This window comes from Andrographis paniculata, unplaced genomic scaffold (genome assembly GCF_009805555.1).
Source record: "Andrographis paniculata isolate CXL003 unplaced genomic scaffold, ASM980555v1 Contig5END, whole genome shotgun sequence".
NCBI classification, from domain to species: domain Eukaryota; kingdom Viridiplantae; phylum Streptophyta; class Magnoliopsida; order Lamiales; family Acanthaceae; genus Andrographis; species Andrographis paniculata.
This window is the reverse complement of record NW_026137595.1, coordinates 446682-568113: the sequence shown is the minus strand read 5'-3', so window position 1 is coordinate 568113 and position 121432 is coordinate 446682. Positions and strand designations below refer to the sequence as shown.

The 121432-nt window shown below is 34.9% G+C and overlaps 24 protein-coding genes and 2 non-coding genes across 37 annotated transcripts; 12 read left to right on the top strand and 14 right to left on the bottom strand.

The window, feature by feature from the left end:
• Positions 1-2259: 2259 nt before the first annotated feature.
• Positions 2260-2918, bottom strand: LOC127258976 (monothiol glutaredoxin-S11-like). The gene has a single exon (XM_051286081.1). The coding sequence runs from the start codon at positions 2746-2748 to the stop codon at positions 2437-2439; it is 312 nt and encodes a 103-aa protein (XP_051142038.1). The 5' UTR covers positions 2749-2918; the 3' UTR covers positions 2260-2436.
• Positions 2919-9571: 6653 nt separating this feature from the next.
• On the bottom strand, positions 9572-10610 carry LOC127258994 (glutaredoxin-C11-like). Its single transcript, XM_051286105.1, has one exon. The coding sequence runs from the start codon at positions 10292-10294 to the stop codon at positions 9992-9994; it is 303 nt and encodes a 100-aa protein (XP_051142062.1). The 5' UTR covers positions 10295-10610; the 3' UTR covers positions 9572-9991.
• Positions 10611-13586: 2976 nt separating this feature from the next.
• LOC127258933 (monothiol glutaredoxin-S6-like) lies at positions 13587-14349 on the top strand. Its single transcript, XM_051286014.1, has one exon. The coding sequence runs from the start codon at positions 13812-13814 to the stop codon at positions 14112-14114; it is 303 nt and encodes a 100-aa protein (XP_051141971.1). The 5' UTR covers positions 13587-13811; the 3' UTR covers positions 14115-14349.
• Positions 14350-14861: 512 nt separating this feature from the next.
• LOC127258932 (NAD(P)H-quinone oxidoreductase subunit T, chloroplastic) lies at positions 14862-15970 on the top strand. The gene is made up of 2 exons (XM_051286013.1): positions 14862-15280; positions 15376-15970. The coding sequence occupies exons 1-2, from the start codon at positions 14955-14957 to the stop codon at positions 15794-15796; spliced, it is 747 nt and encodes a 248-aa protein (XP_051141970.1). The 5' UTR covers positions 14862-14954; the 3' UTR covers positions 15797-15970.
• A 1322-nt stretch (positions 15971-17292) lies between these two features.
• LOC127258931 (zinc finger CCCH domain-containing protein 32-like) lies at positions 17293-20309 on the bottom strand. Of its 2 annotated transcripts, none has more exons than XM_051286010.1 (8): positions 19864-20309; positions 19587-19732; positions 19125-19172; positions 18873-18992; positions 18500-18787; positions 18093-18413; positions 17709-17832; positions 17293-17621 (listed from the first exon to the last, which is right to left on the bottom strand). In XM_051286010.1, the coding sequence occupies exons 1-8, from the start codon at positions 19919-19921 to the stop codon at positions 17515-17517; spliced, it is 1212 nt and encodes a 403-aa protein (XP_051141967.1). In that variant the 5' UTR covers positions 19922-20309; the 3' UTR covers positions 17293-17514. The 2 variants fall into 2 exon arrangements, with proteins under 2 accessions (XP_051141967.1, XP_051141968.1); XM_051286011.1 differs by having other exon boundaries at positions 17294-17637.
• A 2281-nt stretch (positions 20310-22590) lies between these two features.
• Positions 22591-28117, top strand: LOC127259035 (uncharacterized). Of its 3 annotated transcripts, XM_051286171.1 has the most exons (16): positions 22591-22753; positions 22907-23522; positions 23730-23802; positions 23951-23972; positions 24098-24176; positions 24260-24292; positions 24411-24559; positions 24745-24901; positions 25227-25464; positions 25541-25779; positions 25951-26214; positions 26317-26427; positions 26821-27045; positions 27115-27315; positions 27399-27575; positions 27683-28117. In XM_051286171.1, exons 2-16 carry the CDS (start codon positions 23244-23246, stop codon positions 27866-27868), a joined length of 2433 nt encoding a protein of 810 aa, XP_051142128.1. In that variant the 5' UTR covers positions 22591-22753; positions 22907-23243; the 3' UTR covers positions 27869-28117. The 3 variants fall into 3 exon arrangements, with proteins under 3 accessions (XP_051142128.1, XP_051142129.1, XP_051142130.1); XM_051286172.1 differs by lacking the exons at positions 22591-22753; positions 22907-23522 and having other exon boundaries at positions 23961-23972; XM_051286173.1 differs by lacking the exons at positions 22591-22753; positions 22907-23522; positions 23951-23972 and having other exon boundaries at positions 23741-23802.
• Positions 28118-28196: 79 nt separating this feature from the next.
• Positions 28197-38300, top strand: LOC127259034 (cysteine-tryptophan domain-containing zinc finger protein 3-like). Of its 4 annotated transcripts, XM_051286170.1 has the most exons (14): positions 30108-30329; positions 30438-30800; positions 31288-31360; positions 31449-31579; positions 31684-32043; positions 32162-33246; positions 33457-33854; positions 34078-35633; positions 35727-35884; positions 36100-36260; positions 36660-36820; positions 36991-37087; positions 37172-37584; positions 37684-38300. In XM_051286170.1, the coding sequence occupies exons 2-13, from the start codon at positions 30630-30632 to the stop codon at positions 37183-37185; spliced, it is 4365 nt and encodes a 1454-aa protein (XP_051142127.1). In that variant the 5' UTR covers positions 30108-30329; positions 30438-30629; the 3' UTR covers positions 37186-37584; positions 37684-38300. The 4 variants fall into 4 exon arrangements, with proteins under 4 accessions (XP_051142124.1, XP_051142126.1, XP_051142127.1 ...); XM_051286167.1 differs by lacking the exon at positions 30108-30329 and adding an exon at positions 28197-28306 and having other exon boundaries at positions 36991-37584; XM_051286169.1 differs by lacking the exon at positions 30108-30329 and adding an exon at positions 30014-30101 and having other exon boundaries at positions 36991-37584.
• Positions 38301-38961: 661 nt separating this feature from the next.
• On the top strand, positions 38962-46982 carry LOC127259030 (homeobox protein LUMINIDEPENDENS). The gene is made up of 14 exons (XM_051286163.1): positions 38962-39410; positions 39496-39523; positions 39946-40076; positions 40258-40604; positions 40683-40776; positions 40860-40953; positions 41339-41465; positions 41560-41611; positions 41692-41735; positions 41821-41903; positions 43667-44080; positions 44776-45308; positions 45867-46334; positions 46404-46982. Exons 1-14 carry the CDS (start codon positions 39264-39266, stop codon positions 46767-46769), a joined length of 2928 nt encoding a protein of 975 aa, XP_051142120.1. The 5' UTR covers positions 38962-39263; the 3' UTR covers positions 46770-46982.
• Positions 46983-47115: 133 nt separating this feature from the next.
• LOC127259032 (metal tolerance protein 2) lies at positions 47116-51736 on the top strand. Its single transcript, XM_051286164.1, has 12 exons — positions 47116-47702; positions 47816-47885; positions 48221-48318; positions 48403-48557; positions 48745-48860; positions 49523-49619; positions 49900-49984; positions 50320-50382; positions 50514-50619; positions 50836-50975; positions 51061-51152; positions 51233-51736. Exons 1-12 carry the CDS (start codon positions 47328-47330, stop codon positions 51366-51368), a joined length of 1533 nt encoding a protein of 510 aa, XP_051142121.1. The 5' UTR covers positions 47116-47327; the 3' UTR covers positions 51369-51736.
• Positions 51737-51810: 74 nt separating this feature from the next.
• On the bottom strand, positions 51811-53768 carry LOC127259033 (60S ribosomal protein L18-2). The gene is made up of 5 exons (XM_051286165.1): positions 53643-53768; positions 53476-53565; positions 53259-53387; positions 52562-52744; positions 51811-52118 (listed from the first exon to the last, which is right to left on the bottom strand). Exons 1-5 carry the CDS (start codon positions 53643-53645, stop codon positions 51960-51962), a joined length of 564 nt encoding a protein of 187 aa, XP_051142122.1. The 5' UTR covers positions 53646-53768; the 3' UTR covers positions 51811-51959.
• A 1101-nt stretch (positions 53769-54869) lies between these two features.
• On the top strand, positions 54870-58023 carry LOC127259029 (exocyst complex component SEC15B). The gene is made up of 2 exons (XM_051286162.1): positions 54870-57367; positions 57765-58023. Exon 1 carries the CDS (start codon positions 54945-54947, stop codon positions 57345-57347), a length of 2403 nt encoding a protein of 800 aa, XP_051142119.1. The 5' UTR covers positions 54870-54944; the 3' UTR covers positions 57348-57367; positions 57765-58023.
• LOC127259072 (uncharacterized protein At5g01610-like) lies at positions 57755-58240 on the top strand. The gene has a single exon (XM_051286219.1). It carries the CDS (start codon positions 57755-57757, stop codon positions 58238-58240), a length of 486 nt encoding a protein of 161 aa, XP_051142176.1.
• Positions 58241-58378: 138 nt separating this feature from the next.
• LOC127259071 (uncharacterized) lies at positions 58379-59393 on the top strand. The gene has a single exon (XM_051286218.1). The coding sequence runs from the start codon at positions 58839-58841 to the stop codon at positions 59391-59393; it is 555 nt and encodes a 184-aa protein (XP_051142175.1). The 5' UTR covers positions 58379-58838.
• A 2245-nt stretch (positions 59394-61638) lies between these two features.
• On the bottom strand, positions 61639-62562 carry LOC127259002 (protein SENESCENCE-ASSOCIATED GENE 21, mitochondrial-like). The gene is made up of 3 exons (XM_051286112.1): positions 62535-62562; positions 62276-62424; positions 61639-62105 (listed from the first exon to the last, which is right to left on the bottom strand). Exons 2-3 carry the CDS (start codon positions 62338-62340, stop codon positions 61877-61879), a joined length of 294 nt encoding a protein of 97 aa, XP_051142069.1. The 5' UTR covers positions 62341-62424; positions 62535-62562; the 3' UTR covers positions 61639-61876.
• A 789-nt stretch (positions 62563-63351) lies between these two features.
• On the bottom strand, positions 63352-63439 carry LOC127259212 (small nucleolar RNA snoR114). The gene has a single exon (XR_007840457.1). It is a non-coding gene; the product is annotated as a small nucleolar RNA snoR114 (small nucleolar RNA).
• Position 63440: 1 nt separating this feature from the next.
• Positions 63441-63511, bottom strand: TRNAG-GCC (transfer RNA glycine (anticodon GCC)). The gene has a single exon. It is a non-coding gene; the product is annotated as a tRNA-Gly (tRNA).
• A 2065-nt stretch (positions 63512-65576) lies between these two features.
• Positions 65577-75259, top strand: LOC127259187 (blue-light photoreceptor PHR2-like). Of its 3 annotated transcripts, none has more exons than XR_007840450.1 (10): positions 65577-66601; positions 67421-67647; positions 67728-67829; positions 67919-67991; positions 70382-70532; positions 70656-70706; positions 70938-70971; positions 71875-71923; positions 74762-74933; positions 75042-75259. XR_007840450.1 is itself a non-coding variant. In XM_051286356.1 (4 exons), exons 1-4 carry the CDS (start codon positions 65657-65659, stop codon positions 67989-67991), a joined length of 1347 nt encoding a protein of 448 aa, XP_051142313.1. In that variant the 5' UTR covers positions 65577-65656; the 3' UTR covers positions 67992-68102. The 3 variants fall into 3 exon arrangements, 1 of the variants encoding a protein (XP_051142313.1); XR_007840451.1 differs by having other exon boundaries at positions 74748-74933; XM_051286356.1 differs by lacking the exons at positions 70382-70532; positions 70656-70706; positions 70938-70971; ... (1 more) ...; positions 74762-74933; positions 75042-75259 and having other exon boundaries at positions 67919-68102.
• Positions 68380-70045, bottom strand: LOC127259188 (60S ribosomal protein L22-2). The gene is made up of 3 exons (XM_051286357.1): positions 69934-70045; positions 69589-69837; positions 68380-68722 (listed from the first exon to the last, which is right to left on the bottom strand). Exons 2-3 carry the CDS (start codon positions 69822-69824, stop codon positions 68578-68580), a joined length of 381 nt encoding a protein of 126 aa, XP_051142314.1. The 5' UTR covers positions 69825-69837; positions 69934-70045; the 3' UTR covers positions 68380-68577.
• On the bottom strand, positions 72050-75867 carry LOC127259186 (UDP-glucuronic acid decarboxylase 2-like). The gene is made up of 7 exons (XM_051286354.1): positions 75042-75867; positions 74791-74933; positions 74101-74180; positions 73688-73771; positions 73517-73591; positions 72594-72686; positions 72050-72520 (listed from the first exon to the last, which is right to left on the bottom strand). Exons 1-7 carry the CDS (start codon positions 75659-75661, stop codon positions 72269-72271), a joined length of 1347 nt encoding a protein of 448 aa, XP_051142311.1. The 5' UTR covers positions 75662-75867; the 3' UTR covers positions 72050-72268.
• Positions 75868-76613: 746 nt separating this feature from the next.
• Positions 76614-79191, top strand: LOC127259070 (peter Pan-like protein). The gene is made up of 6 exons (XM_051286217.1): positions 76614-76641; positions 77296-77438; positions 77620-77865; positions 78020-78112; positions 78186-78373; positions 78814-79191. Exons 1-6 carry the CDS (start codon positions 76614-76616, stop codon positions 78944-78946), a joined length of 831 nt encoding a protein of 276 aa, XP_051142174.1. The 3' UTR covers positions 78947-79191.
• Positions 79192-81128: 1937 nt separating this feature from the next.
• Positions 81129-83301, bottom strand: LOC127259171 (uncharacterized). Its single transcript, XM_051286319.1, has 2 exons — positions 82545-83301; positions 81129-81746 (listed from the first exon to the last, which is right to left on the bottom strand). The coding sequence occupies exons 1-2, from the start codon at positions 83218-83220 to the stop codon at positions 81643-81645; spliced, it is 780 nt and encodes a 259-aa protein (XP_051142276.1). The 5' UTR covers positions 83221-83301; the 3' UTR covers positions 81129-81642.
• A 292-nt stretch (positions 83302-83593) lies between these two features.
• LOC127258671 (DExH-box ATP-dependent RNA helicase DExH8) lies at positions 83594-94347 on the bottom strand. The gene is made up of 14 exons (XM_051285600.1): positions 94095-94347; positions 93350-93527; positions 90241-90414; positions 89965-90112; positions 88361-88675; positions 88076-88222; positions 87829-88009; positions 86649-86929; positions 86451-86567; positions 86205-86349; positions 85912-86132; positions 85634-85828; positions 84198-84716; positions 83594-84017 (listed from the first exon to the last, which is right to left on the bottom strand). Exons 1-14 carry the CDS (start codon positions 94240-94242, stop codon positions 83805-83807), a joined length of 2982 nt encoding a protein of 993 aa, XP_051141557.1. The 5' UTR covers positions 94243-94347; the 3' UTR covers positions 83594-83804.
• Positions 94348-95934: 1587 nt separating this feature from the next.
• LOC127259069 (universal stress protein A-like protein) lies at positions 95935-97416 on the bottom strand. The gene is made up of 4 exons (XM_051286216.1): positions 97233-97416; positions 96872-96963; positions 96209-96330; positions 95935-96061 (listed from the first exon to the last, which is right to left on the bottom strand). Exons 1-4 carry the CDS (start codon positions 97414-97416, stop codon positions 95935-95937), a joined length of 525 nt encoding a protein of 174 aa, XP_051142173.1.
• Positions 97417-104206: 6790 nt separating this feature from the next.
• On the top strand, positions 104207-107189 carry LOC127258927 (E3 ubiquitin-protein ligase BAH1). 3 transcript variants are annotated; one of them, XM_051286006.1, is made up of 8 exons: positions 104207-104609; positions 104710-104808; positions 104900-105222; positions 105777-106021; positions 106127-106381; positions 106496-106633; positions 106727-106785; positions 106866-107189. In XM_051286006.1, exons 3-8 carry the CDS (start codon positions 105024-105026, stop codon positions 106969-106971), a joined length of 1002 nt encoding a protein of 333 aa, XP_051141963.1. In that variant the 5' UTR covers positions 104207-104609; positions 104710-104808; positions 104900-105023; the 3' UTR covers positions 106972-107189. The 3 variants fall into 3 exon arrangements, with proteins under 3 accessions (XP_051141963.1, XP_051141962.1, XP_051141961.1); XM_051286005.1 differs by having other exon boundaries at positions 104208-104567; positions 104894-105222; XM_051286004.1 differs by having other exon boundaries at positions 104208-104609; positions 104894-105222.
• A 64-nt stretch (positions 107190-107253) lies between these two features.
• LOC127258928 (nucleolar protein 16) lies at positions 107254-108887 on the bottom strand. Its single transcript, XM_051286007.1, has 3 exons — positions 108485-108887; positions 107614-107735; positions 107254-107537 (listed from the first exon to the last, which is right to left on the bottom strand). The coding sequence occupies exons 1-3, from the start codon at positions 108810-108812 to the stop codon at positions 107421-107423; spliced, it is 567 nt and encodes a 188-aa protein (XP_051141964.1). The 5' UTR covers positions 108813-108887; the 3' UTR covers positions 107254-107420.
• A 474-nt stretch (positions 108888-109361) lies between these two features.
• Positions 109362-115637, bottom strand: LOC127258926 (ABC transporter C family member 4-like). Of its 2 annotated transcripts, XM_051286003.1 has the most exons (12): positions 115458-115637; positions 115245-115293; positions 112845-115041; positions 112443-112763; positions 112267-112353; positions 111575-112192; positions 111333-111497; positions 110950-111244; positions 110330-110850; positions 110172-110235; positions 109823-110062; positions 109362-109752 (listed from the first exon to the last, which is right to left on the bottom strand). In XM_051286003.1, exons 3-12 carry the CDS (start codon positions 114939-114941, stop codon positions 109652-109654), a joined length of 4509 nt encoding a protein of 1502 aa, XP_051141960.1. In that variant the 5' UTR covers positions 114942-115041; positions 115245-115293; positions 115458-115637; the 3' UTR covers positions 109362-109651. The 2 variants fall into 2 exon arrangements, with proteins under 2 accessions (XP_051141960.1, XP_051141959.1); XM_051286002.1 differs by lacking the exon at positions 115245-115293.
• Between the last annotated feature and the right edge of the window lie 5795 nt (positions 115638-121432).

Sequence of the window (121432 nt, the reverse complement as noted above, 5' to 3'; positions counted from 1 at the left end):
ATAAATTATATTCAATATCTATTTATGATTTTAAAATGACAAGAGATTACGTGTAAATTTTTTAAAAATAAAATAAAATCAATTTCCCCATTAAAATCAATATATATTACTATGTTTTTGAAGGTTTTCGGAGTTAAGTTTATTTGATGTAAATAAACATAATATTTTGAATGAACAATTATTTTTATGAATATAAAAATAATTAATTAATTAATATGACTTTGTTAAAAATAAAATTTTTAATCCAACCCAAATCCACTGCCAAACACACCCTTAAGATTTGCCATGTCATAATACTCTCTAGAACTTGCTATTTTGATGGGTTGGGAGTTTTATTAATTATAACCGACAAAAAATAAATGATGTCACAATAAATTGACTTTAAATGAGTGTATACATATAGGTACTTGGCCACCAAGAAAGCTAATATACATCGATAGTAGTAGTACAAGTTAGCTAAAAATTGATGAATCAAAATTAAATCGATAAAGATGCAAAATACACAAATCCTCCAAAGGACAATTGTGATAATCTTTTCAAAAGAATAAAGATACAAAAAATATATATCATATTAAATTATTGTTTTAATTTAAAATTTTGCTATTTAAAAAAATAAACACACTTAAACTAAAATAGTGATCATTTTTACTATATATATATATATATTTTTTTTCATTACTGGGGATGAGTTCACATCATCCTTGAACTCATACCTAATAGTAAAATACATTTCAATTTCAAATTTTGGAGAAAATAAATAAACTTGGCAAAAGGTACTAAAAGTATATTTTTCCAACCATTTTGTCACAATAATCTATTAGCTCCCCCAATTCATTATCATTGTTGAACAACTTTTCTTGGTCATTATTATTTTCACTCAAATTGATATTATTACATTGCACTTAAAATTCTATCATTTAACTGTCCTGAAGATTGATCTTCTGTAAGTGATGGATCACATGCTGAATAATTATGTTGTCTTCTATATTGGTGCCCTCACTGTTACTTTCCATATTTGTGGACAAACTTTTTGAATCATTAACATTCAAATTGGAAATTCTTTTTTCACCATCAATCGTTAAACTAATACCACCAACTTCATCACAATTTTTTATAAGCTTCGATGTCTAGTCAATAGAGTCACATACTCTACAAATAGCAAATCATCATCCAAACTTTCACTCTCTATTTCATATTCACTATTATTTACTCTTAGACAATTAGTTTTCACTATTATCTACCGTGTTTATCAAGGGAGAAAGTAATGTTATCATCTATTTTCATATTCACTGTCTCTTTTACATATTGTGCAATACTCAAGTCATCGTACTATCTGTGAAGATGAAAAATAAAATTTTCTATCCATTTTCAAATCCACGAGTAATAGCTAACGACTGAAGCATTTTTAAGTTAATAGAATCAGCATTAACTCCCTCAAAAGTTGTCGTATATTCACCCACATATTTTGTGAATGAGTTTTTTTGATGATTTTACCTCCAAAATACATATTAATGACAACTAATTGCGGTTGAGGGTCGATCAACCTTTCCCAGTACTCTTATACCTTAGACAGATGAGAAAACACCACGAATGAGATAAATAAAATAGCGACGAAAAACCCTAAACTGAGCTAAAATGACAAGGGAATCAGGTAGGGGACCAAAAACTTAATATATACTCTAAATAAAAATAAAAATACTCAGTTAATTAGTTGGTCTCAAATAATATATCAAAACAAAACCATGGAGCATAAAGAAAGAAAGAAAGAAACAGAAAATTGTAACAATGCAAAATATATTTGGAGTGTGATGTGATGGAGACTGAGTTGCAATCAATCAACAAATGAATTGGTAGAGACGGATGGAGTTACTTATTATTTATGCTTGAGATATTTTAAATATTTATTTTTAAATTTAATAGATTTATATTTTAATTTTAAATTATTTAAATTTGAATTTATTTTTTGTACTGCCTATATAGACTCTTATTTGCACACGACTAATAAAATAATCTCTCGATAAAAATTGAAAGACATTAACATTAATCGGACAGGCACTTTTGACTTTGACTTTAAATTAAGTAAACAAGGACAAAAAGGTAATTCCACATAATTTTCCAATAACAACAGACCAACAAGCAGAAAGGTAGGCAGTAGGCACTAGCTAGGCAGGAAAAGGGAATTAATAACGAACCAATAATCACCTGCAGCACCTTAACTTAATTCAAACCTCATTTAGCCCCTAGGCTAGGCTGTCTGGCTACCTTAATTAATTTAGCTTGCGATGACATTGACACAGACACTTAACTACAGTACAGTCCGCCTACAATGACGAACCCTGCAGTAGCTGCAGTTACTTATAGTACAATTATTAATTAAATCAGTACCATCATCGATCAAATATAATCATAAATTAATAATGAGTCGAGATCACGTGATCAGGAGATGGTGTGATTCTGGTAAGGGGCGAGGCGGGGGATGAGGGAGCCGCTGAGGTGGAGGGACATGACCTCGTTGGTGGAGCCGACGAGGCTGCCGCCGATGAAGACCGCCGGAAGGGGGCCGCTGCAGCCCATCCGCATGAGGGCTTTCTCGATGTCGGCGCCGGCGGGGTCGCCGTCGATCTCGTGGATCAAGGGCCGGACCCCGAGGTCCTGGAACAGTATCTGCACCGCGTAGCAGAGGCAGCACGTGCTCTTCGTGAAGATCACCACCCCGTTTTCAGAGCTCATCTTGGCAATCTTCTCCATTTGTATTTATTGATTATTTAATTAATAGTAATTGATTGAAGAAGAGTTGAATTGGGCAGAGTTTGTGAGGGTAGGGAGGGCCTATTTATAATAAATAACAGTATATGGCAGTGAGGTGAAGGGATGATCGATTCAATGGTTGGTTTTGTTGGAGACAACAATGCAGTGCAGCAAACAACAGGGAAGAAGGAATAGATGAATAAATAAATAAATAAATAGTATTGGTAATATAAAGTGTGGATCTGGAATCCCATGAAAAGCCTGGAATTGATGTAAAGGTGCTTTGCTTTTGGAGAAGGAAAAAGAAAAAAGATCCTGAAATACTTTGGGTAGCTATTAGTTCATACAAGTTGAACATACATACATACATACATACATATATGTATACGGAGAGGAGAGTGGATTCGTATCTCCGTCGATCGCTCAATGCCACTTTTGAATCAATTCGGCACAGATTTATCAATGTTGTTGACTCCACTGTCGTCCCTGCAGATGCCCATGAATATAATTAATAATAAAAAATAATACTACTTGTCATGTGCTTTGAGATATTTTTTCATCTTTTTTGCTAATTTAATATACAAGTAAATTAAGAATGAGTTAATTATATATTGATTAGAATTAATTAGGAGGCGTAATTAAATTTGGGGAATCAAGATGAGAGGGATGGATGGGATGGCACGTTTTGATTGATGATGCGTATATATATATAGTCAAATCGAGGTCGGGTCGGGACTGGGGTGGGGGGCTCTTTCGGTGGATGAATCTGAATCTTTCTTCTTCTTATTAGTATTATTATGTACATTCTATTTTATTTTTTATTTTTAATCTTCTTATTCGATGCTCATGTTTATAAAAGATGACATTATATTCAATATATAATTTATATTCAAATATAGTATTATAGTATTAAATTTCTTTTATTTTTTAAAAATTAAAACTTCAAAATCAAAGCATATACATATATATATATATATCTATAAACAGGGCCATATAGACGGGAATTAATGGGAATGGGAGTTTGTGAGGGCAGCAAGTTGATTGACTGTGGATGCATCCAATCCATGCAAATATACTCATAAATTAAATAATAATAATAATAAAATAATAATAATAACAACAATATTGCATGTGTGTGTGTGTGTGTGTGTGTGTGACAGCTGGTGGTTGGAAAAGTGTATTCGATGGAATCAAATAAGTTCCAGAGTTCTTGGACGTGAGACTGGAATCTTATACATAATGGGCCTATACCTATACCTATACCTATGGGCTTGGTCCTAACTCCTAACCGATGACCACGACCGTGACTTGCACCATCCCTTGCAAGCGAAGAATCTTCTTAATATATTTATTATTTATATTTATTTTTGGCCACCCAAAATTTTAAAAATAATACTCCATCTGTTATCCAATTGTGTGCTCATTTGATCGGACACAAGTTTTTAAAAAATTATGTAAAAATATAAATTTTTATTTTTTTTTGATAAAGAAAAGTGATTTTTTTTACTAAAAACGAAACGAGAATAAATTTGGATAACAACCAAAAAAAGAAAATAAGAATACATTTGAATGACGGAGGAAGTACTATTATAGTCTCGTTATTTTTTTCATTTATTTTTTTGTATATTTATATTTGATTATCAATTATTATATCAAAATATAGTAAATTAAGAGATAGACAAAAAAATATTTTTATTAATATCTTATAATATAAATATAAAAATATTTTTAATATTAAAAAATAATAACTCAAAATGTAAAAGAGAAGATTGACGGTGGACGGAGATAGTAATATTTTAATTGTAATTAGAGCTGTTAAACGAATCGAGTAGGTCGCGAGTCAAGTTCTATTCGGCTCGTTTATAGAGATAAACAAGACGAGTTCGAGCTCGAGCTCGAAAATTATTTTTTTTACAAATGAGCCGAGCTCGAGATCGAAAATTATTTTGTTTTACAAACGAACCGAGCTCAAGCTCAGCTTGCTAGTAGCTCAATTGAGCTCATTAGTAATTATATATTTTAATATAATATATATAATTTTTTATATCAAAATTTATATTTATTATTAAAATTTGAATATTTTATTATAAAAAAATATGAATAAAATTAAATATATTTAATTTATATATTAAAAAATATATAGAATATGTGTAAAATTCAAACCAAACTCGAGCTTGAATTTGAGCCTAACGAGCCGAGCTCAAGACACTATTTTGACTCGAACTCTTAACGATTCGAGCCGAGCCATTACCGTTAACAAGTTCGAGTCAAGCTCGAACAACCAATACTCAAGTTTGCTCGGTTCGTTTAACAGCTCTAATTGTAGTAGATAATTACAAGTAATATAAATATAATTTTATCTTTTTTTTTTTTTATGTAAAATGAATGATGTTACGATAATAGAGATATTTGTAAATATATATATATATAAGGTATTTTTGAAATTGTCTTTATAATTAGACAATTCAAAATAAAATTATACATATTTTGTAAGTGAACAGTGATAATATATATTACCTCATCAATTAGTTATGCCACAATGTATATATTTCATAAAAATTTCTTTCTCTATATATTTTTTTAATAATTTTATATTATAATATATTTATATTTATATTTATATTTATTTATATCAATACTACCAAATCAAAATTCGATAAAAAAAGGAGCTAATTTTTTAAAATCTATAAATAATGCAATTTATTTATACATATAAAAAAAGACATTTATTTATTTTTGAAAGTGGTATCCTTTAACTTGCTAAATATTAAAAGCCTCACTTTTTAACACATTGTATAATATGCATAACACATAATACTCTATACATCTCAACTCAATATATATATATTTTTTTATTATTTATTAAAAAAAAGTTTTTATTTTTATTTTTATTTTTTATTTTGCGAAGTAGCTTCAAGAAATATTCTTTTTATGTGAGGTATAAAAAATTATATATGCAATATAAAAATAAAAATAAAAATGAATGTAGTGATACATTAATTTTTTGACAAAATGTATATATTTTTTTTTACAAAATAAACAAATCCAAATATGTTTTTCATTGGTCAGATAAGTATTATTCAAAACCTTTAACACTCATTTTTAAAATATTGATTAAGAATAAATTATAATGAAAGCAACTACATGTTGTAGATATTTATTTTTATATTATTTGAAATCAATAAATAGTACTATTATTTAGAAGAAAATTTTACTTTAAGGGTGTGTTTGTACGTGAGATTGGATTTTAAATACACTGTTCATTTCATTTTTTTTCCCTAAAACATCAAATCAAACATTTATTTTTCATTTTTTATATTATACTAAAAATCAATTTTATATTCAAAACCTATTTATATTACATCATACAACTATTCAAATTCAAAATTTTTATTATTGGTCTTTAATATTGCCTTACTTTCCATAATTGTTTGTTTGGTTTTAGTTTTAGTTTAATTTTAATATTTGTATTTAAATAATAATATTTTAAAATATAGTACTCCCTCCGTCCCATAACAAAGTATCTATTTTTTCATTTTAGTCCGTTCCATAACAAAATATCTATTTTATTTTTCAGTAATTGTACTATCTACCTAATATTACAAATACCCATACAACTTACAATATATTACACAAATGTCATTACATTTGTATCACACATACTAATAAGGTTATTTTAGTCATTTTTACTTTATTCCTACTACATCTAAATATAATACTAATATTTCTAAAATTACGTGTAAAAAATAAATGGATATTTAGTTATGGGACGGACGAAGTAATACATTTTATTAAAAATTATACAAACGGAGTGAAAAATAATTTTGATTTGAAAGCAAAATCAAATGAATTTAATTTTTTAGTATTTATTTATTTATTATAATTACTTTTTATACTATATATTCATTTAAAAAAGTAAATAGTAATAAAATATAGTGGTGGAGATAAGGGATGCACTCGTTGTCCAATACCATTAAAAATTAACTTAAAATACAAATAGAAAAAAAAATAAAAAATACACGAAGTATCATTAACTATTATTTAAACATTGTTATTTATCAATTTTTATGTAAATATATATATATATATATATTGGCCCTGGACAAAAGAAAATATATGTTATAATCGATCTTATTACAAAATTATATGTTAATAAAATATAAATGTTAGTAATACTTAGTAGTTTATATATCACATATCATTGATACTCTCAGCTCATTATGTCAATATGTGATATATTTTTGTTGGTGTTCTTTATTTTTTGAATTGTTATATTTGCGGTTATTTATTGTACTTTAATTTTGCCATGAAAATTCTATCAAAAAGACTATAAAAATATTCGAGGAAATTGGATTTTAAGTGAACCTTATATCTCCTCCAATTATTTGGAAAATTTTTTTGATATCATTTTGGTACAATATTTCGCCGTTTGTATGGATCTAACCCGTTTTTCGCAACACGTACATAGTATACAAATTATATTTTTATATAGCATATCGTATAGAAGCATATGTTGTGCTTATTATATATTGTATTATGTTGTATAAATATACTTACGGTACTAAAATCAATATTATATTGTGTTATATGAATCTATATTATATCCTCTTAAAATATACCCCTCCGTCTCAGAACTATAGTTTGGATTGTGTTTGACACGAGATTTAAGGAATATTGATATTATATCGGTAGTGGGTAAAAAGTATAGGTAAAAGACTTTTTTGCCGTTATGAGTGTATTAATGTAAAAAGTAATGGCAATTGTGTAATAATAATGAAAAAGTAAAGGTAGTTCTACAGTGATATGATTATTTATGGAAATGAGACTATTGTTTTTGGACGGATAAAAATGATAAACATGACTATTATACTGAGACGAAGGGAGTATATTGTTACAATTAAAATATGCATTGTATATTATATTGTCACGTGTTCTCAAATATATTTATTTAAATTTATTATTTTTAAAATTTTGTGAAATTTAATAAATAAATAAATAAAAAAATCTTTTTCTAAGCTGAGTCAAATTGATGATAATAATGGTATTGGATCTATCACCTTTTCACCACTAAATTTTTTGGAATCAATGCTTCTGGTCTATCACCGTACGCGAATCATCAGACGATACCAAAACTTAACGTCTATAATTTAAAATTAAAGTAGCCACGGTTTACATAGATATTTTTATTTTATATAAAACAAATAATAATAACTTTAATCAATAAAAACTTCTTTAAAAAATATAATATCAAATATATATTTAAATATTGCATTCAATAATTAATTTTTAGAATTTGAAAATTTCTATCTAAATAAAATCTTAGTTAAGAATGTTTTTTTTTTTTTTTGTATATATATTTTTTTTCATAATTTTAAAGTAAAAATAATTGTTTGACATAAATATTTTTAGATATTGAATATAATACTTTTTAAAGAAAAAATAAATAAATAATAAGAAACTGAGAAGAAAACAGAGAATCACTAGCTTGTGCTTAAATTACACATTCGCGATACAATTTTGTTGTTAAATGACTACTTCCACTAAAATTTATACTTATAATTAATTTGATATTATATACTTCCCCCGTCCCAGTACAATAGTCTGGTTTACCATTTTTGTCCGTCCCAAAACAACAATTTTATTCCATAAATAACAATATTACCGTAAAACTACCCCTACTTTTTTTTTTATTACACAATTGTCATTACTTTTTACACTAATACACTCATAAGAGTAAAAATGTCTTTTATCCATATTTTTTACCAACTACTAATATAATATCAATATTTTTTAAATTTCGTGCTCAACTTAATTAAGACTATATTTATGGGACGGAGGAAGTAATTGATTAATATTTTTTTCTAAAGTAACATATAGTCCTACTAACCACAAATTTCATTTGCCTTTAAGCATAAAGTGCATCAAATTCTTTAAAGGATGATCTCATTTGATTTGAGCGACGTGATTTGAACTAAAGTGATTTTAAATGATTCTTTAAATTCATTTGACAATATAATTAATTTCAAAATGACTAAATCCACAGTTAATATTGTTAGAAATTTTGGAGGAAAATAATGAGATTGTGTTATTGATCATCAAAAGAAAAAGCCTATATATAGCAATACAAAAATAGACTCAATAAACTCAAATTTAAGTAATCTAATCTATAAATAAAATTAAATCTAGATATAAATCAACTAAATCTAAAATTGAATATCTAAAATATCTCGACGAATATAAAATTATAAATTTAAAATTCAATCTCAATTCAAATCCAACAAATCAAATGAACCCCACAAAAATCTAGCTATTCAAGTAGCTAGGTATATTGAAATTATACAAAGATGAGAATATATTACATGCATATATATATATATATATGCATGTAATAAAAATAAAATATTTTTTTATATACAAAATAGCATATCAAAAGATTATTTAAATAAAATTCAACTATAAACCAAACAAATCCAAAACTTGCATGACTTGATTTGTAAAATTTTCAATATTAGACGTCATGATAAGTATATATATATATATATATTTAAGCTCAGTTAAAATAGCGAGTTTAGGAGTTCTGAAGTTTTGAAAATAGTATAAATATAATATTTTGCAAGAAAAAAAATAAATTAATTTGATAATTTTTAAAAAGTTAGTATAATTAAAAAAAATTACAAAGTTCCGAAAGGCCCTGTGTAAACAAAGTTGTATGTCTGGAAAGATTAAAATAAATAAACAAAAACTCATTGAAACACAGTATATATTATATTAAATAATTAATCGGTGAATCCAAGTATAATTTTGTTCATATTAATCATTAAAGTTAGTCCAACAAGGCCTTATACTACTAATTAAAGCCCATTTTATGTGGGCCTTTGGGCTTAATTGGCAGACAGCTGTATGAAGATCCGGCCCAATTACAAAGCCCATATATGGATCAAAATAGGCCCAACATCTTTCAATTTTTGTAGGCCCATAGCAGATTAAAAGAAAAAAAAGTATGACAAAACAGTGAAATTTTGTCCATTAACACAACATAAGAGAAGAGCACTGATCATTAATCAGCACAAGTCAGTCACCAAAAGCAGACTTGAGCTGACATGATAATAATTAGTTACAACAAACTTTTCCAAAATCAAATCAAGAAGAAGGAGGAGGAAGCCCTTTTAGTTAATTAATTACAGTTGATGACAAGCTTCCCCCAAACCCTAATATATATATATATATATATGTATAGAATCAATTAGAACCAGATGGCCTTGGCATGAATGAGGCTCTGCTTCAAAGATCCATCAAGATGGAGGGATATGATGTCCTTGGCTGATCCCACAAATTGGCCACCGATGAACACTGCAGGGACTGTTGGGGTGCAGCCAAGGCCTGATCTTAAGGCCAACTCCATTTCTGGATCGTCGTCGATGTCGTGGACCGCAGGGCTCGCCCCGAGCTCGTAGAACAATGCCTTGATGCTGTGGCACATGCAGCACGTGCTTTTCGTGAAGATCACCGCCGCCTTCTTCGATGCTAAATCCCTTATTCTGTCCATTTATATATGATGATGATCAATAAAAGAGGAGTTGTTAGTTGTGTTGATGATGTATTGTGTAATATAATTGTTTTGAGGGTTTGATCGATATGATATGCATGATAAGAGGGTTTGTTATTTATAGAGATATCGAGAGTGGAGCTAGATAATATTCATCTAGATTTTTTTCTTTTTGAAAAAAAAATAGAAAAAGAAAAAGAAAAATCGATCCATGGGAATATATATATCGATCAAGAGGCATGCATGTTAGTTCCTATCAAGATGTATTTTGATAATTGGATCTAATCCAAAAATGTCATGTTTTTTTCTTTTTTTGCATGTTGAAAACAACAATATGTTCTCTGATTCGAGTTGACAACATTCGCCACTTTATTAATTTATAACTCTGTGTTTGTTTGTTTGGAGGATTTTGGGGAAAATCTACTATTCATACAAAATTTTTCTCCAAAAATATCAAATCAATCACCTATTTTTTATTTTTTATATTATACTAAAAGTCAATTTTACATTCAAAATATCGTCGTATCAGTACTTATTCATATCGCAGCTATTGCGATTCAAATTTTTTACTATTCAAATCTCAATCTAAAATCAAAACAAACAGACCAGATTGTTAGGAATATCTAATTGAGAGAGAGAGAGATGAGATTTGGAAGTGAGTATAGTAAAGAACACTAGTACTCAAATTGATGATGATAATAATAATAATGATAATGTGAAAGGAATATTAGGATAGATTATTGATAGTGTAATAATATTAAATTAAATGGCATAGATGTGATGTGATATTGTGCAGGGAATAAAAGAAAAGAAAAGAAAAGGAATTTGATCATTTTGAGTATAGCATGCTGCCTGCCCGTATGTATGTAAATTAAATGTCAACCCAAACCCTAACCCTAACCCTAACCCTAACCCTAACCCTAACCCTAACCCTAACCCTAGGGAGTGAGGAAAGGAAGATTTGGGTTGTGAGATCCTCAGCTGAAGTGTAAAGTGAAATATACAACCACAATACTGGATAACTATTACTTATATCCAACAACACTAGCATAGGGAATATCTATGCAATAAAGCCATGGAATCCATCACCCCATCCCACTTTACATTTGGAATCAACAACTTTCATTTTCATTTTCATTTTAAGATGATCACATGAAGATAAAGATGAAGATGAACACAAACTGAATAATCAATCAATCTAACTTGAAATTCAAATTTTTGATACATTCATATTCATATCTTGTTTGTCAAATTTAATTGATAAGTCATTAGATTCAGCAAAAAAATTTATTCAGAGTTCACTCAAAAAATATTGAGTTTGATTTCTTCATATCTTTTTTGTCGTATATGATTTCACTTAATATAACTTATTTTGTCGAATTTAATTTATAAATCGTTAAATTCAGCAAAAAATTGTTCAATAGAAAAATATTGACTGCTGATCTAATATGCTATGCCCTACCCTTCCCTTAGGTATTGTCCGGATTCATCCACACATTACGTACATATAATAGTTTTGGAAGGGAGGGGGGCCTACGGGTGGGTGGGTTCTTCACTTATTCATTGTTATGTTTTTGCAGACTAATTAATTGTTGTACTTACTGCTTGGTTTTTGTCTAGATAGTCCATTTGGGCCTGCTCTTTGGGCTTTATATGTGGGCCCAATGCTCTTACACTTGACGCAATTATTTTTCTTTATCATCATCTACTACTCTCTCTCGCCATTAGACTAGAGTAGTTAGATAATAAATAAATACAGCTTTTTAAAATAAATAAATCCATTTCATTATTGGATTTGTATCCTCACTAGTCAACCATTTCAAATAAATAATAATAGTAATTAAAAAAAAAAAAAGTCATAGCGACCGACACATCAGCACTTTTGCCAAAACGCCTTTAGTTCTTTTCCCTCGCATTGTTAATTACGATTTTATCAATTTAATTAAATATCATTTTCATACTTTACCACTAACTCATTAAACTACAAAATATTTTAAAATTTTCATCTTATAAATATACATTATATAATAAATTTTATATAATATCCTATCAATGCTACAGAGAAATATTGGTTGGCAGATAAGTAAGGAATCTCAATTAATTAATGTCAACTAACAAGTTTTATGAAAATATGGAGTATATGCCAAAACCGAAACCAAGATTTGATGTTTTTTGAGCATGCAACCGACCACTGCATCATTATATCTAAATCTGTGAATAAATACTTTCTACTTTTTCAATCACACTGTTAAATATAACCACACGTTTGATGCTCAAATAGTATTAATCCATAGATTCATTTCATACTTTATTTTTTTTTGTTCTCAAGGATCAAATCATGTTTATATAAATATATATATATATATATATACACACATCAATGGCTTTCATAGCCACTCTAATAAGCAATAACCAGAGAAAGGAAAAGGGAATCTACAATGGGAATAAAATAAAATAAAAGGTTTTAAATAGCCAACAAGTATACGTGCACATTGATTCAACCACTCATAATTAAAAAAACCCACAAAAATAATGATAATTACAAATAATAATAATCATCAATACTTTGATTAAACCATTCCATTATTTGTTTCTCATGTTTATAGATCAAAAACATTATTATTATTATTATTATTATTATTATTATTTGTAATTATTATACTAAGAGTTATTTATCGAGTTCACTTTGTATTCTAAAGTATCACGATTTTCAAAAAAATATTAATTATAAAACATAATACTCTGTTATTCAACTATGTACTTATGTGATTGGATACGAATTTTAAAAAAAGTAAGTAAAAATAAACGACAAAAAAAATAGAATAGATTTGAACAAGAAGGCAGTACTATATAATATACAATATATATCCTTTTTTTAAAAAAAAAAACATAAAATAAAATTGAAGAATAGTCACAATATATGTGGCACATAACCAAAAAAATCAATAAAAACACAAAATTAGCATAAAATACAATCATTTTCAATAAGATTAAAAACACATAAAATTATAAATATTAAATAAACACCCTCACTGTATCACTGTATCTTATTAGTAAGCCTGATCTATTTTCACTCAAATTTCACTTACTTTCTTTTTCAAGATTGGAGTTTTTGCAGCACCATTTGTAAATAAAGATCAATAAAGTTAGAATGGATAAACTCCAATGCAATCTTTCGGTGCTGATAATCACCAACACATATACATATACATACATATATATCCTCAAGCAAGCAAGAATCTACCAAAATATCTTACTGCAGCTGTACTACTGTTTTTGTTTCTTGGAAGTATTTGCCCTTTGACAAATGGAAAAGCCTATTTGAAAACAAAATCAGAAAACAAAAGTTCGTCCATTCATTCCATCTCTATATATAATTTCCACAAGTGACACAACTTCCTCAGACATAAACAGATTTCTACACAAGCATATAAACTTTACATATCTGCATTGCCATTCATTCGTCGTTAACCTATAAGCGCGCTTTTAATCGAGTCATTGCAGGGATATATATAATATGGATGCAGTGAAGAGAATGATGGAAGACAAACCAGTGGTGATATTCAGCAAGAGTGGTTGTTGCATGAGCCATTCCATCCAAACACTTATATCGAGCTATGGCGCAAATCCTACTGTTTATGAACTTGACGAGCTGCCTAATGGCCAGCAGCTGGAGGCAGCGCTGGCAACCAAGTCAGGGAGCTTCCCAGCTGTGTTTATCGGCCAACAGTTTGTCGGCGGAGCCAATGAGATCATGAGCCTGCAGGTTAAAGGGAAGCTTGTCCCTATGCTCAAGAAGGCAAAAGCAATCTGGATATAGCACCATCAATTCATCAATGATAAATGCATTATATCTATATCTATATCACTAACAAAATGGATCTTATAAAATCTCACTTAAACAACAACCATCAGATTAATCAAGATTAAAGCAGAGGAGAGGAAAAGTATAGACAAGCTATGTGTAAGAAGGCTTAGTTAGTGACAGCTTTTTTTTCATGTAAATCTTCTTGTGTATCTATCTTGTCCACTTATATAGAACCGACCTATCAATATATATACGTGTGTGTATGTATTAGGCGAAAGTCTTGTCTTTGGCTACAGATTATATTTTTCTCTTTCATCAAGAAAAGGCATTACAAAATTAAGAAATCAATACAGGTCATCATCAAGTTCAGCAATTCATTTTCATGGATGCTCAGGGAGACTAATTTATGTCACTGGCCATGCCCAGAAAGTAGAAAAGAAACTAACCTCACCATTTTTGTTTTCAGCAACAGAACAAACAAGAGAAGAATCTAATCTGTAATACACAGAACTGTAATGTGCAGTTTTTCTGGGCCTTATTCAAATAGCACTCAGATTGGATAAGGTGTCCTTGGTCCAAAACATTATGATAGATAATTGCAATATATGTACATATATAAGAATACTTATAATACTGTCAGCATCAGCATCAGATGGCTACTTTGTTATTAGCAATCTAGCCACATGTACATTTCAGCTCCAAAATTCTCTCATCTTTGTCCATTTCCAGGATCAAAATTGACACACAAACAATCGTAAGCCACACAGAAATATGAAGTGGTAAAACAACTGCCTTCTATTCTAAATATTCAATCCAGACCAGAAATACCTATTTCCCTCCTCTCGTCATATCATGATGGCTGCTGCAACAACAGCAACTCTGTTTGTACCTTCCCTGAGAACCCAAACCAGCAAACTAAGCATTCATCTTCTAAACCAGAGCATAAGAGAACATACCTGTGGCAGCAGCTGTTTCCAAATCCTGGCTGTGCAAGGATCGGGGGGCAGGCAGAGAGCACCTCCTGGAGTGGATACAAGAATTCATTGGGAGAATGAGGATGAAGGATGGATAGGAGGAGACACCTCCAGAGCTACACAGGAGCAAAGCAAAGAGGAAGAAGATTTGCTTGGGAATAAATTCGCAGAATTGATCAACAGTTCATCAGATTCATACTACCAGTAAGCACCAAACTAGCTTCTTTAACTCTCTACATCAATTTGTTGAATGTAGTCTAAAACAAGAGTTCAAATTCATTCTTGTGATGCCAAATCAGGTTTCTAGGAGTACCTGCAAATGCTGATATTGAAGAAATTAAAGCCGCCTACCGAAGGCTGTCCAAGGAGTATCATCCTGACACAACTACACTTCCTATTAAAACAGCATCTGATAAATTCATGAAATTAAGAGAGATTTATGATGTCCTAAGTGACGATGAGAAGCGGAATTTCTATGATTGGACATTGGCACAGGAGGCAGCAAGCCGAGAAGCAGAGAAAATGAGGATGAAGTTGGAAGATCCATATAAGCAAGAAGTAGAGAACTGGGAATCCGTTCCAGACATGGTGGATCGACTTGGAGGAAGAAACATGGAACTCAATGATCAGGCTAAGCAGGCACTCACTTTTGATTTCTTGGTCATAATATTCAGTATATGCTGTATAATATATGCAATCTTCTTCAAGGAACCTTACTAGTTACCATCCTTTACACAAACAGCATATTGATTTTGTATACATGAACAGATTCTAGGACAGCTTTGTACATGCAATGGTTGCATAAATATTCTGGATTTCTAAGAACGCAGAAAAGAGGGATTTAAGACAGATGCATAAAAGAATTTCAATCATTCCCAAGCATGGAAGAAATTACACACTAGTCGACAAAAGTAAATAAGATATTAGTAGCAGCAAGTTCTCACATTATTTTTAATTCATCTTGGATGGAGGAAATATTTGTTTATCTATGAAATCTTTGAGTGTGGGTGTATTCTGCTCGACATACACGCTGTGTTCAACCAATCCATTACTGCTGTTTCCACAGTTGAATTGGTAACTTTGATCTCCTAGGGTGTAAACTTTTGCTCTATTATTTCCGATGGCCCTGGTTGCAGTACCATGACAACAGTTTCCATATCCTGTTCCAGCTGTCTGTGAAAAATCGAAACAGACTTGTTGGTTTCTTATGATTCAGCAGGCAAAATACAGCACAATTTCATTTGTGTTTGTTTGGGGGATTGGATTAGATTTCCATTATTCATTCCATTTCCCCCCAAAAATATCAAATCAAGCACCTACTTTTCATTTTTTATATTATACTAAAAATCAATTTTACATTCAAAACATCACGTTAACACCTATTTACACATCATACAACTATTCAAATTCAAAATTTTTACTATTTAAATCCTAACTCAAAATCCAAACCCCCAAACAAGCACTCTATGGAAGAGGAAGGAAATTGTGACAACCATCAACAGGTGATGTAGATAGACTTTATCCTTATCATGCACAAATTTCGGAAATAAGTATGATGTCACTTCAGTATTCTTATTCATTATACAGAAAAACTTCAAAAAGAGACTTATTCTTATCATCCTCAAAACTATAGGCCATTAACCAACACAAAACTTGGATTATATTGGTCCAATAGTAAACAATTGCTTCTGGATATATTATTAGTTCATTCCTACCTTTTAATCCATTTCTATCTTCAACCGAACACAGTATTATCAAATGGACTGAAGCCTGGGTAAGAAAAACAAAACAAAACCAAACTAAATTTCCTTCTTGAAATGACCATCTCAGCAAATGGACTCGTATGCACAGACAAGAAAAGACTACTAAATCAAGAACCTGAAGGCGTTTTCGAATTCTCTGAGAGACAAGAATGTTACTGAAGATGCCAAAGTTTGAAAACTGAAGGTGGCACTGCTTCAAAACCTGGCGCTCCCTTTACAGCACTTTACTCAATAAGATCAGCAAATTTATGTTAATGTTTGTAGAGAGATGTCACCCAAATGAAGGTAGCATTTATGTCCATAACTTTCCTTTCTGTGCTCTATACAACCATAGCATTTTATATGATTTGATATTGCATAATTTAAGACTTGTTATCCACATATAATCTTTTTCGTAATAAAGGATACCAAATAACCACAAATTGAGACCTTAAAAGAGAACAGTGGTAGCATCACTGAAGAGTAAGAAACTTTTGATAATAAAAATAACACAAAAAAAGAAGAACTTCCAAATTTGAATTACACACCATAGATAGAGTTTGATCTGACGTTCTTACAAACAGAAATGAAGCAATAAATAAGAGGGTACATGTATATACATCACAGGAGGTGGTAATCTTCACCACCCTTTATTCTGCTCTTATTTATAGTTGAAGGGATGGATAGCTTTGGCTTTCAAGAACTGGATGTTGTTGAGTGAAAGATAAACTGTCTCTCTGGAAACAATAGGTCCACAGAGCCACTGGGAGCATTTTCAGTGGCACTAACCTCTACTTTTGATCCTGCAACACGGTCACCCTGCAGCCGTTCAAGTGAATAAGTTGGAAGCAAAGTAGGAGCATGAGAATGTCTGAGTGTGCAAGGAGTACCTGGCATTTCAGTGTACGATGATGCTTGACTGTATCTTGCAGCTGGCATAGGATGATCAAATTTGCATGTGCGTCCGAATTTACAGTATCCATTCTGCAGATAGAATGCACACGCTTGCACCCCCTGTTAAATAGATACAGGTCAACATCCAGTATTAGGACTATAAATTACCAGGCTTCGTGTGACATAATAAATCATCAAATGCACATAAGATTGCTGACAACGGAAAATATCAAGCAGTAGAATTGACAATCCCTTGCCCCAAAATTCCTTAATCAGGTCAAAATGGTGAAAATAATAAAATAAAATAAAACAGAAAGTAATATCCAAAGGGAGAAATTCTTGTTAGGTGTTTTAATGTTGAAAGGTTGGACTGAACATACCGGGCGAAGTGGCAGTCCCAAGGGACTGAGAACACAATTAGACATTGATATGGCCCAGTCCGGAGGATGATTAAACCTACAAGATGATCCATATTTACAATCTCCAGTTCTCATGTAGTACTTACAGTCAGGCTGGCCGGGTCTTTCTGGAAATTGTTGCTCCTTTGTTAGGCTGCCTGAAGGGCCGGTAGATGAGGGCAATGGGTAAGGTGTTCCAGCTAAACCAGGCATGGAGGAGCCTGGCTGGGATGACCCATACATCGTCGTTGGTTCAACTGAGGGTTGAGCACCGGGAGATGGTGCAGGGCTAACTGGTCCTCCCTGCATCATGTAAACCAAAATCACACAGGCAAATCAAAGATATTTACAATTGTTGCAATAGGTTAATGAAAATAAAAAGTGCCTACAGAGTATGGATTCCAGTTAGGATAAGGAACAACTCCAGGGAGAAGCATGGGACCGTAAGCACCAGCCACGTATGAACCAGGTAACAAAGGAGGCCTTGCAAGCCTGTAGTTGCTCGTTGTGCTCTCATACTGTTCAGGTGAAGGAGAAGAAAGAGACTGCACGGTTGGATAAAATGGGCGTGCAGATGCTGGCACAGAGACACCAGTCGGTTGAGGATGATGGAATTTACATGTTATACCAAATTTGCATTGCCCCGTTTTCAAATAATAGGAGCACTCTTTCTCACCCTGTTGTAAAGAATGCCAGCATGAGTTTCGAAATAATACTACAAGCATATGCGCTTGGAAACTGTTAGTCTTAAATGATAAGTACCAATCGTAATGGATATCCATAAATATTTAGAGGTGCATTGGTCAACAAGCCACCAGCATTTTTCGGGTGGTTGAACTTGCAGGTTGCACCAAACTTACAGGTACCTGTTCTTAAATAATACTGCACATTTAGGTAAAGTTGTTCAGTAGCAATAAAAATAGAATCACCAAATTAGATTCGTTCACATAAACCATAAAAGCCAAATGAGAAACGACCATAGAATCAGTCTGCAGAAAACACAAAGCCGAATACCTGACATCCCGGCTCTCCTGCTCGTTCTGGATAATCTCCCCCAGCCAACTGCACAGTCCAACACAATCACGGATCAAACCAACTTCAGCAAAAGCAACTAATTCAGATGTTAAATTCATGGCATCAGAAGAATAGTTCAAACAAATCAGCAACTAAAACCAATTCAGATGTTAAGCTCCCCATCAATTACAAGAAATTACTAAAACAGGAATCTTAATAGAAAGATAAAATTCTCATTCCCACTCCCACTCCCACTTCAGTTTAATAAATAGTTTCCTACCACAAGTCACCACCACCGACTGCATAAAGTATAAACTAACACAAATCAGTAAAGTAAACAAGTAAAATGGCGCAATATAATATGGTTTCTTCGCCCTAACATTCAGGGAAACCGATACAACACTAACATCCCAGAAGCAGATTAAAAAAATACAGTACAACATTTCGAGGTAAGAACCTTACCGAGCTGCTACGATCGCGGGGATGATTGTAGCGGCACTTGGACCCGTACCCGCAAGACCCGGTTCGCATGTAGTACGCGCAGTCGGGCAAACCCGGCCTCTCCGGATACACCTCTCGATCCCACAAATTCAACCTCCGCATAGACTCTGCGTCACAAAAGCGTCATCAAGACTCAAATAGTCTCTCCCTGTTGCAAAACCCTAAAAAATCGACAATGCCGATAATAGAGTAAAATTGGGGTGAAAAAACAAACCCGAAATTCAATTCGGGAGCTCACCTTCCAAACCGGGCTCCTGACCCCATTCCACCGGCTGCTGATCCCCGTAAAGCTCCATTCCAGTTCCCAATTCACTGACACGTCACGAGAACAAGCAATCATCCAAAGAATCGACTCCCACACCCACTCGCCCCAAAGCTTCCCCTTTCTATTCTATTCTATCAATCGGAGACAGTAATGATCGACGACAAGTGTTATCCCGGGGGGCTTTCCGGTTTGCAGGTGTGAAAGAGGGAGTTGTTCTCCAACAGTGAGATTTGAGAGTGGCCTCTCTTTTCTGCCCTTTATTGCACAGTGTCTGGGTTCTTGAATGAGCTTTCGTTCGTAAATCCTGGTATTTAAGCCGCTGTCTCTCTCAGTCTCTCTCTGGTTTTTTGTCAAGGCGAGTCTGCACACTTTTTTCTCACTCATCACTTTCTCTCTCTATAGATATCTGTACCCGCCAAAGTGTGTGAACCAAAAGCGCGTTTAGCATTAAATGAAAAGAGTTTTTATTATTTTTCGAGCTTTTGCCTAAAAACGGGGTTTGTGGAATCGATGCAGTAACCGACACATGGTTTGGTTAGCTTTGTCGCCGGAATTACCTTACTGCCCCCAGTTTAATTTTTCGTGTAATACGTCGAAGAATTTTTGAAGGCTCCTTGTCGCGTTCACTTTTGGAACCTTTTGACTCATTAATATGAGTTTTTAAAAAATTAAAATTATAAAATTTGCAAAATATTTATCTAATCAAAAACCCAAATTTTTTATAAAGGAAATATGTGTTTATTTCTTTGCATTTTATTTCAATTTTTTATCATTACATTTTTATAAATATGTTAATTTTTTTTTATAAAATATTAAATTAAAATATTATTTAAACTAAAATTTAGTTCAAAATATTACCTTTATCCCATGTAAAAAAATTTTTTTATTATTTTTGTTTGTTCAATTAAAAAATATTTATTTTTTATAATAAAAATAATTATATATTAATACCAAAATAGATTTAATTTTAAATAAATTATAATAATAAAAGTGTTAAACATTATATTACACACTTTTACTAAATAATAAAATATTATTATTTTTTAATTTATTATAAAAACTCAAATATATATTTTCGCCGGGACAAGGTATAAAAAGGACACATGTTAATAATCATTTGTTATGAATTTGTTTGATTTTATTTAAATTAATTTTTATTATACAATATGTACAATTTTTAATAAATTATTTTTGTGCAATATTATATCAAAATCATATTTTAGTCGAAATTCAAATGTACGCAAAGGGGACAAAGCCTCTATATAACCCTTATAAAATATTATTATGATATAAGGTAACTTATAGTATATGAATGTCTATAAAAATATTTGTACAACAAATATTGTTGACAAAATATTTACTTTGTACTCAAATGAAATTGCATAATATGTCACAAATTTGATTGTTTTTTTTTTTTGTTAGTTTGTTGTCTTTGCGACTATGTGAATATCAATGTGTATTTAATTTTAGTATACCTCAAGGTTAAATTTTGTGGTGTGTTATCAAGTATTCTTAGTTATAGTGTTTGACTTTTTTTAGTGTTTCATGGTATGTTGAACTAGATGTTTAATGTTTTGTGTTTTTTCATAATTGCTTAGAGCAATTGCAATGGCCAGAGCAAAAAAAAACTTCTAAATGTGATGTGTCCAAACTGACATTTTAAATAGAAGTAGGATGACATAAAAAAATACACAGTGACTCTCACATCACTTAGTAAAACATCAAAAGTTTTGATCTGATCGGCCGTTTGAGTTCACCGGAGCTGCCGAAACCACCACCGGTGGAGCTGACGCCTTCCATTGTGCTGGCAGTGTCAAACTTTTCGAAAACCCAGTAAGAGAACTATTTTGAGAAGAATCCAACACATAAATACGAAATTTAACAAATGAAGTACAAAAATCAAGCTTAAAATGAGAGAGGAATTGTTTGTCTTTCTTGTGTGGTTGAAGAACTCGATGTGATAGAAAGAGAAAGAGAGAGAAATCACTTGAACATGGTTAATCGACTTTTCGGCTTGAAATTTCAGGTCATTGTGTTTTTAAAATTTTAAAAATCTGACTAAAAAGCTTATGTGTCAGAGAAAAGGGCCTCTCAAATGCGGCCATTACGGTTGCTCTTAGTTCTTCTTGAATAGGATACTTTGAGTCATTGTGTCTTCGAATCTTAGTAGCAGTAGTCACTCGTCCAAATGCGTAGAACTTTGTGTTTAGTCCTTAAAGTGTGTGCTAAAATAGGAGAGTTTAATACCTAATATATTCAAAGTGTCTAAAGTTGAATGATTGACGTTAAATAACGTAGAACTCATATTATGTGATTCTAAATTTTGTATTCGACATGTTACTTTCTTTGCGAATAAGTATGTGTTGGTGGATTGTCACTTCATATTTATTTCATCTGTAGCTGGATGAGAGTATATTTGAGTTTTATAATAAATTAAATAATAATATTTTATTAATAAATAAGAATATGTAAAAAAAATATTAATATTTTTATTTTTTTAAATTTATATACAAAGTAATTGTATATTTATAATTTTTTATTTTTGTAAATAAATTAAGATATTTTACTTCTAATATAAAAATGTACTTTTAAATGTAAGAAAATGTATAAAAAGTATTTGAGTTGTAAGCAAGGGAATATTTTTTATTTTATTTTTACTAAAGTCGCGCTTCTAAGTTCCACGATTACAATCTACAATCGAACCACAAGAATAAGCGCAAATATCAACTCGACACAGAGTGATTTCTCCCATTCGGCGGCGTTCGTTCGATCGCCGCCCCGCCCGATTCTCCCCCGGCAATGCCGAGGGGGTTCAACTTCATGCGCGCCACCGTATGGCAAATGAAAAGAGGAGATTCACATGGTAATTTCAGTTATACTTTCTGTATCAAGTTACATTTAAATTGATTACAATCATATATATGCTGGTGTTTGAGAGTTGAGACTATGGTGCTTCGTATCCAAATAGCCGATCGAACGAACATTACCGTCGTCGCTCACTTTCTTTCTGTAACAGTAATTCGGTGGAGAAAGTTGTTTGGATTTCGAAGGTATTAATGATTGCATTTTGGTGTTTGGGCTGAAACCCGTGAAATTACGAGGCTCTTATCGAAAGAAGAACCGTGGACTCACCTCAGCCAAAAAAAAAAAAAAAAAAAAAAAAATGATGCAGAGAGGAATGGCTTACTTGAATCTGATCCGATCCGATCCATCTTACAGTGGGCTGTCCAATTTCTTGCACGTGGCTTAGCACACTTGTCATCGCGACCAATTGTGTAATCGCTATTCTCGGGACTTTCCAAGTTTTATAGTTCTACCTCTTTTCATATCTGCTTTTTCAGTAATTGATTAATATGCTCAAAAGACTGCTATTTCCTTCGTCATCCATACGCCACTCGTGGTCTCGGTACAGCTCCCCTTGCAGATCAGCCAAGAAAAGCTCTAATACATCCGCTGTATCATTTTCGTGGCCTTTGTCTATTGTTGTTTGCCGAAAGATTCATTCGACTGTCTCATCCATGGCTAACGACCACGCCCCAAAAGCATCGTCGTCTTCAGCGGTGGCCAACAAGAACACTAACCGTCTCGCGGCGGAACACAGTCCTTACCTTCTTCAACACGCCCATAATCCCGTAAGTATTGTTCCAAATTATATGAAGAGTGTTTATTGAACTATGTGATTATGTGTATGGGATGTAGAGTTTTGGATTTGTGAACACCCAAGTGCTGTGTGTGTATGCTTAGAGATTATATAGCAAACTTCCTGCTTTGTAATTTATTGCGATCCACAGAGACTAGAAGATATCGTCTCAAATTAATCTCCTTGTTGCTGTACATAGGTTGATTGGTATCCCTGGGGCGAGGAGGCCTTTTCTGAAGCTCGTAGGAGAGATGTTCCTATCTTTTTATCAAGTATGGCATTTTATATTAGCTTGAATTCTTCAATCATAGTTGATGTTGCATTGTTAATTTTAATTATCAATATCTAAATAATTTAATTAACATTCTATCTTCTTTTTTATGATTCTTCTGCGGTATTGCTGTGGTCTTGCATTTGAAGTTGGTTACAGCACATGCCATTGGTATGAGCAGATCATCTGCTTGTTGCATCAGTATTGAATTATACCTTTGAGCTGCATCTGCAGCACTTCTGTATTTTCAAGTCTGTTCTCTATATTTTCTACTCATTTATTTGAGTTTATTTAAGGTGTCATGTAATGGAAGTGGAATCTTTTGAGAATGAAGAAGTTGCAAAACTGCTCAATGATTGGTTTATCAGTATTAAGGTGTGTTTTTTCAAAGCTTCCTTCAAACACATTTTTCATCATTCCAGAGTCATTGTCAGTACCTAAATATGATCTTTTTGCAGGTGGATAGAGAAGAAAGACCTGATGTCGATAAGGTGTTAATCTGCAGAAGATGCAACCACTAACCGTTTTCCTCCATTCAGATAAATTTCAGTTGAAGATCATTTTCCTTACACCAGTTTATATGTGAGATATTTTCTTTTTATTCTCCAGGTATACATGACATATGTACAAGCATTATATGGTGGTGGTGGTTGGCCATTAAGTGTCTTCCTTTCACCTGATCTGAAGCCTTTGATGGGTGGTACATACTTTCCTCCTGATGATAAATATGGGAGACCTGGCTTTAAAACTGTACTCAGGCAAGATGATTTCCCTATTAATTAGTATGGCTTTTGAGGTTGATATGTTTTTCTCTTGAAATTCACAAGGTTGCTTTTCTTTCCAGTCTCGGATGAAAAATCTTATTCATTTACTTGTTGGGTTGAAATTTTTTTTTTTTTTTTCCAGAATCTCTGTGGTTTGATGATTTCTTTTTCTAAAACAGAAAGGTAAAAGAAGCATGGGATGCTAATAAGGATGCCTTGGTGAAAAGTGGGGCGTTTGCAATAGAACAACTTTCAGAGGCATTATCTGCTATTGCAAGGTCAGAAAATCTTCCACAAGGGCTTCCAGAGAAGGCATTGCAAAAGTGTGCCGAACAGGTGCTACGAATTGTTAGAAATGGCTCTACGTGGCCAGTGGCCTATTATAGACATTTGTTTTTCAGTTTTATATCACATATAACAGTATCAGTGAAGATAGCTCACTTATGTCAGCACTGGTTATGTAGGATTTACTTTATTTTATTTTATTTTTTCGTACTTTACAGATGATAATGCCACGGTAATGAAATTTAATTATACATAGGAATAAAGTAGAATTGTTATGTTTGTTTGCAAGTTCAATCTTTTGCTTATGAACTTGCTCGAATCTACTACTATCATGATAGATTTCCCCATGCTAATGTTTGTTTTAATTCTCTGATAGCTTGCTGACAGCTTTGATTCCAAGTATGGCGGTTTTGGCACAGCCCCGAAATTTCCTAGACCAGTTGAAATCCAATTGATGCTTTATCATTTGAAGAAGTTAAGGGAGAAAGGAATGGCAGGTGAAAAGGAAGACCGCAAGATGGTGGTTCTGACCTTGCAGTGCATGGCTAGAGGTGGCATTCATGATCATGTTGGAGGTGGTTTTCACAGATATAGTGTGGATGAATGTTGGCATGGTTAGCACACAACTATATGGTTTTTTAACAGTACAGATCTTTAGTTCTCGGATCATAATTGTGTCTCTCCTTGCAGTACCACACTTTGAGAAGATGTTGTATGATCAAGGGCAGCTTTCTAATGCCTACCTGGATGTGTATTCGATCACAAAAGACACAGTGTTTTCAAGCATGTCTCGTGACATTCTTGATTATATAAGGAGGGATATGATTGGTCCCAGTGGTGAAATATTCTCCGCTGAGGATGCTGATAGTGCAGAGTTTGAAAGTGCCCCAAAGAAGGAGGGTGCATTCTACATTTGGGCAAGCCAAGAGGTACATAGAAGTCACTAACTGATTCATAACAAAAGAAGCATCCTGTATTTGTCAGCTAGTGTCTCCAATACATTTATGGTTATTTCGTATCTATGCATTAAAAAGTGCGCAATGATTCTTAGAATACTCTATACTTTTTATTTTACGTCTCCCATTTTCTCATGTCAACAGATTGATGAGATACTTGGAGAGCATGCCACCTTGTTTAAGGAGCACTACTACATCAAATCATCTGGCAATTGTGATCTCTCAAGGATGAGTGATCCCCACAATGAATTCGAGGGTAAGAATGTGCTTATTGAGAGAAATGCTGCTTCTGAGATGGCATCAAAGTTGAGCATCTCCTTGGAGGAGTATCTGAACATCTTGGGGATTTGTCGGGAGAAACTCTTTAAAGTGAGGTCAAAGCGCCCTCGACCACATTTGGATGATAAGGTAATATCTGATATAGAATCAAAATTCTTTCATTTTGATTATTCCCCCCTTTTCTACCCTGGTTGATGGGACAACTTAGTTTTGATTTTGCTGCACTTACAGGTTATTGTTTCCTGGAATGGACTTGCGATATCCTCATTTGCAAGAGCATCTAAAATTCTGAAGAATGAACCACAAGGCACCAAATTCTTCTTCCCTGTTGTTGGAAATGATGTAAGATTAGCATCTATCCCTCACTCATTAACAACTTTGAATTTAATTTTCTGCTGGCAACTAATTTTGATTTTAGAAGGCTGCCCGACTTAATGCTAGTAAAAGAGTCCTTGGTGGTTCAGTTAGGAGTGGGGTAAGCCTTATGACTTATTAACAAATCTGGGGGGTGGGGGGCATGGGCATCATAACTAGTGGCTTGTGTACTGATTCTATTTGTTATAGATCCTTGTCGTTACACAGTTATCAATTTTTTTTGGCCACTACATTGTCTTGTGCTCCCTACCTTTCTTAAACCTTGTAGATCTCTCGGTTATAACATTGTTATAGATTAATGTTATTACTTGGCTTTGCTTAGTAGTTAAATATCTTTAACTTGTTTGTGCTGGATAATAGCCGAAAGAGTACATGGAAGTTGCGGAAAAGGCCGCAACCTTCATCAAGAAACATCTCTATAATAAGCAGACACGAGAACTGCAGCACAGCTTCCGGAATGGCCCCTCCAAAGCACCTGGATTTTTAGATGATTACGCCTTCCTGATATCCGGTCTTCTGGATATGTACGAATTTGGCAGTTCTGTGTCTTGGCTTACTTGGGCTATTGAACTGCAACAAATGCAGGTAAGTTGGAAACAAGTCATAGGCCGAATATTTATCTACTACCCCATTTAGTAACACACTACTCTTCAGGACAAACTATTTCTGGACAAAACAGGGGGAGGTTATTACAACACCCAAGGTGAGGATCAGTCAGTTCTCCTCCGTGTAAAGGAAGACCATGACGGAGCAGAGCCTTCCGGGAACTCAATTTCAGCAATCAACTTGTTAAGACTTGCCTCCTTGGTTGCTCCAGGATCAGATCACTACAGGCATAATGCAGAACATCTACTGGTACACACCTTTTCGTTCCCAAGCAATGCTGCACAATATACTCGAATTCTTCAGAGATCATACTTGTTCGACTTTTCTCACAGGCTGTGTTTGAGAAGAAGCTAAAAGAAACAGCAATGGCAGTACCCCTTATGTGCTGTGCTGCAGACATGCTCACTGTCCGTTGGCGAAAGCAAGTTGTCCTCGTTGGACACAAGTCTTCCTCAGACTTTGACAGCATGTTAGCTGCTGCTCATGCTTCTTACGACCCTAACAGAACAGTAAGCTGCCCTCACCCACCCCTCACACCATCTAGTCACACATTCCATTTTAACTCATTTCTGTGTGCATCCGAAACAACACTTTACCTCTGTCCGTCTGTTGTCAGGTGATTCATATAGATCCAAGTGACGAAGAAGAAATCGGGTTCTGGGCAAAGAACAACGAGAAGATTGTACAGATGGCCAAAAACAATTTTTCAGCTGAAAAAGTTGTAGGTTTGGTATGCCAGGATTCGACTTGCAGCCCTCCTGTCTACGATTCAAATTCTCTAGTATCTCTGCTCTCAAAATGACGGAGGCAGCAATCTGAGGCTTTGAAGCGTAAAAATTTGCAGTTTTTATAGCTTATTATATACAAATTGCATCTTCAAAATTATCCATAGAATAAGTTGTGTGGCACAGTTACATTGTTTCCCGTATTGAACTAGCTGCTTGACTTACTTGTTATTTGTGCTGTGCAACCTCTAAACTTCCCATGTTTCTAATTCTAAGTATACAGTGATAGATAGATAGAAATAGATGTATATTTGTGTTGCTTTTTACATACATACATAAATATATATATATATATATATGTGTGTGTGTGTGTTCTGCAGATTTTTCTGGCAAGTTTGAGCAACAATGCTTAAGGAATTGGTGTGTGATATAGATACACAATCATGGGAATAAATGATCAATAGTGCATCCAATGTTGAGCTCGATGCTGATGCTGATGCTGATGCTTAAAGTAGGTATGTATATTGATTTTGAAGCTAAATTAGCTTTTGTTTATATGTAGTTTCGAAATTTTGGATATTATTCATCAATCATCCTAATCCTAATTCTTTTTTGAAATAACAAATTTCCCAAAACCTTTTATCTAAGAGTTGAATTGATCCCAAAAGTAAAATGTATTCTATTCGAGTATAGTTTCATTGTGTTTCTTTAGCAAAGGTTTTCAGATTTTATTGTTTGGATTATACATTTTTTTTTTTAAGAAAATACTATATTTTTTTATTATAAAATATTTTATCAAATATTATTTTAATACTAAATTTAAATTATTTATTTATTTTTTTCGAAACTCACCCCGAAAGAATAATTAATAATGGAATGAATTAATCCGACCTGATCCATAGTAGTAGGCCCAAGTGGCCTCATTTTAATGTCCCGACCAGATTACAGCGGGTTGGGTCAATCCAATTACTGTTATTATAAGATTTGTGTGTGTTTGTTTTGGGATTTTGGATTTGAACCGGTAGTATTAAAATTTTAAATAGAAATAACTATTTATTGTGCTATAAATATACGTTTATGTAAAATTAAATTTTAGTAAAATATTATTTGTATATTCTCAATGTATATATTTACTTTTAACATATTAGCATTTTATATGTAATGATATAATAAAAAAGATAAAAGACATTTTATATTCAAAATCATTTGCTTTTGATGATATTTTTTTATAATATTATACAGAGTATAGAGATTCTTTAATTCTAAACAGTACCGAAAAATAAAAGTAAACAAATTAAAATAATAAAATAAATAATTAAAAATGGACAAATAGATAAATGAAAACATTTGATATTATATTTTAAAGAAAAAAAACAAGCATAATAAAATTCAACTTTGAACCCCACAAACAAACAAACACACATCCATGAGAAATAATTAAATGAAATACTGTATAATTGTTGTCGTAATGTTACTTTAAATAATATAAAAATAAAATATATGAAAACACACAAGCCACTTCTTTTTCTTTTTTTTTTTTTTTTACTATTTTGATATGTTATTCTTGTCTACTTTTTGACTTCTCTAAATACGAGGTTTATACTATTATCTTTAAAAAGATATAATTTTTATTATAATTCAAAACCCTAAAAAGTTTACAAAATAGAAATCTATTCATATACTTTTAGATTTGTTTATTTAGATTTTTATTTTATTTTTTTTTAAAAAAAAAATTCTTTACCAATTCAAAAAAATACTTCCTAGTCAAACTGCACTAAAACGAGGTTTCCTTTGGCTACCCAAATTTTGACCAAAATACTATAATTCTCTTGCTCAAAAAAAAAAAAAAAAAAGAAGTAGTACTATAACATAATTCTTTTATCATTATCCATTCAATAAAATAATTAAAATATAATTTGGAATGCATCCCTATCCTATATCCTATCCACTCCAATCCAAGTAAAACTATGACAGACATGATAATGTAAATGTAATGCCTGTAGAGTTGAAAATAAATGATTGAGTATATGTCATATGAAATAAGCCGCCAATAAACCATTGACACCTTTTAATAAACTATTTAAAAAAATAGAAATAAAAACTACTAGGCGCGTGAGAAGGCGCGCGTGGGGAAGGAGACGAAAGCCGTTGGAGTTGGAACAGAAGTTCACTCTTGTTAAAAGTAAAAATTAAAATTCAAAAAGAAAAACAAGAGTTTGTTGTTCTAAACCAGACAGAATATTCGTGTGATTTTATTTCCCCAAATCGTCGTCTTCGTTGAATGAATGAATTAATAACTGCTGCTCTCTGGTAAATACTTCGGATCTGTTGATTAGAGAGGAAGGAGGATTGCTGGAACGGACAGTGTCCCTTCCCTTTTTTTCTTTCTCCTCTTTCTTTCTCTCTCTCTCTCTCTCTGGGTAAATTTTGTTTGACTCTATTCTGGTTTTGGCTTTTGGTGGCTTTGTTGAGCTTCAGAGATCGCAACGCGATCCAATTACCCTAATCGAATCGACCTTGAAACGTTTTCTGAAATTTGTATGTTTTAATTTTCTCTATTTTATTGGTGTATTTGTCTGCGCGCAACGGTACCAATATAGTTATTAATGAAGCTTTTGTTTTTTTGATTTCCTTTAAATTCGGTAGGTGAAGGAATCGAGGTGTGAATCTGTCAAGACAGACCATTTATGGGTTTTTCTGTTTATGGGACTTTTTTAATTTCCGCGTGAAGCGGTTCTTTGATAGTTTTGGGAGAAAAGTAAACGGTGGGAGGGGGAAAAAGGCCGTCTTTCGGGGTGGTTCTTATTCCTTTTACAGTTCCCTTTTTGAATTGGTTTGATGATATCTGTGGGTAGTATAGATGGGAGGAAGAAGTTAGAATTAGGGTCAGGGATGGAGGAGACTGAGCTGGAAGAAGGAGAGGCTCGTAGCTGTCATAGCCATGGAGAGGGAGAGGGAGATGGAGATGGAGATTCCAGCGTTGACCCTGATTTTACTCTCTCTTACATTGTAAGAACTTTCAATTTAATCCTCTTTAAGTCTCAGTTTTATTGTTTGAAGCAGTTGTCAAGTCTAAAATATTTATGCTTTGTTTATCCACTGCTGTAGGATCATGACTTTTGACCTTATTTTTAGTTTTAAGGCTCAGTAATGATCACTGTTTGATTGATAAGGGCGAATTTTTATCCTTCTTAAGTTGTGGGAGGTCATTGATGCTCTTGGTCATGAAAAACGCTGTTATAGAATTGACATTTCACTGTTGTGCGTAGTTTAGAAGGAATTTTTCAGTCAATGGATTCATTGGCAGCTAAATTTTGTAGTTGAAAAGCAAATGTGGAGCAGAGTGTTCATTTAAGATCTATGCCATGTTCTGTAATCTTTCCCTTCTTGGTATATAACAGATGAAATTATTGCGGAACTTGCTGCAGGATCCTTTAGGGTCATTTTGTAGAATTTGCGAATTATGTTTCTTAATATTTTGCATTAATTTTTGAAGGGCGAAAAACTCCAAAAATGTTTGGGCCACTTGCAGAAAGATTTTGAAGGTGGTGTTTCGGCAGAGAATTTGGGTAAGTCCTATTCAGAAAATGAGTGTAATATTGTTATTGCTGTCGAATTTGGATGTGGAGTATAATCATAGATTTAAATGAATAACAGGGGCAAAATATGGTGGCTATGGTTCGTTTCTACCTACTTATCAGCGGTCTCCGTTGCTTTACCAAACAATTAGTCCAGCTGAAGTCCACAATAATGGTGTGGCAAGATCCCCCAGGAAGTTAAAATTTGAGGTTGATGCCCATACATCATGTTCCAGTTTCTTTTCATTTCTTGTTTTATCTGAAAGAACTAAATCTGTCTAAAAGGAGTCTAACCTTGAGCAATTTTGCTGTAGGATCAAAGACAAAAGCCCTTTGCTTCCGTAAGATCCGGTGATGCTTCTGGAAAAGCTGTATCGGGTGAACATTCCTTGAAAAGCAAGGGCAATGTACAATCTTATCATGTTGAGGGAGCTATCTTTAAAGGTGAATCTACCAAGAAGAAGTCTGTTGATTCTTCCAATCAGAGAACCCTGAAGGTTCGAATCAAAGTTGGTTCTGAAAACTTGCTGACGCAAAGGAATGCTGAACTGTACAATGGGCTTGGTCTTGTTGTCTCCCCATCTTCTTCACTGGATGTCAGCCCGGAAACTAGTGATGATTCATGTGATAAGCACTTTAATGTGCCAGGTGAATCGCCCACCAGCATTCTTGAGGTGAATTATGATCCTTTTAATAGATATTGATTATTGACATGTTTCGCTGTTAAGATAGCCGCAAGTTCCTTTTTGTATAAATCTTTTAAGCTTTTCATTACTGCTTGTGCTGGGGCAGATTATGACTTCCTATCCTGGGGAAAGACATTTGTCTCCTTTGCCTGAAGACTTGATTCATCTGACAGAGGAAATGAAGCTTGCTGTAAATTGTGAAACTAACCACATGGACAAGATGGGGATGAAAAATTTTGCAGTATTAGAAAATGGATTTCATTCTAGTAAGAGCAATTATAAAGTTCTAGATTTGAAAAAATCGAAGTCTTATGGAGAGGATGATTGTTCCCCCATGGAATTAGTTAGTCAGAAAAGCAATGGTGATAGAGATAGTAGTTATTCTCTCATCAAGGAGAATGATATTGATATCAATACTTCTGGGTGTGAAGAACTTGTCACTAATGCTTTGAAACTTCCATTCTTATTGAGCTCCCAACAAGGCATTTCTGATCCTGCAAAAAATGTGCCTTCAGAAACAATGCTTCCTCCAACTGTTCTTAAAGAGGGTGTGAAGTCTGATATTGCCAGTGACATTGTGGCTTTCTCCCAGGAGGAAGCACCCAAGGCAGAGAAGTCTCATGATTTGGAGTACCCGCAGTCAAATGCGTCTGAGGGAAGAAAAGCTCCTAATGCTTTGGGACCCTCCAGACCCACAAAACAGCTTCTGAAAGGTGAACCTGCTGATGAAGAAGAATCAAAATCACCTCTTGAGAAATCTTCAACTGGGGGCAAGAGGAGACAAAATGATGAAGCAATAGTTAAGTGTTCTTTGCCTCAGAGAGGTGGCAGAAGCAATCATACTAACTTTATTGGATCGAATAATGATTCACATCATCTCCAAGATGACCATCAGAAAGCAGGTGGCAGGTATAAGGACAGTTTTGGAGATGCAGCATTCGAAGATAATGATAATGATAATGGTAAAAGATCTGAGAAACCTCCCAAAAAAGAAATTCATCCTAGAGTTAATTCTTTGCCAGTCTCCTGCCTTGAGAATAAGCTAAATACTGAAGCTCCAAGGGGATCAATTCCCCTAGATGGTGAATTTTGGGTTTGTTGTGACAAATGTAGAAAATGGAGACTTCTTCCTCCTGGCAAAGTTCCGAAGAGTACTTCCAATGAATGGTTTTGTAGGATGCTTAACTGGCTGTAAGTTCTATCACTTTTTATATGATTTTGTAACATCTCAAACTTGTTCGACTAAGTTCATGTTTTACCATTTTGTAAATTATAGATCTAATATATTGTCAAATTCAAACCTATTAGCATCTCAAACTTGTTGCTCGCAAGTGCTTGATCTTTGCATACCAGTCTGTGATAGCTCCTCAATGTCACAACTTTTTGTTTGAAATTTCATAGGCCCGGAATGAATCGATGTAGTATCCCACAGGATGAGACAACTTCAGCTGTGAGGGCTCTTTACCAGTCTGCTGCTTCAGTTCCTGACACCATTGTGACTTCAGCAGGAGCAGTGCAAATTGATGGTAAGTCACCTTGTTATGAGCCTCTGAGTGCTGCTGTTCAGACTGCTGCAATTGGTGGGAAGAAAGAAAACTCAGCTGATTTTGATGGTCCCGCTCGATCTCCAAACCCATCAAAGAAGGTACTTGCAACATCCGACAAAAGAAGTAGTTGGAATAGTCAAAATAGCTCACCTGCTCTAGAGAGGAGTGGAGATCAGCAGAAAGCTCAGTTGAGTGCAGTTCCCAAGTACAATGATACTAAAGAAGAGAAGATATCAGTTACTAATGGCTCTGGTAAGATCTATGTCTCTATGTAAGAGTTTTTCTTTGATGCATGTCTACTAACTCCATTACAGCTTTGGCATTTCTTACTTTACCCTTAAATTCTCCGAGTTATTATGTCTTTATGCAAGAATTTTTCTTTGATGTATGTCTACTTACCAAATCCATTATATCTTTGGTTTTTCTCACTTTTAACTTGCCTTCTCTAAGTTTTTTCTTTGAATGATGTGCACAGATGGAAACTTAAAGATAAAGAACAAGCGAGAGACTGATATTGAGGGTTCCAGAGCTCATAAAAGAATTAAGACTGAGGAATTACATGCTGATGATGAAAAATTGAATTCTGACAATGGCAGGTTTACCTCAAAAGGAGGTTGCGGCTCCAATAGTATGTCTAATAATGGCACATCAAGAAGCAATAGGCACAGGTATAGTGATCATAAGGATACGAATGATGGAGCAAAGAAGACTTCTAATGCGGAAAAACATGTTCCGGCTAATTCAGAAGATCTGTTACATTCTGAAAAGAATGGTGAGGAATCTTTTAGTAAGAGGAAAGCTAGGGAACCTTATGGTTCTCTAATTCATAGTGAGCCTATTTCCAGCTCAGGACGACATCACCCAGTCTCTGGTGATCTTGTGGATGAACTTCAGCATCAGAAAGAAAAGAAAGTTCGAGTTTCCAAGTCTGAGGGAAGAGATCCCATTGGAAACAAAACTAGTGTTGGATCTGACAGAAAAAACAAGGAGACGAAGGATCAGCATAATGGGAAGTATCTGAGCAACCATCAGGCTGCCGGTTGTTTGAAAAGCGATATGGGTGCTGGACAACCTTTACTTGCTACCAATTCAGGCTCTTCGAAGGGAAGTGGCTCACATAAAAACATGATTAATGGTCAGGAGTTAAAAGGTTCTCCAGTAGAATCAGTTTCATCATCGCCATTGAAACCTTCTAATGCTGTTAAGGTCGCATCTAATGGGAAGAGCCCTAATGGAAAAGAAGACGATGAGGATGAAGAAAGAAATGAGAAGATGAGAATGGTGAAAGAAGAAACAATTGTCTCTCTCAGTGATCATGCCATTGATGGTGACAATGATAAACTATGTCAAAGAAACAAGAATGATAATAGGAAACAAACTTTTGATCAATGCAAAGTCGAAGAAAATTCTCATGATGATCATAATCGTAATGGTGGATGTCATGTGAAGAAAACTGGGAAGGAATTGTTTTCACACTGTAAGGACAAAGTGAATATCAAAGTTTCTGATTTGCATGAGGAGAAATTGAATGGTAGAAGAAGCAAGAGTGATGAGAAATGTGACAACCCTAGTAAGAGTGAAAAGGTTGTTTCTCAAAACGATAATCCTGGAACTTCAAGAGAGAGCAGTAGAGATCAAGGTCAAAAGAAATGTGATCCAGATAGACAAGAACCTGAAACTAGCCGGGATAAGAAGCATAATATTCAACGGGAAAACAATGAAAAATTACCCTCAAAACGCAATCAGACAGAAGTTTGTGTGAGTGGAAAGCCAAACTCACTTCCACCTTTAGCAAGAGTTCAAAGTGCGGCAGTTGATGGCTGTGATGATGGCAATGCGTTAAAGGCACAAAGCCAAAGAAAGAGAGCTGAGAACAAGGGAGGCCAACCAAGGAGACATCCTACTCCAAATTCACACAAGGTTCGGGATGGTGAGGCTCCAAGTCCTCATCGAAGGGAGTCTTTCAGTCACGCAGTTAATAATGTTCTAAAAGATGCGAAAGATCTCAAACATGCTGCCGATCGTCTTAAGGTCTGCACAAATTGGACTATTCAGGCATATATAATACTATGTTTGGGTGTGTAGATATATTTATTTTTATTTATAACAAGGCTCATTTTGCAGAATTCTGGATCTACTGAAAGCAATGGGGTTTACTTCCAGGCTGCCCTTAAATTTCTCCGTGGAGCCTCTTTGTTAGAATCTGGGAGCAGCGAAGCAGCTACACATAGTGAATTGATGCACTCAATGAGTATATACAGTAGCACTGCAAAGCTCTGCGAGTATGTTCTTTGTAACCATCTCCAATATATCTGTTTTTGTGTCTAAATAAGGTTTCCACTGTGAACTTTAAATCTGGATTAACACTTTGGAAACATTTTATAGCAGTCGTAACCTCTAATGTCGTGCTGGATTTCTCATTCTCTTGATATGATTAATCTTTACTTGAACTGAAAATGGTAGCCTTACCGTGCATTAATGGTTATCTTTTTGGTAGGTTTTGTGCTCGTGAATTCGAAAGGTCAAAAGACATGGCTGCTGCTGCTTTGGCTTATAAATGCATGGAAGTGGCATACATGCGAGTGGTTTATTCTTCACATGCCGTAGCTAGCAAGGATAGGCATCACTTGAATAGGGCTCTACAAAGTGTTCCCTCTGGTATGTTCTAGAAACCGTATTCAGTCTAGTCCACATATGTGCAGTTGCTAAGGTTCTCTCTCTGTACTATTGAAATTTTGATATAGATGTAGTTTGTGTAACAAACAGTTTATAATGATATGATGGTATTTCGTTGATAATTAAGCTATCATCGAATGTTTAGATACTCATTCTCAGGAAATTAGTAGTGTTACTCCCTTCCATCCATGGAGAAGAGGAAACCTGAAATATGTTACTTGTGATTTGTATTCAAGCTGATCTGTTACCGAGTGAATTAATCAATTGTAACTTCCTTCTGCTTCAAAATTTCTCTACTTGGATAATATAGTTTTATCTTCCTGTCATTAGTCAATATTAAGTCATAATTTAAGGTCTTCTCCGATTATTTATACTCTTTAGGTGAATCGCCATCCTCATCTGCCTCGGATGTTGATAACTTGAATCACCGAGCAACAACAGACAAGGCTGCCTCAGCCAAACCTGTTGGATCTCCTCAAGTTTCCGGAAACCATGTCATTACTTCTCAGAATCGCACTTATTTATCACGTATTCTTAACTTTGTAAGTGTTAGCCGATTTCTTAATTCTCTTAGTTTAATTATATGTAGCAGCTCTGGCTCGCTTTCGCATCAATCTACATTTATTATAAGCTTGTTGATTTTTTGGGTGCTATGAGGGCCATCTGCCATTACTTGTAGTGTGTGAAAAACAATAACTATTTCTGTTTGCAGGCGCAAGATGTTAACTTGGCAATGGAAGCTTCTCGGAAATCAAGAATTGCATTCACAGATGCTACTTCAAGACTCGGAGAAACCTCAAATAATGACGGTATACTTTCACTGAAAAAGGCCCTTGATTTCAACTACCAAGATGTTGAGAGCTTATTACGCCTTGTTCAATTTGCAATGGAAGAAATCAGTCGTTGAAACTGCAGCATGTGTGGGTTCCTCCCTTTTTTCAAAAGATCTCTTCATGGAATGATATGCAGTTGATTGATTCTTCGAGTCTCAAACAAGCCCATTTGTTCTTCAATGCAACCCCATTTGAATTAGCTAGATGACCTCAACTTTTCCTTCCAAGATGGGCCGGTGGTGCTACTAAAGAATCAGCCCAAGACTTTATTCAGCTGTTCGCTGGCTATTGGACAATTTTGTGGTGATCTGCTTCTGTGTGTATATATATATATATATATATATCCTCCTTTGCTACATAAGAGTGGTTTTGTCGACAATAGGAGGCCACAGTCAGAGTTGCTTGTGATTTATCCTGACCCTGATTTACCGTTGGCACTTGTAGCTCTCTGGGATCCTGATCAATTCAACCAAGTAATGTGGATTGCTTCCATGAATTGATTTTGTATCATCGTCTCTATACTCATTAATATGTCCTTCTGATCTCACCCTATGTACTCTGATGTTTTGCAGGTCTTGTAGCTTGTCCCCAACTCAATTCTTCTTCACCATTCAGCTGGTGTCATAATACGTTTATCTTGGAAGGAAACTACATTGCTACCTTCTCCAATGGCGTTCGTTCTGCATATTCGAACTTTGTGACTTCTATTCCGTTACCAGGTACTTTGCCGATGACTTTTCTTCCTATGGCGCTGAATTCTTGCTTGGGGTATTGGCTGTCACTTCGTCATTCTTAGAATTCCCATTCCATCGAACTTACCACAAAGAAAATGGCTTGTCTCTTTGCATTCCTCTCTGATCGGCAACCTTCACCACTTTCCCCTTTTCGAAGAAGACTTCCATTCGCCTTTTTCGCAGAATGGGTTCTTGTTGTTGTTGTTGTTGTTCTTGGTGGCAATGAGAGTGAAAATATGGTCCCTTGGTGAAGATGTGGATGCATTTCAAGCTTCAGAACATCAACATAACTGCTTTATGTCTCCATCATGTCTTTGTTTTGGGTACATTTTTGTAGCAAGTTTCTTGTATCCAACTTTTGTATGTAAATCTTTTATGTTTTCATATGTTTTGTCCATATGTAACGAAGTGCTAAATGGCTAAAGAAAGTATTGCCAATGTATTGTTTTATCATATTTATATAGTGAGTATTCAAGTGCATGTAAATGGAAAGAATTCATTTTTGGTCCCTAAGAAATGGTTCAGAGGTGTGAGGTAAATTTGTAAATTGAGATCATGGGTTCAAATCGGTGATTCTCATCCAATGAATCTGTGAATCACCGTGTGTTTTTTTTGTCCTTTCAAACCAGCATGTAGGAGAAGGGTCATTGTGTGTTCTAAACAAATTGCTTTTTGTCATTATTTAGTTTTTTTAAAATATCATAGTACTAAATATATTTTTTCAATTAAACTTAGCTTGTTTTTGTTTGTAAGTAAAATGATATTAATATTCTATTTTTAAAAATATTCAAATATATTTTTTTGAATTTAAAAGTTTTTGTTATTAATTATTTGGAATTGTGATGTATTAGTATAAAATAAGAATATATAATATCATTTAATTAAATATAATATAATTATTAATATCAATTATAAAATTTAAAAATGTATAGCTACAAAAGTAATTTATTCTATAGATAATAAAAAATAATAAAAAAAAAAATTAGCAAAAACAATATTTTAGTACTCTTTCAATAAAATTTTAAAAAATAAAAGGTGAATTGTAGGACAATTTTTTCTTCTACGTGCAAGAATAGCAAAAACCCTTTGTGGATGGTCGGAGATTGGAGATGGTGTGTGGTGTACGCTCCGCTTTAAAATGTGTACAGCGCATTTTGTCTCTGTTGCTCTCTATATATGGATCGATTTCGCCCAATTTTTGTAAATTCACAACCCTAATTAAGATATATATCTAATAACTTTGGATATCCGTCCTCTCTCTTCAACCTGTCGATGTCTTCCCTCACTTCTGAAAACCCTATGACACAGTAGGAAGGATGAATTCTCATTTTTTGTTTGTTTTGCCCGAAGAAATGTGCGTGCTTCCGTGGCCAAGAATTTCTGCTTAGAGGCGGGTGTTTTCGCGAGGGACTCAATCGATGGAGCTGGCGGCGTCGGCGGCGATGTCGTATCAGGACTTGTTGGATGCGCAGAGGGATCTGTTCAAGAATCAGATCGAAAAGCTCCAGCAAGTAGTCGCCACCCAGTGCAAGCTAACCGGCGTCAATCCCCTCTCTCAAGAGATGGTTTTATATTGTTTTCCTTCAAAGCTTATTCTTCATCGATTCGGTTAATAATATGTCTTCTGATCCATTTAAAATTTTAATGCAGGCTGCTGGGGCGTTATCTATTAAAATCGGTGAGCTTTTGGTTTCATTTTTATGTTTCTTGTATATTGGTATTGATATGTGTGTATATACATATATATATATATATATTCGTATGATTAATATTATCTACTTGATGTGTTTGTTGTCCCAGCTTGTGTTAATTATATACAGTGATTATGCGAATGCATGATGGTTGTGATTAATAGTTGTCACATTTTTGAAAGCATTATAGTTATTGTTATCTACATGTGTTCTACAAAACAAAACTTTGGGTCAAACCAATGATGCTAAAATTAGCATAGTTTCTTTATAAATATGTTTGCTAGAGTGATCCTGGTTGGGTTTCAGGTGACAGTAATCTCTTTCCCATTTAATTTGTAGCCTATTCTGTGAGATATATTTCGTCTTGTTTTAGATGTTCATTTTTAGTTTTAATTTCATGTTTTTGCAGGAAAAAGACCTAGAGATTTGCTTAATCCCAAGGCTGTAAAGTACATGCAATCTGTATTCTCCATCAAAGATGCAATTAGCAAGCGCGAAACGAGGGAGATCAGTGCTCAATTTGGAGTGACACTTACACAGGTATCTTTGTCCATCATTTCATGTTCCCCTTTTTCTGCACTTTCTAAAAATTTGTTATGTTGGGCTTGGGTTTATTGATTGTTTGAACTAAAATGGCACCTTTCTTTTTGTGAAGGTCTTGTTTATCTAGATTTCATTTGTTTTAGCACAGGCCATAACATTAATTTTTTATTCTTTGTAGGTTAGAGATTTTTTTGTGGGTCAGCGAGCAAGGGTGAGGAAATTTGTCAGAGTATCCAAAGAGAAGGATGATAGATCTTTTGTTCGTGATGCAATGAATGGCGAAGCCTCCACATCAGATCCCAGTTTGCCTGTGGAACCAGTCCCGTTGAACACAGTTGCTCCATCGAATATTCATGAAGGACCTTCATGTGTAAAGTCCCATGAACTTTTATCTGGCATGGAGGAGTCAGACCCACATTTTGTTGAAAATATATTTAGTTTAATGAGAAAAGAAGAATCATACTCGGGACAGGTTAAGTTGCTGCAATGGATTCTTCGCATAGAAAATCCCTCAGTGTTACACTGGTAATTCCTGTTTATATTTGTGTTAAAGATTTGCACATGAGGTTTATTTTACTTATTAATGTCATATTTTTTTACCAGGTTTTTAAATGAAGGTGGACTGATGATACTAGCATCATGGTTAGGTGAAGCAGCTAATGAGGAACAAACAAGTTTTCTTCATGTTATTCTTAAGGTGCTCATTTTGTATTGTGATTATAACATGCTATAAATATCAGTGGTCCCATGGTTTTAGATCCTTCTGATTGTCATTCTCAGCTGCTTGATTACTTACCACTGCGGAAAGCACTCCCTGGGCATATGTCTGCAATATTGCAAAGTGTAAATAGACTGCGGTTTTACAGAACATCAGGTGTGCTTCTTTTCCTGTTAGTAGGCCTTTCGAGGATTCTATTTCATTGTTGTTAAACCAATGATATTGTATTTCTCTAAGGCATAAGCATGACTATTGATGGAATTTCTTGGGCTTTATGGTGTGTCCTTATTTGGTTTCTTTGGGGAAAGTAATGTCAACTAAATATATCCTAGAATTGAGATTGTAAAACTAATACAGTTGATGCATAATCCTGACACTTAACTCCACCACCTTAGGGGTTTCCAATTTTGTGATTTATTCCTTCCACTTAGTTAATGAGAATAAAAGTTGTTAAGAGTATCTATAAGGAAGTTGCTCATAGTGTTTATTATTACCTGAAATACCTTTGCTAGCTTTCTCATTTTTCTGATTTGAAGATCAGATATCTCACACAGGGCAAGAACTCTATTATCTAAATGGAGCAATATGTTTGGCAAAAACCTATCGAAAAAAAGCAATGGACAGAAATCTGCCAGTGATTTACAGGATGAGATGCTGTTAAAACAGAGGCAAGACATTATTTTTTCATGGATATATACCTTTTTTCTTCCTTCTTTCTTTCTTTCTTTTTTTCCTTATAGTTTAGTCTTTGTATTTATGCAGCATTAATGAGGTCATGGGAAGTGATTCTTGGGATTTGAAATCTGAAAACTCTGTAAGTGTTTTTGGATTTTCTTTAACATTTGTTCAAAACACGTTAGTATATGGTGCTTACTTTACACCTGAAAACTTCAGGAAGAAGTCCTGAGACTACTGTCTGACAATCCGGACAACCTTAGGTATGCAGCTTGTCATTAGGCTTGTTATGTATGTTTTGAAAATTTATTTTGTTTCGATTCATTTTAAGCAAGATGTCTTTCGCAGGAAGTTGGATGCTGCTCAGCCTCTGAAAATGCTTACAGCACCTGGAGATGACACCAATAAAAGAAGAGGTGTTCTGCAATCCCGTATCCTTCTACTGACTTTTAATTTACTGTAGAGCTGAGTTTAAAATTTCTATAGATGGAAGCTACTGATTGAGCAATTAGTTCTTACTATCATAATCCTTTTCTCAAAGTTTGGCATTCTAAATGAGAATCGTACCACAATCACATAACACTCCCATGTCTTAATCGGACGGATACATTTCCAATTTTTTTCCATAAGCCATCCTATATTTCTCAATATAAATCCAACCATTATCTAGTCAATGATCCATGGATTGGCGAACAATCGATGCTGAAGTATCTGATGCTATTATGTTAACAGAATGATGTACAGTACTGAAATGACCACGGATAATATAAGATCCTTAGAAGTGAATGCAAACAAAAATCTATGTCACATATTTTACAAGATCATTAGATCTGCAAATGCAAGCTGAGAATGATTTTAACCACTAAATAAGGCTAATTAATGAATGAACTACCAAGAAGGCTCTTCTTCAGGTCGCCAAACATTCACAGAAGCTAACCCCCCCCCCCCCCCCCCCACATAAAGGAGTCTTTAGAGATCATTTTCAGAACACTGGTGGTTCTATATTACATTTCAAATTCAGAGTATCTAAGAGCAGAACAAAATTAGATTGATGGTGGACAAGTTTAGGTGATTGGGAGCATTTTGGGATCGGCATAGCTTTTGGGTTTCAACTCTTCGCCTATAAAAAATCCTTGCAGATTTAATAGCTGGATGAATTTCTTTATAGATTCTTGGTTGATTGTGTTTAGTGCAAATTCAAACTGTTGATTCTTGATTCTAGTGTAGCTTTCTTCTTTTGTTGCATCCTTGGTAGGCTTGTTTTGAAGTTGTATTTTAAGTCTGATTATAGAATGTGTATGAGTACAAATGTCTATTATGGGAGGACACGACAGTTTTATGGATGGATTACTTCGTGAATCATGGTTCTAGAGGAAGGTTGAAGTTTGCTAGGCTGTATTCTAGATGTGCTATTAGAAGTTCTTGATATCTTTTACTACATAGCAGGTAACATGTGAGTTGCACCTGGGAAATGTTGGAAGTCGGGTTAAAGATCATAGCTATTATCCAAAATCCTATTTAAAGAATGTTCTTTTCTCTATCTTTGCTACATTGAAAATGGAGCATATGGAAATATGGATTTTATTGTGATTTTTTTTTTTCCTCACAGTAAGTGTGTAAAGTATTGTCCATTTATACTAAATTAACCTTGCTAAATACTTATGTTACAACTTGAATTAAGTACATGTGTATGTTTGAATTGGAAGCCTACCAATACTAGAGTTCGAATTGTAGAACTTTTAACACTTTAAATTTCCTGTAATTTTCCCGGAAAATTCAATTTGATGAATGCAGAAGTTTGAGATGGTTAACAAAGCGTTAAATTTTATGGTATAGATACTAATGAGGAATCAAAGATTTGACTATTTTGTTGTCCTTGATTTGCTGGAATTGGTAACTTATTGATGTATCATATCTCCTTTTATCTCCTTTTCTTTCATATTTTTTGGTAAAATGCAGAATTGATATTTTGCTTAGTTTCCAAACTGATTCAAAACTTACATGTTACTGGGAACCATTTGTGGTATGTACAGCTGACATTCTTCAGTTACTAATATGGTATAATGGTTGCCCTGGATGGATCGACATTGTTACTGCTAGTTATGTTGTGTTGTTTATTACTGAGGCATGAAAAATATTTTCTCCTCCATTCTTTTTTGCTCTGGAAATGTTGCTCCTTAACCTCAAGTTGTAGATACTCGAGAAAGAAGGAAAGTTCAGCTGGTAGAACAGCCTGGTCAAAGATTGCCTTCGCGGGGTCCCCAGGTTGCAAAATCATCATCAACAATTCAAAGCCGCCCACTTTCTGCGGATGATATACAGAAAGCAAAGATGCGAGCTCAATTTATGCAGAGTAAACATGGGAAGATGCCTGCTGATCCTGATGAAAAAATAAAGCCTGAAAATCCAAATCTATGTGCGGCTTCAAATGCCACTCCCCCAACATCAGTTTCTAAAAATCGTGACCGGGCAGAACTGGAGGAGCGGAGGATAGTTGAGAATGATGGCATCAAACGTTCTGATCCACCAGCAACTTCGACGCTAAATTTGGAGGAGCCTCCATGGAAGAGATGCAAGAGAATACAAATCCCATGGATGATTCCTCCAGGTTCATTTGCGTGTACCTCTTATTTTTAATTTTATCTTTATTTCCTTCTGTGTTGGCTTGATCCCAGGGATCTTAAATGTGTTTATCCACCAAATGTTTAAATGTGAGTTGTGAAATCTATATTAGGGTGATCATTTTCAGGAGCTAATTTCAATATGACATAGCAATTAGTGGAAGTGAATCTTAATATCCTGCTTTCTGGCTCTGCATTTTTAATTAAGAAAGCAATATAATAAAAGTACTCAAATTAAACAGAACTATACCATTCAAATTTACAGGGACCAGGTGTTTGTTTTGAGTAGAGAAAGAATGAAGTGGTAGCATCAAATCATATATTTTAAACCATTTATTATTCCTTTTTAGATATATAAACTGATCTATGTATATTTTCTTGAATACCTTCTTGCCTTAATGAGAAATTGGAATCTTTGTGTTTAGTTCATTCAACATTCCCTAGAGGATTTGATTGAATCCTTTATCTTGGCCTTCTAACTACGAGTTACATGTATTGGTACGTCATAGTCAGAGTATTGTTTGTTTTTTTGGAGTAACTCTAAAATAATGCCATCTGCTGGCGCCTCCATATATTTTTTGCATAAGATAATTGAAGTGTCTTTCACAAAGATATGTAAAGTCACCTGGCAGAATAGTTTCTTCTTTCATCTTTACCTGATGCTTACAATTGTTTCATGCAGAAATCAAAATCAGGGAGACATGGAGTGTTCGTAATGGGGAAGAAAGCAAAGAATTTGAAGTCCAGAAAAACAGACAGAGACGTGAGAGAGAGATAATTTACAGAGCAGTGCATGAAATTCCATCTGACCCAAGGGAACCTTGGGACCGTGAAATGGACTATGATGATACGTTAACCCCTGTAATCCCTATTGAGCAGTTGCCAGATGATGAGCTTGCAGAGACAACTGATTCCCCAATGCAGAGCAAGGAAACTGCAGCGCCAGTTGGATCTACATCTTCAGACAGTGTGACCGAACCAGATCTTGAACTTCTGGCTGAACTGTTAAAAAACCCAGAGTTAGTTTTTGCATTGACTTCAGGGCAAGCAGGAAATTTATCGAGTGACGCAACTGTCAAGCTTCTTGATATGATCAAAGCCAAAGGAGTGAATTCCCTCCCTAATTCTGGAAATACAAACAGTTTAGGCGGAAATTCAAACAGTAAAGTTGAGGTTTCACTACCATCTCCAACGCCCACGACTGGCTCTGTTCTGGTGCGTAATTTTACTCCATTGTATATGATTTGTGAAGTTTTATACAAGTCATCATATATAACATGTTTGATTCTTTTCACCACTTGCTTTCATTGGGCGTTCATATGTGCAGCTTGTTAGCTGTGCTTTCTTCTGGTCATTAAATGAACATAGGAAACTGAAATTTTTACCTTAACACACGTTTGAACAAGGAAAGCCGAAAAAAATTGCAGAGGGTGCATAGAGCTATCCCCTCCTTCCCTTATTTCCCCAAATCAGTTCAGACTGCATTAAACTTAAATGAAACAGTATCGACAAAATGGAACAAATTGAGTCATTAAACAGGAATACATTAATTAGGAAAAAATGGATAGAAAACATGCATAATTGTTTTTTAGTTTCTAGAATGAGATATTTGCAGATAACACTTTGGAATAGTTACGTAGTTCAAGTTTGTGCCAATCATTTGATCCATATTTTCTACATTTTTTTCTGATTGTTTGGTAGCGAGTAACTTCATTTTCTGATCTTTTTGTTTACTGTATTGGGCAATTTTTGTTTTGTTGTCTTTTTATGCAGAATGGGCCAAAGCCTGACTTTACTAGAAATCCATTCTCCCGGCAGCTCACAGTGGCCAATGGAAATACTTATCAGGGCCCTGCAGTTGTTTATCCCCAAGGAATGGTTCCATCAAGCACTGTACTTCAATCTCAGATTCCAGCCTCCACAATTATGGCATCTCAACCTTCATCATCAGTTCAGCAGTTAGGACATGGCGGGGCGCCGCCGCCTCTGGGAGCATCTCTGCAAACTTCGATTCAGTTGGCTGAAAATTGGAAGGCGCCGGTCCCTACAAATCCACAATTGTACCACCAAACTACACTATCTAATTCTTTCAATACACAATATATGACTACAGAAAAGATCCTAAATGCAAATTTGGTAGCCAACTCTAACCGGGCTTTGTCTACTGCTCTCCCTTCATCATCACTGCCTACAGTGTGGCCTGAATCCTTAGGCAATGTTCAGGCGCCACCGGCATCCATGGTAAAGCCACCGTCTCAATCTTTTGCACCTCCACATCCTTCGAAGCCAACTGATTTATCCTATTTACAGGAATCCATACCGCATAGCACATTGAGCGCAGGGCAAGTTTTCGAATCAAAATATGGGTATCCCAACAACAGAACTGTGAATAATTACAATGCATATCCAGGAAGACCTGTGGAGAATTCTATGCTGCCAGGTACCCGGGGAGGTAGAGAAATCTTTACAGACAGGCCTGGTTTCGAGTCATGGAGCCCGGATAACAGCCCGTCTAGACGACATGAGCACTCGTCAGGCCAATCACATCGTGAGCTGGATGTGAACTCGAGGCACAGATACGCAACAATGCCGCAGAATCCGGTGCACCCTTCTCGTTACCAAGATCACAATGTCGGGCCACCCGGGCACAAACATTGGCGGGACTATACAAGATAATCGTGGCTATTTTTTACTAGTTTGGGAATCATATCTGAAGTTTGGGGTGTTTTGTTGTTTGTGAGGGGTGGAGAAAGAAAAAAATGTTGGTGTTAGTACAATTAGGGAATTATTTGAGATGAAATGTTATGGCAACTTTGGCTCTGCTTTCTGTATTGGACTATTATTATATGGATTATGGAGTAAGAGGACATTCTTGATAATTGGATGAAATGAAGATGGCTCCTTACCTTGCCTTAATAATATGACTTTCTTCCAACTGCTGAATGATAGATGTATTTTCATGTTTTGTTCAGTATCTGTGGAAATAATTGAGCAGCAGTCTTCAATGGAATTGGAAGGATATGTTGATGTTGAGGAAGAATGGTATAAAAAATACTTCATTTTTTATTTTTAAATAAATAGAAAGAGAATTGATGCTGACGGTTGAAGTTTTTGGCTTAAATTGAACGCCTTCTATTATACCGTTTGGACTTTCATCTTCTTCTCCTTCTCCCTTAGCTAAATTCGTTAAACCCCTCTTGATTACTAGTTCTACTTCTGCACTGCACAAAAGAAATGGGATTTAGGTTCTTGATTAAGCTCAACTTCATTCATGAATCTTTTGTTTCGAGAACTGCATTGTCGCCTTCTCCTTATTCCAAGATTCTCAAGAGATCTTGCGCCGCCCTCAGTTTTAACTCGTATGATCATTCGAATTTTTATTCTGGAAACCCCAATTTCTGGATTCAGAGGCGATGGCATATGGGGCACTCCCACCACCACCACCACCACCATGAGAATCCAGATTCTCCTTCGGGGAAGGAGGGCGATAGAATTTTCCGTCTTGGACTGGCGGCGGACATAGGGCTGGCTGCCGGAAAAGGTTTTATTGGATACATCTCCGGCAGCACTGCCATCATTGCGGATGCTGCTCATTCAGTTTCAGATGTGGTATGATTGAAGTTTTCCTTTAGTTTTGCCCCTATATATATATATATATATGTAGTTAGGACATTCCATTGTTTCTCTTAGACTTAATTATGACTGTTTTTAATGGTATATAGGTGTTGAGCGGGGTAGCATTGTTGTCTTATAAAGCTGCAAGGATTCCAAAGGATAAAGAACATCCATATGGTTGCCTACCCGCCTTTTATCTGTATCTATACCTTACTTGGTTCATTTTATATGTTTTTAGATTAGCATTACTCTCCATTTTAAGAAGTTTGATGGTATATTCTGCAAGTAATATCAGTTTAGTGTTGGTGTTTTGTACTGGTTGTTTCTAATGGTGAAATTGGATTGAAATTCTGTGATTGCTTGCTGCTCTAAGGTTCAATTTTATTTGATCAAATCGTACATTTTGACCTATCGGCCATTGCATCCCTTTTGTCTTTTCAAACAGACCGCCTTATTTTCAGTGGAATGTAAAGTGACCTTGTTTGTCAATCTATGGCTAACTTATGATGCAGGGCATGGCAAATTTGAGACCCTTGGCGCGCTCGGAATTTCGGGGGTGCTCTTGGCGACTGCTGGAGGCATCGCGTGGCATTCTTTAGATGTCCTTATGGTGGGTTCAATACTATATTATATTTCAGAATGAAAACAATTCAAAACTGAGTTCCTTTTTGCGTATCTTTATTGTATAATGTAGGAAATCACATCCGCTGCACCTGAGATTGTAAATCAGTCCTTGACTCATAACCATCCACACAATCACCAGGATCATGGACATCACCATGGAATAGATATGGAGCACCCGATTCTAGCATTGAACATGACTATAGCATCTATAGCCATTAAAGAAGGGTATAGTAGTCAATAATGTTTTGCTAATTACTTGCAAAGTGTTTCATTTGCATTTCCATATTGATTTAGTTATATACCTGTTTATTTGTCACCATTTTAATTCAATCTGTAGATATCAAAAATGTAATATCAACTAGCTGTCACAAACTCACTGTTTTATGCGGTGTTATATTTTTAAATCAACTAGGTTGTATTGGATAACAAAGAGGGCTGGTGAGAAGACAGGCAGTGGACTCATGAAAGCAAATGCATGGCATCATCGAGCAGATGCAGTTTCATCTGTGGTTGCTCTCGTTGGGGTTGGTAAATAATTTAGTTTCTCTTTCTCCTCATTGACATTGAATATCAGTTTTTACTTTTTACTGAAGTATTGTACATAACTTGGAGCTTTAATGATCATTAGTAATTGTTCATATCTTCTAGGGCAATGTTTTGATGAATTGAAAGGAAGCTACCCATCTGTTTTCACTTATATTGAGGGGCTTCAGATGTGGGTACACAATATCAAAATTATACTGGGATAAATATACTTAACTAGATTATCTATGTTACAGAACAATATCGAAATTAATAGACCTCCTCAAATTTAGAATTATATAATTTTACTCTCTATGCTTATGCTAGCTATACTTAGATTTATTGAGAGTCCAAACCCACCCCTCTTGGTGTGTGTAGGTAATAATGCCTAACGATAAGATTTCACTTTCACTACATGTTTTTAGGGCATTTTGAATTCGGCAGCTTCAAGTATTAACTAAGTTCAAGATTTAGTATGATCTTAGGAGGTAAGGTGGCCAACAAATAAGGGTGATCAATCTAAGAACTCTTGAGTTCATTCTTTCTTGTTCATCGATGCATAATCTTGTTGAAAATTGATATTTTATTATATGCTTTAAATTCTGCTTCCATCCTTATTTAGGATTTATTTCTCAAATGTTACTAATGGGCGTTTGTTGTTAAATTAGGTGGAGCGATTCTTGGGGTTAAATTTCTTGATCCTCTTGCTGGACTTCTTGTTTCTGGAATGATTTTCAAAGCTGGAATTGAGAGTGGTCATCAGAGGTAAATAATCATTCTATGTTCCCCTTTTTATTTGAAGGGATTACCGCTTCTCATGCTCCCTCATTGTACACATCTGTATCCATAATGGATAAAAAGAACAGTCCAGTTAGATAGTTTTCTGCAATGAGTTTTTTTATGTCTCTCTCTCTCTCCCTCTGTACTTGTTATCAGGTTCAACGGTTTTTTAACACTTGCTCCTCAATAGAATACTGGCTTTATTATGATTTATCAACGTTTGCCATAACATTGTTTTATTTCATATTCATGTGTTTGAATTTAGCATCTTGGAATTGGTGGATGCTGCTCTTCCACCGGAAAACCTGGAACCTTATAAACACACAATATCGGGGGTTGAGGGAGTCAAGGCAAGTCAATTTCAAATTTCTGCAGAATTAGTTTTTAAAATGATACTCCTCACATTGTCCATCGTAGATATTGATGTTTCTTACTGTCATATGCCTTCCACTGTTTGTTTCTCCCATTATTGATCTTGCCAGTAATCTTGTTCCAATGGCACAGCAATGTACACTATTTTATTGACTTAATTTTGAGAAATTCCCTTTTTCATGTGTTGGGTGGGGGCTGATTCTCTTATATTTACTTCTTTACATGATTACATCTAACCTTACAGTGAACATGTATAAATTCTGATGTCTGAAGAATCTCCTTGGGATCTAAATAGTTTTGTCGATCCATGTAGGGATACAATCACCTCAGAGGAAGGAGAGCGGGGTCATCTTTGTATCTTGATGTAAACATTGAGGTCCGTTGGGTTGCCTTGTCTTGTTTTGTAGATTACTAGTACTTAAAAATGCTCGTAGTTCTAATGGTGTAACGCCGGCTTATAATTTACGTAACGTTTCATTTCAAAGAAGGCCTCATTTATAAATTCAGGTAGATCCCTTTTCAAGTGTGAGTGCTGCACACGATGTTGGAGAAAATGTTCGACATCAACTTCAACAGTTGCATCCAGAAGTAGCTGAAGTCTTCATACACGTAGGTAATCAGTTTCTCCCATGTGCTAAGGGCTTCACTGTGGAATGAAAAAATAGTAGAAAAACAGGTTCCTCGGTTACAGTTTGGCACTTGGCTATACTCTATTTTAGTGCCCCCATGATCCTGTTTAGAGTTTCATTTTCTTGCTACAATTTTCACATGTTGAATTATGATTGATCTTTGTTCATAAAGTGAAAAAATCCCTTTCTGATTCTTGTAGTCCCATCCACATCACATATTTCGGGGAATGTCATGAACCACCAAAGGAGTTCGTCAAAAAATCATATTGATAATGTAGCATTGGAGCATGCGGATATTGAAGAAACTGTTTCCAGCATTTTGTCAACTAATTTCTCCGACGTATGAGCTAATTTTGCCAATATTATTATGTTTTTCATTCTCTTCATCCCCTTTTCATTATATTTTTATTTTCTTGCGCATTTAGAGAATGGAAGTGCAGAGAATAACCCGCCACTCATTGGAAGGTCACATTCTTCTTGAAGTCGAGGTCTCCATGCCCCTCGACACATTAGTTAGGTACAATTAATTTGAATCTTTCTCCTATAGAGAGCTACTCTGTAGTTGTAATCTTGATGACTATGTTGCACAAAAACCAGAAATGCGGTCAAGGTTGCTGAAGAAGCCGAAAAGAATATTTTGGAGGCATTGCCTAACATCATACATGTATCAATTCAGCTCCGACTTGGGCGCCCAGTGCCCAACTTAAAAGTCGAACAACAGGATAGCTGCTGATATTCTCCTATGTCAAAGAGATGACCGAAATTCGGAGGTTAGTCTACACTACTCTACTGTAGTATGAGAGCATGCAGACGTTTTTAAACCGGGAGTGAGTTACAATAAATAACAATACCAAATCTCACAGCAGCTCATGTAACTCTAGCTTCGATAGCATATACTAAAGTTGTTGCACGGAAAATGTTCATAGTTAGATTTTAGGTTAGCCGGGCCGATTTGCCTGTCTGCTAAGTACATTACAATGAGAAGAGAATGTGAGTTCTTGATATGAATCATCAAGCAATGCACTGCTTGCTCTGTACCTAATTTGTGTTTATCTATGATGTGGAATGTGCTTATAATATAACATTTAATAGCCAAGTTGAACCTGAAACTTAACAATTACAAATGCAGCAGGAAAACACATATAGAAACAAGGTCCATAAAGGTGTAAAATTCATTTAGCCAATAAAAAGCAAGCATATATATTAAATACCTTCAGAAACAAATATATAATTCAAGAAATAAATCCCGGGAGACAGATCCCATTACTTGGCAAAATCCAACAGACAATTCTGAATGCAAACTCGAAAACTATTAATGAATAGCTCACACTCTAAAACCCTTGCTGTTTCTACGGCCCCTAGCACGCTCAAACTTCCTTCCTTTGGATCGGACGTAGGGTTTGGTGTGGCTATGTGGGACACCAGGTGCAGGACCGAAGTGTTTGACAGCTTCTCGGGCATTCCTTGAACCTCTCAGGAGTACCTGTTTGATAAAGGATCAGAATGGATAAGTTAGCAATATTGGCTTGGAGGAGGGATTCAAGGCCAAAGGCTACACATCTGTAAAAAATTGAAAGTAAACTAGTTAACAATTCATGAAAAGGTTGCAGTCTGATACATTGTCTTCTAAGATTAAGAAGCAATCTATGGCAGTATCAATGGTGACAAGAGTACAATGAAAACTACTCTATCTTTTATACAAGGTACAAGATTTCACTTCAGCCAATAATACCATATCTGACCACAAAACTTAATTTCCATAGCTTTGAAATTTCCATAACAAGATTGAATAGCACCAAAAGGCCAAGTCATGCACAAAAATCAAGAATATGCATTTTCAAGATTTCACTAAACACAATAGTGTAACAAGATCAAAATGTTTAGATGAAGATTTAAACCAAAAGGTTGAGATATGCATTTCATTACCGTATTCTGCCCAAGAGGAGCCCTAAGAGCAAGCTGGTCAAAAGTCAAGCACTCCCCACCAGCCTTCTCAATCCTTGCCCTTGCAGTCTCAGTGAATCTTAGAGCAGTGACCTTAAGAGCAGGAACTTCATGAACCCGGACATCATCAGTGATGGAACCAACTATCACTGCAATTTTGTCCTCCTGCCAGATGATGTCCACGTTATGTACAAAAATTAATATGCATATTTAAGATTTCAGTAAACACAATAGTGTAACAATATCAGAATGTGCAGCAGAAGATTCAAACCAAAAGGTTGAGCTAACTAAAGGACATCAAAAGGTTGTCTTATTCAAAATCCCAATTAGGACATCCTTATCCCTATGTTGTTAACTCAAGGATACTTAAGCTTTTGCAGAAAAATGCCACAAAGATAAATCCATGTCGCTTCATCCAATTTTCAGGCGATGTTTTAAAGGCTGAAACTTTATTGTAAGAAGTTTGAACCAATAGTTCATACTTACGCAGCCATATTCAAAAAATTAGTAACTCAATGCACCTCTCTCATATCTTTATAAATTGATAATCTACTGCCTCCCAACATCCAGGTGAAAATTAAATGGAACACAAATAACAGCCAAGACGACAAGAGTACAAAATTTTCCTATAAAGAATAAACAAGGGCGATCTACAAGATGGAGTTTATCAAATCAATACCTTCCCCTTCGTGAGAGCAATCAGACGTGAGAGGGAGATTGGTGGCCTGTTCACCCTGCTCATGAACAACCTCTTAAGTACCACGGCATTGAACCTGCTTCCAGTTCTCCTCACCAGAAATCGGTACAACTGCAACGTAAGCAGACGCGATATAAGATCGTCTAGGTTACATATCACAATAAAGATTCGAAAACATAATTTTAAAACATAATCAAACCTTGACGAGAAGTTTCAGGTAAATATCATTGGATTTAGGGGCAGTGCGCTTGGTCTTCTTGCTCTTACCTCCGGCAACTAAATCAATACCCTGGAAGCCAAAGCAAAGTAATTCAAACCTATGAAGGAGAAATAGAAATACATTGTCTTTGGGAAAAAGAGACGTACCATGGCTCCACCTGCTGCTGCCGCTCCTCCACCGCCGCCTGTCGAATGAGAGAATGAAACTAGGGTTTGAGGCAGCCGAGTTGTGACTGGCAGAGCGGCTAATAAACGATGTCCCGTAGGTTTCGATGGGCCAACCCTGATTTACAATGGGCCCGATGATGTGTTGGGCCTATTTACTATCAGCCCTTAAAAGTTTTTGTTGCACTCAAATAGTTAGATTAAATCGAGATGCTAGAAGAAAGATAGGGTGTGTTTGTTTGAAGGATTTTGGAGGATTTTTACTATTCATTCAATTTTTTGCTCCCAAAAATATCAAATCAAACATCTATTTTTCATTTTTTATATTATACTAAAAATCAATTTTACATTCAAAACATCACATCAAACCCTATTTATATCACATCATACAACTATTCAAATTCAAAATTTTTACTATTCAAATCCCAATCCAAAATCCAAACCCAAAAAAAAAAAAAAACCATAATTCATCCTATTTTATTTTGTGAAATAGTTTATTAAAATTCATACATTTTTATTTGACAATCTCCATTGATTCATATTTTCATATATAATTGGCATTGAATATTTTAAGACAAATCACACTAAACGTATGATTGATTTTGTAATTTTAAAACGTGTCGTCTAAAGTATGATGCCACCTAAACATATTATTCTTTAAAGTTTGTAATTTCAATTTTTTTATTATATACATCTCCCACAGTCCTATATAAATTTTATTTTTTTATATTTAATTACTATTTAAATTAAAATTTTAAAAAATTGAATTACAAAGGGAAGACAAGGAAAAAAACCCCTAAAATTCGGATATTATTTTAATATTTATAGCATTTAAAAGCAAATACCTATTGGTACATTATTTTCGTTGAAACTATTTTTTCTTTTTAATTATTATTAATTTATAGTTGACAAAATAAAAAAGGAAATCGGAAAGGGCATCTGGAAAAAGCGAATAATCATTGAAGGAAAATTCATAAATAATTTTATACGCATAACGTCAGATACGATCCTGACCGTTAATTAATAACAACTCCACTCGACAGCCCTTGGATCGCAAGGGACTTCTGGACCCTAACACCAGCGAAAATTGATAATTCATGTCATTTTTTTGTGGACCCCACACGAGAGATGTCGCGGGGTGTGCCTGGTTCCTAGGTCCCGGACCTGGTAAGGTTCTTCTTATCTGATCCCAGAACCTTTTCATAACCCCTTGGATTTGAGTTGTAGCAGAAGCGCACCATTGTCTGCGACAGCTCAGCGTTGACGCCTGTGCCGCGTGAGAAGATGAACGGCGCAATGATTCGCCGGAAAATTGTATCAGCGGCGGAGAACGGCGACTCAACCGACAAGCAGGACCAGCTTCTCCTCTCCTTGGCAATATGTAACGGCGAAGACATCGGACCCTTCGTGCGGAAGGTGTTCGCCGCCGGCAAGCCTGAGACGCTGCTCCTGCAACTCAAGCATTTCTCTAAATCGAAGGAGTCGGAGATCGAAGATGTGTGCCGCGCTCACTACCAGGATTTTATTACGGCCGTTGATGACCTCCGATCGCTCCTCTCCGACGTCGATTCGCTCAAATCCGCACTTTCGAATTCCAACTCTAAGGTGCAGGACGTCGCCCTTCCCCTCCTCACCTCCCTCGACTCCTTCATCGAGGCCAGAAACGTGTGTTCCAACATAACGCTCGCGATTAATTCGCTCACAGAGTGCGTTCGGCTCATGGAGCTTTGCTCACGCGCCAATTCTCACCTCACCAGCAACAATTTCTACATGACTTTGAGGTGTTTGGATTCGATTGAAGCGGATTTTCACGACACAACGCCTTCGTCCACGTTAAGAAGAATGCTGGAGAAGCAGATCCCGGCCATTAGGGCTCACATAGAGAGACAAGTGAATAAAGAGTTCGGCGATTGGTTGGTTGAGATCCGTACTGAGAGCCGAAATTTAGGTCAACTCGCCATTGGACAAGCTTCCGCTGCACGCCAGAGGGAAGAAGACCTGAGGATTAAACAGCGCCAAGCCGAGGAGCAGAGCAGGCTTAGCTTGAGGGACACTGTTTATGCTCTAGAAGAAGAAGGCGACGACGAGATTGACGGAATTGTTGATGCTAGTACTGGAGGTAATGGCATTATAGGGGTTGATTTGACGCCATTATATAGGTCTTATCATATAAATCAAACTATGGGGCTTGGGGATAGGTTTAAAAAGTATTATTTCGAGAATAGGAAGTTGCAGCTAACTTCTGATTTTCAGGTGTCGTCCATGACACCTTTCCTCGAGTCGCATCAGACATTTTTTGCACAAATTGCTGGGTTTTTCATAGTTGAGGATCGGATATTGAGGACTGCCGGAGGGTTGATATCAAAGATGGAAGTTGAGAATTTGTGGGATACTGCCGTGAACAAGATGTGTTCAGTGTTGGAAGATCAATTCTCCAGGATGCAAACAGCAAGTCATTTGTTGTTGATTAAGGATTACGTTAGTTTGCTGGTTGTTACGCTGCGTAGATTTGGGTATCCAATTGATGCTCTGCTTGATGTGCTGAGCAAGCACAGGGACAAATATCAGGAGTTATTACTGTCAGATTGCCGTAAGCAGATTGCTGAGGCTCTGGCTGCAGATAAGTTAGATCAAATGTATATGAAGAAGGAGTACGAATACTCCATGAACGTCCTCTCTTTTCAATTACAAACTTCGAACATCATGCCGGCATTCCCATATATAGCACCATTTTCAGCTACTGTGCCTGATTGCTGCAGAATTGTGAGGTCGTTTATTGCTGATACTGTGAGTTTCTTGTCGTATGGTGGACAGCTTGAATTTTATGATGTGGTTAAGAAGTACTTGGACAGGCTCCTTGTTGAGGTGTTGGATGAGGCTCTGTTGAAAGTTATTAACAGTTCGATCGGTGGAGTTACTCAGGCTATGCAGATGGCTGCAAATATGGCAGTATTCGAGCGTGCGTGTGATTTCTTCTTTCGCCATGCTGCACAGCTCTCGGGTATTCCCTTACGGATAGCAGAGAGGGGTAGGCGACAATTTCCTCTTACAAAAGCCCGTGATGCAGCTGAAGAGAAGCTCTCGGGGCTGTTGAAGCAGAAGGTTGATGGTTTTATGACGTTGATTGAGAATGTGAATTGGACGGCTGATGAAGCTCCTCAGGGTGGGAATGAATACGTGAACGAGGTTATTATATTCTTGGAAACTCTGGTTTCTACTGCTCAGCAAATCTTACCGGCTCAAGTGCTGAAGCGTGTCCTCCAAGATGTTCTTGCCCACATTTCGCAGAAGATCATTGGGGCGATGCATTTAGAGTCGGTTAAGAGGTTCACCATCAATGCCATTGTGGGCTTAGATGTTGATATTCGGATGCTCGAATCATTTGCAGAGAATCAAGCTCCTCTTTTCTCCGAAGCAGAAGCAGTTCAGTTGAAATCAGCGCTCATCGAGTCGAGGCAAATGGTTAATTTGCTCCTCAGCAATCATCCCGAAAACTATTTGAATCCGGTTATCCGAGAGCGGAGTTACAGCGCGCTCGACTACAGGAAAGTTGTTGCTATTTCTGAGAAGCTAAGGGATCAATCCGACAGCTTATTTGGTTCCTTTGGAACGAGAGGCTCCAGGCAGAATAATCCTAAGAAGAAATCTTTGGACACATTGATAAGAAAACTCAAGGACGTGAATTGAAACTCAGCTGAAACTGCATTGTAAGTATGTATGTTCTTTACAAGGGCTTTTCGATTGTTGATTCCTATCAGATTTATTGCTTTCTCCATTATAGAAATTTGTTTCTGTTCTTGTATTATTTGCTAGTTTGGCACATGCTTGTTGTAATCGATTCTTGTGAAACTTGTTGATAATACTTCTTTGGTATTTTTCTGCTTTAGAAATATTTGATTCTTTATTGTTCTACGTGCAACATTTTCTTACCACGGGTTTGAAGTTTTTGGAGGTACTAGAGAATTTATTGCCTGATTGGTCAATGCTGTTAAGTACAATGCTTTTATAACATGATACGGCGTCGTTTTGAGAGTTACTGCATCTATTAAATACGGGCAGATCGCCGCTTAATTGAAATCTTCACTTTACTTGTCATGTCTCTAGTCACCGCCTTCTTCCTCCTCATAGTTCCTCTCGCCGCCTCCGTGCCGGAGGTTGTTGCGACCGACGCACCGACGGTGTACCAAATTCTCCAAAGCTACAGTTTCCCCGTAGGTCTCTTACCCCAGGGCGTGACGTCCTACCAACTGGACGCCGACACAGGGAAGTTCGTCGTTAATTTGAACGGAACCTGCTCCTTCAGCGTCGCCGGATATGACCTCAAGTACAAGACCAAAATCACTGGAACGATTTCGAGTGGAAAGATCAGGAATCTGACGGGGATTCAGGTCAAAGTTCTGTTTTTCTGGGTGAATATCATCGAGGTGACTTCTGATGGCAACAATCTGGAATTATCCGTCGGTATCGCGTCGGCTGAATTCGCGGTGGACAATTTCAACGAGAGTCCGCAGTGTGGCTGTGGATTTGACTGTGTAAGTGCAACTCCGGTGACGGTGAGTGGAGGAGCATTCAGTTTCTAAAGGCTTATTTCTCCTCTGATTGAAATATAATTACAGGTAATCCTTCCACTCTACTGATATTAACATGTTTTGCAGTAGTTGCAGTTTTAACATGCTTTTCTGAATCTGAATCATAATTTCCATTATACTATGCGATGTTGTGGACGAGTGTTTTCTTCCTGCACCAGTGAATCCACAATTTTTTATGTTTAATTGTTTTAGAATTTGTTTGACGATGCTTCCTACTTAAATTTATTTTGTTCATTATACAAAGCCCACCCAATCAGTTTATCTAGCCCATTGTTAATTTACCACTCTATTTTGGATCTGATCCGATTGTGGATTCTTAGAGAGATTGTCGCCCAAGTTTTGAACCTTGGCTTTGGGTCCAAATCTTGTTTTAAGGGATAGTTACGTTTGTGCTTTCAAAATAAACTTAGCATAGGAAGAAAAGTTCCACCAGTTTGCATTTATCTCACATCAAACCAGGTCATATTAGGTTAATTCGATTTGCAATTTCTCCTCCAAATTCATCCTAAATCCAATCCCAGGTCATTGCCCTAGTCTTTTAATTCTTCAATCCTATTTCTTCTCCATCTTAACAAATCCCCGACTCGCCATGCTTTCCAAGCGATCTACACCCATCGCCCTCCTCCTCGGCCTTGTTCTCTCCGCCGTCGCTGTCGCCGTCGGCGGAGGAACTGCCGACTCCGCCTCCGCGTACGAAGTACTCCAGTCCTACAATTTTCCTGTAGGTATCCTTCCAAAAGGTGTAACCGGTTATGATCTGGACGCATCTTCCGGCAGTTTCAATGCCTATATGAACGGTTCGTGTAGTTTCTCGTTGGAAGGTTCGTACAGGCTGAGTTACGGCTCGAAGATCAGCGGGACGATTTACCGGAATAGGTTGAGTAATTTGTCTGGGGTCAGCGTTAAGGTATTTTTTGTGTGGTTGAAAATTGTGGAGGTTAGGAGAAATGGTGACGATCTTGATTTCTCTGTGGGGATTGCATCTGCCCAGTTCTCGATAGATAATTTCTTTGTTTCCCCCCAGTGTGGGTGTGGGCTGAATTGTAATAATTCTTTGGATGGGGAAGGGGAAGGGGAAGGGGTAGGGGTAGGGGTAGGGGTAGGGGATAGGATAGAGGGGGAGGATCTTATAAGCGATTCTTGAATTCCACCATTTAGGTGGTGTAAATAGTTTTATTGCTTTTCTGCAAATATGCTGGAATTATGGATTTGTTCATTTCTTCTTCTACTTTTAAAGGATTAGTCTTTTATGTTATTTGGTTTCCTGTACATGACTACTGCTTTTGGTGAGGTTTATCACATGTTGATTAGAATACCATGGAAGTAATTGGTGGATGACACTATGTATTTATATTTTTGGAGAATGGTTAGTGTGCTGAGTAATAAGCACCATGCTGCCTTAGTTCATATAATGTAGTTTTGATTTACATTTCATGTGTCATACATCCATCTATATTTGAGGCACTGAATAAGAATGCCAATTGGATCAGATGAGATCAGATAGCCTCTGTTATGTTATGGTATTTTAGAATTGTAAGTTGCCTTTGTGTCTTTCATCATGTGTGATCTTTGAACACCACCACATCACACCATTGATGCTACCAAGTTGGGTAGGTTATTAGAGTTGGGAGTATGATCTTATTAGCCATTGTTTAATTCTCATCCTTAGTAGCAACAAGATATAGTGAGAGACCACATTACAAAGTACAGTTCATTTTCAAAGTACTAGGTTAGAGACAAAACCTTTAATTCAGGAATTGTAAGGTTGTAGTCAATGGAAAAAAAAATGAAGTTGGGATGCAAGTTGGTATTCAATGTCCCTGTTTCAAAATATATACACGAGCCAGTTCATTCAAAATATATATATATATATATATATGCTTTAGGGTGTGCCAATTTCTTGCATTCTTTGCTTGATTTTTGGAACATTAGCACTGATCTCTGAATAAGATTGTTCGTATAATGCAGCAGCACACTAGTGTTTTGGTTGGACACCTTACATGCTACTTTTTTTCAAATAAATTCTCTGTGTTCTGATTTCGAGCCTAATACTACACAGCAGTTAAGCTCGACTTGTACGTATCATGGAAAAATTAGGGCATGTAAATTAAACGCACAGTATTCATTCTTATAGTTTTTGTAATTTTTGTCTTAGTGATGCACACATATTGCAGTAGGGTTCGAAATAAATCTAAGATTGATAGTAGCAATTTGGTATTTTTGTGGATAATATAATTGTGTTATGTGATGGTCTGGATATATTTTTCAATGAAGATAAAAAATTTATGAAATTAAATTTAAAGGAGAAAAATACTATTAATAATATAAGTCTAGGATAAGATTAATAATGTAATACGATTAATATTTTATGCAAGTGTACTAATCCGGTCTTTGTTCACCATGGCTATCTGTTCGCCACTAAAAGTTACAAAATGAAATGTGGTTGAATTTTGGGGTTCAAATGTAATATGTTGGTCGACACATCTCATTAAAGTGATCGTACTATGCTATCATGCCAAAACATTCATTTTTGTTTCATTTTAATTTTAATTGTAATAATATCTTGATGTTATTCTTGTGGGCTTTATAGTTATGCTTTTTTATTTGAAGTAACAAATAAACACACTCAATCTCGGATCCAGTTGTTTATCTTTGAGTGTTTCTTTTTCTTTTTTTGAATTACAGAAACTCACAAAATTGGATTAACCGAGATAATTATAGATTTAGGTCTCTTTTGGATTGACTAACACTTTGTAACAATTTGTAGAATTATACATTTTAATTTATAATTTTTTTATTTTAATTAGATTAATTGATCATCTTAATCTTAATATAAAATTATTTTTATTATACGCATAATTATTTTTATTAATATATTCTTAATTATTTATTAATTATACTCTTCCCAAATTCTAGTATTTAACATTGAATACTAATTTTGTATTTAATTTGTATAGTATTTTTAAATTAAAATTTTCAAATATAAATTACCAAATTAAAATATAGTATATTTTTTATACTATATAATTTAAAATTTAAAATATAGCTAATAAAATTTAAAATAAACCATAAAAATGTTCCGCTAAAAATACAATTATATTAACAATATATTATTTTGGATCACTTTTATAATTTAAAAATACTTTCAATTTTATTGCATCCAATCAATTTTTTTCGAAAAACAGTTATTGTAAAAATTTATCAAATATAAAATTAAATTGTGCTTTTAACTTCATCTACTTACAGTAAATATTTTTTAGTTAATTGTTCTAACATGTAAATCATTATATGAGTGTGTTTGACATGGTTTTATAGTATTCTTTGCTTCTTAAGAATATTAAATTATTTTTAAATTTTAAATACTATACATTTAATATTTGTTTATAAATACATTATTATAATAAATTTAAAAACCCCATAATAATTCAATCAACATCCAATTATATTATTTAGTGTAGCTTCCATCAACTGACAGATAATTAACAACTGCTTGTTAGTCAATCTCTCTCTTATAGAATTCTAGAGAATGGACTATCCTGAGTAAGCAGAACGAATTATATGACCGGGATCAACATAAAATCAGATAAATAAATTAGATGAGATGAGATGAGATCGAACGGCTGATAATTAATTGGCCGTTTCTCGTCCCGGTTCGTTGGCGGTCTTTTGTTTCAGAACAATCGACCGCAAGTCGACCGGGTCGACGGTGTCGCCGGCGTTCTCAGGGCGGTAGTATCCGGTGACCGGGTCCGGCACCCATGCCGTCCTCCTCGGCAGCTCTGCTGAGCCTATATTCAACGCCGCCGCCTGAGCAGCAGCGGCGGTGTGCGCCGCCGAAGTCGAGGCGTTTACCCTCCTGTCAAAAATAAAACCGCCAGAATTAAATATCCTTTTCCGGCTATTCCCCTACTATTATTATTATTAAAAAGCGTTTAACACCATAGAAGATTGATCAAAGTAACGAAATCCTCCATCATTTTCTCAATTTGCACCGTCGTAAAATCACACACTAATGTACGGACGTACCTGACGGAATTGGCTGAGATTTCCTTGGCGACGAAGGAAGAGACGCCGCGTAGAGACACAGCCATTTGTTGTTAACGAGAGAATTCACGAAGAAGCTCCAAAGCGCAATGTTAATCCGATCTGCGGAGATGTCGACGGCGACGAAGAAACTGCGAGAAAGTCTCTGAAATTAGGGTTTTTTAGACGCTGAAACAGCAGCGGTATTTATAGAGAAAAATGAAGTAGTAAACACGTGCGAAAGAGAATTATAGAAACTAACTGAAAGGGTGCCCCCCAAATTGGCCGCGTCAATTCTCATTTGCTGATTATAGAGCTGGATTATGTGATAATAAATATCCGGGATTGGTTCACTTATCCCATACATGCCGCGTATTTCATAAAAAACAGAAACTTAATTCTTATAACTTTGAAAGAAACACTGTATACATTATTATTATTATTATAATATTATTGATATATAAATATTAATATTATTATAAGTTTTTTTATAAAAAACTAATTTCCAATAAAATATACTCCCTCCGTTTCAAACACCTGCAACATTTTATTTTTGGTATGTCCCAAATACCATGCAACATTTCCAAAATAGGAAATAAATAATTATATTTAATCTCCACCGCACACTTTCTTCTCTCACATCGTCCAAATAAAAAAATAAAATATATATTTCTCTCTCCATCACATCACCTAATTTCTAAATTATCCAAATATATATTTCTCTCTCCATCACATCACCTAATTTCTAAATTATCCTGCTTAATACTACTCACTTAAAAACTCGTGTCAAAAGCAAATATTGCACCTTGTTTACGGAGGGAGTACTAGTTAATAATAGTATCAATTTTTTGATTGTATTTTTATATATTAAATATAATAATTTTCTTTCATAAGAATGATAAAAAAATGGTTTATATTTATTTATTAATTTAAAAAAAAAACAGTTAATTTTTTTTGATCGAGAAGGTAAAAATATAAGCTAAAAACAAAACAGTTGACTTTTTTTGATCGAGAAGGTAAAAATATAAGCTAAATACAAAAAAACAGTTAATTTTTTTTGATCAAGAAGGTAAAAATATAAGCTCAGAAGCGCCGATATTATCCTCTTAAATATATCAGAAGATGTGACAGACCCGCTGACACTACGGCACATGTTCATCACAGCCAGTGCACCAGCCGGGAATCGAACCCGGGTCTGTACCGTGGCAGGGTACTATTCTACCACTAGACCACTGGTGCTTCTTGTGTTGGATTTAGTTTCATTGCTTGTTCTTCAATATCATTTATAAGATTTTAGTAGTAAAAAATTGTCATTCTAAAATTACAAATGACTATTAATTTAATATTTGTAATGCATTATTAAGAAATGAATTTTAATTCTCATTTAACAATCTTTAAAATTGTAAATCCGTTCTCATTTCAAATATATGCGTGCTTTACATAAATTTATAAAAATTTTGGCTTTGTTCATCAAATTCTATCTTTCAGTTAAGATTTTTTAAAAATACTCCCTCCGTCCCACATAATTTGTCCCTATTTTATATTTTCGTCCATGCTACATAATTTGTCATTCATTTTTTGGAAATATAAATATACACTTTAATCTCATTTTAAATTTTAAATTTTATAATTTTTTTATCTTAATTAAACTATTTATTTATCTTAATCTTAATCCACAATTATTTTTATTATACGATAATTATTTTTACTAACACACTTCTTAATTAATTACTAATCACACTTTACCTAAATTCTTGTATCTACAGTAATAGGCCTATAATACATGGGACGGAAGGAGTAATAAATAATACAAAATATTTTTTATAAAAAATAAAAAAAATCAAATATTTATTAAAAAAGTTTAAAAAATCAAAATATTTAATTTAAAATAATATATTTTATATTTTAGACACAATTTAATAAATTAATAAAATTTAATACAACCCCATTAATCCTATGAAATTCATAATAATTCAATAACAGCTATGAAAGTCCATCTAAATAAACAAATAAAATCAATCAAATTCACAATTTATAGTATTTATGTTGTTAGAACTTTAAAAATAAAATAATAAATCCAATAAAATGCTAAACCAATATACCCCCTAATTAATACTCCCTACTTCCCACGTCCACGTTGTCGTTTTTATCCGTCCCATATTTCATGTCACTTTTTTTTTAAAAAAAAAAAATGATTACACACTTTAATCTATTTTAAACTTTTTAATTATTTTTTTAATTTTAATTAAACTAATTAGTTATCTTAATTTTAATTTATAATTATTTATATTATAAAATAATTATTTTCACTAATATATTCTTAATTATATACTAATTATACTCCTCCTAAAATATGATACCTATAGTGTAACAGACACTGTATATGGGGACGAAGAGAGGATATGCCATGCGTTCGTTTTGTTTTGGTATTTTTCTCCTCGTAACACGCTTTGCAGTTATGTTCAAAATAAATCTATTATTGATGTCTATATAAATGCTCTTTTTGCAATCATGCAACCTTATGGGTGTGTTCGTCTGGTAGTCGGATTTTCAATTCACTATTCATTTCATTTTTTATTAAAAAAATATTAAATCAAACATCTATTTTTTATTTTTTATATTATGCTAAAAATCAATTTTACATTCAAAATATCACATCAACACCTATTTATATCAACGTCATACAACTATTCAAATTCAAAATTTTTACTATTCAAATCCCAACTCAAAATTCAAATCCCCAAACACACCCATATGTTTATTTGAATTTTAATAAAAATAAATAATAATAATTAATTTTTTACAGTAAAGAAATGTAAAAGTATACTGATTTTATATTTTAAAAAATTAAAAATATTTTTTGTTTTATAACAAACTAAAAAAATAAGTATAAATTTGAATAAAGAAAACAGTGTAAGATTTTTAAGTATAATATTATAGAGTATATCTTTACTCATTTTCAAATCCTCAGAGTCAACATGTCCAGTTCCAACCCCACAAATAGAAAAAAATGAATAATTCTTCTTCAAAAAAAAAACCCAATCATTATTAATCAAATTATTGATTAAATGCCATATTAGAATTCGTTACATCCAGTAATTACCATTAGTATGTTTTGTAAAAAATGAGATAAAAAATATTAAAATTAATAATTATTTTACAATAATATAAAAAATATTTATTTTAATCTTGACACACTAATTTTAATTTTTTTCATATAATTACTTAAATTTAAAATTTTATTTTTATTAACACCAAAATGTACAATTAACCTAGAATATTCTCTTGACGTCACCAGAGGCACTGCACAAGGAAGAAAGAAACCACTCGCTTGTTATCAATTATCGTCTCCCCTTTTCTCCTCCATTCCATTTCCATTCCGCCATGGATTCCACAGACAACATCCCCATGGAAACCACCCTTGAAGAATCCCAGCAGGAACAAATTCCACTTTCCCTAATACCCACTGCTTCAATTTCACTTTCTTTATCTACTCTCATTCCTTCCCATTTCATCCCTCCCAAACCAATCACCAATCTACCCACCAAAGCCAAAATCCCCAATCGAATTTCGTCTCTTTCCCAATTATCCCTCGCCTCTACGCTCGCCCCTTCGAAACTCTTCTCGAAGACCACCGTTTCAGCTAACCCTTTGCAAAGCGCCCTCACTCTAACCCCTCTCCGCCCTTCAAATCCCCCCGGCGCCGCCGCGGTCCGCAGAGTCGCAGTCGTGTGGTTCCGGAACGACCTCCGCATCCACGACAACGAATGTCTAACCACCGCTAACAACGAGTGCCTGTCCGTGCTTCCGGTTTACTGCTTCGACCCCCGAGACTACGGAAAATCGTCTTCAGGGTTCGACAAAACGGGGCCTTACCGAGCCACATTTTTGATAGAGTCCGTTTCCGACCTGCGGAAGAATCTGCAGGCTCGTGGGTCGGATCTGGTGGTGAGGGTCGGGATGCCGGAAAACGTGTTGTTGGAAATGGCGAAAGCCGTGCGGGCAGATGTTGTGTATATGCATAGAGAGGTTTCGCGCGGGGAAGTTAAGGAGGAGGAGAAGATTGGAGAGATTATGAAGGATGAGGGAGTGGAGGTGAAGTACTTCTGGGGAAGCACGTTGTACCACTTGGAGGATTTGCCTTTTGAGCTGGAGCATATGCCCAGGAATTATGGCAAGTTCAAGGAGAAAGTGAAAGGGTTGGATGTGAGGCAGACGATTGAAGCCCTGGATAGGATGAAGGGTTTGCCTAGAAGAGGGGATGTGGAGCCCGGGGAAATTCCTTCTTTGGTGGATTTGGGTCTAAACCCTAATGCTGCAATGGGCCAGGTATGATGACAAGGCAGTTTCATTTGCTTTGGTAATGAATTTGTGAGTTTCTGATGCTGATGGCTGATTGTTGTTTTCTTGAATTGCAATCTGTTGTCTTTGCTTTGGCAAATGTTTGTTGCATGGGAGGTTTTGGAGTTTGGTTTAGATAGTTGATCATACATATTTCACTGTAAATGGTAGGGTAATTAGGATTTATAGCTTGTTGCTATATCTGATTAAATGTTGTATATGCTGTGGTATTTATTTGCCAAATTATACTATGCTATCATTTGTTAATTTTTAACTTTGTCTAGATGGTAATTGCTTTCTTCATTGAATTATTCAGGGTGTGTTTAGATATTTTTGGAAATGTTTTGGAATTTCGAGTTAGTTTGCTAATGATAAAAAGTTTGAATGGGAAATAGGGGTTTGAGATGATATTTTGAATAAAGAATCTGTTTTGATAGTATATATTAAATGAAAATTAAGTTTCGGATTAATGTTCTTAGAAAGAGAAATTTGGATTAATAATGCGGAACAATTCTCTTTGATGGTCACTAAAAGCAGTGACGATGCTGCTGAGCCTCAAGATTATATAGTTCAATGTTTGTTGAGAATTTGTACAAAAAAAATAAAATTGAGTTATGGTTCAATTGAGTAATGTAAGATAATAGAGGCAAAGTAAGTAGGCATCTTGTTTTGTTCTTTTCTTCGATAGGAAGTGTCTTTCCTAATTCATTCCTCAGAAGTATTAAGATGGTTTCATTCTAATTTCCATGAAGGGATGTGTGTGTTTTGTGATTCTGAATTGACGATCATTTTTCTCATTCTTGGTAGAATGGAAGAACTGCAGCTAATGTGTCTCTTGTGGGTGGGGAGACTGAAGCATTGCAGAGACTGAAAACTTTTTCCACTGAATGCAAGGCAAAGCCGACTGGAAATAAGAACGGGACCAATGACAGCATATATGGCGCTAATTTTTCGTGCAAAATATCACCCTGGTTAGCGGTTGGGTGCCTTTCTCCTCGAACCATGTTTGATGAGCTGAAAATGTCTGCTTCCAGGTATGTATGTTAAAACTCTTACCTTTAGTTTTGCCTGCCACATTGGTTCGTGAAATAACTGTTGTGTTTTACGTTTACAGCATGATATCTGCTGCCTCCAACAAGAAACATGGAGGAAGCGGAGCAAGTGATACCGGAACAAACTGGTTGATGTACGAACTATTGTGGAGGGATTTTTTCAGGTTAGCGAATTCAACTCAACTTCAACTTTTTAGGGTTCTTTTCAGTTTCCTACTCAAGAATAGAGAATGTATTTATTCCTTGTGGCCAGATTGATAACTAGGAAATACAGCACGGCGAAGCAACCGATTCATGCCCCAGCCCCAGCCCCAGCCTGCACCTGAGTAAGTCAGAACTAAATTTAATTTTTCACCATCTATTTTTGTATCTGTGACTGTTCTTGAGATATCTTTAATAATTTATATATATATGCTCTTTTCATTGCTTCGTATCAATTTCTGTTTCAATTCAGCACATTATTCTTCTAAGTTTGAAAGGGCAAAGCTGACAACTGGATGATAATACAACAAAACTAGCCATAGTGGGTATCAGTGATTGCTACTAATGACTGCCACTGTTAGATTGAAATTCAATGTAGTTTTATGTGAGATAGATTATAGGGGAGAATCTTATTTAATTATTATTTTTATCTTATTCACTTTAGTCTTTAAAATCAGGCAGACATTAATTTAGCATAATATAAGCACAGAGATTGTACAGGGCACAGAATGCTGAATGCAATAACGGGTTTATACGATTTAATTATAACATGATAATTCTAACTAGCACAAGATATCATCACTATAAAACAAAACAGTAGTCTGAAAGTTTAGCAATAATAAGCAGAACCAACAACACAGATTGATCAAAAAGTGGTCCAGGAAGAACATGGTCTAGCACAGGCTAAAAAATTGAACTAAAGATCCAAGCTTAGTCTTCATCCTCTCCCTCTTGCTCAGCAATGTTGAAATAGCGTAATTCATAGACATTGCGATCCTTGTTTGAAGAAATAACCCGAAGCCAATCCCTTACGTTGTGCTTTTTCAAGTATTTCTTTGTCAAATACTTGAGATACCTGTAATATAAAAACAGGGTGTTAAAACTATCTATGAAAGAGGTTTAATGGGCAAGAAAAAAAATGTAATTGGTGCCTCAAAAGGTAGAAAACTGTAATCTTTCCTGGTATATTTCCCTTATTTATAAGCACAGGTAGCAAAATATCTTGAAGTCTACAATAAATGTATAAAAACATGAACTACAATACATAATTAGATGGGACCCTGCAAGAATTGCTAATAAAAAATCAGTAGTTTCAAGTTTTGGCTTTGAGCATTCACTCTAAACAAGCCCATCATTATGAAGACAACATTGATCATGCTATTCAAAAGCAAACTACAATATCTAGTGGACAAGGCATAAGCTGCAATGTGGAATAGATTATAGACAACACCATGCACTTTAACCAATTTGTTTGTTGACAACAATGATCACTTGGAACTTAACCAGAAGATTCATCATCAACAATCTAGGCAATCCTACAATCTAGGTAATAGACAAGGCATAAGTAGCAATGTAGATAGATGGAGTATGGACAATACTATGCACTTTTAATCAATTTGTTTGTTAACAACAATGATCACTGGGAACTTCACCGGAAAGTTCATTGCACATAAAGGTCCAGTGACAACTGCTGAGGTCTACTAGTAATTGCACAATAACATTCCTGCATTAATTGAATTATGCCATACATTCATCTCGAATAAGGAATGCAGAACCACCAAGGACTTGTGAAGAACAAGTTCAGATCTAACAGAAGCACCAAACATGTATAAATCTATCATCATAAACAACCTTATAACCACAATCCAGAGTAATATCCCAAAACTGAAAACTTGACATGAACCTAAGAAGTTAACGCAGTAAAACATGGGATTAACTCACCTTTTGGAAAATGCAGAATCGGCGGTGACTGTTATCTTGTTCTTGTCACGAGTTACCGTAACAGAATCCCCAAGAGCACCGGCCTTTCCGCCGACCTTAATCCTCTCCTGCAGGAACTTTTCAAGCGAAGCAATCTCCATAATCTTATCCTCCACCGGCTTCGTACAATCGAGCACAAAGCTAACTCCTTTCTTCTTCCCGCCTTTCGCTCCCGCAGTAGCCACGCTTTTACTCATCTTCCCTCTGTTCCTGCAATCCACCAACAAATCCAATAAAAAAAAGCTACCAAAATCGCTTCCAATCAGTCTCATACACATGAAGTGAAAATAAGTTAGTAGCGCTTACGGCTACGGAATCAAACGTCGACCGTGTGATGCGCGCGCAGGCTGCAGAGAGATGACGTGAACCAAGAACAACAATAAATTGAAGACGAGGCAGGCGATGGTCTAGGGTTTTGGTTATCGGGTTTTTTTCCGGTTTGCTTGATTGAACCGGGTTCTTCAATATTTTTGGGGACTAATCTGCTACAGGCGGACACAGGAAGTATATAAAATTTCCACCGTTGGATCACCTTGTTCAACAATCCAACGGTTGCATCAACTCCAGAGCAGTGATTCCAAAATAAATTTATAAATTGGGTCTAGCAATAATAACTTAGGCCCATCTTATTGGGCTTATAAAAAGCCCATATATATCGGCCAAAAAATTTGGCCCATTTTGTTGAAAGCTCAATCTTCAAAGGCCATCTAACGGTTTATTCCTTGTGAACGCCGGTGATGGCCGCAAAGCGCAGGGTAGGTTGCAATAGACCTGTCGGCGATTCCAATTCAGCCGCCCGTTGTCGAGAAAATTAGGAAGATATTCAGAGTGATTATGGTTGAAGCTGAGAAATATTTGCCGCGTGTCCTAGTCGTGCTGTTTACACAGCCATGAGAGCGAGTTCGGTAATTAACCACATTTCATCGTCTTCACTTTCCACGCCATGTGGTAGACAAGAAAAAGCTTTGCATCTCAATTTTTCGCAGCTATAGTTTATTATAAGAGATAATGAAGTTAAATTATTGCAGGCTGGAGTGGCATGGGCTATTGTTTCGGACCGTTTCAGGCAGCAAAGTTAGGTGAGATAGTACCTTTCAGAAGGCTTGAATATAAAATTCTGTTGTTAAAATTCATTTGATTTTTGGTTTGTGCAGCATTTATGTTTTTTTTGTCCTACAGCTTATTAGCTTGCTTACAGCTTGTTTATCTATTTTGAACCCTTAAGGCCTCTCTGGCAGAGCTCGTACATTGTTCATCGTTTAAGAATCTTCCACAAATTTAATAATAATGTTCATTTGTTTCTGTTGCAGCTGAAGTCAGTTGGGGAGTGTGGGTTGTCGTGTGGTAAGTTGGTAACTAATAATGTTGTTTGTTGGTTTATTTCTACCAATTTCTAGTTTCTACCACTGTTTATTTAAGATGTAGACATTTATGCACATAAAAAATTCCTATACTCTCATCATATGCATTTTTTGTACATTGAGTTGGCGTTTCTAAGAGATACTATTATAAAACATTTTGTACTCAAAGAAAAGCATAAGAAATGAATTCTTGATTATTTCTTGATACTGAAAGAAACAGCTGTTTGGCTTTATGATGAAACCATTCACGTCTTGTTTTTTTCATGCTATTTCGATAATGTCACTATTACAAGAGCACCTTTAACTGCCACGGCATTCTTGAAATTCTGCTCATTACCTATTTTTTCTAGGACTATTTGGGGTATGCTCATTGTTGTTCATGATGGAATTAGGGTGTCTCTGGGGAATTGTTGAAAATGAATTCGAAAAGCTGTTTTATTATGAGTAAGTTAGAACATTAAAAGTAGGTTGAAACGCCGTTCAAGACACCTTTCTGAAGGAAGAGGAAATGCTTTATCTGTTCCCTTCTCGATGCCTATGATCGTTATGACTAAAAAAAACACTATTTGCATTGCATAAAGAACAAAGATCGCTTCTTCATACTTTACCTTTTCCGGAAGAATAGCAATCAAATAATATGAAATGTAATGAATTGATTGCCACTTGGCCTAAACTTCTACATAGTATTTTCACTTAGAACATGGACATTTATACTAAACTTCTACATAGTATTTTCACTTAGAACATGGACATTTATATGTGAGGTTATTGCGTTTCTACTGATCTCTGTCATAGATGGTTTGAATTCAAGGATATGAGATGGTTCCTGACTGGTTGAATTATTTATAATTGTTATTATCAACTTCTAATTTCTTCATTTGAACAGGTGGGCATAAATGGGGGAGTCAATGTGAACATGTGCAGCTGCTAAACAGGTAAGAACCTTTTACTGTTTAATCCTCTTTTATATACTTCATGCATTTGTACCTGAGTGAACCTCTTACTTTGGCTGTTTCTCGTATGATTATTTATATATATCTGAAGAATGTTAAAAGCCAAAATTGAATGAAAAATGTCTCTGTCCCTAGGCCAGTGAAGATAGGCAAATGGTAAGTAAGCACAACAAAACAAGTATGACGATACAAAATAACCTATAGGAGGAACTAGTTTAACAAAGCATGAAAGGAGTGCTCATGCTTCATTGCTTGCCTATGCTTTATATCATATTAGGAAACATATTCCTACCGGAAACAAAGAATAAACATATGAGCCAACTTTAGTTATGCAGAGGAATCCGAATCTTGTTTCTTATCACTGCCGGAATTGGAGGAGACCAGTTGTTTTTGGTCTCCGAAGATGCGCTCTCTGAAGTCAGAGACCATCTTGGGGAGACCCTTGCGCAACGGCACTTTTGGTTCCCAACCGAGCAGATCCTTCGCCTTTGTGATGTCAGGCTTCCTCTTGTGTGGGTCGTCCTCTGTGTTGGGCATGAATTCTATCTTGGCATTTGGATCAATAGTATCTTGAACCACCTGCCAAACATATTAGAATCAATTACTTCAAATTTTTATCCCTATGATATTCACAAGGAAAATCAAGGCACACCTTGGCAAGTTCAAGCATGGTAAATTCGCCAGGGTTGCCAAGATTGAAAGGTCCAACGTGCTCTCCTTCCATCAGCCTCATCAATCCCTCAACCTGGACAACCATGAATCAATCCAAATAAATAATATAAACCAATCTCAATCGTTCTTATTTGTGCAGTATTTTCTTACACAGTGGCCTCTAATGTAGAGCGGTAAAACGAGTTGAGTATCGATTGTTCGAACTTGACTCGAATTTGTTAATGGTACAGGCTCGGCTCGTTAAGAATTTGAACCAAGATAATGGTTCAAACTTGGCTCGTTAGGCTCAAATTCGAGCTCGGCTTGAATTTTATACATATTCTATATATTTTTTAATATATAAAATAAAGATATTTAATTTTATTTATAATAAAATATTCAATTTATAATAATGAATATAAATTTTGATATAAAAAATCATATATAAATTATATTAATATATAAGTAATATAAATATATTATCACTAACTAATTCAATTAAGCTACTCTATGAGCTAGACTCCTTTATCTCTATAAAGGAGTCGAATCGAATTGTTAACGAGTTGAATTGAGCTTGTGTTGCGAGCTACTCGATTCGTTTAACAACTCTAGGCTCTGTAAACTCCACCAAGAAAAGATATGAAAGGTACACGATATAGTTCTTCTTAATTCAAGAAAGGACAAGATTGTTTCTATACCCCAAAAAGTGGCCGGCAGCTGCAACCGCTACCCATAAAAAAATAAAAATAACTAATAAATAAATATTCCCCGGCACAACAAACAAATGCCAAAACCAACCACTAGCCTTCTATTTGCATTTCAAAAGCGAAATCATATTGCAGGTGGTTGAATAACCTACTGATAGATCACATAGAGAATATGCAATAATGAGAGGTAACACAAACATATCATCAAAGTTCTTACCAGATCAGACACATACTGAAAACTTCTGGTCTGCTTCCCATCACCATAAACAGTCAATGGCTCCTTCCTCAACGCCTGCAACACAATACAACACCCAAATGGACATTATTAGAATAATTGTCAATATACCTAAACAATAGCACATCTCTGACCATTTCCAAAGCAATTTACCTGAGCAACAAAATTGCTAACAACACGGCCATCATCAATGCACATACGGGGACCATATGTGTTGAAGATCCTCGCAATCCTAACCTGCAATATTTTAATTTATTGGGATTCACATATACTCAACATCATCCACGTTATGAGTCGTCAAGACGTGTGAAAAAGTTAATAGAAGGAGACCCCTGGTTGTTAGATTTAATGTGAGTACCAAGAAAACGAGAAAAGTAGAGCCAGCATCAAATCAATTATAGTACTTTCCCGCAATTAAAGGTGGGTGGGCGGCAGGGGACAAGGGCCAGAGCAGGAGCAGAAGCATGTGTATAAACATACACCATGTTTCTATTAACTGTGGTCCTAATTTGTCAGTTCATTTAATTTTAAACTGTTTCCAGTAAGAAATCCAGCAGAAAATTTACCTCAACGCCAGCACCCCTGTGATAGTCCATGGTCAAGGTTTCAGCGGTCCTTTTTCCCTCATCGTAACAGCTTCGGACACCTGTCCCAAACGCACAAATTTCTTCTCAGAAACTTAGAAGAAGACAACCATATAGTGTTATCTTCGCGACACGTCTAACTCACAGTTCCTAGTATCCTCAAATGGCCCATTTAACAATTATAAATAATGATGCTCTACAATCATGATCAATCCAAACACCCAACAAATATCCTATAATTATTCCCACCACACACCTTACATCGCGACCTGGACTACTCGAAAAAGACTGCAAAGGAACCAACTTTGTTTGCAAAGGAAAAAAATGAAAATTAAGCCCACTAGGCGACATGAAATTACCGTAACATAATTTAGAGTTAACAGAGAGTACATTGAATAAGAAATTATTAGGTGTCAGAAAGAATTAATGGAAACCCAATAACGAGCACACACGTGGCGAGCTTATGCAAAGTCCTGTACCAGATAATTAAAGCGTGGTGAAGCCTTCAACTCCTAGAATGTCTATGACAGAGCACTATTAATTATACCAATGGCTCACGTTAAATACCGTCTATCTAACCGGGCTAACATGCGCTCCCCCTACTGCTCGATCTACTTGAAAAGTAACAGAAATGAAACTACAGAGGAAATCGGGAATAGAAATGGTACCCACCAATTGGGTTGACGTTGCCCCAGTAGGTCTCCACCTGCGGGTGCTGCAAAGGATCGCCATAAACCTCACTGGTGCTTGTTAGTAGAAACCGTGCACCGACTCTCTTGGCCAATCCCAGCATGTTCAATGTTCCCACCACATTCGTCTTGTGCACTCACCGAGAATTAAGGATTCAAACAGGCAAAGGTAAATCGTTGACTGATCTAAGATTTTAAGAAGAACTAAGGAAAGCAGTAAGTGAATTAGAAAAGGATATGATAGTTTTGACGGGGTTGTGCTTGTAGTGAACAGGCGAAGCAGGGCAAGCGAGATGGTAGATCTGGTCGACTTCTAAGAGGATCGGCTCGACGACGTCGTGTCGGATCAGCTCGAAGTTTGGGTTCCCGAAATGGTGCACCACGTTCTCCTTTCTCCCCGTGAAGAAATTGTCGGCCACAATCACGCTATCTCCCCTGTTAATTAAACGATCCACTAAATGGCTGCCAACGAAACCTGCTCCACCTGTGACCAAAATTCGCAAACCCTTCCGCTTCAATCCCAGCGGAATTTTGCCGATCGAGTTGATTCCGAAGCCGGTGGTCAAGTGGCCGTTCTGGTACATGGATCGATACGGCTGAGGCTGAGACTGAGACTGATACAACTCGGACGAAATGTACGCGTCTGAGATCGGCGCGCGGGGATTGGAGGAAGGGGTGATGGTGAAGAACAGAGTGGCGATTGCAATGCCGATGAGCACGAAAACGAGTCGCTGCTCGCGGAGCACGTACCGAATCGCACGTATCACGCCGAACCACGGCTTCTCCGGCTTTGGTGAGTACGATTCGCTCACTGGCTGAACCTCATGCCCTCTGAATATCAACTCGGAAGCCATGCTTTATAAATGATTCAGATCAAAATCGAACCACCAATTGGTTGCCGAAATTCTACCTTCTCGAAGGTACGAGATCTGAACTGAATCAACAGAAAAGACCACCGGAGTTGATGCAACCAGCGAGATCAAGACAGCGACGGAGAGCGAAGACTGTTCAGAGACTTCAACTCTCCGACGGGTGCGTTCTTCTGAGATTCAACCTGTGATGGCGGAGCTGTTTAAAAAGGCCCATTCTTGACCGCAAATGACATAATTGCCCTCCCTTTGTTTGCTGACTCGCCACGCCAACCCTCTGTTTACAGTTAGTTAAACATCAGATTATTCACGATTTTTTGGGCCGTAATGGTCTTTTTGGCCCAGATTACATCAGCCCAATTATTTTCAATTTCAGTAAGTCGCATTTACATATTAGCTTATTACTTATCCATATTCAGTAAACGCTATACTCCATTACTAACGTTTTTTACTCTTTCTTGCAATCGATTCTATATATATATATCTACTATCTATATGTTAACTAAGTATAGATATTTCAAGTAGATTTTTTAGTACTTTAGTAGGTTTGGCCAATAATAAGTAGCATTTGTTAAAATTGACTATTAACCAAGTACACCCTCTAATTCACAACCTTACCAAAAAGGGGTTCATTAATAAACTACTTAATTACTATAGTTTACTTTTAAATCCTGTTTTGTTGAAATTTCGTAGAGGAAATAAAATTTCCTTTAATCCTTATCAAGTATTATTATTTTTTAAATATAACCTACAACACAACAGATTTTGAATAATATAGATGAACAATTCTGATCATTCAAATCAATTATTTTTTTTAGTATGTTCTAAGTTAACTAGGGGAGGATTTATTATAAATTATTATTAAAAATTAATAGAATATTATTTTCAAGTTGAAGCAATAATGGTCAATAATGTAAAAGAATCTATCGTACGGTGAATGTGGACATTTTCCAATGTACTAAAAGGTAGACATGGTTGACTACATTTGGACATGTAATTTGCACGTCGTGTTGTAAATATGTATATATACATTATTTAATTTATAGAACAATTAATTTAGATTAAGCTTTACGCATTGGGAATGCGATTATTAAATATTTAATAGCACCAACCATATTTTCACCATAAATGATTATTAGTTACAATAAAGCACTTTTACAAAATTCAATTTAAAGCTCTAATGTTATTTTTATTGGATTGGATCAATTTGGCCCAATTTATTTGGTATTGGGCCTGTTTGGAGCCCAAATTATGGTTTAAGAAGCGTAAATCTAAGAGGAGAATGGCCGGGGAATTATTTTAAACTTATTGTTTGAATAACAGAAACCCTAGGCTCTGCTCTGTCGTCGTTTCTTACTGCGAGGGTGTCTGCTGTTGGTTTCTCAGAAGCTTCGATTAGATTGAGATTTCAAGCTACGGAATTGTAGTTCTTCTATAGGAAGATGCCTCGCTTTCGGAATGTAAGTGTGAAGTTGTTAACGAGAGCGTATGTTTTCACATTGTTTTGTATTTTGTCTGTCGCAAGTTGAGGAATGGGATTCGTTTTTTCGGTTTGCTGTTTTCTGAATTGTTTGTTGATGCAGAAGAAGAGGAAACCGTTTGGTAAACCGACTATAAAGAAATAACCGACCGTAGACCATGTAACCGGGGACAAGATACCGAAGAGTTTTGTGTTTTCTCGGGGAAAGTTACCCGACGTTCTTCGAAAATTGCAGATGGATTTAAGAAAATTGATGCTTCCATTGGGGCTCTCAACCTCAAGGTGAGTATTTGTCGCGTGCTTGCTTTCTCCTTCTTCTTCTGCTTCTTTTAATTGTTTGTTTCTCTGTATTGCTCTCCACATGATTCAATTGATATTAAGAACTTACTATAAATTTGGTTTGTTTACCAGTCATCAGTTGAAGCATCTGCTTAGATTTAGATTGTGCATTAACCTTTCCCAGTGCCTGAATTTGCTTTTATTTGTAGGAAAAAATAAGGAACAATCTCAAAGAATTTTTGAACGTGACAGGCCCAATGGGTGTTACATTTTATCGAAAACTGATTCTGCGCCGTACTTGAGGGTTGGTAGAACACCACAGGGCCCAACTCTAACCTTCAAAATTCTTGAGTATTCGTTGGTTGCTTATGTTGTCAAGTCTCAATTGCGTCCGGGAAGTCATAAAGATCTTTTTGATAACCCGCCTTTGGTAATCGCTGGTTTATGCCTTCTTCAAATTCTGAGTGTTTTACCTATGTTTGGATTGGCTTTAGCTGCTCTAACTATTCTGTTTAATGCGTTGTTTTAGCCACTTCAATTATTACACTAAATATGAATGCTGAAGTTTGTGAGTTAATTTGTAGATTGTCCTTTCTGGTTTCGGGACTGGGGAGCAGCATCTTAGGCTTACAACTATAATGTTTCAGAACATGTTTCCTGCCATTGATATAAACACTGTAAATCTTGAAACCTAACGTCAGGAGCTTTGCATGCCTAGTGGACCACATCATATTGTTGGACTTGTTTCAGGTCAAGCTTTCTTCATGCCAAAGAATTGTGCTGCTAAATTACAACAAAGACACCAAACATATAGATTTCCGGCACTATTCAATCAGATTACAACCGGCTGGGGTGTCACGACGAATAAGAAAATTTGTACAGAGCCATCAGGCCCCTGATTTGAGAACTCTTCAGGATGTCAGTGATTATTTAACGAAGTACTCTCTCTAAGCCCTGAGCTCTTTACATTCACACTTGCATGCACCTGAATATTTTGCATAAGAATCACTGGGTCATGGGAGCTATAATTTTTCATTTTGTTCTGATATCTTTTATCCATGAGACATTAGTATTGGAAGCCTGTATTACAACCGGTGTATTTCTTGATTAAACTCCATCCTCTCCTGTTTCCAATAAACTAAAATGTAAAATTGTTTATGGAGTTATGATATGCAATCAAGTAGATGTTGAGGTTATTAGTCACGAGCTTGTATTGCTAGCATGTAATTCTCTTCTTAGGCTATAATAAGTATGGAAGATGTAGTTGGAAGTCTTTCGGGCCTTAGTATCTTATGAGTCTAATGCTTCTTATCATTCCTATTGGTATGTTCCATTATGTTCCTAATGTTTTGGTGGCTTCTATAATTTCATATTTTAGGGCTGGTTATGGATCAGAAAGTGAAGTGGACGATGAATCAGCAACTGTAAGTCTACCAATGGATCTTGGAAGAGTTAAAATAAGGCATCAAGTAAGAGTGCTGTCAAACTTCAAGAAGTTGGACCTAGAATGACACTTCAGTTAGTAAAAGTTGAGGAAGGACTGTGCTGTGGAGGAATTATATTCGATGCATTTGGTAAGTACATTTTGTTCTTCGGCTTAGTTAAAATTCAATTTTTGAAAGACTAGTTCCCATTTTCTATGGATGCATGTTTGGATGACAAGTCGAGTGTAATCTGCTACTAGCAATTATTATTATACTTTGGTGTGTTTGCTAAATAATCTCACCCGACCCAATTCCATTTAGCAAACAATTAAACACGCCCCTGGTGTTTATTCGTGCCCTCATTATAAATGAAAATGTACTAGAAGTCTAGATGGTTCCCTTGGTGTTATAGCTTACCAAGTTTCCCACCCATATCCATGTTCATTTTCAGTTTAATTGTTTGCATCACACATTATGTCTAGCTTGCGCTGCCATGCATTGTAAACCGATCACTCTATCTTTCCTGATTCCTACTTTTAAATTTAAAATGGCATAATTGGGCTTATGACAGTCTCTGAGAAACGTAGGGCTGCCCATCGTAGGTTATTAATTAATCATATAATTCAATTATTCATATATAGAAGCTGAAAAACTTGGGCTGGGAAGTGGTATTTTTACAGTATGGGTGCTATACGGGTAGGATATAATATGGGACTTTTATGTGATAAGGCAACAGTACATGATAACCCGCAGTGTAGATATGGGTGTCTCTGTGTCTGGAACAATGGGCCGACTGCGTGTTTATCTTTTCTCTGTCGGCAAAATGGGCATTCTCAACTAAGCCTGGAGCAGGTTCCGTAGATAATGCCCCTGAATATTATGAAGTGGCAGCTCTGGTTTAGATACAATGGCCCGATCGGTAACGGGCCAACAATGATGAAGAAACATCTGTACCTGTCGGAAAATGGCCGACAGCGCCTGCACATGCTTTGTGATATGGTTGCTGATTAGGCGACAAAAAATGTTATTATTTTGAGCCTGTCGGGCATATGTCCGACAACACCTGCACTTGCTTGTGATATAGTCGCTGATTAGGCGACAAAAAATGTGCTTAAGTTGGGCTTTTCGGGCATATGTTCGACAGCAAGTGTGGCTCTTCAATATATTCTAAATGGGCCTAGTTTCGCTGTTTGGGCCTGATACTACTCTATTAGCCCGTCAGTTTTGGGCCGTATGTACCTGTCGGTAATGGGCCAACAATAATGAGAAGCACATGTCAATGTCGGAAAATGGCCGACAGGAAATGAAGCCTTTTTCGGCCTGTCGGAAATTGGCACACAGACATGAATGGGCCCGGTTTGGGCCCGTCGGAATTTGTTCAACGGGTAGGCGTAACAGTCAGACGCTAAATGGGCCTGGTGCTACTGTAAAAGGGCCTGAGGTTTTTCAAGTGGCCCAAGTCGGTTTTGGGCCGACAGTATGTGAGCCTGTCAGGCATGGGCCGACAACTATGTGGAAGTATCTGTCGCTGTCCGAAAATGGCAGACAAGGAGTGGAGCCGTTTGGGCCTGTCGGAAATTCTCCAACAGCAGATGTAACGGTTATATAAAGTAAAATGGGCCTAGATATTGCATTCTATGGGCTTGATAATTTTCAAATAGCCTAAGTCCGTTTTGGGCCGAGACTATGCAATCTATCATTAATGGGCCGACAATAATTGAGAAGGAAGATTCCCTGTCGGCCGACCGGAGGCAGACATCCGGTGTATCTGTCCAATATGTACACCAATGGGCCTGATTGTTGGGTTACATTAGTCTAATGTTATGTATAGCCCAAGTCCGTTTTGGGCCCAATAGTGTATGACCTGTTGGTTTTGGGCCGACATTGATGAGGAGGCACACGCGCCTGTCGGAAAATGATCGACAGCACATGGGGAAGCACGTGATTCTATCAGTAATGAGCAGATACGAAACGGGCCGGCAAGTGCCCACATTAGTTGTAGTTGCCTTGCATATCAATGGGCAGACTATTGCGATTAATGGGCCTATAGGTCTTATCATTAGGCCCAAGTTAGTTTTGGGCCAACAGTATAAGGGCCCATCGGTAATGGGCGGACGGTAAATAAATAAGCACATATGACTTGTTGCAAACAAATTAATCTTGGACCTGTTGCCGGTGTTATATATGCTTTTAAGTGATAATTTTTGTGGACCATATAAACACCCTTCACTGGGCTGTTTCCACATTTAACTTTCCTGGCCCAATCCAATTCTAAAGTCAGCCTATAGAAGCATTGCACTAACACAACATTCGACACATTATACAAACATTCACAGCTAATCTCTGGACTCCCTCTGTGAATCAAATCCCAACCTTCGGCACAAACACAACATATATATCTAACATCAAGCTATCCAAAATTAAAAACAAGAACCCTAGCCAAGATTTCACCAAAAAACATATTGGATGTAACATTTGAACAACAGAGTTCTCAAAAACACATATATGCATATTTTCACAGGGGCTTTCCATGTAAAAGAACCCCTCAAAAAGTCACCAAACACCATACAGGCGAACAAACTTTTAATGCTTATAGCCAGAATCAACATTATTATTTCAGGGAATATGCATCGTACCTCGAAACACTTTAATAGCTGGTTGGAGACACCTTGCACAACGAGACGAGACCACCGATCTTGATGGTAAAAACTCTGATGAAGCATACAAATGGATGCTCTTGCACATGAAAAACTCCATTCACATAGAGGTGATGTTCTTACCAACTACCTTACGCTGTCAACCATTCGCAGGTCATGTTTCTTGCGGCGACGATAATGTGTTTTCTGCAGAGAGTTTTCACCCACTCTTTCCAACTTGGAACCAGAATCTGGTGCAAGAATGCCAAAGAAATGGAAGAGCAATTCCATCAAGTTAACAAAACTTTCCATTCACAATTTGGAGAGAAAGAAATGTAATCTCTCTCTTTGCAGTAGGCAGTTGTGAACAATTTTAATAGAAAACACAGAGGGACAGAACATCAAAGGCTGATTCACAATCCACCAGAGAATGTTCGAAGCTCCCTAGAAATATAACAAAGATATAACAAAAGCTGGACACTAAACCCTAACAAAAGAACACAAGGAATTACATTCTGCTTCGAAATGGTTAATAACAGTCACCTACTACATCTTTAGCTTCTATGCTGCTATTTATGCCAGAAAACACCACACCGAAAGGTTTATCTTCTAACTTAATGCCACTATATTAAGGTCATCAACAAATCCCACTACAGGCTTCAGGAAAATCATGGGAATGGATATTGCCAACCAACAAAATCCCAATAAATAACTAGGCTCCCAGGGGCACTTCTACAACTTCTTTCCTAATGCATCAACAAGTATTTGCAAGAAACCATCATACCCTGTGAATGCAAAACTACAAGGATTCATCTCACTACATGCATGCCTTCAGGATCAGATCATGATCAGACAAGATACGTTTTCCATCAAGAAAACAGATTTTCATATTTCTGAAACCAAAATGTACTACTATAAAATTTTTATCAGAAAAAACTCATGGCGATAAATATGAAATCCTCTTGTTCATCAATGACTATGAATCGGATGAATGATATTTGGTTGAATATATATATATATATATATGAAAGACAGAAGGCAGGGAATACCTCCAAATTCATCCCCCCAAAACAAAACCCTAGGATCATCCTCCTCTTCGTCATCGTAGCCAAGCTCAGCATCACCTCGATACCCTGGTTCACTCCCATACCCTGACTCGTTCCCTTGACTATCACAATTCCCGAACTGCCCACACGCGCCACTCACGTGCTCCTTCTCCCCGCCGCCACTCCCTTCCCTCTCCCTCTCCCTCCTAGAATTCCGATCGCTCACATCCGACGCCCAATTCAGGTCCCCAAAAAGTTCCCCGCTCGAATCCGTACCCCCGGCAACCATATGGAAATCGGAACAGGTTCCATTAGCCGCAGACGCGCCGACGGAGCATCCCCTCCGATCGGAGCTCCGACCGGACACGGATCTCGACCCACCCCGTCGGCGGCGCTTGCGCGCGAACCATCGCTTCCTGGCGGCCGAGAACGAGAGGGGTTTATCATCATCAAAGAGGCTGAGCTTGGACATATCAAGGATGGCGTCTATGGAAAAGGAGGAAGTCGCGCGATCGGCGCGGCATTGTCGCTTGCTCTGCGGACCGTGATTGGCGGCGGCGGCGGCGGGGTGGCTCTTAGGGGAGTCTGCGTCGAGAGCTTTTCCGAAAGGCCTCCAGCTAAGAAGCTGGTAGGCGCAGGATTCTATGGCGTGAAGCGAATCTAGGGTTCCGCGCGCCATTGCATTTTTGTGGCGAAGAACTTTCAAGAAAGCGATTGCTTCTTCTGTCCACACTGGAATCTTCTAGTTCCAAATGTCGCGTGTGTATAAAAAGAAAAACGGAAGAAGATATTTGACAAGTGGGCTGAACTTCGCTCTAGAACTATTTAATGTGAGTATTATTTTTTAATTTCGATGCCTACACAAAATTATATAATTTTCCAAACAACAATAAATTCAACATCACTATTTATATAGTAAAATATATTATTCATTTACAATTTTATTATTTTTATACTTTTACAAATAATAATAATTGTTGCTATTTTTTGCTTACTCACAATATATATATATTTTTTTTATAATACTCTTACTTAACATGTTACACCCTACCCAAAACCACATAAATTTCCCAAAGTGAGTAATAATTCAACGTCACTATTAATATTATAATTAACAGTTTCCTTTAAATGACTCATACAACTAACAATTTTTTGATGCGACTGTAGTTCAGGACCTATATATTATATATTAATATATATCAGCAAAACATTCATAATATTCTGCATAAACTGACTGCATGTAGCCTTCACTCACGCTCACAGCTACAGAGGATGAAGATACTGCCTGAATGATTTCTTGGCTTCTGCTACCTCAGGAAACTTTGGAGGAAGCAGCTGGAAAACATAGCAAATGGGCTTTGATACCAGCATCGGATTTCTCACACTCACCTCGTCCAACAATGGTCCAAAGCTTAATTCATCGAATGGGAATGATGATGCAAGAGAGAAAAAACTTTGGCTGGCAATTTTTTCCACCTGAGACAGACATTCAAAATAAATTCAAAAGCTTTTAAGAAACGAAAATGGAAGGAAGGAGTCTTGAGCATGGAGAAATCAGCAACAAAACACGACGGAAATCACATATATTGATTGACAGCATCTGCATATAGAATTTAAGGAACCACAACTTTAAACTTGCAACCCTTTTTCCATTACCTGGAGTTGGGAAAATCGAGTGTTGGTCATAGTCAGGATAAGTCGCGAAGTCTGGGTCACATCAACCATCATCCGAATGGCTAGATAACTGAAGGTGGTCTTCAACAGACAGTGTTGTTCTTCATATTCAGAACCAAATCTAGGAAACCATAAAATGCATCTGACGTCGTTCCACGGAACTGCATTTTCTTCCCTAGACATAATTGTCTGATCGGGATGGCTAAGTCCTGACAGTACTTTTACGTTTGTCAGTGCAGGATCAATGGCAACATCTGCTGCAGAAACAGTAGAAACTATACAGGTTCGATCACATTTTTGATGCAGATATTTGGAGAAATGAAGGTCATGGTCATCCAGGATCAGCACACATCCTTGTGAAGCATCGGATGGAAATAATCGGAGGAGAGATTGCGCATTAGGTACTTGATCTTCTGGGAGAGACAAACTTGATCCATTGTCTGATAGAGGTAATGAATCAGAATCATGAGAAAACACACAGGAAGCTCCATTGCGACATCCCTGCAAACAACTTACAATAATCATATTTCATAAAGATGACTGGTGTTTGAATAGTTAGTCCAAACATAGCACCAGTGTTTCAGATATGAAGTGTGAATCGAACACATTGTTCAAGTAGACCCACAGAAATTCTAATAAATACCACCCTAGAAAATAAAACAAAAGGTATCCCTTGGCAGTAGCTGCATCTTTTATGTGTTTTGACTGGAAGAGAGCGAAAAAATACACATATTATATATAAACACATGAATATTATTACATATGTACATATGTAGCTTAGAAATGCATGAAAGAAAGTTCATATGTAGAAAATTACATATGAACAAAAAAGAGAGCAGAAAAATACACAAAATATATAAACACATGAATAGTATTAAATATCGACATATGTAACTTAGCAATGCATGAAAGAAAGTTCCCCATAACACTACTTCAGAGCCTGTGGACTCAAAATAAACTACCTAAAATTGCATTGAGACTCCACAATGGAAGCTTGGCATTTTCTTTCATATGTTACTTGATAACCCTCTTTGTTCTGGGTTAGCAAGAGATTAAGTTGAACAGCCTAAAAGGGAACGAGGTTGTGTTATTTTGTATTATCTCTAGACAATGATGAAGTTTTCTGCACACTGCAGGACACCACTTTACTACATTTTTTTTTAATTTAATAAAGGAGGCATAGACACATTAAAAGTACCGAAAGTAATTTCTCAAAATAGTATGTATGTTTAGCATACTGAGACTTGCATAAACTCAATAATGTCTTCCATATACCACAAGGAAATTGCTTCTTCCTTGGTGGTTTCAATAATAATGATATCAGCCAGTAGTTTGAAGGCTGGCTGTAATTGCAGGTAAGATATTCTGGAAACAAATTAGCCACAAGAAATATAAACTGAGATAAATGGAGCAGATACCTGTAACGAGAAAAAGAATTTACAGACAGGTCTCTTTGCCTCAGTTGAATGAGAAAAGAAGCATTCACTACCTCTCTTGCAGAAACCACTGACAAAATATCTACACATTTCTACACTCTCTGCTGCTTGATTTCTATAATCAATAAGGGATATGTTCTCTTGTCTTGGCATAGCCTCTGTAATCTGACTTCTCATCTATTTAACAGGAAAATTATTAAAAAGAAAAAAAGTCACATTTACTTCAAAGAAATTGCACTTACGAAATTGAAATACAGTACCTGTTTAACTATGGATGCCAAGTTTTTCGCTACCTCATTAGTGCGAAAGTCATTGAGATGAACATAGGGTAGAGCACCGCATGTAACAGCTTCCTCACCCTTTACACATGTAAGGAAGCATATATGCAAAAAGCTTGATGGAGCATATCGAATCGGAGCAGCGTTGGACATAACCAATGATTTGGGTCGAAAACGATGCATGACACTCAGGATCTCATCATCTGCAAACAATTTACACACAGGATGAAGTAAATAATATCCATAGAGGTATTAAAGCTTCAAAGGTATCATACATGTCTCAATAACTTGCTGAAGTGCTGGCAGTACAAGGTGATGAGAACAACACCATTCCTCCTCAATCTCTGGAAGCAAGAATGTGTTATCTTGAATTCCATCATACTTGATGATGTTTTCGAGCTGTTGGAGTCTGCCCTTGTCCTGCCAAAAAGTGTAATAAGCTAGTTACTGAAACAGCTACCAAACTTTAATATAACCAACACAAAAAGAATCTTTATCATGCAAAACAGGTCCCAGGTTACCTTGAAAGCACGTTGCCAAAACTGAAATGAAGAGAAGTTACTCATGTATAAAACCTCCTTTCTCCCTAGCCCAAGATTATTATCCCAGCTACAATAAGCATTAGTGTACTCCAAGTACTACAGAAATCGTGTGCCAACATAAGTCAATGAATTTAAAAAGGTTAGGCAGGATAGAATTTGATTCAAAACAAAACATACCAAGTTGTCTTGACCAAAAGGACGCAATATAGGCAATGGCTGTAGATCGAAGAGTATACCCAGTATGATGCCTTCGCGCAGCATTCCTAGGTCACCAAACTTAAGGAGAAGTACGGAAGCATCAAATGAGAGAGAGAAGCTGGAGAGCAAGCGCCCATAAAATGTAGGCTCATGGCGGCCTCGAATAGATGTCTGCTCCAGTGCATTCATACTGACCAACAAATTTATGGCATCCTTAACCACATTGCGATCTGGAGGGTCCATGGTCTTCCGCAATAATGCTAAAATAAAATTAAGATGTCAATATCCTACATTTTTCTTTACAAAAAGAGATCAGTAGATATAATCGAAGAAAATCAGAAAATTATTCAGTTGATCAAAGTAGCAAAGAAAAAATATTTTGCAGGGATACAAGATACATGTGAAATTTTACAGCAATTTTCACAGAAACGTAAAGATAGTATCTGTACTGCTAGGTAGCTTACAAACATTTACCGAGTATTTTGTACAGCACTATTGACAAGAGGAATAAAGGAATTCCAAGTACTTCATAAGCAAAGCAACCATTGTGCTGAATCCCAGGCTTTGATGAATTCGGGACAAGGGAGTAGTTTTCAACTTTCAAGTTTGTACAGTTGGAACCCTTAAAATTTGAAAACTCTAGTAAATTTTTAGTATATAAAATCAGGTAGGTCTTTTAAAAAGGTTAGAAGGAGTAACTACAGTTATTAATTTATTATAGTAACAGAAACATAACAAAGAGACCTAGGTAACGAAGTCTGAGATCTTAACAAGAGCAGTATTCAGAATACAAATGTCTAAATGCTAACATGTGCTATTACGTGGCAAAAGTGATTGCTATGTATTATTCTAATAAAGACTCGGGGATGAAAATCTGAGGTCTTAATAACAGCAGTGTAATCAATTGTCTAAATGCTAACTCATATTATCACATGGCAAAGGAGATTATGGAGAAGTATTCATCTTACATGCAACCACCAAGCAATTTCATTCTTAGACTGTAAGCATGCCATTGACAGTCAATCAAAGGGTTCAATAAGGTATCAACTATTATAATTATGTTTGAAATATAGCTCCTGCACCCAGACAAAATCCTACTAGAATTTGCATCAATCTCCAAGATAAAGTATTCAATTAGTAGGTATGAATGACAGATAACCTTTTGGGTCATTGATAGCTTTCGATTCAGCACAGCATAAAAGAAGTACTTGCTTCCTTAATGATAACTTTAATATTGCAGGTGACTCATAATCTTCCAAATGACCATAAAATGAGCGAGTCACCAGCCTATACACAAAGCCATCACAAGTTCGCCCAGTCCTGCCTCTCCGCTGCTCAGCCTGACAAAAACCATAAAGATCAAAAAACTGGACCAGTAAAGAATAGACTAAAGTCACAACACAGACCTGAGATTTAGAAACCCAAACGAGCTCCGCGGAGTCAGTTTTCCGGTTGGCATCCCAGAAAATTTGCAAGGAGCGGCAGGAATCTATAACATACCCTACTTGGGGTATTGTAACAGAAGATTCGGCTATATTTGTGGCCAGTATAACCTGCGGCGACAATATTATCATATATCAGATCAACAGACAGCAAGGTGTATAGTTATGGGACTTTATTTGCTTGATTTCACCCTACCATTATTTCACATCATGCAAGAACAAAACTATGGTTGTGAAAGACTGTAATACCTTGCGATGGGACTTTGAGATTTTCATAGCTTTAAGGGCTTGTTCAGTGTCAATGCTTCGATGCAGAATGTGGACTTCGAAAGACTCACTGAAAGGCTTCAGAAGAACCCATTGCTGCTCCAATGTATAGTAGGTTGGGAGGAAGACCAATATGCTCTTCTCAATATCAGGTTCATTATTATGAATGTGTAACACTAATTCATGAATGACTTTATGCACTTCTGGCTTGAAAACAGCTTCGGCTGCTTCTGGGTTTGGTCCAGAGCAGTATTCCAAAGAAGGGTTATCACAGTTCAATCCAAGAAGGTCAATTACCTACAAAAAAAAAACAGCCACCTTATTATGCAATAGCTACCATGTCAACATAAAGTACCAACTGCAAAGATTCATCAAACAATTCTAGAGTGTTCACAAAAGTGAAACCTATCCAGTCAAACTCACAAATAGATATTCGGAGTTCACAGGAAATTATTATTTTTCTTTTAAGAACCAAGACATATTGCCGAATCTCATCATGTGCTAGGAACATGTCAAATGTAAGGGACTAAAGTATCCATCCCTCACCAATCAAAAATGAAATGTATTAATGCATTTAAAAGTACAATAAATTTCACCCGCACATATAAAGTGGGAACTTGCAGCATTCAGAAAACAAAAAATAGTAAGGATGATAAAAGATTCTACAAGCCCCTAATATACATATACATATCAAGTTATTATACAAGAGACCCAATACAAAACTGAATCTGGTCAGGCAAATAGAATTTCCTTACTAAATATTTGTTCTAACTTCTCTTGTTTTCATATCTGGTTTGATTGTCTCTGAGAGATTCATTTATGCTTTCAAGAATACAACTTGGCTATTGCATATTAAGTTATAAAGTTATTAATATATTGTGTTTGATATAAAAATCATATATAATGATGTACACTTACCTACTGAACTTGCAAAAGAAATTAACCTGCTGCACCATATAAAAGTCATCAAACCGTTGTAAAGATGAGGTCATCAAATGGTGAGAAACAATTACATCTGCTGCAGGCATACGAAAAAACAACTAACCTTAAAGTCTTGATCACTATTTTTTAGCGTTATGTATCTTCATCTTTCAACTTTTTGCCTTTTGGAAATCACCAAGGGTGTGTTTACTTGTGAGATTGTAGTTTTGGTTTTACTGTTATAAATTTTTTTCCCTCAAAAATATCAAATCAAACACCTATTATACTATACTAAAATTTAATTTTACATTCAAAACATTATAGCAATACATATTTATATCACATCAAACAACTATTTCAATTCAAAATTTTAATATTCAAAACCAAAACACTGCAAATAAACACACCCCAAATGTTCTATAACATTAGTACGTGGGGCTGAAATTGGACTAGGTGCCATGGTTTTCACTGAATATTTTAAACCCTTACAGAAGCCAGTGCCCATACATAAGAGTAAACAAAACAGATCATATAATGGTAGTGAAAGCAATAAGAATTTGAAACATAGTTAAACTTTGAGGAGGGCAGCGGGCAGGGAATACCATTAATAATAACATTCTCATTATTCTTTTTACAAAATAAACAATGATACTTGAATTGAGTACCTGTTCAAGGTACAGCACATTTTTTTGAAACAATGTTTCCTTCCCAGTGATAGGGATTGCCAATACTTCGACCCGTTCACCCCTGCCGAGATCGTTGAAGTATTCACGATATCTTAGAATATCTGCAGTAGCAGACATCAAGACCACCCTAGAACATTGACAATTGATTTAGTATATCTAGTGCACCAATCATGTCATGACACATTAGCATGCCACATTATACTCTAACAATAAAGATAAGAAGAATAGCAAAAGCAATGTTAAAATTCGTTCAACCTTAAGTCCCTCTTCTGAAGTAAAAACTGCTTTATGCAAACAAGAACAAGATCAGACTCCACAGATCTTTCATGCACTTCATCAAGAATAATAACTTTGTACTTGAGTGCATTCATCCCTTTTTCTCTCATTTCATCCAACAAAACTCCAGCTGTTTTGAAAACAATCTTGGACCTGGCAGACAACTTTTAATGTTATCAACTAGTAATTAATCCAGTAGCCACATGCATCAAACAGACCAAAAAAAAATAATGATACACTAGCATATCACCTATTGTTCAACTATCTGTCCAAGCAGAAAAAAATGTAGCAAGTAGCAAGCAGAGGAGATCTTAAAAGACCATCCCCTAGAAACATGGTTAAAAGAACCTGAGATAGGCATGCTCTCCGCATCACCACCACACCCACTCCATTCACTTAGAGAAAATGTGAATGGGTGGAAATGCTTATGATAACCTCAAATTAGTTATCACTTAACTGTTTACATCACCAAGTAAATGTCCGTTGTTCATATTTTAGCATCCTATTCTGTACGAACTCAAGCATTGTAAGCTTTAATGATTTTGAAGTCTCACTTAGTGGACATAGCAGGATTTTAGTAAGTGAATCGTGCAGCAACAGATAACTCCAGAGCATAAACCATTACAATACAAAGGATATGGAGCCAATTGTACAAGCATGTGGGAGCTGACAAATAATCAAACCAAGGGACAATAATCTCAGTTTTTCCAAGGAGCTGAGACCACCAGTCGCAGAATTCAACCAACAAGGATGCAGCTCCCAATTGATTACTCCACACCATTTGGTATTGACTAAGGCTGATGGTGAAAGAAAACTGACACAAGTAAATGTCAATCTATGCAATTTCACCATAAAATGCTTCCATTCATTCCTTCTGTGCAAAAGACAATTTTAAGTTACATGCATATATGTTTTAGGATTTGAGACCCCTTTAATTCTAGCACAGGCTTCAATTAGCTTATAATAGTAAACTTGGTTCAATTTAAAATTCTCCAGCACTATTATACTCTAGTTAAGAATTATTCCTAGTTGCAGAACCTACTTTATCCAAGCATTTGAGAGTTGATACCAAGTAGGACAACACATGTAAATAGTTTTAGGGGGTTTCAGATTCTTCTTCTTCTCTTCTACTTTATAAATTTTATCTTGCAATTCTATATTCAGTATAATGCAGCATTTGACATGTTCAACTAATAGCTTAGTAAAGGACTTATCGGAAGGCAATATGTCATGCTATAATCAACTTAACGCAACTAAACACCCTCAGGGCTTAATGACAAGACTTATGAAGTAAAAGATAAGTTGACTAATTCAATGAAAGTTGGTTATAAAACTAGATCAAAAGGTTGCAGTATTAAAAGCAAATACTCAAGTTTGCTCAACAAAATATTCAAACAAACCCTAGTCAATAGTACAAGAAAGAGTATTATATTTCATTTATGGCAATAAAGATAGATACAAGCAAATAATGGAAATATGAGCGTACTCGAAGCCCACAGAACCAAATGCAACTTCTAGATTACAACAGAAAATATAGGCTCTAGGGAAGGTGTACAATCACTAAGGCCAAGGGCGATTTGAAACTTTTTTGAAGTTTTAGGATATTCCATATTTTTATTATCGGAAAACTTTGATTCTATATTTAGTTTACTTTCTAAATTTTGTGGAGGCAATTAACTTTACTATTTGGATATCCATCTTCACAATTCAGTTATTATTCAATCATATTTCATTCAACTATCTCTCACTTCCAAACTAATTTGCTTTTGGTCAATCCCGCAATCTTTTAATTCATAATTACTGTGAGTTTCATAAATTTTAGTCTCTTAGCCTCAGGAAAAGTGAATCCTCTTTTAATTCTCAATCTACTCTAGCTAAAGATTAGCTAATAGAAGGTGAATACATGAACTACCATGAAGAGAATGCGTGTACATTCAAACAAAGTAGACCCGATTTTCTAAGAAAAGGTTTTATTTTTTAAACAAAAGGATCTTGCCAGTGACCTACCTGCACTAATGCTTAAATATTTCGATGGAAATTTAGAAGAAGTTAAACAAAAAAAAAAAAAAAAAAGAAGCCAATCTTACACTTAAGAATGGCCAAATATCAGTGAAAGCCCAGTTTTGCAAGGAAGAATCTAAAACATAAGTTATAAAGGCCAGCAATCAACAATGATTGCTCATAATTGATGCTTACTTCCCACAAGCTGATCTTCACCGGTGGTGGTACTACTCTACCTACTGCATTCATGGAGTTATAGACTTCAACCACTATTGCAAATGCCGCACCACAGAGCGGCAATTGTATGATTAGATGCATCATTACACCTTTGAGTTGGCACAGAAACAAATGCACGAGTGTCTTTTTTTCTTTAATGAATTTAGGGTATTTTAAAATTTAGGCCCTAAAATCTCCCACTTCCCTCCTCTTTACTTTCTCCTGCTTCTACTCATCCAATCTCATTGCTGCCGCTCAACCCCTACACTCCTCCCCTTGCTCCCAGCCACTCAATTTGCTGCCACGTGATACCATCAATCAACTGTCTCAACACACCTCACAAGGTCTTGTTATGTTTTATTTGGAGAAGCATGATGTAAATAAGACAACGATACATTTAAAGATAAAATTAATGATCACGTAGACTTTAATAATTAGGATTTCCATGCTTTATTATTTTTACTTTTAAGATAGTTGAATGATCATTTATGTCTATCATGTGCATATATTTGTATATTAATACTTGTAATGCACAGCACACCACGTGCCGTCGCATGGAAAAAAACATGTGCATGCCACGTTGTGCGCCATTTAACTATGACTGGGGAATGCATTGCACCTGACTTCCAGGAGCAAAACAAGTCAGACATCCCAATATTATCTGGAGCAAGTGGTGCCCAGATCAACAACGGTGATCAGAACTTACAATCAAGTGGACCCATTTCATGGACAACCCATTAAAGCTAGGAAATATAGAAAGTCCTCAAGATTTTCATTGAGGTTTCAATTTGCATCATATTAATCAATGTTCAAATAAAAATTTTAAATGGTATGGAAGCTACAGCGCAGACCTCTGAGATCAGAAGGGTACCTTGCAGAGAAGACCCTTGAATGACCAATGTGGTAGCCAACCTCATCCCCAACTTCACAGTTGCGAGCTGCTGCCACCATTCTAGCAACTGCTACAACAGCAAATCGCCTAGGTTGAGTGCAAAGTATGGGCTTCAAGTTTTCTTCCAGCAGGAACTGTGGGATTTGAGAGCTCTTTCCTAAAAGGCAAGGTTCAGTAAGCATAATGCATGGTATCGAGCAAGCAAAAAACAGTATCATATAGGTGATAGCGTATCATGTTCATGTAAGGACTGCCAAACATCCAGCAACACCACTTGGGAGTTGGGAAGCTTTTCAAATGAATCAACCCCACGCCAACAAACCATGCGTGACTTTGACTTGAATTTGAATTCAAACTTATGTCGCTCGTAAACATTCAACTGTAAACTTGTAAGGAGAAGCTTGTTGAATGTGGACAATTGAAATGTGGTTCAATAAATCGTGTATTATCAAATATATTTATCTACCTGTGCAGATTATCAGCCAAACCAAACGTACTCCACCGAAACATGGCAAGGCACATAGATATATAATCATTCTTTGGAAGAACGGAGCTATGAGACAAAAAGTAAAAGAAAACACAGGCACAACTCGACTAGTAGTTCAAAAATATTGGAGCGGAGTTAGTTGCAGCGCGGAAGAAGTTTCAGATTTTAGCATTGACTAGTTTCAGTAGAATTGCTTTGGAACATAAAAGAAGAGGTTGCAAGCAGAAATGTAATTACCGCAACCGGTTTCACCGATGACCAACGTGACGCGATTCTCCAAAATCTTTTCAATAATCTTATTCCTCATCGCCGTTACCGGCAATACTGAAAAAGTCGGTGCTGGTGCTGGTACTGACGACGAGGACGAGGACCGCCGAGACGCCATTGCTCACTAAAAATCCTCTGAACTTCGAGAGAACGATGTAACCCTCGCAACTCTTCTAATGACGCTGTGGAAGAGTGGACTGGCAACGTAAATGTCTCCTGCTGTCTTTCGGTTTTATCCCGCTTTTTCTGCAAATGATAGTCCCTTTCTATCGTGGACGTGGTTTAGAATGGACGCGCTCGTGAGCGCGTGGCGCTCAATTGACTGCTGTGAATGCGTCATACTTGTGTGGGACGGAACGTGACTCGTGAGGGGTGTGCTGTGCAATTGATTTAGTGGGTCGTTTCACACTCTCCGTTTGATATATATTTTTATTTTTTAATATAATTACAAAGTAATTATTCTAAAAATACTTTTTCCTTTACAAATATTCTTATTTTGTTACTATATTGTTAATTTTACATTAAAATAAATATTTTTATATTATTTTTAATTTTTTTATTACAAATAAAATACTATATTTTTAAAATTGCACATTAAAAATAAATATATACGTTTAAATTTGATATAAGGAATAATATTTTTACCATCACTAATATATATGTTCATTTGAATTGCATATAAATTTTAATAAATATAGATTTTGTTTGTGATATAATTTTCCATAGATATTAACAAAAAAATATATATATATATAATATATATATTGTATTCACTTACAAAATTAATATTCATTTTTTATAATTGTATCATTTTTATAAATAAATACAGTATGATATTTTCTTACTATGTCCATACTGTATTATGTATTTATTGAAAATCTCACGGATATGCTGTACATTAAAGAATTGGAAAAAAGTATTAATGATCATTTTTCCTTTTCATAAGAAGATATGTTTTACAGTAAAAAAAAATAAAAAAAAAAAAAATCTTTCTTGCATTTGAATATCCAGGATCTAGTGCTATAAAAATATTGATACTCCGTATTTATGGCTTAGTTATTATGATAAATTAATTAGTATTGTGCTGATGATATATATACATATTGTCCTTAGATGTTGTATTAATTTTTAGAATGGGTTGTCAATTTATATATTTTATGTATTGCATTTAATAATAATTGCACGTATTATATGTTATCTATCTATACTTTGTGTAATTATATATTAATGTACTGTTTGTGTTATATTAATTTAAAAAATTATAAGCACATCAATAACAATCATAATTAGTGGCGGAACCAAAATTTCAACTAAGGGTAGACTCGTATTTTTAAAACAAAATAAATATTATATTAAAAATAAGAAATTCTAAAACCAGCCTGCTTGAGATAAATAAAGTTAGAGGGATGACAACAAACTTAATTTTAGAAAATAGGATGGACAATCTAAAAAAAAAAGAAAAAACACAACTCAATAAGCCCAATTTGAGGGTAAGGGACTAAGGGTGGACCTAGACTCATGATATTCAATAAAATAAGTATATACCAATTATTTCCAACTATTTAAAATCTATTTAATCTTATACTAATATTTTTCAAATTCATAATTGATCTTTTATTTGTTTATGTCATGGACACAAATGAAACTTATTTTCACGGTTTCAACCATCACGGTTCGGCAGTAAATCATGACAATGGTTTACAGTTACTCAAAGCAGCATAAAGAAACAGTAATGGAAATCAAGGTATTGTCTAAACAGAGGTATGAGGTAAAGCATCAATTGGCGTGCCATAAGATTGACAACACGTTATTATTCACTTGCCTTCGGAGTAGAAGATGTAGATCCAGAGCGCTTGATTTTTTCGGACTGCTTAACAATGATGACAGTGCATTTCACATGGTGGACGAGGTAATCGCTCACACTGCCTAAGAAAATCCTGCAGGCATGGTAATAATATTCAACACAGAACATATAAGAAATAGAGGAACTGGAGAAAACATGAAAGAAGATGAACGTATTCATTACCAATGAAAGAGTATAATAAGAAGGATGATAAATTTCATGAATAAAGAAAAATCAGGACCTCTTTAGAGCACCATGGCCATGGCTCCCTACAACCAACATAGATGCATTGTGCTTCTCCACAGCCTCACAGAGAACGCGTCGGGGATCACCTTCCTTAACTTCTATCTCTTCAGTATGTATCTGTATCGAAGGAGAGTGCTCTAATTAATAAAGAGAAGATATTAGAGCCTTGTAGAAGCAGTGCATTCTCTATATGTGCTTAATTCTATTTCTGGTAATCAAGTTTGGGCGGAATTCATTCCAAAGTACAAATGCATAAGCAATAGGCGCTAGAAATTGCGAGAGTTTGTGTCATGAATTCAAAATATCACATCCTCTATGAGTTTAGAGATCTGTCAAGGAAAACTATAATTGCTCGTTTATCTTAATCTGGATATTGCAACTTGCAAGTATACGTTCATTGCGATTCTTAGTTGACAGTTACATGAATTTTTTTGGTATAATTTACCCTACATGAAACCTCTACACCAAATGGAAGAAGATCATGAATATGAAGGATGTAAACCGACTCATCCAATTCCAACTACTAATCTGTAATAGAAATGGCACAACATTGTCTACAATTTATTTCATCTCAATTCGGTTTTTTCCTTTATGCGATGAATCCAAATGTGATAATTAGCAAAGATTATTTTTCAGAAACAAACTACGATGACTTTACCATATAAGCTGAGCAAATTCTCCTAGCTTTCTCCTTTACTTTGGATGCTGTTTCTTCTAAATATGTATCCACGCCACTTACGAGGTCAGGTGCTGAAATATACAACCGCAAACAATAAAACAGTTAGCAATCAATCCACACCCATCATCGAGTTGTTCCGCAGATACTCTCCAAAATTGAAAACCGTTTCGAAAACTAAAATACTTCGTATTCAAATTATCAAAATCATCGGTTCTGGATTCCAATGTTTGTTTTGATACTCAAACGATCGATGTTGTACACAAAAATGAACAAACCTAGACGACTACGTCAGTTACAGAGCAAACATTCAAGCGAAAAATCCGTCAATTGCAAAACATACTAGCGCCGGCGATGCCGATTGCGTTCACCGCATTAAGTCTAGCGTGCACGATCACGAGCTTGAAAGTAGAGTTGTCAAACGCACTCGCACTCTCAGAAAGAATCAGATGCTGCAAAGTCCATTCCAAAGCATGGTAGCTGATATCGCTGTCGTCCATGCCAACTACAACCACGGCTTTCCCCATGCCTGCAGCAAGGTCTAGATGGAGTCAATCGAATTACACAAAGGTAACGAGCAGAATGCAGAACAAGTTGGGAATTTGCTGGAAACTCTGAGAAAATGAATGGATGGTTATTGGCTATTGCTTGGAATATATTTACTCCACTTTTCTACTGCAACCAACAATACAGTTATAACAAAAAAGGAAAAACCAACAATGCAGTTATTTTCCTCTGAATAATAATAATAATAATAATAATAATAAAAACCTCTCTGAACTCGGGTAAATATAGTTTTGGTTCTCTTGTTCATTTATCATTCGTTTGCATGTCAATACTCATTAATCAAATTAGTTTAATTTTAAATTTTAATATTAATTTCATTATTAAAATATAAATTTAAACATTGGTCATTGTACTTATTTTTACACTTCGATAATTTTTATCCCTTTAAATTTTAACAAATAAATAATTTATATACTTTTAATTACTTTTAAAATATTTTGGAAAATTTTCATTATTTATCAAAAAAATTTTTTTCAAAATATCAAATTAAACTTTTATTTTACGGTGTGTTTGTTCGAGGGTTTGAATTTTGAGTTGAGATTTAAATGGTAAAAATTTTGAATTTGAATAGTCGTATAATATGATATAAATAGGTGTTGATGTGATATTTTAAATATAAAATTAATTTTTAGTGTAATATAAAAAATAAAAAATAAGTGTTTGATTTGATATTTTTTAGAGAAAAAATGAGATAAATAGTATATTGGGGAAAATCCCCAAACAAACACACCCTTAATATTATATTAAAAAAATAATTTTACATTCAAAATAACACGTCACATTCATATTTATATCACTATCATATATCTCTTTAAATTTAAAATTTTTACTATTTAAGTCCGAATCCAAAATCCAATCCTTAAAAAAAAAAAGAAAAAAAAAACTAGCACATAATAGATACTTTTTATTGTAATTTGTGTGTTTAATTTATAAATTTTTTCTCATTTTTTCATATTTGTTTCTTCAACAAAAAAAAATTTCAATATATATTTTCAAAAAAATTAATATACTACATATATTTTTTATTTTTATATTACTTACCTAACTATCTATACTTCACATAAAATAATAATAATAATAATAATAAATTCTTCAAACTAAAACACAAAATAAGCACAAGCTTACAATTTATAAATTTTTATAAAAATATATATATTTTCACAAAATATCATATTTAAATTAATATTAAAAAATAATAATAATAACCAACAATATACATAACTACATACCACGCTTATCCTCACTAATATCCAGCAATATATTTTAAAACCAATAGTTATACATGCGCAACCCCAAAGGGTAAAAGGTTTATATGGCTCATATGGATCCAACCTACATTTTAACAATTGGGCCTCAACTATTCTTAAACCCATCTCATGAACTATCCGTAAAATCCCAGGCCAGTCTGCTCATTACCTTATTAAATAAGTATATTATATAATAAATAAATAAATACATATATATATATATATTTTTGTAGACTGTTTCATTAATATTTAATTTTTGTTGTTAATCCATACATGTTTATAATATTTATTTGATTATTTATAAAATTTATATAGTGTATCTTTGTATCACAATTGTCCTTTTACATATTTTGACCGTTTAATGCAGGGGTAATAACATCTAATTGCCATGTTGTTTGGTTATAGTTTAAAATTGATTTGAAATATAATACTTTCTCCGTCCCGCAACAAGTGTGACATTTGCTTTTTGCACATAGATTTTTTAATATTAGTATTATATTGAATTGTAGTAAAAAAGACAAAAATACCCCTATTAGTATGGTGTATATAAAAATAATGACATTTGTGTAATATATTGTAAGTTGAAATGATATTTATTATGTGAAGTAGGTAGTACAGTTACTAAATTAGAAAATGGTAACCTTGTTTTGAGATGGATGAAAATGAAAATTGGTAAATTTTCAATGGGACGAATGAAGTATTTATTTGAATTTTTACTTAAATAATATCAAAAATAATATATTATTATTAAAAATTGTGTGGGATAAATAGTGTTAATTTTGATTTAAAATGCTAAAAAAACAAACTTACGATTCATTTAGTCGATAATTTTTTTTGATATCTTTATGACTCGGGTACAAAAAATGACCAAAAATATACACCCACATCAAAAATTGCCAAAAGTTTTGAATATATTTTAAAGTAATACAAAATATTAATTATTAGGGACATGTTATTAAAATATTTATTTCTTTATTTTTGTTTTTAAATATTTTATTATAAACATAATATATTTTAATTAAAAAGTATGAAAATTCTTGTTATATTAAAAAGCAAATGAACAGTATATATGTTCAGGGTTTGTTACCAAGAGTTATGTAAAAAAGATTTGGATTTGAAGATAATAATAAAAAATTGAATTAAATATTTTTTATTTAATATAATTAAATATTTAATATACTCCAATATTTTAAATAAATTATAGTACTCCGTCCGTCTCATTGAAAGGTTACTATTTTTCATTTTGCGTTCGTGCCAAAACAAGGTTACTATTTTCTAATTTAGTAATTGTACTGTCTACTCCACTTAATAAATACCCTTTCAACTTACAATATATTACACAAATGTCATTACTTTTATATTACACCATACTAATAGTTGTATTTTTGTCCTTTTTACTACAATTAAATATAATACTAATATTTTAAAATTTATGTGCAAAAAGCAAACGCCACCATTTTTGCGGGACGAGGGAGTATAATATTTCTAATAGAATATATATTTGATTTAATAATTTTCAGAGGAAGATAATATTACGTGTATTTACTTGTGAGATTTTAGTTTTGGGTTTTGATTTTGAATAGTAAAATTTTGAATTGAAATAGTTGTTTGATGTGATATAAATATGTGTTTATGTGATATTTTAACACTAAAATTAAATTTTAGTGTAATAAATTAAATAAAAATTGGGTGTTTGATTTGATATTTTTAAAAGAAAGAAAAAAAAAATTGAAATAGTAAAATCAAATGTAAAACTTGACAAGTAAACACAAATTCAAATCATTGTAAGCTAGTTCAATGTGTTGGGCTAGTTTTTAGATGGGTTTTACTAAAAAATAATTAGGTTAATATATTTATGATCTAATATTTATTTGATCTTATATTATTTACTATACATAAAAATACTGTGTCAATGGATCTTTGATATTAAAAATATTTCGTATCAAAGTTTTATTTCAATTTTACGTTTTATTATTCCAAAAACCTTCTCCCAAGTTACATCCAGACAAGTACTTTAGGGGTTGGATTGAAGTGCAAGATCAATAAGGTTAAAGTTGCTGTCGTTTTTATTTTTTTATTATTATTATTAATATTGTTTATTTTATATGTTTGGACTTTTGCAAAGCTATTTTAATTGTTTGAATGAAACAATGCTAGTAAAATTCCACTTGCTAATTCCAATTTTATAATAAATATAAAAATGTAAAACCATCTTATGAAATCAGCATTCATAAGTCTATGCAAAACAATACTTGTGTTTATAATTTTTATAAAAGTTTATATTAGCCTTTATTTAATCAAATACAATATAAGATTTGTTCACTAAATATTTTTTTTTTTAAAAAAAAATGATATGATTCTCATAAATATTATAAAAAAATACAATGTATATAATATATAGTATATTTTATGTACTTACAAAAATTAATTTTTAACATAAAATATTATTTTTTATTCACATCATTTTTTTTTAAAAAAGAAACACAAAATAAAATGCACCATAATATATAATGCATTTTGTCTCTTAATCATATATTTCATTAAAATAATTATATGAATTATAACCTTAATCTACAATAATAAACACACCAAAAATATATTTATATATGTATTTTTTGTATAATATAGTGAAAAATATTATAAATATTTTTTTATTTAATATATCATATTTAATAAAAATTCATTGATGAGTTGGAATTAGTTTTTTTTTTTTTTTTTAGTGTGTGAATCCGCAATCTTTATTTGTAGAGTGTATTCTGAATAAATTTTCGTCCAAACATAATAGTAGATATACTAAACTCTATATCACAACAAGCCAACCATGATTTTTATCTTTTTACAACATGAACAATAGCAATTCTTTGTAAAAGTAAAATATTTTCTTTTACAAAAAAATTAAAATCAAATCAAACCAAATTAAACTTAATATATATTGTTTGCTTGCGTTTTTCATTTTTTATTGTTTGTGGTTTTAAATTTTATTTAAAAATAAAAAAAAAAAAAAAAAAACTATTAAAAGTAATACTGTAGTATAACATTTTAAAAAATATATAAAAATTATTAGACATTAAAAATATTATAACTTGCACAGGTAAACAACTCTACGTAACGGTAAAGGAATATACAATGAAATCATTGTTTTGTTTAATAACGAATAGTGTTATAGGTCACGTCAATAAAATGTGTGTGTTCATTTTGACTTTCGAATAAATTTTCTTATTATTCATTCCGGCTGTGTTTTTATTTTTTATTTTTTTTTTTATCAAATTTTACAAAAACTTTTGTTATTTATTATTATTTTTTTTAAAAAAAAATCAAATCAAATATTTTTTTTTTATAATAAAAATTAATTTTATATTTAAAATATCATATTAACACCTATTATCACATTATATTATTATTTCAATTTAAAATTTTTATTATTCAAATATTAAATCTGAAATTAAAACCCACAAACAATCACCCTCCGTGTTGTTTTCGACCATCTTGCATTTTGAATTTTATACTCATGTCTCCATTAAAAAAGTAAGTATTTACTTTATGATAGTTTTATATGTAAAGATTATTTTATAGGTAAAATATCTATGTAAATAAGTATAATATGATGGTATTTCTAATGTACAGTAGGATCACTGTATATTATATTAAAAATATATATATATATTTTGTATTTGAACAAGTAAAAATTGATAAAATATATGCTTATAGATAGAGGGAATATATACTTTTACAAAATATTATATCAATATATTATTTAAATTAAAATTTAAATACAAAAAGTAATACACAAACATGGCAAATCTACATGTGCGTTTAGTAGTGAGTTTTGTTAAATTTTTTACTATTAAAATATTAAATTATTATCTATTAATGTTACATCGGAAATGATTTCAATTCAAAATTTTATTATAATAAAAATAATCCCCACAATTTGTAATGTGGCTGAGGATCCAAGAATCCATGGATATATAAATATAAATATATTGTTTTTATTTTTATAATTTAACTTGGGTTTGTCAACTGAATTTTTATATATGGATTATATAGCTGCCGCATTTTTGCATATTATTGCGTGTAATTTGAAATTTTACTTTATAAAAAAATAGTAATTACAAATATGATTTTATAAAAAATAATGATAATAACAATACAGTCCCCAGATTTTAGTTCGAACCTAGTTTACATACTATTAATCCCTGAGTGTTACATCGAGCCTAATGTAGATACTACTAGGTTCCGCGTTGTCACGCTATATAAAAAATAATAATAATCAAAATCTAATGATAATCATTTCATTTTTGACATTTAAGAATATGTGAGAAATTTAAATTTAAATTTAATTTACTATACATATGCATTGGCATTTTGTGGTGGCTACTTTAATTAAAGGCTGATCCACTATCAATGGTTGTTATAATTTAGCAACAACGTGTTACATTTAATCGTAATGATTAGATTCCCATTAATTAGTAATTACTGTATTATTTCAACAACCAAATCCCACTATGCTATGGTTACTGTCCCTCCAACAATTAATTACTCTCCCCGGTTCCACGTATCGTGTCTGCTACATTGTAGACACTGTATTTTAGGAGTAGTGTAATTAGTAGATAATTAAGAATGTATTAGTGAAAATAATTATTTTATAATATAAATAATTATAAATTAAGATTAAGATAACTAATTAGTTTAATTAAAATTAAAAAAATAAAATTTAAAAATATAAAATAAAATTAAAGTGTGTAATCATTTTCCAAAAAAAAAAAGTGACATGGTAAGTGGGACTGACAGAAACGACAACGTGGACATGGTATCTGGGACGGAGGGAGTATTTCACACTTAATATATGCAAACATATTACCCGGCTAATCGGACCAATAATTTATTGAACAAAAATTATTGTTTACATATTAATAATAATAATAAACCATCTATATATATTTTTTGAATATTATAAACTTCCACCAAATATATTTTAAAGTCCTGTTCCCCTTGATTTTTTAATTTATAATTTTTGTTCAAACAATTTTTTTAAAATATTATAATCATAAAAAGTTATTAATAAACTAAAAAGAACACATGATGAGAATATATTTACTGTATTTTACTCTAAAGCGTGGAAAATATGAAAATTTAGGCCAATTTTAATTAAGAGGTATATTAGTAAAAATAATTATATATTAAAATTAAAATAATTAAATATTTTAATTAAATATAAAATTATAAATTATGTGTATAATTATTTTTCTTTTTTAAAAAGAAATGATGCCTGAATGAAAATACTTACACTCTATGCTATTGAATAGAGTAATATTTTTAAAATGTTTTTATTTAATTTAAATGTACATCTGTTCAATCTTATTTTATGAATCCTTATAAACTATCAAGAGATATATGTTTAAAATTTAAATTTTATTTAATAAATATATAACTTTTTTAATTCAAAATATTATTAATTCATTTGTTTCAATGTGTGCACATTAGATTAGAGCATAGCAGACCATTGGAATCCTTACTGTTTAGGGATAAGGACCGACAGAGCATCCGATTCATGAACTTACGTAGACGCCACGCCGGAGACGAAGGAAATCTTCAGCTAAAAAGGGGGGAACAACTACAGGCGCACCATCAGATCCATTGTTTTCTGCTATGACCACGCAGTGCCACTTTTTTACTTTTTCCATCTCCGATTCTGACGTGGTGGTGACTGGTGTGGCCAGTAGGGTAGGTTAGGTTTGTTAATCAATTGCATCGCCATGTCCTTGCGAATTTAACGTGGTCAGGAAAACAAATCGCCCGATCTGAATTCCACTTTCAATCTGATGCACCGTTGATACCACCAACACTACTTTTTACAGTTCCGGGTAAAAAATGTGTCGATTTGCCAGTAAATATCTGTATTTGGGGTAATATTTTATTATTTGTTTTGTTTAATAGCCTCTTTCTTTTACTTCCACTGTCCTTTGCTTCATTCATTTCGTTTATATCGAATAATAATCAATCTAGGTATGTCGTCATGTGGGGCGACTAAATCTGAAGGCGACGGCGGCTTTAAAGTCAGGTGATTTTGTCAAATTGTTTTCCGTGTTGCTGTAAAGTATAAAGGTAATCTATACGGTTTGTTGCGACAATTTCCGTGAATATTCGAGAACCAATCCATTTCAGTCTATATATAATCTATACACGTCAGGTGCAGTTATACTGCGACGAGGATTATGTGAATCGCGGTATAAATAGGTTTCATACAATTGGGGAAGAAAGGGTTTCGATTGGTATGATTCTCAAGGGGATTGTTTCTTGGTTGGGAAGAGTAGGAAATTATGAAGTTCTGTAAGAAATACGAGGAGTACATGCAAGGAGTACAGGGCAAGAATAAATTGCCTGGTGTTGGGTTCAAGAAGCTGAAGAAGATTTTGAAGAGGTGCAGAAGGCAGATTGATTATGGCAGAAATGATGTTGGCGATCAGACTAACGAGTCTGAGACTCATGATTCTTCCAATTGCCCACAGCACTGCCCAGGTACTCCATTCAAGAGCACCTTTTCTTGATTTTTAGTCTTCATTTCCTCACTCTACATGAATATGAAGAAAGATGTCTTATCCTATTTGTTCTGTAGTCTTAATGTAATGGTTTTCATATATTTGCCTTGGGTAAAGATGGTAAGTCATTCCAAGAATTTGATGCAATGCTGCAAGCATAGTATTAGGATAGTGTTAACCTACAAAATTCGGCCATAGGTGGAGCTAATTTTAATTTACTTCCCAAATCGCCCAACTCCATTTTTTGATCCAAATCGGTTTGAATTTTCGTGCGCTGACCGAAAAGTTGCCTATAAATGTGTAAATTCAAGGTATCTTCAATCGACCACTTTTCTTGTATTTTACTTTTTCTTGCACTCATGTTATAACTTAAGAGGATTTTTTCCAAGTCTTCGAGTTATAAAAATAAAATTCGAATTTCGGCGTGGATTTTACTTTTTATTGTTGAAGGTTTGTGTCGAACAGATAGATTTGCGACAGAGATGTCAAGTTCTTTTTGTTGTTTTGATTCAGATTTTCTTATGTGCATTGCAGTTTGTGATGGGACCTTTTTTCCTGCACTCCTTGAGGAAATGTCTGCAGTGGTAGGATTCTTCAACGAGAGTGCTCAAAAATTGCTTGAGCTACACCTATCTTCGGGTTTCGGGAAGTGTCTTATGTGGTTCAAAGAGAAATTACAAGGAAATCATGTTGCCCTCATTCAAGATGGGAGGAACCTCGTTACTTATGCCATCATTAATGCCGTTGCCATGCGAAAAATACTTAAGAAATACGACAAGGTTGGTAAAATGGGAGTTGGTTCATTTGCAGTTCTTGCTTGCTTTCTGTGAAATGTGTTTCTATGTTTGTAGAGCTTGATTTTTAATTGTTCTTTTTCATTGCAGATTCACTATTCTAAGCAAGGTCAAGCATTCAAGTCGCAAGCGCAAAGTATGCACATCGAAATCCTTCAATCTCCATGGCTATGTGAGCTCATGGCCTTCCATATAAACTTGAGAGAGTCTAAGGTCAATTCAAGGGACACCCCTGCACTTTTCGAAGGGTGTTCTCTTGCGTTCGCTGATGGCAAACCATCTCTATCCTGCAGACTCTTGGATTCGGTCAAGCTTGACATCGACTTGACCTGCGCCATATGCTTGGTGAGTGTATCTATTTTGCTTATTCATAGGAGAACTGCATTTTACCATTAACTGCTGAATGATGTGTTTTATTTCTTAACACCACTTACGTTCAATTTTTTTGATGGTGAACAGGAGACCCTTTTCGATCCAGTTTCCCTTACTTGTGGTCACATGTTCTGCTACATCTGTGCCTGCAGAGCCGCATCGGTGACCATAGTGGATGGATTGAGAGCAGCAAGCCCGAAAAAGAAATGTCCGATATGTCGAGAGGTATAATGCTACTTGTAATCGTGTCATGTCCTGCCTTGAAGCTTTCATGTGATCTGGATGGAACTAATCTCATTTATTCACGATCGATTGCAGGAAGGAGTGTATGAGGCTGCGGCGCATTTGGAAGAGCTTCATGTTCTATTAAACCGAAGGTAATAAAACCTAGAAATTGTGTCTACACTGTTATGTTCAAAATTCAGTGAATATTTACTTACTTAATGCATCGGGACAGTTGTCCCGAATATTGGGAAGAACGGCGCAAATCCGAGAAGAGGGAGCGAGTACAGCAGGCGAAGGAGCATTGGGAGTCGCAGTGCCGTCTATTCATGGGTATCTGATGATGATCATCCCTTCAACTCTTCTTGGCTTTGTTGATGCAGTATGTTGTTAAATTATTGTCAAGAAACATGTTTGTTGTGTGAGAAATGCTCTAGTACTTATTTCACCAATAAGAGCATGGATTGTAAAGTAGTTTAAACCGTGTGGTTTGTAATACAAACCAACCCCCTTCTTGCCTTCATCTGTCTATTCTCAAATTCAGTGATTTTATTATTCATATTAAGTTCCCCTAGCATTCATTCTATCAAGAAAATGGCCTCAATCAACATATAGCTTAGGAATAACTTCAAAAGTGCCATATACCTTTCAAAGTAAAATTCTTGACAAGAAAGTAACAATTGGTAAATCCAAGATCACAGGTCCCTAACTAGAATAAGCACCTGAGAATTTGATTTGATAGGCTTAAGATCTGTTACTACCAGGCAGAGCAAAATTGTTGTTGAACCTGTTAAGTGCCCACTAGCATCGGGTTTTTATCTTTGAACGTATGATATCGCTGGCACAGTTTCTTCAGCGTTGCTATAGAGTGTTGCATCTTGTTTAATTTGGTGTCCATGAACATGCTCTGCAAAACAACGAAATTGTTGGATACAAGTATAGTAGTATTGTATAAAAGAGTACTAGCCCACCATCCGGCATACCTCATAATCATCGCCATATCTCTCCACCAGGCGACGGACATGAACACGCTGCATAGCTGTAAGTGGTTGAAGGGAGTGGTGTTGGCCATCAGCCCGCTTCTTCCCCAAAGCCGACTTTAAATCTGCATTAGTTCACAATGGATGAAGTTAGTTCGCATAGGAAGAATGATCTTAACTTCAAGTGGCTTACAAATTTAGCTTACAGGTCGTAAAAGTGAACAATTGAAACGGGTGGATTTCGTTAACAAGAAATGATGGATTTTAATAAGGAAAGGAAACCGATAATAAAGTGTTTATCTGTGAATCGTTTAGTAGGATGAAAAGCACAACAGTAAAGCAAACACTTGCAAAGAGATACAATCCAGTTAGATATATGCAATGGATAATCAATCATGAAACAACCTAGTTAGATACACAATTACACACATATATATTACATCTTGTTTATCTCGAGATCCCAGGAACAAATGAAGCTCCTGAAATTTTCAAAATCGAGAAAGAAAAAAAGTATATGGAAGAGTGGCTGAGCATTATTAGGAAATTCAGCAAAAAGAGATAATCCCAATATTTCCACCAGCAAAACATTAAAAAGGATCATACCGGGCTTATGGATTACCTCTTCTGCCTTTTAAACATACGATTAAAAAAGATTTTCCTAAATGCCAGTAGAAGCAATTAATTCATCTGAATATCTAAAGGCATTCTGCCATACCGAACAGTGGAAACATTCTGAATGGCAGAGAAGTTAACAAATTGAAACATTCCAGATTACAGGGGCGAAGAGAAAATTAAAGTAAAATCACTAGAGCAATACACAGCAACGATAAAAACATTTGAAGAAAAAAGATAAAGTGACAGGCAAAGAACTAACCATCTTCCTCAAGGTCGCTGCCGCTGTCGATGGGCTCGAACTCGGGTACGGGCCCGTCGTCGGGCGGGGGCATCTGCAAGGTATCACTCTCAACCATGTGAGAGGTGCGGGCTCGTACGCCGAGAAAATTAGGGTTGGAGACGACGCCAAAGGACTTGTAATTCTCGATGACGCTGCCCTTCTCATCCCACTTGGAAAGAGGTTCCAACAGAGTCTTCAATTTCGGAGGAAGATTGAACGCCGGCTTGAATATGTGAGGGTTCTTCTTCAGCAAGCCGACTCGCACTTTCGCCCTCGATCTCTTGTACTTCCGCCGAGAACCACCCATTGTATCGCCACCCTCCTCCTCTTCGCCGCGAATTAGGGTTTTGCAGAATTGGGAGTGGCGTGGGTTTAAGGAGAATAATAATAGTATTGCACAAACCTTTTTCTTTTCAGTCCATTATTTTTTTATAATAACAATTACTTCATTAATTTACAATCAATCTTGATTCAGATTTTGTAATTTAAAATAAAGTATTAATTTAATTTTTTTAATTTAAATAATTATTATGTAATATTTTTAAAAATATATATATATTTTTTATTACTCTCTTCGTCTTTTACCCATACTTTTTACCACAATCACTTAAATTCCGGAAACACAACACATACTATAGTTAGAATTACCTTTGCAAAAAAAGTCTTTTACCCATACCTTTTACACCATCAATATAATGTCAATATTTTTTAAATTCCGAAACACAACACATACTATAGTTTTTGGAACTGAAGGAGTACTAATTAGCAACTAATAGTAATAATTTAAAACGCAAATCACAAGCAAACAGATTAAAGACAAAATCAAAAAACATTTAAAAAACAAGCACACTCTAAGTTGGAGTCCAATATTAAATTTAGTTAAATCCTAGTAGTAGTAATTTAAAAGGAAACAAAAAGATGGTATTTAGCCACAATGAAATGAAATGAAATGGTAAGTACGTACGTAAATGCATAACTTATTACATTCGTCTTAAGTTCTTTACTCCTCATTATCCCTCTCCAACTCCAACCACAAGAATGTCATGCCATGCCATAAATGCATCATTAATCGATCTTTTCACTCATTTCATTTCAAGTAAGTAAGAGAACCCAATCCTCCTCCATCTCCATAGTCGAGAATACATTTCAAACCTCCGACGATCTATTCGCGTACTCTTGGACCAACGCCCCAAACAGCGACGGCCTTTCCAGCAGCCGACCCGGTTTGTCGAACTCCTTTGCTCTTCCTGCAACATCAACAGATCATCAATTCACAATAACAACAACAACAATAACAAATGGAAGTTATTCCACGACCTCCATCGATGACGAGCACGCGGTCGCAGTCCATCACGGTCGGTATTCTGTGGGCAATGCTGATGATAGTGCACGCAGCAAAGTCCTCCCTGATGATCTTCTGGATCACTCCATCCGTGTACGAGTCCACCGACGCCGTCGCTTCGTCCATGTATAGCAGCCGGCTTCGTTTCAGCATCACTCTCCCTAAGCACAGCAGCTGCCTCTGCCCCACGCTCCAGTTGTCTCCGTTGTCCAGGACTAACAAAATATATTAATAAATGATTATTTCACCTAAAAATTTAAACTCGAAGAAATAACTCCAAGTATATGCATTTCAATACTATTCGATATGTATATATATATATACCCGGCGAGTCGAGCTTCCCTGGCTTCGCAGCCACGACATCCTTAAGCTGGCATCGTTCGAGGCTCTACAAAATAAGGCCGGAATAAAAACGTTACTTACTGACTTACTGTACGATCGATGATGTAGTAAGAAAACAGGAGAACGGTAGAACTCCTAACCTGCCATATTTCGTCGTCTGTGTACAGCTCTGTGGGATCTATGTTGCTTCGCACAGTTCCTTCGAAGAGAACCGGCTCTTGAGGAATAATCCCGAATCGGGACCTGAGGTCATGAAGGCCTAACGTAGAGATGTCGATTCCATCGATGATTATCTTCCCATCCGATGGCTCGACCAGTCGAAACAAGACCTGAATCAGAGTAGACTTGCCCCCGCCTGTCCGCCCAACGACACCAATCTTCTCGCCTCCGGTTATGTTTAAAGTGATCCCTTTAAGTACTAAAGGTGTGTCCGGACGGTATCTGACCTGCAAGTTGTTGAGCTCGACGTTGCCTTGTGACGGCCAGTTAGGTGGAGGAAGAGGGTCCTTTTTCGTCCACTCGGCCTCGGATGGTATCACCGTGAACTGTTTAATCCTCTCGACCGAAACCATCTTGTTTTCGAGGAAGCAATTCGTGTATACAGACCAGTACATCACCGCGTTGAGAGACAATCCGTAGGAGAGAGCCAAGCCGACGTTCTCTGGAGAATCAAGGCAGGTGAAGTAGTGTTCATTACATTAACATTTCGAACAAATTTAGAATGGTTGGGGGGGGGAATCGGAGGGTGTAAGAAATGCACCTGGCTTGATGATGCTGCTAGGGAGGATGATCATGAACAGCGCGGACATGCATAGAATGAAGCATCCGATTAGCTCGAGACGAATTCCCAGCCATTCGTTCGATCCGTTGTTGTGAAAATCCATTCGAAGATTCGCATTCACACGATTCACATTTTCGTTGCAGAAGCTCCCCTGCTTCCTGAAGCAGCGAATCGTCATTACTCCAGTGATGCTCTCGGAGAAATGATGAATGACCGGTGCCTTTGTGATCGAATCCAATCGAGTCAGTTCGCGCGACGTGGATAGATAATAGCCCTGCGCCAAAAGTCGAAACATACGCCCGTTAATCCTATACGCATCAAGATTTCAGACAAGAAAACCGGCAACATTTCAGACAGCGTACCCGGTACCAGATGTTAAGCCAAAGGAGCGGAACCACAAGGATAAAAGTAGGCCATGCGTATTGACAAGTGATGATGATGATGCTCAGCAGTGTCATATACATAGAAAGGGTGATGCTTGTAAAAAAAGGGATAAGAACGTCGACATTCGTCTGATCTGTCGACGCCTGCGCAAGTAGAACAATACAATTAATGTCGTATTACAGTTCTAAAATGGCTATAAAGCCATAGTTTCAATGCTTACCCGAGTTAAAATCCTTCCAGACGGCGTGGTGTCGAAGAATGACATGGGAGCGTGCAGAATGCTGTGTAGGATTTGTCTGAAGAAGATCTGAGAGGTCTTTAGTCCCATAACCGCAGCGAGCATGGTTCTTGCAAGAACCAGGAGAATGGCAAGTCCGGAGAGGATAGCATACACTGTAATGAAAAGGGATGGACTGAACGACGACGCTTTATCATCTGAAGTTTCGTAAGCTAACCAGTAGTCGCTCGACATTAGAGTTCCCTGCCATGTTATCGAGAAGAAGATCATCCCCACAACTCCCCACCAACCAAACGACTCGGCGCAGTATTGCTTGTAAACTTGCAAGCTGACTCTCCCTTGAGCTCTTTCTTCTTCCCTAATAAGCTTAGAGCTTCTCCCATGGGAGTCGCCATGTTCTTGCGAATCATTGCCGCCATTTTCTTCTTGTTTGAACGAACGTTGAGTGGTGACAGCCGGGGAAGGTTTGCTCTCGCTTGTTTCCACATCAACAAGTTCCATGGAGGCTTCGTGGGCAGATACTAAGGCCTTGAAATCCATGCCGGATTCGAGTAGGTTGTTGTACTTACCAGATTGCACAATCATTCCTTCTCTCATAACCTGTTTTCAAAGCAATTGAATGTCACTACGCTTACATTACATAGTCATGCACAAGTTTAAAGCTTCTTACGTACCAAGATCTGGTCGACATTGTGCAAGAAATCGACTTGGTGAGTTACTAGTAGGATGGTCTTGTCTCTAAGACTTCCTCTAACACATTCCTGCAGCGGATCATAGGTCCATTTCATTTCACCTAAAAGCTTAAGCTTAAATGAATATACGTCATTTAATGGAGATAACTAAGAGGTACCTTGAATATTTCTGATCCGGTATGAGCATCGACGGCGCTAAACACATCATCCAGTAAGTAAATATCACAATCCTGATAAACTGCTCGGGCAAGTTGAATCCTCTGTTTCTGGCCGCCGCTGAGATTGATGCCGCGCTCCCCGATCTCAGTTTGATCTCCAAACTCCATAACCTCTAAGTCTTTCTCCAAGCAGCAAACGCGGATAGCCTCCTTGTATCTTTGCCGGTTCATTGGCAAGCCAAACAGTATATTTTCTTCAATCGTCCCATTCTGAATCCACGCTGTTTGCGCAACGTAGGCAGTGCTTCCGCATACTCTAACCTGCATGATACAGACAGACAAACATACATAAATGCTGTTTTACTTCGACTGCTGTTAGTAGGCTGAATCAATCAAACGTACCTTTCCCGATAGTTTGTTCATTTCGCCGAGAATCGCGGCAAGAACAGAAGACTTCCCTGATCCCACTGTCCCAACTATAGCTGCAAGTTCCTTTTTCCTTATATTGATATTTAAGCATTTCAAGGCTTCGCCTCCATTGTCGTCTTCCCAGCTGAAGCTCCCATTCTTCACTTCCACAGCAACATCTCCATCGCAGCCCTCAACTCGTTCCACACAGTCGTCCACCAACTCCTTGCTAGTCATGAACCGATCGAGCCTTTCAAGAGAAATGACAGCCTGTGAAAGTGAGATAAGTGATTGCGGGAAAGTCCTGATTGGCTCCTGCAACAACTTCAACAGCGAGGTTGCCGTGAAGACTGTAGACGCCGTAAGCGGGAAGCCAAACAGGAGCGCGCTTCCGAAAGTGATGGTTGCAATAGCTGCCGGCGTGCTCCAAAGAACGATGATATTTCCAGACAGAGTGAACGTAAATTTGGTCAGCCATCCATATTCAATCTCCCGAAACGATTGAATCCTTTTCTTGAAGTGTTCTTCCCATGCCTGGAATTTGATCACCCTCATGTAGTTCAGCATTTCGTTCGTAGCCTTCATTCTCGAGTCCCGATTCTTCATAAGATTGAACTGGAACCAATTGTTCCTCTTGTTGCTAAACAACACAAAAAGAATTATTACAGCGAGTCCCGCGAACGCTGCAAGTGTAGACACCCCAAGGTACTGATAAAGGATGCACAAAGCCACCAGAATCTGCAATGGCATAAGCCACAAGTAATGCAGCTGCAACATCATGTCTGAAAGCTGTTGAGCATCCACTGCCATGTAGTTTACAATCTGTCCAACTCCATGATCCTGTCTGGCAGATCCGGACAACCTCAAACCTTTCCTATACAAAGAAGTAATAAGCGTTGAACGGATAAGCATTCCTAGTTTCTGCGTATGGAAGTTGAATTGATGAGAGCTCATAACCTCGACACACTTGGCCATCAATAGAATGCCAACAAGGTAGTATCCTTCAAAAGGAGAACTCCTATCCCCGGAAGTATAAGCAACGAATTTCTGGATGAGAGTAGGTCCAATGTACAACACCGAAAGTCGAAGTACTGCAAGAAGAGCAGTTAAGACAAGGTGCAGCCAAAAGCTTCGAACCAATGTCTTGAGGACAGGGTGCTTAGATTTCTCCTCTGGCTTCGGCCAGTTCCTTAGAAACCTCTGCGACAATAGCTCGGCTTTGTGCTCCGTTGCAAGAGAAGGTACATCATCGATTTTGAGGGGCTCTTTACGACCCTTCTCTAGAAGAGGATTCATCCAAAACCAAAATGCGATAGACAAGATCGACGCAGAAGCATAGCCAGTTACATTTGATTTATCCAACAGAGGATCCGATATGTCATTAGATATCATGTCTGAATCAGAAATCGAAAGCTCAACACCGGTAGAGCCTCGTACCGCTGCAATAACAAGGATAATTGAGAAAGGGAGCACGATGATCGAACCAATGTCGTCTGCTCTCAAATCAGAACCACTGCCCTGAAAAGAGATCAATCTCACAAGAGCAGATGCAAATAAGAGTGTTAGAATGACAAATTCCACAATCCAATATATCCGAAGAATCAATGGATGTGTGGCTGCTTTGAACCTCTTCTCATGAGCAATCAAAACAACAATCACTGCATGAGCCAATGCTTGAAACAGCCAATACAAACCATCTATTGTCGTCCATGGAAATTCAGCACCTCTAACAAAGGCCAAAATGCATAAGACAGTGGAGCAAACTGCCAAGATTGCTGTGGCAGAGAGAGTGATTCTAAACCATAAATTGGTGCTTACAACAACTCTCTTGTTTCCAATGAGAGGATCGTGAATCTCAGAATTGTGTTGACTACTAGAAGCCGATCTCGATTTCAGCTTAAGAACAGCGAAGGCGAGTATCAGAATTAAGAAAATAACGTCCACAATAGACAGGAGAGCTCTTTGGGGACAGGGGGAGAGAAAAATGAATCTCAGCCATTGAATGACCGTGGAAGATACAGATGAACTGCTCGACGATTGCACCACATAGATGGAGCAGGAAAGTGTGGTGATCCAGGAAGATGATGCCATAGTTGACACCAAATTCCAACGTGTGAACTCTTCTCCACAAAAAAATGGAATTTGATTCCTCCTCTATTCAGTGCTTCCACCAATCTTCATGCTTAGCCTTCTGCAAAATTCAGAAACACCGCCAAACAGAAACATAAAATTTTTGACTAATCAATAACTGCCAAATATTAGCATAAACTAGGTATCCAATAAAGCTTCGTGGCTATCTTTAACTACACACGACATTACGGAAAACCTCTGAAAAGCAATAGACATTAAAAAAATAAAAAATAAAAAATTGACAAGAAGCAAAAGCAATTATACTTTTCCACTGCGCCAAACGGAGACGACGGCCAATGGAAGAAAGTTCGCACTGAAGATAAAATAATAATAATAAGACAAAATCAGCAGAAAATAAAACACCAAATCAATCCAACGACTTGCTGCTGAGATTCAGGAACTGAAAACATTAAACAAAAAAAAAATAAAAATACAGGCAGATTGAAGAAAACTTGGATATATATCATTATTGAATACCTGGCGCTGTAGCAACGGAGGAGAAGAATTCCAGCACGTATTTATGAAGAAGACTCAGATTATTCTCCACAGTATCCAAGTTGGACTCTACCAACGAAGATGTCCCTCCGTTTCACAGCGAAAGTAGAGAGAGAGAGAGAGAATGGAAGAACAATCAGCTTCACACGGGATACATATGCATGGAGAAACTGAGTTGATTTGTCATTTAATGATAATGAATTTTATAGTATATTTTTTATTTTATTGTAAATTTATTTATATTAATTAATAATTTTTTTTTATATTAATTAATAATCTTGTTTACATGTAGAGAGTGTGCTGCAAGTAAATTGCGAATAGTTTGAAATATATACATACATTTTTTTAAAATAAAATTACACATCTCTTTATACATTTTTTTTTTTTTTAAAGCAGATTAATAGGTAACTGGAATTGCGCCCAACAACCCTTCTTTATTAAATACTCCTCCGTCCTAGATACTATATTCATATTTTCTATTCGTTTCACATATCATGTCACTTTCTTTTTTGAAAAAAATATTATACACTTTAATCTCATTTAAAACTTTTTAATTTTTTTTTTAATTTTAATTAAACTAATTAGTTATCTTAATCTTAATTTATAATTATTTATATTATAGGATAATTATTTTCACTAATACATTCTTAATTATCTACTAATTACATCCCTCGTAAAATACAGTATCTACAGTATAGCAAACACGATATTTGGGACGGAGAGAGTAAAATATAATAAATAAATAGTCTACATAATTACAATTATAGATGGTAAGCATGGGCATTATATTAGTTGACTGTACACGGGTTAGGTGTAGTTTTTTTTTTTTTTAAGTAATCGTGGATCCTCCCTATAATTACTAATACTTTTTATATTTATTTATTATTTTAAATTTATCTTATTATATGGTAAAATAATTTGATTTTTATATGTAGTTGGATCAAATTAAATTAAAAAGAAACAGAGCGTCAGAATACTATATTGCGGTTTAAGATATACAACTTTATTATGGATTATATAATACCAAAAGAAATTTTCAAAACACAACTCAACATGCCAATGTCACCAGGAATGAGTCATTACTTCTTAAGGAGCGTTTAAGAGCTCGCCACGTGTGTGTATTTAATGTATAATTTTTTTAAAAATATTTTGAATCTTTTTTTAGAAAGATCATCGAAGATTTAAATTTATATACGTCATTTTCTTGGTCACGTCAAAAGTTGAACGGTCCGGTTGCCTCAATTACATCCAACTATCTTATGAACATGATTTTCTTTCTTTTTTTTTGTTACATTCATTGCCGATGAAAGTTTAGGTGAACATTTATTGTCCTCGTCATTTATTTTTTTTTTTAATTCTTTGTCCTTGTCTGTCTTATTTATATCCACACGTCAATGCTACTTATTTACAACCAGGCTTCCTATTAACATAGGTTACAAATAAAATAATATTTAAAATATTAAAAAGTATAGAACTAATCAATAAAACCCTGTCAAATCTATTTTCCACTTCAACGATTATAGCGGATAGCACTGCTCGTATTGTATTGGTGTATTTATTTTATTTTTTTGATAAACTGTATTTTTAATCTCGTAATCTTACATTCTTATCATTTTAGTCCCGTAAGTGGAGCTTGTTGTAAATTAGTCCCATAAGTGAAAATTTTTTGTTGTTTTAGTCCTCCGGCGCCGGAGACGTCCGCGTGGCTCGTCGGATGTGACGTGTCCGTTAGGTGTCGCTGACCTGGCGGACACGTGGATTTTTTTATTATTTTTTTCATTTTTAATTTTTTTAAAAAAAATACTTTTAATTTATTTTTAATTTATTTTTATTTTTTTATTTGATCCAATTATAAAAAAATGAAAAAAAAATGAAAAAAAAATCCACATGTCTGCCAGGTGTCGCTGACCTGGCTGGACACCTGGCGGACATGTCACATCCGGCGAGCCACGCGGGCGTCTCCGGCGCCGGAGGACTAAAACAACGAAAATATTTCACTTATGGGACTAATTTGCGACAAGCTCCACTTATGATTTTGAAACAAAGCCTGTAGTCAGCAGTATCTTTATATTGAATAAAATAGTCGATATACACGATTGTGGATCCCTATTAAAACTAGCAAAAAAGGAGAATCTTACAAGTCAGTTACTTATATAATATTTAAAAATAAAATTATAAAAATTCAGTTTGTATATGATATATTAAAAAATATATATATATATGGCTATTTTAATTATTTTAAATATCATATATATTACTGATAAATATTTTACTTATCTAACAATATATTGTATACCACACAATAATTTAATTTTAATCAAATTATGAGAATAAAAATGTACTACCTCCTTTCCGTCTACGAGGGTCTTATTTACTTTTTGCTTGTTGATATTTGAATATTAATTATTATATCAGTATAAATTATAAAAAATTGTTAAAATACTTTCATTAGTGTCTTATAATACTGATAGAAAGACATTTGCACAAAAAATTATACAAATATAAAAATATTTTGAATGTTAAGTACAATAACGCAAAAGATAAAAGTGACCTTTATAGGCGGAGTGAGGGATTATTATAATTAATTTTTTTCTATAAAATTCTATTAAATATATACAAGTTTTTGTTTATGAATATAAAATATATTCATAAATTATAAAATATAATCGTTATTTTATGTAATTAATTGATTAAAAATAATTTTTTTGAAACAGCATATTCGCCAATTTATATAGTAATCTTCTGCCAAATCAACCGAACTTGCTACTGAAATTGCAAGTTGCATATATTATGCAATTTCTTCTGGTGTTTTTTCCATATATATATATATATATATTAATTTTAATATCAATTCCACAATGTGGCCGACAATGATTTGTACACTTTTGGCCGATATGGTCCGTCAGTCAATTGTAATGCGTTAGTTGCTTTTCTTCATTTTCATATAAGTCTCCCCCTTTTAAATATATTTCCTACTCGTATTATTTTTATTTTAAAATAATTTTAAAAATTTTGTAATTTTTTTGAGTTTGTTTATTTGTTTTTTCTTTTTTTTTTTTTCAACAAGAGTTTCAATATTTATATTTGTCATTCTATAAAACTTAATATTCAATATAAAATATTATTTCATCCGTCCCATGTAATATGGGTCTATTACTGTGGATACATGAATTTAGGTAAAGTATAATCAGTAAGCAATTAAGAAATGTATTACTAAAAATAATTATTATTTAGTAAAAATAATTATAAATTAAAATTAAGATAACTAAATAGTTTAATTAAAATTAAAAAAATTTAAATTTTAAATTTTAAAATATGATTAAAGTGTATAATTAATTTTTCAAAAAAGGAAAGAACAAATTATGTGGGACGGACGAAAATAAAAAATAGGGACAAATTATATGGGACGGAGGGAGTATTATTTATTATAATATCAACATAATTTTTTATATTTTATGTTAAAAAAAAATCAAATCAAAATAGTAAATAAACAAACCCTTTATCTTTACAAACATGATTGATAAAATTATTTCTAATAAAAAAAAAAAAAAAAAGAGAAAATCAAACAGTAAGAATTATTAGAATAGATTACACAACATAAAATACTGCATAAAAATAATAAATAAATATTTTGGTTACTATGATACTTCATTTGTTCTAATCATATATAATCATTTCATAGGAAAATGTCCGTCAATTTTTAATAAAAAAATATATATATATTTTATTTTAATACAAAATACAACTAAAATTTATACAATATTATAAATAATGTCGCTAAAAACTAAATTAATTTTAAAATATAATTATCTTTTCATCTTTTTACTATTTTATTATCTACTATCTCCGTCTCAATTTACATGAGTTGTTTGAAATTTTGTAATAGATTAAAAATAATATAATATTTTTATTATTAGTGAAATATACCATGTAATTTTTATATTTTTAATTTTATATATAAATTAATTGTATATATAATAATATGGTTTTAATTTTATTAAAAAAACTATTTTAATATTAAAATAATTATTTTTATTATACTTTTGAATATGATGAAGATAAATAATAAAAATATACGTTGAACTTCTTAAAAAAAATATATTAAATATTAATTCAACGTAAAAGTCAAATAAATACATACTCCTATCACTCCAACAACCCGAGTATGTGGTTGTTGATTTTCGAGTTTCTACCTTTATGTGGTTGTTATTACAACTTGTTGCGTGCATGGACCCGTGGGGCCACATCTGATTCCCAAAAAACGTTCAGGACTACAAGTCCCGGAAGTAAGTACAGTGCTGATCGTTCGTTTCGTAAGCATCTGGCAATCGACGGTCAGAATTTTCTGTCATTGAAACCACTGCCATTTCGCTCTCCGCTGCATGCAGTCAAATCAAAGCTCGTCATGCATGACGTCATACTGCGTTAAAAACTTTTGACACGCACAGATCAGTAAATAGAATAGCTTCTGTGAATTTTTGCTTACTACCGTCCGTACTGAATATACAAATTACTCGATTCGTTCAAATACAATAGTTTTATTTATTATTTTGTCTATTTTAAAATAATAGTTTTATTTTCGTAAATAACTATATCACTATATAACTACCCTTGCTCTTTCATTATTATTACACAATTGCCACTACCTTTTACAGTAATACACTTACATGGGCATAAATGTCTTTTATCTATACTTTTACCCGTGTCCAACACAACCAAGACTATAGTTTCGAGATTATAGTTCCGAGTTGGAGGGAGTACTATTTAAATTCAACATTTTAATGTTCAAAAATTCAAATCTATTTTGAACATTAAAATGTTGAATTTAAATAGTCAGTTGATGTGATATTTTGAATGTAAAATAAATTTAGTATAATATAAAAAAATAATTATTTGATTTGATATTTTTTTTAAAAAAATCTCAATAATAATACCCATAAAAGAACACAATCATGGTAATTAATAATAATAATTAAAAAATATATTATTAAAAATAATTATTAAGTAATAAAAATAATTTAATTAAAATTTAAATATTATAAATTATAAAAATTAAAATACAATTAAAATATATAATTATTTCTTAAAGAAAATTAAATTATATAAAACAAATCGAAATAAAAAAAAAGTAAACATTTTATGTTAGACAAAATGAGTATTTAGTAGTAGTAGTAGGTGATGGTGACCCAATTTTCTATAAAATATTATTTACAAATATAAATATATTAATGTAATATATACTTAATTCAAAATATTATTTTTTATATATTTTATTTAAAAGTATTTTTTATTTTAGTAATAGTAATTATATATTAATATAAAATATTTTTAATTTTTATTTAAATTATAAATATATTATTACATATATAATTAATTAATACATAAAAATATACATTTTTACTAACCAATATAATATATCATTATTTTTTTTAATACATTACAAAATTCTAAAAAAATATTTTAAAATGAGACATAAAAAATCTACTTAAAACAATTAATAATTGAATGAAAAATATTATTTTTATATTATTAATATAAGTTTATCATATTTAATATAAAAAAATAAATGATGTTAAAACAGAAAGTGAGCGCACGAGTCCTTTCGAGTACCACTCATTTTCTAGAGTCAATTTATGGATGGACAAAGAAAAATAAATAAATAAAGGCATGAATGCTTCATCGTAGTTTTGTTATTTTGTGTGTTGTATGCATGGAGTGACGGTGACCGTTGGATGCATGATGTGTGCTAAACCTTCATTTAATTCAACTTAATTAGTAGTAAAAGAAAATGATATATTTGCAATAATTGTATAAATTAGTGACAGATGCAGTCAGTCAGATACAGTAGTCGTCTGCGATGATCCAACAGATACGGACACAGATTCATAGAGACATGTGCCAAACTGATGATGTCTATTAATAAATAATTAATTAATTATTAGGCACTCATAATATAT

Bases quoted from the DNA above. Each gene is read 5' to 3' on its own strand.
- LOC127258976 (XM_051286081.1), bottom strand. From the start codon at position 2,748: ATGGAGAAGATTGCCAAGATGAGCTCTGAAAACGGGGTGGTGATCTTC.
- LOC127258994 (XM_051286105.1), bottom strand. From the start codon at position 10,294: ATGGACAGAATAAGGGATTTAGCATCGAAGAAGGCGGCGGTGATCTTC.
- LOC127258933 (XM_051286014.1), top strand. From the start codon at position 13,812: ATGGATGCAGTGAAGAGAATGATGGAAGACAAACCAGTGGTGATATTC.
- LOC127258932 (XM_051286013.1), top strand. From the start codon at position 14,955: ATGATGGCTGCTGCAACAACAGCAACTCTGTTTGTACCTTCCCTGAGA. The intron at 15,281-15,375 runs GTAAGCACCAAA...ATGCCAAATCAG, and splicing joins TCATCAGATTCATACTACCA to GTTTCTAGGAGTACCTGCAA.
- LOC127258931 (XM_051286010.1), bottom strand. From the start codon at position 19,921: ATGGAGCTTTACGGGGATCAGCAGCCGGTGGAATGGGGTCAGGAGCCC. The intron at 18,993-19,124 runs GTATTCGGCTTT...CTAAATGTGCAG, and splicing joins CAGGAGAGCCGGGATGTCAG to TATTATTTAAGAACAGGTAC. The intron at 17,622-17,708 runs GTACTCCTTGCA...ACCGTGTTGCAG, and splicing joins ATCGTACACTGAAATGCCAG to GATCAAAAGTAGAGGTTAGT.
- LOC127259035 (XM_051286171.1), top strand. From the start codon at position 23,244: ATGCTCAAAAGACTGCTATTTCCTTCGTCATCCATACGCCACTCGTGG. The intron at 24,177-24,259 runs GTGTGTTTTTTC...ATCTTTTTGCAG, and splicing joins ATTGGTTTATCAGTATTAAG to GTGGATAGAGAAGAAAGACC. The intron at 24,293-24,410 runs GTGTTAATCTGC...TTTATTCTCCAG, and splicing joins AAAGACCTGATGTCGATAAG to GTATACATGACATATGTACA.
- LOC127259034 (XM_051286167.1), top strand. From the start codon at position 30,630: ATGATATCTGTGGGTAGTATAGATGGGAGGAAGAAGTTAGAATTAGGG. The intron at 33,247-33,456 runs GTAAGTTCTATC...GAAATTTCATAG, and splicing joins TGTAGGATGCTTAACTGGCT to GCCCGGAATGAATCGATGTA. The intron at 36,821-36,990 runs GTAAGTGTTAGC...TTCTGTTTGCAG, and splicing joins TATCACGTATTCTTAACTTT to GCGCAAGATGTTAACTTGGC.
- LOC127259030 (XM_051286163.1), top strand. From the start codon at position 39,264: ATGGAGCTGGCGGCGTCGGCGGCGATGTCGTATCAGGACTTGTTGGAT. The intron at 41,736-41,820 runs GTATGCAGCTTG...TGTCTTTCGCAG, and splicing joins GACAATCCGGACAACCTTAG to GAAGTTGGATGCTGCTCAGC. The intron at 44,081-44,775 runs GTTCATTTGCGT...TGTTTCATGCAG, and splicing joins CCCATGGATGATTCCTCCAG to AAATCAAAATCAGGGAGACA.
- LOC127259032 (XM_051286164.1), top strand. From the start codon at position 47,328: ATGGGATTTAGGTTCTTGATTAAGCTCAACTTCATTCATGAATCTTTT. The intron at 47,703-47,815 runs GTATGATTGAAG...AATGGTATATAG, and splicing joins CTCATTCAGTTTCAGATGTG to GTGTTGAGCGGGGTAGCATT. The intron at 49,620-49,899 runs GTAAATAATCAT...GTTTGAATTTAG, and splicing joins ATTGAGAGTGGTCATCAGAG to CATCTTGGAATTGGTGGATG.
- LOC127259033 (XM_051286165.1), bottom strand. The intron at 52,745-53,258 runs GTATTGATTTGA...ATCATCTGGCAG, and splicing joins TTGCTCTCACGAAGGGGAAG to GAGGACAAAATTGCAGTGAT. The intron at 52,119-52,561 runs GTAATGAAATGC...TTTATCAAACAG, and splicing joins CTCCTCTTGGGCAGAATACG to GTACTCCTGAGAGGTTCAAG.
- LOC127259029 (XM_051286162.1), top strand. From the start codon at position 54,945: ATGAACGGCGCAATGATTCGCCGGAAAATTGTATCAGCGGCGGAGAAC.
- LOC127259072 (XM_051286219.1), top strand. From the start codon at position 57,755: ATGTCTCTAGTCACCGCCTTCTTCCTCCTCATAGTTCCTCTCGCCGCC.
- LOC127259071 (XM_051286218.1), top strand. From the start codon at position 58,839: ATGCTTTCCAAGCGATCTACACCCATCGCCCTCCTCCTCGGCCTTGTT.
- LOC127259002 (XM_051286112.1), bottom strand. From the start codon at position 62,340: ATGGCTGTGTCTCTACGCGGCGTCTCTTCCTTCGTCGCCAAGGAAATC. The intron at 62,106-62,275 runs GTACGTCCGTAC...TATTTTTGACAG, and splicing joins ATCTCAGCCAATTCCGTCAG to GAGGGTAAACGCCTCGACTT.
- LOC127259187 (XM_051286356.1), top strand. From the start codon at position 65,657: ATGGATTCCACAGACAACATCCCCATGGAAACCACCCTTGAAGAATCC. The intron at 66,602-67,420 runs GTATGATGACAA...CATTCTTGGTAG, and splicing joins CTAATGCTGCAATGGGCCAG to AATGGAAGAACTGCAGCTAA. The intron at 67,830-67,918 runs GTTAGCGAATTC...CCTTGTGGCCAG, and splicing joins TTGTGGAGGGATTTTTTCAG to ATTGATAACTAGGAAATACA.
- LOC127259188 (XM_051286357.1), bottom strand. From the start codon at position 69,824: ATGAGTAAAAGCGTGGCTACTGCGGGAGCGAAAGGCGGGAAGAAGAAA. The intron at 68,723-69,588 runs GTGAGTTAATCC...TTTATATTACAG, and splicing joins GATTCTGCATTTTCCAAAAG to GTATCTCAAGTATTTGACAA.
- LOC127259186 (XM_051286354.1), bottom strand. From the start codon at position 75,661: ATGGCTTCCGAGTTGATATTCAGAGGGCATGAGGTTCAGCCAGTGAGC. The intron at 73,592-73,687 runs GTAAATTGCTTT...ATTGTGTTGCAG, and splicing joins TTAGCAATTTTGTTGCTCAG to GCGTTGAGGAAGGAGCCATT. The intron at 72,687-73,516 runs GTAAGAACTTTG...ATGGTTGTCCAG, and splicing joins TTCAGTATGTGTCTGATCTG to GTTGAGGGATTGATGAGGCT.
- LOC127259070 (XM_051286217.1), top strand. From the start codon at position 76,614: ATGTGGACATTTTCCAATGTACTAAAAG. The intron at 77,866-78,019 runs GTAATCGCTGGT...GTTAATTTGTAG, and splicing joins TTTTTGATAACCCGCCTTTG to ATTGTCCTTTCTGGTTTCGG. The intron at 78,113-78,185 runs GTAAATCTTGAA...GACTTGTTTCAG, and splicing joins CTGCCATTGATATAAACACT to GTCAAGCTTTCTTCATGCCA.
- LOC127259171 (XM_051286319.1), bottom strand. From the start codon at position 83,220: ATGGCGCGCGGAACCCTAGATTCGCTTCACGCCATAGAATCCTGCGCC. The intron at 81,747-82,544 runs GTATTCCCTGCC...TTCTTGCACCAG, and splicing joins TTGGGGGGATGAATTTGGAG to ATTCTGGTTCCAAGTTGGAA.
- LOC127258671 (XM_051285600.1), bottom strand. From the start codon at position 94,242: ATGGCGTCTCGGCGGTCCTCGTCCTCGTCGTCAGTACCAGCACCAGCA. The intron at 86,568-86,648 runs GTATGTTTTGTT...CGATTTCTGTAG, and splicing joins CTTTTGGTCAAGACAACTTG to TACTTGGAGTACACTAATGC. The intron at 84,018-84,197 runs GTAATGGAAAAA...TGTCTGTCTCAG, and splicing joins CTCGATTTTCCCAACTCCAG to GTGGAAAAAATTGCCAGCCA.
- LOC127259069 (XM_051286216.1), bottom strand. From the start codon at position 97,416: ATGGGGAAAGCCGTGGTTGTAGTTGGCATGGACGACAGCGATATCAGC. The intron at 96,964-97,232 runs GTATGTTTTGCA...TGTATATTTCAG, and splicing joins AATCGGCATCGCCGGCGCTA to CACCTGACCTCGTAAGTGGC. The intron at 96,062-96,208 runs GTCCTGATTTTT...CCATGCCTGCAG, and splicing joins GGCCATGGTGCTCTAAAGAG to GATTTTCTTAGGCAGTGTGA.
- LOC127258927 (XM_051286006.1), top strand. From the start codon at position 105,024: ATGAAGTTCTGTAAGAAATACGAGGAGTACATGCAAGGAGTACAGGGC. The intron at 105,223-105,776 runs GTACTCCATTCA...TGTGCATTGCAG, and splicing joins TTGCCCACAGCACTGCCCAG to TTTGTGATGGGACCTTTTTT. The intron at 106,634-106,726 runs GTATAATGCTAC...GATCGATTGCAG, and splicing joins AATGTCCGATATGTCGAGAG to GAAGGAGTGTATGAGGCTGC.
- LOC127258928 (XM_051286007.1), bottom strand. From the start codon at position 108,812: ATGGGTGGTTCTCGGCGGAAGTACAAGAGATCGAGGGCGAAAGTGCGA. The intron at 107,736-108,484 runs GTTAGTTCTTTG...GAACTAATGCAG, and splicing joins CAGCGACCTTGAGGAAGATG to ATTTAAAGTCGGCTTTGGGG. The intron at 107,538-107,613 runs GTATGCCGGATG...GTTGTTTTGCAG, and splicing joins GATATGGCGATGATTATGAG to AGCATGTTCATGGACACCAA.
- LOC127258926 (XM_051286003.1), bottom strand. From the start codon at position 114,941: ATGGCATCATCTTCCTGGATCACCACACTTTCCTGCTCCATCTATGTG. The intron at 112,354-112,442 runs GTACCTCTTAGT...GATCCGCTGCAG, and splicing joins CCGGATCAGAAATATTCAAG to GAATGTGTTAGAGGAAGTCT. The intron at 111,245-111,332 runs GTACGCTGTCTG...CTTTTGGCGCAG, and splicing joins GGCTTAACATCTGGTACCGG to GGCTATTATCTATCCACGTC.